Source organism: Salminus brasiliensis, chromosome 1 (genome assembly GCF_030463535.1).
Source record: "Salminus brasiliensis chromosome 1, fSalBra1.hap2, whole genome shotgun sequence".
NCBI lineage: Eukaryota > Metazoa > Chordata > Actinopteri > Characiformes > Bryconidae > Salminus > Salminus brasiliensis.
In genome coordinates this window covers 14,721,198-14,823,770 of record NC_132878.1, presented here as the reverse complement: position 1 = coordinate 14,823,770, position 102,573 = coordinate 14,721,198, and the positions used below count along the sequence as shown (strand labels likewise).

The 102,573-nt window shown below is 39.5% G+C and overlaps 6 protein-coding genes across 8 annotated transcripts; 4 read left to right on the top strand and 2 right to left on the bottom strand.

Moving 5' to 3' along the window:
* Window positions 1-2,975: 2,975 nt before the first annotated feature.
* Window positions 2,976-7,538, top strand: tmem119b (transmembrane protein 119b). The gene is made up of 2 exons (XM_072692823.1): window positions 2,976-3,137; window positions 4,723-7,538. The coding sequence occupies exon 2, from the start codon at window positions 4,738-4,740 to the stop codon at window positions 5,620-5,622; it is 885 nt and encodes a 294-aa protein (XP_072548924.1). The 5' UTR covers window positions 2,976-3,137; window positions 4,723-4,737; the 3' UTR covers window positions 5,623-7,538.
* A 7,646-nt stretch (window positions 7,539-15,184) lies between these two features.
* ppp6c (protein phosphatase 6, catalytic subunit) lies at window positions 15,185-21,864 on the top strand. The gene is made up of 7 exons (XM_072672633.1): window positions 15,185-15,334; window positions 17,037-17,132; window positions 17,260-17,325; window positions 17,487-17,628; window positions 17,713-17,792; window positions 19,558-19,767; window positions 20,963-21,864. Exons 1-7 carry the CDS (start codon window positions 15,260-15,262, stop codon window positions 21,209-21,211), a joined length of 918 nt encoding a protein of 305 aa, XP_072528734.1. The 5' UTR covers window positions 15,185-15,259; the 3' UTR covers window positions 21,212-21,864.
* Window positions 21,865-23,666: 1,802 nt separating this feature from the next.
* On the top strand, window positions 23,667-60,393 carry scai (suppressor of cancer cell invasion). 3 transcript variants are annotated; one of them, XM_072672611.1, is made up of 18 exons: window positions 23,667-23,909; window positions 24,538-24,612; window positions 37,664-37,775; window positions 45,780-45,875; window positions 47,223-47,309; window positions 47,402-47,500; window positions 47,661-47,757; window positions 47,866-47,964; window positions 48,085-48,237; window positions 48,518-48,661; window positions 48,753-48,854; window positions 51,002-51,080; window positions 51,521-51,620; window positions 53,006-53,087; window positions 53,700-53,772; window positions 54,093-54,266; window positions 55,052-55,152; window positions 56,710-60,393. In XM_072672611.1, exons 3-18 carry the CDS (start codon window positions 37,669-37,671, stop codon window positions 56,854-56,856), a joined length of 1,740 nt encoding a protein of 579 aa, XP_072528712.1. In that variant the 5' UTR covers window positions 23,667-23,909; window positions 24,538-24,612; window positions 37,664-37,668; the 3' UTR covers window positions 56,857-60,393. The 3 variants fall into 3 exon arrangements, with proteins under 3 accessions (XP_072528712.1, XP_072528704.1, XP_072528721.1); XM_072672603.1 differs by having other exon boundaries at window positions 24,508-24,612; XM_072672620.1 differs by lacking the exon at window positions 23,667-23,909 and having other exon boundaries at window positions 24,410-24,612; window positions 48,518-48,622.
* Window positions 60,394-62,057: 1,664 nt separating this feature from the next.
* On the bottom strand, window positions 62,058-73,685 carry arpc5lb (actin related protein 2/3 complex, subunit 5-like, b). The gene is made up of 4 exons (XM_072672590.1): window positions 72,389-73,685; window positions 67,832-67,904; window positions 65,956-66,132; window positions 62,058-63,732 (listed from the first exon to the last, which is right to left on the bottom strand). The coding sequence occupies exons 1-4, from the start codon at window positions 72,526-72,528 to the stop codon at window positions 63,670-63,672; spliced, it is 453 nt and encodes a 150-aa protein (XP_072528691.1). The 5' UTR covers window positions 72,529-73,685; the 3' UTR covers window positions 62,058-63,669.
* zmat5 (zinc finger, matrin-type 5) lies at window positions 73,289-78,812 on the top strand. The gene is made up of 5 exons (XM_072672576.1): window positions 73,289-73,548; window positions 74,975-75,037; window positions 76,196-76,276; window positions 77,300-77,405; window positions 78,018-78,812. Exons 1-5 carry the CDS (start codon window positions 73,422-73,424, stop codon window positions 78,157-78,159), a joined length of 519 nt encoding a protein of 172 aa, XP_072528677.1. The 5' UTR covers window positions 73,289-73,421; the 3' UTR covers window positions 78,160-78,812.
* An 8,295-nt stretch (window positions 78,813-87,107) lies between these two features.
* Window positions 87,108-95,951, bottom strand: cabp7b (calcium binding protein 7b). The gene is made up of 5 exons (XM_072692822.1): window positions 95,453-95,951; window positions 92,475-92,618; window positions 90,278-90,390; window positions 89,885-90,032; window positions 87,108-87,852 (listed from the first exon to the last, which is right to left on the bottom strand). Exons 1-5 carry the CDS (start codon window positions 95,559-95,561, stop codon window positions 87,725-87,727), a joined length of 642 nt encoding a protein of 213 aa, XP_072548923.1. The 5' UTR covers window positions 95,562-95,951; the 3' UTR covers window positions 87,108-87,724.
* Window positions 95,952-102,573: the final 6,622 nt, after the last annotated feature.

Sequence of the window (102,573 nt, the reverse complement as noted above, 5' to 3'; positions counted from 1 at the left end):
TGTTGGTCATCCTCTAGTTCTCCTCCGTTAGCGGTCACATGTAGTGGGCAGTGGTGGCTCAGCGGTTAGAGCGCCGGGATATCGATAACAGGGTTGTGGGTTCGATTCCCGGGCTCGGCAAGCTGCCACTGTTGGGCCCTTGAGCAAGGCCCTTTACCCTCTCTGCTCCCCGGGCGCTGGAGTTGGCTGCCCACCGCTCTGGGTGTGTGTCTGTACTCACTGCCCCTAACACATGTGTGTGTGTGAGTGTGTGTTCACTACCAGATGGGTTAAATGCGGAGGACACATTTCGCTGTACACTGTACAGTGACAAATATGTGCACCTTTACCTTTTTTTTACATGACTCAGCCACACGTACTAGCACAAATATCTCCACCCCCAGTGTCACTGCAGTGCTGAGAATGACCCACCACCCACATACCTGCTCTGTGGTGGTCCTGTTGAAGAACAGGGTGACCGGAGGTTAACAAAGTATGCGGAGAAACAGATGGACTACAGGCTGCAATGTTCTGACCTTTTCAGAATGCTAAAGCTATAAGGAGTGTTTCAGCTCAGGAGTCACAGGAGTCACAACTCAGGACAGCCAATCAAAGCTGCGTTTTTATGCTATATATCAGCTTTAAAAGCACAGTAAGAAAAGCAGCCTGTTTAATTGGAAGGGGTGAAGAGAGGTTGTAAAAGGGCCAAAACTACATAAACATTATTGGTAGGAAAATGTGGAATATAGAGCTTTTAAAAACGTGAGAATAAACACATGTACACATAACAAAACTCAGATCCTTTGCTGATAGTGATGTGGTAAAAGATCTGCAGCGGTTCTACACAGAATAGTGTTTGATTAGTGTTTTTATTAACTTGGGTTTGGTTAAAACATCTACATCCTCCATCTGCTCAAGTCATTGTTTCACTGAAGTAACGAGACTTCAGCTTGAGGATGGTTTAGGGCTTACAACTGAGCTGTGCTGAAAGTGCCTCTTATATACAAAGCTCTATTTGGATGGGGATGGGCAGTGGTGGCTCAGTGGTTAGATCACAGGGTTGTGGGTTTGATACCCAGGCTCGAAACCCAGGCTTGGCAACCTACGATTTAGGGCTTACAAGTGAGCTCTAAACCTTTGTAAAATATACAAAGCACATCTCACTGTTGGGCTTTTAAGCAAGGCCCTTCACCCTCTCTGCTCCCCGGGCACCGCAGCATTGGCTGCCCACCACTCTGGGCCTGTGTGCTCATTGTCACTGTGTCTGTTTTACTGATGTGTGTGTTCACTGCACGAATGGGATAAAAGTGGAAGCCAAATTCCATCTGTATCCAGCACAAATGGTAAATATGGTTGTCTTGTCTTGAGTGTCAAGGCCAAACTTACTGGTGCAGTCAGTCTACAAGAGATTCAAGCAACCATGGCATAGCTTTGAACAGTTCCCTCAAAGGGTGCAACCTTTTATCTTTAACCTCTTATGGCAATCTTACAGTTCTGACAGATTCATACATTTGTACGTAAGTATCGCACGTCAGTTTGGATGGTCATGAGCTAATGCTTGTAATTTGTTAAGAAATGAACCTGCATGAAGTTCCATTGTAGTTCTTTACATGTAATTTCTTTATCATTTCTTTTTTGGTTCCAGAACAAAAGCACATATCTCACATTGGACCTTTAGCCCTTTATTGACGACCAACAGCATCTTAAAAAAAGGGAAGCATAACACTTCAGGATCTAGACTGAGAGATGTTTTTCGAGCCTGATGTTAAGCACTTCACTATGGTACAGTAAACATTTTACACTGACATTGAATTAATAACAACACAGATATAATCAGGGACGTTGTACATGTAACAGCAATGCCAAACACCCCCCCCTCACCACCACCACCCCCTCCGCTGCTCTGGCTGTTTTTTCTCAGCCCTCATTGTTTACTTTTCTAGGATTCTTACTCGGTCGAGTTCATATTAACATCTTCTCATACCTATCACAAATCATGTCATATGTCCAAATATTTGTAGACACCCCTTCTAATGATAAATCCAGCTACTTTATGTTGCATTTCATTGCTGAAACAGTGCAAATGCACACACACACAGCTTGTCTAGTCCCCATAGAAAGCATCCCAAGCATTGAGCTGTGGAGCAGTGAAACTGTGTTCTATGGGATGATGGTGGCGCTCCGGCCAATACTTTTGGGATGAGTTGGGTAGTTGGGGATGAGGTGGGGTGGTGATCATCCAAAATCCTGACCTCACTGTCACTCTTGTCGCTGAATGCAATCAAATCCTCACAGCAGCGCTCCAAAATCTAGCAGAAAGTCTTCCCTGGACAGTATAGACAGTCACTCCAACCAAAACAACTATTTTTAATACCCTTGATTTAGGAAGAAACAATAAATGAGCAAGTGTCCCAATACTTTTGTCCATAAAGTATATCACTCAGTGCTGGTCCACCAGATTTGACGTAGCCATGGGTGCTTAATGCTAATAGGCTTTCAATAACTTTCACTGGTAACTTGCTGTCCAGTGTTGACCAGAAGGGGATGGGTTCCTCTTCTGAGTCTAGTTACCTTCAGTGCCCCCCCCCTGCATTTAGGCAGTTTTTTCTGTTACTGTTACCCTCGGCTGCACTCAGGGGGTGGTCGTGGTGTGTGTGGGGGGGGGTCTTCAGAATTATTGCAACAGTCAGACTAAGTGTCCAGTTATAGCCCTGCTCTTTAAGCACTCGGCCCGTTTGCAACTTCTCCACTGTTGCACTTTGTTCCTGGTGGCCCTCAGTCTTCCTGCGTGAAAGTGGAAGCCCCCTGCCCCACCCCACCACCACCCCAACACACACACATGCACAACCCTCCTTACACCCTTCAGAGAGTTTAACCAGAACAATCTGTCTGGAACTGGCCCAGGCCAACTCTCAGCAGAGAAAGCAGGAGGAGGAGGGGAGGATAGGTTCTCAAAGGTTTTCCCCCCTCTAACACCAGCCAGCCATTCTTCAACTAGCAGTCTCTGCGGAGGAACCTACACCGTGGAGTGGGAAGATACCTTAGAAGAGACTTTCTCTGATCCCTGTCAATTAAAACTGACTTTACTCTGCGGTTGTAGAACATTTGACTCCAGCTGGAAGTGCCGACTATTTTCATATGTGACTTCATGGTGAAAGGTAGGTTAAGAATTACACAGTTCCTTCTGAGGGTTTCTGCTTTTTTAAGTCACAACGCAACTGGAAAGAATTCACGGTTGAGTATAATTCCAGACACTGTGAAAGTGTGTCAGCTTCTCAGAACTTTCAGAACGCTCTGAAACTGGTAACAAACCAAGGAGAAGCGTCTAGCTTACGCAGAAGATACATTCCTCACTGGTTCATAGTTTACTTTGGCTTTAAAGCGTGATGATTTGCAAAGAAAGGAAGTCTTCATGCTGTGAAGTGTTCTTGCCTAAATTTGGAAATGCTTTGATGCAGGCTGAACTTTGGAGCAAGAGGATGATTGGTTCTTTCTTCCATGTGTATTCTTCCTTTGTGTCTGTGTGCTGGAAGTGAAAGGGTAAACGTCTGGATCCCGTCTCCAGAACTAACTTCTTGCTCAGCAATGATTGCAATGCCTAAGTTGTGCTTCAGCTCAGGAAACTCTAACCATAATAGGTCACATACAAATCTGCTGTGTGATTCCAATGAGTAATCTCTGCAGCTGCAAGCTACTTTATTAAGGCATCAACGAAAGGTTTAAATTATATCCAAAGAATGTTTCTAATTCAGTTCTTGAGGAAAGTTCTAACAAAAGAATGGTTCACAGCAATGTCATTAAAATGGCAAAAGTGGGGTTTGCAAAAATTGTTGTCATGCAAAAACCTTGGGATAATTATTATTATTAGTATTATTTTTAACTTTTTTTGACATAATGTATATCTGGCAGTGGGTCTTTACATTGTACATTTTCAATGAATGCTCCCAAATGATTCTATTACATTGACTTCCATTCCATGATTCGGCTTGGTTCAAATGTTTTTCCCCCCTTTCTCCTGTAAAGTTACTATTTTAATAATTCTAAGTCTGCCACAATATGGGTTTCCAGAGCATATTTTGTTTTGAATATACTTAAAGTCGATATTTTACAGCGCTAGTTTCAAATCTGGTCATGGAGTACCCCTGCCCTACATGTACACCCACGTCTACATGAGTTAAAGCAACAGTATGCAGCATTTTTCCTTAATTTTCCCACTGCGGGACTAATAAAGGACTAAAGGACTATCTTAATACAACAGCTTCAAAATCATTGTGATGCTCCACTGACCTGTAATAGGGAGAATAGTACCTCTATTGTTGCTACACCGGGCTCAGACTCTGGTGAAGTGGGCAGGACAACACTGTGTAGAGCTGTGTAACCCTGAGTCATTTTCATGTAAAATCTGGTAATATTACTCCTCAGTCTCAGTACCTTTCACGTGATTCTTTTACTTTCAGTGATTTTTTTTTTATTATCTCTCAGCTTGTGAAATGCACATGAAAGGTGTGTCCTCTAGCTGTGGCTCAAAGTGTGAATTACACTTCTGGACTGAATGGGGAGCTCAGGAGCAAGAAACACTAATTTGCATAATGCTGCTTTAAAATGGGGTTTTCAGCGGGGTCAAAAATAATACTACTCCAGCACCAGGGTTGGGGACCATTATTATGAAATAGCATGTCTTGCTTCTTTGTAGGCTACATCACCATTTCTATTTGACCAAGTGTTGTCCTTTTCTGAATGCAGGCATCCAGTTGGAGGATGGATCACTTAAGGCTTTGTTGCTTTCTCACCTGGGCTGTAATTCTACAGCAGAGTGGAACCATATATGCCACCCACCTCTTCCCCAATCTGTCCATTGAGAGTAGTGGGGACTCGGAAGAAGGTAAATCTGAGATGATACCCAGCCCTAGCGTCATGTCCAACGGTCCAGAAATTCTCGAGCCAACAGTTGTCAGCACCGAAGAAGAAGAAGTAACCCATATGGAGCACTACATCTTGACCAAGATGGCAGACTTCTTGAGACAAAATCTCTTCCTCATTCTGGTCGTTACCTGCCTGCTTGTGCTTCTTGTTTTAATTGTATGCTCAGCAGTTGTGCTGAGCAACAGGAGGAAGGTCAGTGCCTACTATCCCTGCTCTTTTCCCACCAAAATGTACGTTGACAAGACAGATAAGACCGGCGGTGGGCAAGTCTTCAGCAGTGTTCCTGAGAAACTGGCAAGCAGTTCTGCTGAAGAACCCGTCAACTCGGTCAAGCAGCTCCATGAAGACATCATGTTAGCCACCAGAAACCTTCGGACCCCAACTAAAGCCCCATGGAAGGAGGAGAAGGATGAGAAACCTGCTGAAGCAGAAAGCAAACCTCCAGCTAATGAGGAAGGAGGAGAAAAGTTTTGTTCATGTGAGGACAATAACCCACAGGAGCCTGTCATCAATGAGGCTATGGAAGAAATGAACTCCAGAATGTCCCAGGACGCTGAGCCTGTATGCTACATGGAAAAGACTGACCCATTCATCCCTGACCCCCCTTCTGAGAGTGAACATCCATCTGGCTCAGACAGCTTGGAGACACAAGAGGGAACAGACAAACAGGAAGTTGCTGCTTCCCCATCATTCATCAGCGAAGAGATGACAGCATTTTAATTGTATAGAATTAAAGAGCAATGTGCAAATCTCCAATGGCAAGGGTGCATGTACATGTCTTGAAATGCCTTGTATCATTTTGGGGTATAAAAAACGGATTTATATGTGGTATATCTAATTTGGATACCTAAAAGGCCTTCGAGCAACATTATGCAGCATTCTCACCTTAAAATAACAGCTTCAAAATCATTGTGGGATGTTGCTACTCTTGGCTACACTCACAAGAAACTGCATAGTGCTGCATAACCTATTATTCATGTCATATTCATGTTAAATCCTGTAATATTGCTCTACAGCCCCAGTCCACATACTTCTTTTACTTTCAGTGATGGCCATGTATCTGTCAGCTTGTCCAGAAATGCTTGTGTAAAGTGTGTCCTTCTTGATGGGTCGCTAAAAGTATGAATTCCACTTCCCGACTGTAAGGGGAGAGCCCAGAGCTGCTCTGCTAAGATCTTCTAGGCTTAGGAGGCTAAAGTTAAACGTTCAAAGACTGTGTGTTAACATGGATAGGAGAGAAGCTACGGGCTCTTTTACATGTACACATATAGAACAGCCTGCGCTTGATTATGCAGAATTCCATGTCAGCCGAACAGTGAGTTGTTTACACGCACCAAGACTTGTTTACATAAATAGACCCCCACCTTTGCTTTTGGCAGACCCCCCAGCTTGCCTGTTGGATCCAAGGATACCACAGCCTGCTAGCTCATTTGCGGTCTGTAGACCGTGTGTGTACTCCGAAAGCCACATCTTGGTCTTGTGAGCATCAATTACTTTTCATTTTTAGGTCTTTAGAGAGTTGATTTAAGGAGCCCCTGATTGCTGAGTGTTAACACAAGGTTTGAAGAGTCAGAGAATGTAAAACGCTTGAAACTTTGAATCCGTTTCCTAATGGATGTTAGTAACATGCCTTAGCCTCATGAGGTGAGCTCTGAGACCTTGTCAAAGAAAATCTCAGCCACTAAGGTTGTCCAGATCTTTGCACCGGCCACACTGATGGTTTAGATTTTGTTGTTTTGTTTTTTTTGTTTTTTTATGTAATGACAGACAGAGTAACTGTGCATTACGATTAGCTGTAATTGTTTTATATCCATACAGAGAAGCAGAGGTTTAACACTTCTCAAGCTTTAACATACAACTGTACACAGAGAACATTCAGAAGACAATCGGTTCTGCTGGGTTCGGTTTGGTTAAATCAGTTGTAAGGACATGACTACACTAGGAAGCAGAACCAGGCCTATTTTTGTCAGCTAACATATGAACGCTAATAAAGTTAGTGGTGGATACATTTGATATTTTCTCATATGGAAAATAACCTACATCAGTAGTGGTACAGTGACCTTATTACAGTATAAGGAGCTTTATTTACCCTATATACTATATTATTTACTACATCTGCCAAATATTATATTATATAAAATATTATAATTTACATATTATATATAAATATAAATATCATCTATACTTAAGAACAGTGTTGCTGATAGAACCGAGGAGCTGAAGGTTTAGTGCTATCCTGATTTATGTACATATTTAGAATTAATTTATTTGAATTGGTTTGTGAAAACAGCTAAATATTTGCACTTGCAACAAGATGTGGAATTCTGATGTGTGATTACAGAAATGTAACAAGTTGCAAAATTCCAAGATGTCATTATGCAAATATAACAAAAACAGAATTTATTTATTTGAGTTTTGGTGTAAAAACAGCTACAAATTTACACTTGCAGAAGCTGTGGAATTCCGATATATAATTACAAAAATGGTGTGGAAGTGATGCGTAATTATGCAAGTGTAACAAATTGTGGAATTCGATGTGTAATAACACAAATATAACTAATTGTGGAATTCTGGTATGTAATTATATGTCATTACACAAATGTAACTAGATGGGATTAAAATATGTAATTACAGAAATGTCATAGGTTATGGAATTCTAATATATAATTACAGAAATATCTGTATATTCTATATATATATATATATATATATATATATATATATATATTCTGATATGTAATTATGCAAGTGTTACAAATTGTGGACTTCTGATATGTAATTGTATGTCATTACACAAATGTAACTAGATGGAAAATTTTAATATGTAATTACAGAAATGTCACAAGTTATGGAATTCTGATGTATAATTACAGAAATATTACCAGTTGCGCAATTTTGATATTTAAATTATGCAAAATTGTGGAATTCAGTCAACAGAATTTATTTATTTGAGGTTTTTTTTTGTGTAAAATCTTGCAACAAGCTGTAGAATTATGATATATAATTATGTAAAAGTAACAAATTGTGAAATTCTGATATGACAATTGCACAAATATAAGTAATTGTGAAATTCTGATTTGTAATTACACCAATGTAACAAGTGAAATTCTGATATGACGATGGCACAAATATAACTAGGTGTTGAATTTTCTTATGTATTTACGCAAACGTAACGATATGTAACAGGTCTTATTCTCATATTACGAACCATGTAACTACTCTATATTCAGCAATTAATGAATTGTATTCCATTGATATTATATTTATTAACCATATTGAATTATATTACCCTGATGAATAAGTAATAAGAGTACTGTTAAATAAGGGTAATGTTTTTGACACATTTCCTGTGTGTAAGCAAGTCAACTAACTATGATTATTACAACCACATGCAGTTTAGTATGTGCATACTTTAACAAGTCATATTAGTCCAATTGTGTGATAGACTGAGGCAGAGACTGGAGGTTTTGTTGCATCTATGTCCTAAAGCTCAGTGCTGGGGGGTTTATTCCCCTCTAGCCCACGCCTGGCATTAGGCATGATGCCAGTAGGTTCATGTATATCTGCTCCAGAGAGTCCTATGTCATTGGCCGTACTTCTGTACAGGGATTAGACGAACTGTGTGTGTGCGCTTTTGCACATCTGTGTCAGCAACGAGTGCAAATTAAAGTAACTGAATGCATTCATTAGAAGGGGTGTTCACAAACATATATAATAAGTGTATAATCCTTTAAGCAGCAGACTAGGGATCTGAAAACAAAGCTAATTAATGTCTACAATGTAGAGTAAGGCCATAAAAAAATAATTCTGGAAGCAAATGTGACACTGAGACAATTCTCTCAGCAAATACTGCCCATGGCTCAGGGCATGTGCTTTCAAGCATGTACATATTCAAGCCTTGCTAGGCTCCCTGTCCAACCTGTGGATACTGAGACAGCTGAAGTTTATTCCTTAAGACTGTAGGAAGACTGTAGAAAACTTCTTTTAAAGCAACATTATGTAATATTTTTATCCTAAAGGAACAGCTTCAAAATTATGCTAACGTTCCACTGACCTGTAAGAGGGGGACCTCTTACAGGTCTGACCTGTACTCTGGGCTTGGCACGCTACTAACTTGACAATGTAACTTAAGTGGAGCGAGAAAGACGAGATCAGTGTAATGGTACATAACCTGAATCATATTTGTGTAAAATCCTGTATATGTTACTCTACTACGTCGGTTCACATGCTTCCTTCATGTTTAGTTTAGTGTATCTATATCTCTGAGCTTGTCCAGAAATGCTTGTAAGCGTGTCCTTTAGGGGTGGCTTAAGGTGTGAATTACACTTCCCGACTGCAGGAGGAGCCCAGGAGCAAGAAATTGTTCCAGTTCTTGCATAATGCTGTTTTAAGGCCTGTGTTTTCAGAATCTAATTTGCACAGTCTCTGTGTATCATTGCTGGAGTTCTGTATGTATTTGTGTATATTTATATGTTTTAACACCTTGGTTCTGTCTTTTGGACTTTAACTATGGATATGTCTTTATTATTTCTTGCCTACCTGCATTTTTAGCCCTCCTTGCTGTGACCATGAATATTGGATTGCCCAAAATAAAGCTATTTAGCACATGTAGCCTGCCTTAGCCAAATCAATGCACAGGGTCAGTCAGGGACGTCAACAGAAGTTGCAAGATTCAGCCTTCTACATACCTCAACATGCACCATCAACTGCTTAGAAAAACACACAGTCCTCTGCCATGAAGATCATGGAAAATCTGTGGGTAGAGCTTAAACATGATGCAATTGGAAGATGGTCCAAGAATATGGTTGGTGAAGCCTAGTGCATAACATCACTTTCTTCTCCACAGCAGACTAGGGTTCGAATCCCTGGTTGGGCAAAACACACCACCATTAAGAACCATTGTGCAAGACTCCTAACACTACATTAACCTACCAGTGTAACGTGATGCAAATGCAAGTCACTCTGGATAAAAACAATTATCCAAATGCCATAAATGTAAATACTGCAGACCAGGAAGCCCTTTTGCCTCCTGGAAGAGTGGATAAGTTAATCAAACATGCAGATTTTTGCAGATCCTGCAGGTGTGTTTACTTATTTTCACTTCAGAAATGAAGAAAAGGGCCAAACCTTTGCACACAACAGCACATTTGTGTTGAACTTTAACAGTTATATACATAATCAAAATATTCAGGCATTATAATGCATTCACAGTGGTTAGAAAATCACTGTCTCTCGGGAGTTCCCCATTATGTGCAACCAGCAGATGGCGCAGCTCTGCACTTTCCCTTCTCAAAGTACAGTGTGTGATTTCTGTAAGCTGCCCAGAGTTGCCAGGTTTGTGGTTTCCCACCATTTGGGCTAGTTTTATTTAAAATGCAGACACAGGTGGAAATGGTCTCGTTCACCCAGACCAGAACAGTAGACCAGTTGTTTCCAACCCTGGTCTTACAGGACTCCCATGCCTTGTACATTTTCATGTATTTACTCTGATTCCTGACGTATTTCATCTGTGCAAATGTGAAGGTGAGTGAAGACCCTGCTGAAAAAATCCCAGTATGGGTTGTCCAGCATGACCAAGCTAGTTGACCAGCAGGACCATCATGACCAAGCTAGCCAGCCCAAGCTGCTCAGGCATCCAGCATGACCAAGCTAGTTGACCAGCATGACCATCCTAACCAAGCTGGTTGACCAGCAGGACTATCATGACCAAGCTGCCTAGCTCAAGCTGCTCAGGCAACCAATATGACAATGCTAGTCAACCAGCATGACCAGTATGACCACATTGGTCGACCAGCATGACCACCAGTATGACCAGGCTGACCAAACTGGTTAACCCGTTTGACCAACCTAGCCCACCAGTTTATCAGCTTGATGATCAGTTTGGTCAAGTTGGTCATGCTGATAGACCACATAGTCCATCAAACTCAAGAGAAACACACACTATGCTGGTCAAGAGCTGGTTCACCATGACCATCAGAGACGAGCTTAGACCATACAAAACCAGCAACCAGCATGAATTGGTCTTGTTCTGGATTTGGCAGGGCATACTTGACATGCTAACTTGACAATGTAACTTAAGTGGAGCGGGAAAGACAAGATCAGTGTAATGGTACATAACCTGAATCATATTTGTGTAAAATCCTGTATATGTTACTCTACTACGTCAGTTCACATGCTTCCTTCATGTTTAGTTTAGTGTATCTATATCTCTGAGCTTGTCCAGAAATGCGTGTAAGCGTGTCCTTTAGGGGTGGCTCAAAGTGTGAATTACACTTCCCGACTGCAGGAGGAGCCCAGGAGCAAGAAATTGTTCCAGTTCTTGCATAATGCTGTTTTAAGGCCTGTGTTTTCAGAATCTAATTTGCACAGTATCTGTGTATCATTGCTGGAGTTCTGTATGTATTTGTGTATATTTATATGTTTGACACCTTGGTTCTGTCTTTTGGACTTTAACTATGGATATGTTAAAGGGCACTTGCTCACGTCGGCCCTTTTCCAAGCGGTGTTTCACCCAGTCGGCCTAGCGTCAATTTGTAGCCTTTTTAGCCTTTCTTCCATGGGCTACGTCCCAATTGTGATGTAAACACTAATACAACAAGGTAAATTCCATATACCAATTTTAACAGTGCCAATCTGGCAAGTTAGTACAATAAATATTAACCTACTAACCCATTTTGTACTATTTTATGATGAAGCCGCTGCACTTGCATCGTTCCTTTCCATTTCACATCCATCTTTCCACGTCCATCTTAACCACACTCAACAGCTGTGCCTCAACCTGTGCCCTGTTCACTATATAGTGCACTTACATCGCTAACAATCCCAAAATGCACTGCAATAGGTAGTTAACCAATAATGTACACTAGCGAACATGGAACAGCCATAACTCTGAGGAAGACTGACGTTCGGATTGCTTATGCAATCTGCTGTCGCACAGCAATGATTTCACACACATAACAATTCTGATCCCTTTACAAGTGCTCTAGATAGTGTCAAGTCAAGTCAAGTCAAGTGGGTTTTATTGTCATTTCAACTACATACAGAGTACACAGTGAAACGAAACAACGTTCCTCCAGGACCATGGTGCAACATAGACAGTGCATACAAAACACAAGTGCGGACAGACAACACAACACAGTACAGACAGAGAATAATAAATAATTGGCGGTAGTGTGCAAATTATGCAATGTGCAATAAATATTGAGTCCAGTGAGGTAGTAAAGTTATTAGTGCAAATGCTTGTGCAAAAAAATGGTTGGAGAGAGAGAGAGAGTTTGTGTGTGTGCATGTAACAGAAAAGACATCAGTTCAGAAGTTGAGTTGAGTTGAGAAGTCCGATGGCTTGGGGGAAGAAGCTATTGCAGAGTCTGGTCGTGTTGGACCGGATGCTGCGGTACCTTCTTCCTGATGGCAGGAGGGAGAACAGTCTGTGTGAAGGGTGGGTGGAGTCATCCACAATGCTGGTTGCTTTGTGGATGCAGCGGGCAGTGTAAATGTCCATGACGGAGGGGAGAGAGACTCCGATGATCCTCTCAGCTGTCCTCACAATGCGTTGGAGGGTCTTGCGGTCAGAGGCTGTGCAGGTCCCAAACCAGGCAGTGATGCAGCTGCTTAGGATGCTCTCTATGGTCCCTCTATAGAAGAGGGTGAGGATGGGTGGAGGGAGACGGGCCTTTCTTTCCTTTAGGGGCAGTGGTGGCTCAGCGGTTAGAGCGCCGGGATATCGATAACAGGGTTGTGGGTTCGATTCCCGGGCTCGGCAAGCTGCCACTGTTGGGCCCTTGAGCAAGGCCCTTTACCCTCTCTGCTCCCCGGGCGCTGGAGTTGGCTGCCCACCGCTCTGGGTGTGTGTGTGTACTCACTGCCCCTAACACGTGTGTGTGTGTGAGTGTGTGTTCACTACCAGATGGGTTAAATGCGGAGGACACATTTCGCTGTACAGTCCACACTGTACAGTGACGAATACGTGCACCTTTATCCTTTATCCTTTCTCAGCTTCCGGAGGAAGGAGAGACGCTGCTGGGCTTTCTTGGCTGTAGAGCTGGTGTTCAGGGACCAGGTGAGGTTCTCCGCTAAGTGGACACCAAGGAACTTGGTGCTCTTAACGATCTCCACAGAGGAGCCGTTGATGTTGAGCGGAGAGTGGTCTTGTCTTGTTTTGCTGAAGTCAACAACCATTTCCTTGGTCTTCTCTTCATTCAAGTGAAGGTTGTTGACTGTACACCAGTCTGTCAGCTGCTGCACCTCCTCTCTGTATGCTGACTCGTCGCCTTTGCTGATGAGATCCAGCACAGTTGTATCATCTGCGAACTTTATGATGCTGTTAGAACTGTGTTTCGCAACACAGTCATGAGTCAGCAGGGTGAACAGCAGAGGACTCAGTACACTGCCCTGGGGTGCCCCAGTGTTCATTGTGATGGTGCTGGAGCTGCTGTCCCCGAACCGGACTAACTGGGGCCTCCCTGTCAGGAAGTCCAGGATCCAGTTGCAGAGGGGGGTGTTGAGGCCCAGCAGGCTTAACTTCCTGGTGAGATTCTGTGGGATGATGGTGTTGAATGCAGAACTGAAGTCTATGAACAGCATTCTGACGTAGGTGTCCTTCTTCTCCAGGTGGGTAAGGGAGAGATGAAGGGTGGTGGTGATGGCATCGTCCGTGGAGCGGTTGTGACGATATGCAAATTGCAGGGGGTCCAATGAAGAGGGCAGTTGGGTCTTGATGTTCCTCATGACTAGCCTCTCGAAGCACTTCATGATGATGGGCGTGAGAGCTACGGGACGGTAGTCATTGAAGCAGGACACCGTGGACTTCTTCGGCACGGGGACGATGGTGGTGGTCTTGAGGCACGTTGGGACAGTGGAGCTGCGCAGGGAGACGTTGAAGATGTCCGTGAGAACATCTGTCAACTGGTCTGCACACTCTCTGAGCACTCTGCTGGGGATGTTGTCTGGTCCTGCAGCTTTCCGTGGGTTGATTCTGCACAGAGTTTTCCTCACCTCCACTGCAGTCAGACACAACACCTGCTCGTCTGGCTTGGGTGTGATCTTACTCACCAACGTGTTGTTCTGTGCCTCAAACCGTGCATAAAAGTCGTTCAGGGCATCGGGGAGGAAGGCATCACTGTCACAGGACGGTGGCATTGTCCTGTAGTTTGTGATTTCCTGGATGCCCTGCCACATGCACTGCGTGTCACCCGTGTCCTTGAAGTGGCTGTGGATTCTCTGGGCGTGTGTGCGCTTTGCCTCTCGGATGGCTCGTGACAATTTGGCTCTTGCTTTCCTCAGGGCCGCCTTGTCACCCACTCTGAGGGCCGAGTCGCGAGTCCTCAGTAGCGCACGTACCTCAGGAGTCATCCACGGCTTCTGGTACTCTGTGTACTCCTCCAAGTGCAGATTCACCTTCAGTTGCAGCCTCCCTGAACATGTCCCATGCAGTGCACTCAAAACAGTCCTGAAGGGCAGAGATGGCTCCTGCCGGCCAGGTTTTCACCTGCTTCTGAACTGGTCTGGAGCGTCTGATGAGGGGTGTGTAAGCTGGAGTCAGCCACACAGACATGTGGTCCGAGAACGCGAGGTGGGGGCGGGGCTCCGCCCGGTACACGCTGGGGATGTTTGTGTAAACAAGGTCCAGCGCGTTCGCTCCTCTCGTTGCAAAGTCCACATGTTGATGGCCTGGGTTTTCACATGTAGGGGAGCGTGAATAAGGCCCAGTTTCCAACAAACCGACTGGTTCTAGGTACACGTGGAGATTTGAGTATACTCAGCTTTGTCACTTTTCTCTTTATCACATGCTGGTTAGTAGTGTACTAATCAGTATACAATTGGGACACACCCTTTCTCCTGAAGTAGCTGTTGTGTTTAGCCTCGAAAGGCTTTGGTTAGTAGGCTGGGTGGATGGAAATTGGGACGAGGCAAGACTGTTGAGTAACAGTTTTGGGGTTTTGGAATTGGCCTGTTTAACAGCTCTGGTTTGGTATGTGGGCTTTCCTTTTAACAGAGGACACCACAGTTTTTGAGATTTACTGGAGGTCACTTCAATGTGCCGAACTCTCATTATTCATATTTAATCATTTTTAATTTCTTTAAATTAATTATAATTATTTTTTTCTAGGGCACTTTTAAGTGGAATAATGCAGTATAACAAAAAGTATGAGCACAAAAACAGCTTATCATAATTCAGATGTTGGGCTGCTCTCAGCCTCTGGTGGGCGGGTTTTCGCCTCTCTGTGGTCTGGTCGTTTGTGCAGGACCTGGCAACCCTGCCGCCGCCGCCTCTGTTTAACCGACCTCAGATCAGCCTCTTCGGGGTAGGAGGTAGACGCGCTTCCTCTCTGCCCTGCGATGAGCTGTTGTTCTTAAAATGGCGCCGTTAGACTTGGACAAGTATGTTGAAATTGCGAGACAGTGTAAATATCTTCCAGAGAACGATTTAAAGGTGAGTATCATCATCATCATTTTAATTTTGCCTTAAAAAACGCCGATATCGGGAAACGCTCTTCGGTCTCAGTCAGAGGTGAAGTGACTGCTAGCTAATGCTAAGGTGGCTAGCGAGGGTTATCCAGGCTAACAGTTCCGTATTAAGCTTAGATAGCTGGCAAAATACTATGGTGTGTTCATCCTTATTACGTCCATATGTAGTCCACTGTAGTCGCTGGATGACATTATTTTATAAAGGCGGGCTCCCAGAGATAAACAGCTAGCTACGCTGTACCACGACCTAGCTAGCTAGCTAACTACTAGTGCCAAAATAACCAGGGTTAGCGAGCTAGCTAGCTAGCGTCTCAGCTAAACGCCACCTGCGTTAATCACCTCCTTGCACACCAGCTGCTTCACCTTACGATGGTTGAATGTGTCCACTTGTTCATTTAATACGCGGGCTATGAAGTTAGCTACGTCTCGTAGCTCGATGGTCCCATTTTAGTGAGTGTTATTAGCTAGCTAGCATTAGCTAGTCTGCAGTAAGGACTGGGCTGCCCGGGTGCTGTTAAACTGCAGTGTAATGAAACAGCACAAGTTAACGATTGCTGACACACCTTCTGGTCCTGCTCCTCATCGAGTGGGCATGCAAAGTGCAGCAGTCTCTTGCTGAACTACACTGAACTACAGAAACAGCATATTTCTTTTCCCTGCTGATAACATCTCTCAACACTGTCAGATTAGGAAGATAAACAATCTGTGAATCCAGCCCTTCAGTTTCTAACGGAGCTCCTGAAGTATCAAGGGCCAAAAAGAATATACAGGGATTCATTCCCACAGTTAAACAGTCTGTTCCCACAGTTTAATACATGATCTCCTCAGTTTAACACTCCTTTTCCTAATAATAAACGGTTCTGTGAGTTTAGTGGGCACACTTCAGTTAAAAGGTTAACAAAAAGGTAAAGGTGGATGTATTTGTCACTGTACAGTGTACTGAAATGTGTCCTCCGCATTTAACCCATCTGTGGTAGTGAACACGCACACATACACACTCACACACTAGTGAACTAGGGGAAGTGAGTACACACACACACTCTCACCCAGAGCGGTGGGCAGCCAACTCCAGCGCCCGGGGAGCAGAGAGGGTAAAGGGCCTTCCTTGCCGAGCCCGGGAATCGAACCCACAACCTTGTTATCGACAGCCTGGCGCTCTAACCGCTGAGCCACCACTGCCACTGTTAACCTGAAGGAAGAGATTCAGGTGTGGAATCGATTCAGTAAATTGAGTGAACCGTTTATTAAGTTAGATTGTGTGTGTGTGTGTGTGTGTGTGTGTATACAGTGTGCCTGACCACACAGGTTTGTGAAATTGCTTAACACAAGCTTATTTTTAGTGTACCCTCCTTTTTAAACATGTGATCTATAGGAATCCTCAGCATCAGTTATCTGCTGATGTCCTGTAAAATCTGAAAAATCCTGTAGACTTTTTTCAGTTATGGAAACCCCTGGAAAATGGCTAGAAATGATTCTGGAAAAGTTGGGCTATGGGCTATATACATCTGTTATAAATAAATATGTAATTGACTGCTAACCATATAAACATGTGATGGATGAATAAGACCCTGCTTAGCACACAGACATCATAGAAAATGTCCTTAAGACTGTGAATCCTGAACAGTGAAACGAATTTAAATGATTGTTTGTTTTTTTTGCCTTGACAGAGATTGTGTGACTATGTATGTGACCTGCTACTAGAGGAATCAAATGTACAGCCAGTATCCACTCCAGTCACCGTTTGTGGGGACATACATGGACAGGTAGGTGCTATTAATACCCCTTAGTAACAGTGTTTTTTTTTTTGTTTGTTTGTTTGTTTTTTTGTAGTAATGCCCAGTTTTGTAGTGGCAAATGCATGGTTAAACAGTTTTCTTTTTATTTCCTTAGTTTTATGACTTATGTGAACTCTTCAGAACTGGAGGACAAGTACCAGACACAAACTACATTTTCATGGTATGGCCACACACAAAAAAGCATGGACATTTGATGAATATGCTGTTTGTTTATTGAAGGTTGTGTGTTGTCCAATTAAATCTTAGTTCTGCTAGTTTCAGGTAGGCCATGGGGAAAAAAGTCTTTTTGGAATTAATTTGTATAGATTTTTCCTTCCCCAGGGTGACTTTGTGGACAGAGGATATTACAGCTTAGAGACGTTCACTTACTTGCTTGCACTTAAAGCTAAGTGGCCGGACCGCATCACACTGTTGCGTGGAAATCACGAGAGCAGGCAGATCACGCAAGTGTATGGCTTTTATGGTGAGTATTACAAAATCAAAAATGCAGTGGTGGCTCCCACATTGTTAAACCTGAAAATTAACAGTGATTGTTCCCTTTCCATAGATGAGTGCCAAACAAAGTATGGAAATGCCAATGCTTGGCGATACTGCACAAAAGTGTTCGACATGCTGACTGTTGCTGCCGTAAGTACGATCCTGTTCTTTCACTTTATTTGACAAATAAGGACAATATTTATTACAGTATGTTATTTGCTCTGATTATTTATTTATTTTATTTATTTATTATTTTTTTTTGGAAATTGATATTTTAAGTATTTTTACTCCTATTAGAGGAACAGTTGTTTGTTAGAGTTATGCCAGTTTTATTTGTTGTAGTTAAAGGGGAAATCAACATGTGGAGGCATATCTTAGATTATGGTGGGATAAAAAGAGAAAACTGTAATTGCATTTGTGTCTTTACATGGAAGTTAAATTTAGGTCATGGATGAAACATTAAAATGTTTGGTCACCCCAAAAGATTAGAGCTTCAAAACTTTTACCAAGGGCTCAATTTTCAAAGCTTTATAAATTCGCTTGCAACCTTCAGAATCAGCAGCCATGGACTCCTCTAAGCATCTGCCTTTAAAGATGCTTAGTTTAAAATAATTCATGCCTACATAAAAGGAGAATGCTCTGGGAAGATGGCAGTTCCCTCAGTTTGCAGTGTTGAAAGTAAAATAGGACATTTTGGCTACAATAAGCAAAGGTATGTTTGGAGAAAGCTTCACAATCCTTGTGATGACCCACTGACCTGTAATGAAGAGAATATCCTCTCTATCATTGCTCCTCCAGGCTGGAACACTGCTAGCTGCACTATGTAACATTGGTGAAGTGGGCAGGGCCATGCTTTGTGAGAACTGTGTAAAACTGCATAACCAGAGTCATATTTGTTTAAAGTCCTATTATATTACTCTACTTCCTCACTCAACGTACGTCTTTCACTTTCAGTATCTCTCAGCTTGTCCAAAATGTGTGTAAAAAGCACATTCTGTTTTTGAGAGGCTGCTCAAAGCGCAAGTTACACTTTCTGACTGTAGGGGGAGCCCTGGAGCAATAAATGCCAATTCTCCATATTGTTGCCTAATCAATTTGGGCTTGGTAATAAACTTTCATCAATATCCGCAATATACCACCTCAAGAGGCACAAGCTGAAGGTTTAGCTGTGGTCCTGGCCGTTTCCTTAACATAAACAGCTGCAGAACTAGAAGCTTTTTGCCAGGAAAATAAGCAAAAAATCCACCAAACATTTTTAAGACCTTTACATGCTGTGACTTGCAGGGTGACCAAACATTGCATTTTTGTTCATTAGAAATGGTAAAAGATGGTATTTTTTTTCTAATGTTAAAGAAACTCTTTTACTTGTTTAGCTATATATATATATATATATATTCTGACCATGCCACTGTATAAGATCCACTTGGCTTGAAGAACCCTCTTTATAAAGAGCATAGCTATTCAAGACTACATCAGCATCACCAGCTGCTGTATGTCTTTGCCTGCAGATATACTGCCCGGCCTGTGCTGCAGCCTCCTCTAGGCCCTTGTTTTTTTCAGGTTATTTTTAGTAACAGCATAGAAAATACCCTGAGACTTATTGTCTTGACCAGTTTCCTTTTTGGCTCCACGTGACTCGTTTGCTTACATGCTTGCTGTATGATGATTCTGTCCAGAAATTAGAATTTATCCTTTAGCAGCATGTTTTTACTACTTCCACAGATGTGGGATGTATGTTACTGAGGTACAAAATATGTACAGATAAGAAAGATAAAAAAAATAAATACAAAGGGTTTAATCATAAAGTGAAGTTTTAACAGAATTTCTTCTGCAGCCTGCATTTTTCTTGATATTGTGTGTGTATATGTATTGTCTCTCTGTATGTATTTATCTGGATATACTGTTTTGTCCACAGTTGATAGATGAGCAGATCCTTTGTGTGCATGGTGGCCTTTCACCTGATATCAAAACTCTAGACCAGATCCGCACCATTGAACGTAACCAGGAAATCCCCCACAAGGGGGCATTCTGTGACCTTGTCTGGTCTGATCCAGAGGATGTTGACACCTGGGCTATCAGCCCAAGGGGTGCTGGTTGGCTCTTCGGTGCCAAGGTCACCAATGAGGTAACAATTTTCAGCTGATTAACAGTATTTGCAGTTAAAATATTTATGTAACGATTATTCACAGTGCATTGTATGAATGAATAGATTGATTGTGTTTCCAAGTGCTGGTCCTGGAGTTGTTCTTCACTAGACTTTGTTTAGATTTCTAAAATGTTTGGCCTACCTGGCAAGATGGGTCATTCTGCTCACAGGTGGCATAATAATACCACAATACTGTCCCCAGAATTTATAGCGCTAATCTAGTGCTGTAAGTATGTTATCTGTTTGGTTTGAATAGTTTTAATAGTATTCTTACTTTTTTATGTAGCATCTTTCACAAGTTCAAGTTTATTAAAATATATAAGTGAGTGGAAAGAAAAATATACTCCCTCAACCACCAGAAATGAAGGGGGGGAGGGGGGGGGGGTGAAACAAACCCAAAAATGTTTCCTATGGTTAGTCTTGGGGATCTTGTATTCTGTTTTGTATTTTCTTGTTTATTTGTGTTTTTGTGTTTCCTTGTACTCTTAACACAACTTACCCAGCACATAAGGAGCTTGTTAATTAGGTGTGCTGATGACAAAGCGTGGAAAAATGCGTAGTATTTGGTCCCCAGGACTTGGATTGGGAATCTGTAATGCACATAGGAATATAAATTATTTGGATGTAATTTATTGTAATGTAAGGTACACTACATGTCCAAATGTTTGTGGACACCCTTCCTAATGAATGCTTTCAACTACTTGCACCCATTGCTGACATATGTGCAAATACGTGCACACATACAGTTTGTCCAGCTCTTGTAGAGAAGTACTGCCAATAGAATAGGACTCCAACAGATAAACATGAACCTATTGGCACCATGCCTAATGCCAGGCATGAACTAGAGGGGTATACAGCCTCCCAGCATTGGAATGATGGTGCTCCATCCAGTACTTTTGTGATGAGTTGGGGTGGCGATCATACAACACCCTGTTTTCACTAACATTCTTGTTGCTGAATGCAGTCAGATCTTCACTGCAATGCTACAAAATAAAACAAAACAGTAGAACACAGGATAAATGTCTTGATTAATACACTTAATTTCCTAAGAAGAAATGTAAATAACCGGTGTCTAAATACTTTAATTTGAAGTGAACTTTTATTAACTAAAATGACTAAATGTAATGTATGTAATTGTATTTTTTTAATGATGTATTTATTTTTACCTTTCTAGTTTGTCCACATCAACAACCTGAGGCTGATTTGTCGTGCACATCAGCTGGTTCACGAGGGCTACAAGTTCATGTTTGACGAGAGGCTGGTGACAGTGTGGTCAGCCCCTAACTACTGTTACCGCTGTGGCAACATCGCCTCCATCATGGTCTTCAAAGATGTGAACACGCGGGAGCCTAAGCTGTTCCGGGCTGTGCCTGATTCAGAGAGGGTCATACCCCCCAGAACGACAACACCCTACTTTCTCTGAGTCTGCAGTCTTCAGTGCCCACTGTGTCCACCCTCCCCTCTTTCTCGTTTTGGTCAAACTCTGGTTTTTGCTTCATTATTATTATTATTATTATTTTTTATTAGACTTTTTTTTTTTTTTATTTCTTTTTTCTTTTTTTTTTATATTTAAATACTTCTCTCCACCCTGTGATTAGGTCATCTTAGACTCCAAGAGTCCTACATTTGAGTCATTCAGTACTTTCATGATCTTATCATGTAGAACTTTTAGAGTAGAGGCTCTTGGTGCTGTTTTCTTACTGCCTCCTATGTGTGTTAAATCATAAGTGGTACTACACCCAGCAACTTGCGTTTGCTCATTAACTGACTTTCTGTAAAGTCTAGAGTTGATTCTTGTAAGACAACATCACAAAGAAACGCAAATGCAAATTTGTTACTCTACTCATATTCTTAAATCTGGCCCTGATGTCCGTACAAACGAACTAAAGTGAATAAATATATGTATAGTGGAAACCTTGAGATGGGGTGAGGGTGGAGCCAATGAGACGGAGGAGGCTGTTATCATTTTGTACGTTTAAATAATTGTATTGATTTTCATCACCTGTTTCTCAGATTTGTTGTATTTTATTATTGTAGAAATGGCAACCCATATACCAATTAAATATTAAAAAATAACCCCCTTTATTATTAATTATTGCTATTTTTAGGGTTTGGGTGGGTGTGTGTTATAGGTTCTTAATTTCTGTGTCTTAAATGCGCTTTAAAATTTGTTGTTGGGACAAAACACAGTTGTCACATTGCCACGGTCCGAGAGTTAAGGTGATGTGGTAAACTTCAGACACTGTAGTAGATTGCAGCTCCTTTTCCACTCGGTTATACTTCAATCATGAAGGTGCAGCAATGTAGGATTTCACCGTATGCTGGATAGCCAAAATCAGATGGCATTTGTTGTTGCAAAGAAAGTAGTAGGCCGTGCGCTCTTCCCTCCTCTGTTAGTCACTGCTGTGGCTTGTACATACATTAACTCACTTGAACCATTAATTATCTTTTAAAATTTGCCTTTTAATATGTCTGGGCCTTTTAACTTCCTGTTAGTGATCATGATCATGACTGCAGCTAGTTGCTTCTCTGCCTACACAGAAAGGGCTTGTTTGATTGACCCACACAAAGTAGGATCATAGAAGTCAGGAATGACTCTTTGGAGCCATTTCTAAACAACAATAGATTCCAAGGTCATCAGTTGAAGTTGTTAGGTGGTGTAGCCACTTTGCCATGGTCTGTAAGAAGAGACAAACTGTCACCCTCAGCTAACAGAAAATATGGTGAGTAAAGGGCAACCCAAAAACCTCCAAAAAGACATAGGCCTGCCACAATCTGGAATCTGCCAGAACACCAGTGTCCCTGTTTATGGTCAAGCGAGTTTTACGTCCCTGAGGACTGATGGACTGCTGTCCAAGAAAGAAGTCGCTGCTTAAAGAACAACGCCTTCAAGTTCAATCAAAGGCATCAGTTGAACACATGGACAAAGAAAAGTCCTTCTGCAATAAGGATGTGTTTGGTTTTTAAACCAGACCATCAGGGATTGAGTTGGTTCTCCACAATGATGCATGTTTGGAGGGGTGCAAACAACTGTGGAAGCATCATGCAATGGGTCCTACCTCCATACCCTCAAACCATTAACACAACTGAATGTTCAGACAACACCAGAGGTGGTTGTGGAAAGGCTAAAGTAGGCTAACATTAAACCTCTGGACTGGCCTTTCCAAAGTCTTGACCTTAACCTATAGAAAACCTGCGGACTGTGCCTAAAAGTACCGTGCATGCCAGAAATATCCAGCTAGAATTTACCCAGAAGCTTGTTGATGGCTGCCAAAAGGTCTTGGTCAATGGGCAAGTTGCAAAGAGACGTTATAATAATTCTATATAATATTTATTTATATTTAAAACTGCACTAATGAAAGATGTATGTTGCACACCCATACACTCAAGGAAACAAAATATTTTATTTAATAAATAACTGAAACCCTAACACTGTCGTAATATTTAGAAATAAAGTAGAAATTGCGAATGTAAGAACTGTTCAGTCTGTCAACAGCTCAGTAATAAATACATTAGATTGCTAATAAATAAATAAATTATAAAAAAAGTAAAAAAAAATATATATATAAATATATATAAATATATATATAGTCAGCAGTACCATCACAATTGTATTTATTTATTGTATTTATGTTTTATAAAACCTAAATACAATAGGAGAAGTCGTCTGTGATAGTCACTAGAAGTGTACAAGTTCACAGTGCGCAAGTGCGCCAATCAGGACACAGCCATTCATACATGCAGGCCTGGAAGCTCCGCCTCCCTTTCTTGTATCGTTTGATTGACAGAGCAGCCGGCAAATGGCATTTCTCGGTCTGACGTCACCATCACGGTCCGAGTATCAAGCTAGTTTGTGAGTTTTTCAGTCATCTGGTCAATGAAAATTGTGCTGTCCATACATAGCCATCGGATCGCTGCGGTCACAAATGCACTGGCGAAAATCCCTGTTTTCTCTTCCCCAATGGGAGACGGCTGTGAGTGAATGACGGAGATACGCCGAGTTGGACGCTTACAGTAGTCTGAGAGTGTGCACAGCCTCTTCACCCACTAACGGCTTTTCTGGAGGGAAAATATATAACAAAAAAAAAAAGCCCACAGAGAAGATAACGTTCAATTAACAGGTAGAGAGACGTTAACGTTTTTACTTCACCGGCAGGTTTCAGGAATTAGGATGTAGCCAGTTTTCGTCATCTGTCTTTCTTCGTGAATAGTCGACTAACTCAGAAGAATACATGTGTCTCTAATGTGACCCTTCTTCTAGCTATAGGTTAGCCAGCTAGATCTCTCCATAACGCCTCTCCATCGCAGTGTGGCTGTAGGTGGAGTGGTGGATGTGGGTATATGGAGGCTAGCTGCGTTAGTCTAAGCTGCTAAATGAGCTGTCAGAGCTCTGAGCTGTCAAACCTCTCCCAATAAACAGAGCTGACACACATGTAGCTACACAACGACGAGTAGCGACGTATTTCAGTCAGAAAGCACAAGCTGGACAAAAACCCTGGTGTTTCTGCCTCTGACAAGACCAGGGAGAGGGGAGAGGGAGCGCGAGAGGGGAGAGAGGGAGCGCGAGAGGGGAGAGAGAGCGCGAGAGGGGAGAGAGGGGAGAGGGGGAGTGAGCAGCATTCCCATCCCCGAGTTGTGGAGCCTCAGCACCGGCTAAGCAGCACCATGTTTACACCCTGCTTGTCCCCTTTGTCTGCTTTTTTGCTCGTCCTTCACCAGTTTCACTCAAATGAAACCTGTTTCGTCCAGGACAGGACTGAGCAGAGGGGTAGCAGCCGGATTTGAAGAAAAGGCAGGGAAGCAGCAGCCGTCGTTGGACGAAAGGTAAGGTTATAGATTTTACAGCTACAGTTCTGAGCCACACACACACACACACACACACACACACAGGTGAAGCAGTGCAGATGTAGTGTAGATGATCCTAATTTGGGCTTTCCCTGACTGATTAAATGTGTTACATTTATAATAAAATTAAATATAAAAATAATTTCCACATTAGTGGTGCAGCCTTTTTTTTATTTATTTTTTTAAAAACCTTTTTAATATTGCTTTTTAACCTTGCATTATTTTGGCTTTTGCATGAATAAATATTCAGACACACACAAAAAAATAATACACACAAAATATAGACACATCTGTGCAGTGAACCTACATGCAGCTATACTGACTGGTGCAGATACCCCCCCCCACCACCACCACCCCCCCATCCCCGGGGCTGGGCTTTTAATAGACACATGCTGAAATGAGCATGTAGTGCGTTTGGTAAAGGATGGCGTGTGTGAGTTGTAAAATGTCAATGGTGATATAAGGACCATGTTGTAGAAAGGCTGGAGCGTTGCTCCAGTGTGATGACGTCACCCATTCAGGTTGGCTATGCGTGATGTCACTAGACTTTCTCCTTATGCAATCTGGCTTCATTCTGGATTGATCGCTCATTTTCATTCTTCTACACGCAGAGGTAGATCTGAGCGCTACGGCTCATCTCAGTCATGCCAGAGAAAAGGACACGTTGTAGTTCACACACATTGCAGTCCCTCGTAATAAAGGGTCTCATGAAATCTGTTTTATATGTTTCCTGATATTTCCCCCAGTTTTCTATTTGAGATTTTTTGATTTCTTGTTTTTTATTTGAATTTTTATTCATTTGTTAATAACTAATGCACGTAATTAGTATGGTTGGTGTGGCGCAACAGATAACACAACTATTGGCCAGCAAGCTACCACACCATGTGGGAGACTGGGGTTCGATTCCCAGTCTGGGTGACTATGCTGCGCTACACCAATAAGTCCCTGGGCAAGACACCTAACGCTACATTGGCCCACCTCTGTAATACGATTAACCTTGTAAGTCTGGCTCTGGATAAGAGCGTCTGCTAAATGCAGATAATTTAAATGTAAGTAATATAAGTATGTATAAAGATTCTACACAATCAGGTTTAGTTAGACTGGAGGTCAGTACTTTACTTAAGCACACAAACATATAGTATATTCAGTAATACTTGTATCTAACCTTTGTTAAAACATTGTTAATCAACTATTAGCTATGTAATTTCTTCAGAATTTTTTTTCAGATTTTTCATATGTGAACTCTTATTTACAAAAGAAAAAACTGTACCTCCCTGCTTCATCACATCTTTTCTAGCGTGCAGCAGATCACAGAGATCAACTTTCAAATGGCAATATGCTTTTTGTTTGATCCAATGTGTAAAAAGTTGACAAAATATGAAACATTTATATGCACAGTATACGTAAAACTGAAACTACTGTTAACAACATGTGTAAAATAAGTTTTTTATAGTTTATTCACATTTATTTCAATAATTTTACAGCAGCTGAAGTAAAGCTGCAACTGTTTAACTACATCATGTTTTTAAATGTGCTCCTCAGTTCTCTACTGCCACATTATCCATCACATAAACATGATTAGATTTACTTTAAGCTCAACGGAACTGCATGAGAGCAATGCCCAAGCCCTAGGAATAAACCAGAGCCATAAAGAGAGGCATGACTCCTTTACACGGCCTCCTGGGGCCCGCCTCACATCTTGCTCTGCGGTTGCCGGACCATGCCTCATGTTTGACCCTGGTAGCTCTGCGGCAGCTTGTCACTTTTTTTTATGTTTGATCATTTATATACATTGGATAAAACATGTTTCAGGTATACATCTCTGTCTTCTTTTTCTGCAGCCTCAAAAAGATGGAACAGCTGTAGGGATGTCATACAGCTTATTAGTTATCAATCACATTTTTATTTTGGTGATATTGCAGCACGAGAATTAGTCTTTATAGAAATCAGACACAGTCAGTTGATCCAAAAAGTAGACATAAGCTAGGCTGAAAAAAGCAACAAAACACAGGTGTTTTAAATCTGCAGGCTCTTTTGAGAAGCGCATAAGAACACGGCGCAGGAACCTCCGCAAGACATCTGTGAGTTTTATAGGCGGGAAATCTGATGCCACATTGCACTTCAGACTGACTGAACAGATTAAACTAATCACAGTTCATATTTCACACTAAATGTATTAAATGTCAGTTGGATTATTTTTTGCTGCTACCTTGCTAAGATAGACTTCAGAGATGTTTGCTAGCACAGTTAGAGCACTGTGCCAAAAATATTAGATATTGACTTGACTTTTTTTTTTATTGTTGTGTTAAATTGTATTGGAGCATGTTGTTGTATTATAGCTCAGTTAGAGGTTGCATGTAGAGCTGATAGTTAGTTTTAGCCAGTTAGTGGCCCAGTTGTGTTCATCAGTCAGAGAAAGCTGTCATTTAGCCATAATGTAACCCAAGTGTGCGAGCCAAAAGTGACAATGGCCAGTAAAAACACCCTAAAGCTGGAAGAAGATACCTTGGTTGGAACCCCAAGACTCACAAAGTATGTGGGGGGGCATCCTACTTTGACCAAACCATATATAAATGACTAATAAACAGTATAAAGTCACCCTAACATCATTGTTATGTAATGTCATGTAACATCATGTTTAGCTGTAGTAATAGTAATGCTGAATTAGTTCTGTCAAATATCCAAGTGTTGGTATATCAAGTAGTTTGAAAGTGTGGCGTGTAGAAGATGCTGATAATGGAGGGTGGCAACTAGTCTGGGGAGGGGCCGTTCAGTCATCAGCGTCAGGTTGTGCAGGTGGGCTGTTGTTAACTTGGAAAAGAGTGAAAAAAAAATAGTTCTGTTTGAGTACAGAGAATAAGAACTTTATCAGAGTATAGTTAGTGACTCCAGCAGATCTGACTGTAACAGCTTAACTAAATGAGAAGAGCCAGGAGGTAACGCAGACATGGGAGCACCTGCAAGTCCAGACCAAAGTCTGGCCCAGTACATTTGATCCAGTTAGCTTTTGGTTTCACCTACGTGGACTGCCTCTCCCTATACTTGACATTGATTGGTTTATATATTAACCAATGGCAAGTTGACTTTTGACTTGTTCATCGGATAGTTAACGGTTTCGGTTAAATACTTTATCTCCTCCTCTTTCCTTTTGTTACCAATGCTTATGTTGACTTTTTTTCTGGTTGTTTTTCTTCTTTTATGGTTTTAATGGCCTCCACTAGTCTATGGACTAGTCTGCCAACTAGTCGCTTTGGATAAGAGTGTCTGCTAAATGCCTTAAATGTAATTGGTTCGAAGGTCAGAAACAGCCAAACAAGCTTTTTCACACTGCAAACAAATCAAACCATGGTTCAGTTTGATCCAGGCTGAGACCACCCAACTTTTGGTCCGAGGCACCTTTCACACCTGCTATTTTGTTCTTCGGACCGAGCTGAAAAGTCTGAAGGTCTGGAACAAACAAGGTAGGCGTGAAAGCACCCTAACGGGAAACATTCGTTACCAAAAGCAAAACTAAACATGTCAGTTTTCAGCCTAGGCTTGAAGATAGGGTGCGCGTCTCCTTCCAATAGAAGTGGACTCCCGTGTGAAGCAGTGTGTCTCAGTGTGCATCTGTCAGTCTGTTATAAGTGTTCTCTTATTCATTAGACAGTGTGTGGGTGGAGAAAACACATCCCACTGAGATGCAATATTTTGGTGAGTAAACATGGCTAAGAGCTAAATTTGTCCTTCTGGACTGATCCAATGCATTTATTTATTTATTTATTTATTTATTTTTTAACCACCAGTTCTGACTTGGAATGTTGGAGTAAAACCACAAAACCCCTCTCGGAAGTTACTATGTTTACATGCACAAAAAGACGGATTATATATATATATATATATATATATATATATATATATATATATATAGATATAGATATCATCTATATCGATTTCTTTTTGGTTTACATGCATGTTACTGAACTTCAAACTGAAATGCTCTTTTTTTTTAGGAAGCAGTCATCAAGGTTACATACACCCCCTTCTTTTTTTGTAAAAAAACCCCAAGAAAACACACCAGGCCAGGTTCTTTGAAGCAAGAAAGGACGCTGTACACACTACATAGTCTTTACGCACCACATTATGCTGCGATAGTAGTGTGATTAAATTACAATTATAAAAATTACAGTGTTTTCTCTTTATGGCTCTACATAAAAATAGATCTCAGACATTAAAGCTTTTGCGGCAGGGTTATTCTGATATAAAACTGTCACAATATCTCAAACAATTATCTCAAAATCTCAAATATTTCAGCAGATATCGACTTGAAGCATGGTTTAATTGTGCTGGGCTTAGGTGTGCTTAGCTGATCCTTCACCCTCAAACATGTTAACATCATTAATACCTCAGTTTACTAATACCTTAAAAAGCCTATGGCCTGCCAGTGGGCTAAAAGTGTTCTTACAAACTTCAATTACCAAAGAATAGCCCCAGCAGTTTGTACAGAAGTCCCTGTAGTTACTGAGTAAAACACCTTAGTTTGTAATAAGCCTTGGAGTGTTAAGGGGTTACTGTGTAGAGTTGTTTTTTTCTGGATAGGGATTGAGCCTAGTCCTGGACTGGAGATGGACCACCTGAAAGGAAAGTGTAATCTAGAACCAGGCTAAATCCCTAACCGTAAAACCGACCCACAGTCTTTTTAAAGACTAATAAGGAATCGTTGGTGTGCATGGAAACACAATTAGTGTAAGGGTAGCTTCTGTCAGGTTAAATAGGACACCTGCCCTACTTTCCCTTGCCTTTACTCATACCCTACTTCACAATGGAGTCATTTAATGTCAGGGAGCTCCACAGCTTTTATGTCCTTTTCATCCCCCTCCTTCACCCTGTTTTATCTGTGTCTCACACTCATTCACACCCAGAATCCCAGCTTTCAGTGCTGGCGTATAGACAAGCACTTGAAACCCTGCAACCTTCGCTTTGACATTGCTGTTGGCTTGTGTCAGAATAACCCAAAGAGCGGTGGTTTCGGCAGCAACGCTACTGGTCTTAAAGGAATGCTTAGGATAGGCTGGGTTATTAGGAGTTAGACCTATATATGACCTTTATGTGTCAGAGACCCTGTACAGTTTGCAAACTACTTTGCATTGCTGGGAAACTAGCCACTTAAAGTATTGATGATGACTTACAGTGACGTGCAAAAGTTTGGGCAGCCTGGTCAAGGTTTCTGAAACACTCATTTCAACATTTTAAGCAAGGTTAGTGTATTATAAATTTTGTACAATTTTATAGAAAAAGGAAAAAAGCACCTACAACATATATGCATTGGTGTTGCTGGATTAGTTTTACCAAGCTTGTTATGGATATGTGTCGTTCACAAGAAAAGTTTCTCAAAGAATTCTCAAAGCTTTATACATGCTTTCTTTTTAAAATTGTCCCAGCAATCTCCAGCCATTAGCTCCTCTAGGCCCACAAAGCAGGGGAAGGCTTTAAAACTCCATAATGAAATGGTGTAGGATTGCTAGAACGGCAAATCAAACCCTGGTTGACTGCAAAAGACCTTCAAGAAGATTTATCTGGCTGTGGAATGGTGGTGCACTGTTCTACTGTGCGGTGACACTTGCACATATATGTGCTTTATGGAAGAGTTTTTATTTTATTTATTTATTTATTTATTTTAACTAAATCTAATCAGCTTGGAGACGTTTGGAGAGTAAATGTGGCAGAATTTCATGAGAAAAAACCTTTCCAACTGTTAAGCATGAGGGTGGATTTACAATTTGTTGGGCTTGTTGAAGAACATGTAAATAACAGAAGGAAAAATGGATGAAATTCTTAAAATATTAAATAAATACCAGCATTAACTTTACAAAATTTACTGTTTACAGTAACAGCAATTTTGACCATGGGTACCTAAACTTTTGCATGTGTTCATTTAAATCTCATATGTAACTAATTGTGTGTAACAGGTTGCAATAATTCCTAAATCCCTTTTCACTAAAAGTGTACTTTTACTTATGCTATTTACTATAAAGTCGCTTAAGATAACAAGTAAATAAAAAATATGGACTAAGTATTGGGACACATGCTCATTAATAGTTTCTTCTGAAATCAAGGGTTAAAAAAAGAGTTTAACCTGTCTCTACTGTCCATGGATAGTTGTCTACAAGATTTTGGAGCACTGCTGTGAGGATTTGATAGCATTCAGCGAGAAAGGTGCTGGTGAGGTCAGGACGTTGGATGATCGCCACGTCATCTCATCCCCAACTCATCCCCAAATCACATTTATCATTCCAGAGAACACAGTTCCGCTGCTCCACAGCTCAACGCTGGAGATCTTTACACCCCTCTAGCCCACGCCTGGTGCCAAAAGCTTCATCCATACAGTCCTATTCTATTGACAGCAGTTATTCTTGCACCAGTTTCAGCTACTTGCAGCACAACTGCAAACTAATTAGAAGATCCTAGAGGAGATTGTAATTAGAAGAAACAGTGAGCACTACTGCGTAGCTCTAACTCCGACTAGGCCTACGCTGAATATCATGCTGCTGAACAGTAAATATCAGACTAATTACATTAGACTGGCTTTAACAGGCTACCAAGCTTAGAGGAAAAGGAGCTCAATTTTACTACAATTTTGAGTGATTTTGCAATATAGTATAAATGACAGGTTGTAGTTTTATGCTTTTCTACGAATCATCCAACATTAAGATCTGTGAGCATCATCGCTGTACTAAAAGTTTTGTCCGTTTCGAAGTTGCCTGGAGCCTTTAGATGAAACCTGACCTAGAAAATGATGTCGGGCCTAAAATCTGCTTTTCCTTTTTTGAATGAATTATAGTTCATTTTTTGTCCCTAATGTGAATCAGTCAGAAAGGTTGAAGACGATTTCCAAAGAGTAGCGTACAGATGTTAAGACCTTTTAGTTTAACGACTCTCTCTTTCTCTTTTACACACGCACTCTTTTCTGCATCCTACGCTTCCCCTGCTGCGGCACTCATGCATTTTTATGGAAGGATATGTGGGTCAGAAACGCTTCTTTGTGCAGCAGCCACTTACTAGTGCTAGCTGTAGAGGAGCAGCCTGACGCTCTGCGAAACAGTCAACGCTTTTTCTTTGGTAGTCGTCCCTCGCCGTGTCCTGCTCTCTCCTCATCTGGCCATTAGTCGAAGCTAGTCCTCATCCCATACAGTCTGTATGTGAGTGTGTCTGCTTTAGACGACTGGTTTCTAGCAATCTTTCCTTACCCTTCATTATGTAAATATATTATGTGTATTTAAAGGTGTCAATTAAGGCATTTATTAGGACTTTTTTGTTGTTATTTGATGTATAAGTAGTATTATTTTATGGAAGGCTTCTAAAAAAAAAAAAAAAAAAAAAAGCTCTGCTTTCATTGGCTGGTTTACAGCATCCGTAGCCCCACTGTACCTGCATAGCATAGCATAGCTTATGCTGCCATTGGTTTAGACCTTTAACAAGAGTTATAATTATTTTGTAATTATTATTGTTGTCGTCTCAGTGCAGTGAAATGCATAGAGAGGATCTGATTGGTTAGGATTTAGCTTTTAGCCCATACCTACCACATTTTCCCAGAGTGGACTCTTTTCTGTTAAACAGTCGAAAAGTACTTTACTGTCTGACTTAATAGTCTGTTGTCAGTTATAACATATTGTTGTCAACAGAATCAAAGAGTTGAGTAATGTAAATACTGTAGCACTGGATCCTGAGCTTCTTAGGCATATTTGAATGGATCGGGTATCAGCTATTTTAATCCTAGTCCAGTTCTAGGTCTTTGTTTTCACCACAGTGTTCTGAGCACCATCTGGCGTCCTTAAGGCGCCATTATCAGACATCATTGCTCAGCCGGCAGCACTAAGGAGCATTCTCAGAAGGTTTAGAGTCTGCAGTGTGGAGCTATTTTACAGTGAAACATAAAAATGTATTTCCTTTATAACCTTATTTATTGAAACACTCTCTTTTACAGATTAGGGAACTGCACATCTTTCTTAATTTTTAAACCAACGCTGAAGAGCGTATTCAGAACTGAGTAGAGGCTATTGCTAATGCCTACACACTATAGAAGCCTAATAATAGCACATAGGTGTCTGTCAAGTGTGAACGCTGCCCTTTGAACTATGGTGCGTACCAAACAGGTGGACAGAGCTCGCCTGAGCAGGTGGGTGCTCTGCTCCTAACAATTTGTTTTTACCATTTTGCCCAATAAAAATTTCTGTACTGTATATTATTTTGCATGGTTTATGCTTCAGTCATAATTTTTTTTCATTTAGTTTTTGCTTAAAATATTGTCTAGCATATAGAACTGTGAGGAGACAAGAAATATTACTCAAGACAGTCACAGCTGTGGACAATGATATGTCCTATTTGGATAGTGCACATTAGCCCCTTATCAGATTATCTACAGATGTTCCAGTTGTTACCAAACTATCCGGTTATGTGGCTGGACTTTTCTAAATTCAGTATAAATAACTGGTTGATTTAAAGGCTCTTTTAGTGGAATGCTGGACCCCTCAATGAGCCATATGTGACCAGGGCTGATGGGCAGCTCTGACAGGCCCTTTTCACTCCAGCCACCAGAGTTTGTCCTACCCCTGAGCATGACATTGCATGCATGCATGTGCACACAAGGTGATGCATTCATCATCACGACTCTACCATTGTGATGATGGACATAAGCAAGTGCTGGATGAAACCCATGAAACCAGTCATCCTCTAGGGGGAGTATGTGGAGATGGTTCAGTCCTACAAGTACTTGGGGGGTCCACCCGAATGATAAACCGGACCTGGCAGAAAACGTGGATGCTCTCTATAGAATAGGCTAAAGCAGAACCCTGAGGTCCTGCAATGTGTGCAGCACACTACTGGGGTCATTTGTGCCCTTTGTGGGCAGAATTCCCTTCTCTGTGGTCGGCTGGGAAAGCAGCACTTGTGATATTATGTTCCTTAGACACCAAATGAGGGGTTTGTGGTAAACCACACCATCTCTCTGTTGGAAGTTGCCAAAACAGTAGCACTTGACTGCAGTTATCAGTCGGTTATGTGGTATCAGGTCTGGGGTGTAATATTAATAGTGGAATATAGAAAAGAAAAGACCGAACACTCATGTTTTAACCTATAAGGGTTGTAGAGAGCAGTTTAAAAGAATTCCATAACAGTGTTAGTAATGAGATTACTATATCATCGCTCATCACACAAAAATGGAATCTCTCCATATTTGCTGTTTTTCACATTTTGTCACAATGCAAATTGGGCAGTAATGTTCATTGTGTCCAAATTGCAACGTAGCCAATCACAAAACGCAGAATTACAAAAGAGGCATGCCCAGAGGAAGCTCTGACCAATCAGAAGCTGAAACTGGGCGTTCCATTAACGGAGCAGAAGGGCGTACATCCTGCGCCTCTCAAATGTCAGCCTTTCCCCCTTTTAACCTCAGCTAGAGCTTTGCCGTTATAGTTTGTTGTCCCAAAATAATTAGGGACAATAAAAATGCCTTTTAATAAAATATTTTTACATTGACTTTTGTTGAAGTTTTTGTTGAAGGTTTTTTAGGAAAGTTGCCATTTCGTAGATACAGGGCACTATTTTAGTAATCTTAGACGAGCCGTTAATCGTGCAGCTTCATTTAGGGTGTGTCGGTGTGTCTTTGCTATCGTAACAGCGGTCATTGGTGTGTTTTGGGTGTGACGTGCAATAAACAAATCAGTGTGTCACATGCCAGTACCTTTTAAGAGCAGGTGCGGTCTGACTTTGGCGTAAAGGGGGGGGGGGGGGGGGGGTTGTCAACGTTTATGGTGGGGGGAGCCTGTGACAATTCACACCTGTGTTTTCCGTTGCCAAGATAGCAATACGACAGACATTTACCTATATGCACCTCATTTCGAGACCACCACGCCCATCAGCATAGATATATTCCCAAGTTCCGTTGCTACTTAAACTAAGCAGTCGGAAGGTTTGAAAATAGTCTGTTGGCGGGGTGTAAGATAGGGACCACAGTGTTTTTGTCTGACAGTGACAACATGTTGAAAACTATTCTCATTCAAAGAAAAAACGGCTTCTTGTAAAGTAAAGCATAGAAAGCACAAATTAACACCTAACACAGATTTGTACTCTTTCTTTATCCTGAGGCTTTGTGAATCGTTTATTCTAACTATTGTCTTATTTGTGTTCTCTGTGTAAAATATTGAGCAGACTGTAAAAAACGTATTAGAACAAAGAGTACTAAAGCCTGCAGTGAAGAATTAAGAAGCAAAACTTAGCATTGGTTTTGAGGTTAGTGAGACAGTTTGGGAGCAGAAGCCTGACCAGGATAAAGAGGTTAAATTTACATTTATGCTTTATAGTCATGGCTGAATGGCTGACTCTAGGTTGATGGGATGTGATAGCAGGGATAGCTAGGGTACTTCTAGGTATTCTAGATCCAGGTCATCATTAAGGAAGGTTAAGGAAAGAGCATTAAACACATTGTGATTTAAAATCTGCGAGGTGAAGCCTGCTTGGATAAAACCTGTCGTTCATAAAAAAATTAAATTGTCTATAAAACCCTGATTATTAAATTTCCTCTATACCAACTGTGATTTATAACAACGCATGGTAGTGTTTTCACCTTAAAATAAGAGCTTCAACATCATTGTGATGCTCCACTGACATGTAATATAGGGAATGATGTTGCGGTCATTGCCTTATTGCTGTCAGACGAATACTGCTAACTGTACTGTGTAACTCTGGTGAGGTGGATAGGACAAGACCACAGGTACTGTGCAACACTTTGTAACCAGAGTCATATTTGTGTAAAGTCCTATAATATTACTCTAGCACCTCAGTCCGCAAGCTTCTTTCACTTTCAGTGATCATTCTGTATCTCTGAGCTTGTCCAGAAATGCATGTGTAAGGTGTGTCCTTTAGTAGTGTCTCAAAGCACAAATTAAACTCCTTGGTTATAGGGGGAGCCAAGGAGCAAGAAATACACATTATTGCATAAATCCACTTTCATGGCTAAGACAACTCATGCCTTTTTTCAGGGAGCAGACTGGGCCAGAGATAAAAATCCTTTTGCCACAGTTTTTAAGTGCATGTAACAGCCGTGAAACATCTTTCTTCAAGTGTTCTGTTATTTCATCTTTCATATTGTTACAACCCAAGTGGATAATCACATTGCAACACTTTGTTCTTCTGTGTAATATCATTGGCCTTGGTACCTGAGAAGTAGTAGGTGATTGCTGAGTGTCGGTGTGTCGAGTATTCAGTTCACATTTATTTATATAGGGGTTTTCACAATGAATGTTGTCACAAAGCAGCTTTACAGAGATCCGGGTTTGAGCAAGCGAGTGGCGAGGAAAAACACCCTCAGAAACAGAGAAAAAAACCTTGAGAGGAACCAAGACTCAAAAGGGAAACCCATCCTGTTCTGCTCGACACCAAATACTGAATTCAGAGAATATAGCAAATGTTCCAACAAGACATAGAAGAGGAAAACGAGCCATGCAGTGAGGTGAGGATGAATCAATGTGAGGACCCAGAGCAGGACAGCGGGCAGCAGTGTAGTGGAGAGCCAGGTTAGGCAGTCCTGGGATGGAACAGTTGGAACTGGGCATCTCAGTACAGGGGAGAGCGAGAAAGAAAACAGAAAGGATGGTACGTCCATCTGCGTCTGGCGTCAATGTCATGTGTTGATGTCCAGTTGTGGCGACCGTGAGTGCTGCGCATTGGTTTCCAGGTTTTTTTGGACATTTGTTATTAGGCTACATTTTCCATCCCTAAGATGATGTAGGCGCGGCTCTTGCGATTTTCCATTCTTTCTTATTGGAATTTTGTTGAATGTTTGCCATTTGCACTAGTCAGTACTCTCACAATCGCACAAGAGGTTAAAAGTAAGCATGTTCTTTGTCCGTTACACGTGAACTGAGTCACCAAGGCTTGTAGAACTGATGCTAATGCAACATCATTGGACAGCTGAATGTACTTGGAGGAGAACATTAACTGCTAATTCTCTTATTTTAACTAACAGACACATGCATCCAGAGAGAGAGTGAGGCCAGTTGTGCTCTCTGGAACTCCTGGCCACGGATGGCTATGGCATCACTGGCGATCCAGCTGGCGATCTCCCGATGATGAGACCTATGCTTATATGTCTGCACCATTTAGGAGCTAAACTTGCAATTTTGATAGAATGATTGATTGTTCAGCTCTTGTGACAGACTTGATAATGGCATTATTATGAACAAATTTAGAGCATATGGTTAATTAATCACTTTTCCTGCTGTATGATTTGATAAGGTGCAGAGTGATCATATCACATACATCTTGACATCTTTTCTGGTGGTTTGTAAGTACAGTGAAGTTGACTGGAACATACTTTCAATTATTCTATGTGGCTATTTAAAGTTTGCCTCTGTTACCTGTAGCTAAAAGGTAGTTAATCAATTGCTTTGTATAAGAAGAAACTGGCACAGTGTGCAGACCAGTAAAACAGGCTACCTGCCAAAGCTTAATTTTAAGTAATGCACGTCAAGTTCAGAGCCCCCCTTATAGATAACAGTACATCACACAATGTCGGAAACCACATGAGAAATTTTACGGCCAAAATATAGAAGAGACCCAATTGCCATGTATGACCTTGAACTGGATGTGTGGTTTGGATATTGCTTAAAAGAACCTGCAGCATCAGACATAGAATACATGTGGAGGCTTTTGGCATATGGTGAACATCCAGTCTCCAAACAGCCAGCCTACAGCCTTCCTGCGTCTTTTTTCCTACAGATAGAGAGAATCCCAACAGCATGGTCCTCTCCCACACAGTTATGACTCTTCCACTAAAATCATACTGTCCAGATTGTTTTAGTCACTGGGTGTATTTATGTATGTTTTTTTTTTTTTTGCTACTTTGATTTCTAACAGTTGTGTGTTCTCCAGCTCTGACTCATGAAACTAGCAGCCAGTGCAGCTCTAAGCTGGATCACTCAGCTATGCTACGTCTTTGCTGACCGTCTGCTCGAAAATAAAGTTGTGGGTTTTTTTCTCTATTTTTGTGTCATAGCTGTCATGACGGGAGTGGGAGCCGAAGATGACATCCCACTTGGTGAGAGGAAAACTGTCACAGACTTTTGCTATCTCCTGGACAAGTCCAAGCAGCTCTTTAATGGCCTGAGGTCAGTCTATTTTTTACATCAATGAATGAAGGTGTAGCTTAGTTTTTTTTGCTTAATACATCTGGCAGAAGAAACTAACTAACTAACTGATATGAACTCCCAATAGTTTTCTACTCAAAGTTCTAACCTGAGGAAATATCTAAATTGTTGGCTATAAATAACTCTATCTTTCTGTTCAATGTTCTGGTCAGTTGAACTATCTAAAATGTTGTTTATCTAATCTTCTGACCTATCGAAATCTGATATGTGGGCGTCCACAAAACTCTAAATAAATAAATAAATCAATCAAAAAAATTCTACACAATCCTCTGGTCTATGGAACTGTCTAAAATGTTGGCTCTCTACAGATTTCTGTAGTGTTCTACTCAAACATCTGTCTGAAAGAACTGTCTAAAATGTTGACTGTCTAAAAATCCAATAGTTTTCTCCTCAAACATCTGACCTATGGAACTGTCTGAAATGTTGGTTATCCACAAATTTCCTTAGTTTTCTACTCCACCTTCTGGCTGAGGAAACTATCTAAATAGTTGGGTGTCTAAAATGTCCAGTGAATCATTCCAGCCATCATTCAGTGCATTCAAACAGCATTCCAAAGGTTTTTAGTTGGGATAAAACATCCCTGGCCATCATACTGACCAAGACAACTGAAAAACTGTTTAAAGTCTTAAAAAAGATGACAAAAGTAGGAAAAATAAAAATGGAAGGGCAAGGGTAAATGCAGGCCAGTTTGTTGAAGGTGGGTCATTTGCTGTTCAATGAATGAATCATTGTACTTATATTCCTAAACTCTTAAACAGGAATCACGTCAGTCTACACTCCTCTCTGTTAAGATCATAATTTGTATGTGACTAAGTCTTTTTCAGCTCTTTCTATTTATAGGACAAGTATGTCAGCGCTCCAGGCTGTTTCTTTCTCTCTCTTTCTCTATTGCTGACATCACCCTCCCCCATCCTCGTTTATTGCCCATTATTTATACTGTGAGAGATGTGTGCAGTTCATATTACTTGTATATATTGTATTGTATTGTATTCCCATTAGTAAACAGAAGGTTAATTGTATTTGTATGTTTTACTGTGTTGTATTTACTGTATCAACTGTATTGTTGATTTACTAACTGTTTAATACCATTGACACCATTTAATACTACTACTACTATTATTATTATTATTATTATTATTATTATTATTATTATTATTTAGGGCTGCTGCAATTAGTCGCTGTAGTCGATGACCTCAACGCTGAAAATATAAAAAATATATATTTTAAGCCAGTGTTTTAACATGATTTAAAATGTTCTTTTTTTCATGACTTTGCTTTTTTTGGTCTCTAAAACACTTCAGTTCAAAAAGCTTTTCCTCATTACCACTGCTTAACTGTTCCATGAGCTCAGTCGTTTCTGACTCCAGATCGGTCGGCTCCTTCAAAGCTACAGTTTTACAAAGCAATCGAGGCTGCAGTAGAGTCTGACTCTGTCGCAAAATAGGTTTTTAAAATTCTCAAGACCCAAGGCATCAAAAGTATATGATCACCTGAAATTAACACACAACAAAAAGGTGGCAGCTCTCTTCATGGTATTCAAAAACACAGAGCCCGATGTGAACACCCACTGATCACACACAGTCGAGCTGGTTGGTGTTTGCAGTGTGTGTTTGTGGGCTTTTGGCGAAGGGAATGGCATAAACATGGTAGATCACATACACTTTGACAAGGGATATAAATACCCCAGTGCACTGTTGACTCTTATGTTGAAGTTCTTCTTTAAATCCACAGTTTTACACTTTGTCTAAATAAAGGGAAATTTAAATGCTCAAGGGGACCTCGCTCTTAAAAATAAAAAAAAATACAGGCAGATTGTGCAGACGTATTTAGTATCCTATCCTGTGCATCCATGCTAAACATTGTGAAATGATGTGTGCTTTGAAAACCTCTGAGTGGTCCTTATTTGCCATGATTGGAAATTTCCAGTCCAACGAGATTTTGCCTGAATGTAGGAGTCTCACTATGTAAGGTGAAACAGACAACTTGAAGCAGAAACAGGCAAATAATTAGCCAATTCAACTTTATTTTGTGATTAGATCATTAGAATAAAATAGAAATTAAAGTAAGTGATGATAATGTCATGTATTTTTGACATCTTATTTATCATTCAAATTGTCCTATTGTTTTTGATTAAATTAAAAACCTTTGTACGTAAACCTTTACATTTTTTCATTTACAAGAAAATTGATCTTTAGAGTCCTACGTAAGTAATAATTTTTAAATAGAGAAGATTTTTAATGAACACATGAATCAAGCATTTTTTTTATATCGTTTTTAGGTTCAGTCCAAATAACAAATGCTCCATTCAAAGCTCCAGTGTTTGTGGGTTCTTAATTAGGGTTCAAATGTGAATTGTTCAATTATCACCAACACATAGCCATATGTACAGAATCACTGACTGAGAATCGTGTTAAATTTGGTGTGAATCTTACAGAGGTGCTACAAGCCTCCATGTTCACCACATTAGCAGGTATTTAGCCCACTGTTATCACCTACAGACGTATCATTCAACAAATAGATAGTAACCATGCTTGAGAATGTGCAGAAGTGTGTTCTCTGTAGAAGATGTGTGAGAAATTGTAGTATTGGGACACCTGCTTATTCATGTTGGAGTAACTGTCTCTACTGTCCAGGGAAGGCTTTCTTCTAGATTACTTTACTTACTGTGAGGATTTAATTACATCCAGCGACAAAAGCATTAGTGAGGTCAAGATGTTGGATGATCACCACCTTACCTCATCCCCAACTCATCCCAAAAGTATTGGATGAAGCACCACTCATAATTTTAGAGAACACCGCTCCACTGCTCAAGCCTGGGGGCTTTATACCCCTCTAGCCCAGACCTGGCATTAGGCATGCTGCTTATATGTGCTCATGTTTATCTGCTCCAGAGAGTCCTATTCTACTGCAAGTACTTATTTGCATGGACTAGACAAGCTGTGTGTGCATTTGCACATTTGTGTCAGCAATTGGTGTAACAAAAAGTAGCTGGATGCATTTATCAGAAGGGGTTGTCCACAAACATTACTTCATATAGTGTAAATTTGTAGGTTGGATGTGCACCATTTGCCGACTAGATCCTAATTCAGCATTACAGCAGTATTTTCCCAGATCAGATAAAATATTACCGTTCATGCTAATGTGGTGAAATTTCTTGAGGAGTTTCCAAATTTAACATAAAAAAATGTTATCTATCTTTTTTATCTGGCCAAGTTCACACACACACAGTAATAAGGCTCGGAAATGTTGGCAAACAGGACTTCGCACTGAATCCTCAGTAATGAAAGGGGGGGGGGGGGGGTGAAAAGAGTGGGCGTGAGGTGAGCGGTGGCTCATTATCATTTAAAGGAACCAGCCATTCTGAGCAGGGCTGATTAGACAGGGTGAGGATGGTTCTGTACAGGTGAGCTCTTAAGTGGACTCTTAAGGTGAACTGTGAAAAAAGGGGGTATGTCACCTTTAAGGCCTTTGGAGTTGATTATTAAGAATGCTGTGTTGATATTAGTCCTCTCCCCTGTCCTGTTTCTCTGTGCTAATTAGACTGGAGCTGAAGCTTTTGCCCTAGTTCTGCACTGAACTCTAATCAGCACCCTGAAGACATGAGGAATGATACTGCTATTATTATTTGGACTCATTTCATTATATACTATCTATTTTGAGTTTTCACGTTTCAGTCTAAATACGCAAGGGCCTGGTTGGTCTGAAACTGGCTAAAGTTAAGGTACAGTTTCAAGCTCTGTTCTGTGTGCTGGTCTTATATATTTGCCTTTTTTATGGCTACATAAAAAACGTATGCCTAAAATATACAGATATATCAAGTCTAATGATCAGATATGGCCGAAAACGTCTGTAACCGAGGACTGGACTTTCTAATTTGGTTTAAATGCATTTCATTAGTTTCTTAAGTTGTTTATTTATGTATTTATGTAAGAGTTTGTTTCCTCCACCTTGGTGATAGAATTTCCAGCCAATTTGTATAAAATGGTTTATGGGCGTATTAGGAAGGAAATGCAGTCTGAAGTAGGTTACTGATGTAAAGACTGATAATAAAGTAGTAGCTCAGGTAGCTCGGGTGCTTGTGAGGCTGTCAGGTTAGATGTTAGCCTAAGAGCTAAGGCCAAGAGCCTCTCAAACACCTGATGCGTCCTTTTCACCGGAGCGTCATGATCAAGCCATTTCTTTGGGTAAGGATGTTCCAGTGTTGGTTTCCCCTGCACAAAATGGTAAGAGCAGGCGTGTGGACGTTTGGGTGGATGTTTAAAATTATAAAAAAATTATATTTGACATTATTTTCCAACTCAACACAGCAATATTGGAGTGTTGTGGGACACACGATACAGACACATGCACCATTGTGAAGTGTACAAATTCTTTGAGGCAGTGGTGGCTCAGCGGTCAGAGCTTTGGGCTATTGATGACAGGGTTGTGGGTTCAATACCCAGGCTCTGCAAGCTGCCGCTGTTGGGCCCTTGAGCAAGGCCCTTCACCCTCTCTCTGCTCCCCGGGCGCTGGAGTTGCCTGCCCACCACTCTGGGTGTGTGTGCGCCCCTAGTTCACTAGTGTGTGTGTGTGTGTGTGTGTGTGTGTGTGTGTTCACTATCACAGCTGGGTAAAATGTTAAGGACACATTTCGCTTACACAGTACAGCCAAATACGTGCACCATATAATTTGTGGCCACTGCCGTCCAAGGTAGAGGACCTGCGTCTGTGGTTGATGTTATATGGTTTATACAGCGACTCACTGTTAACAGTCTGGTGGTAATGTGCTGCTCTTTGGGATCCGTAGCACTGAAGGTTGTCTGCAAGTATTAACAGCACATAATATCCTGAAGTCTTTGTGTTTTACCATGTCACAGCTTTAGTCAAAAGGCTTTTTGGTTGTGCAGAATTTTTTTTTGGAAGGACAAGACAACAGTGACTGAGGTTTCACAGTATGTCTCTTTCCTGTACTGACATTCCCACTGAAACACCTCCTGAAAAAGACTAAAGTTTAAGTAATCTTTAGAACCTGAAATGGTATCTCTGTCATGTCTGAAAGTCTGTGCTGACCAGTTAGTGCCCATCAATTCACAAAGACTGTCAACAGATCACTGAAGATCCTGCCTTTAAACGCAACACTATGATTCCAGCTCCCCAAAAAACTGTCAGAACAGGTGATGTGGAAGACTTTGACAACTTTGCCTAATCTGTACATGCCCTAGTTGGCATGCTTCGTTCCTCAGAGAGTGCACATGACAATGAGCTGAGATGCTGGCTCTCGTAAAAATGCTACTCAGTAAGGTTTCTGCAGAATCACATGCCTGATTTGTGGAGAATTGGGAAGAGCTGGCACTAGGATGTACTATGAGCAGAAGCTGGCGATCATAGCGTGACGCTCATAGCGTGAGGCATTCATGTGGAGGTTACTTCGACACATTGTTGCAGACCCCTTAGGTACACCCCTTAATGACAGTGGTATTCCCTACTGGCTAGGGACCCTTTCAGCAGGATAATGCACCTTGCAACTACGGTTTCACACAGTCATACAGTTCTCAAAATATAGTATGTGGTATTACCAGAGGCAGGGAATGTAATGCAGATGGTTCAACATTTAACAAGCCCTCTTTTTTTTTTTGCTTTTTTTAAGAAATGAAAAGCGACATATACAAAGTTCGGTGACCAACTAAGTGAACCCTTTGCACAGTTTAAGATCATTAAAGTCAATCATCAATAAAATCATCAGTAAAGTCATTCAACAAATGTTAAACCCTCAGTCTGACAACTGCAGATGTTAAACTGCTTCTAATCAGGAAAGAGAAGCTGGTTAGAATTAGCATAGTTAGCAGGAAAACACTAAACATCTGCTCACCACAGAACAAATTCAAGTCTGTCTGACTGAAAGCCCACTTATAAATGTTAAAGACGACAGTGACTCAGATCGAGCAACTGCTGTTGTGCTGTCGACAGGACAGAAGCTTTTCCTGTGGTTTTTGATCTGGTTTTTGAGCTAGCACAGCTCCAAATCCACCAAGACATCAGACAGCCTAGTACAGCTGCTCTACCGTCCTCATTCTGAGATACCGTCAACATTTTTGAATACAGTGGCCAGCCCTACCTGCCACACAAATTGTTTAGATATGAACAGAATAAAGCCTTCAAGGTGTTAAATAAGCCTCCAAATCCCCCAAATCTCAATCCGATCGAACAGGTGTGGAAAGTGCTGGACAAGCTGCTTTGTTACAGCTGCCCATGTTAAAAGCGCAATAGAAATAAACTTGACTTGGCTTTTATATCTGTCTGTCTGTTAGGTGAACCACTTCCAAGCCTTTCCTTGGTTCTGATGCCATATAAGAACTACTTTTGGTTCTGTAAAGAATCTTGGTTGTAATAGTGTAAGAATAAGGGATATTTAAGATCTGAAAAACCATCAGGTAACTGTGTAGCACCTTTATTTTAAGCTTGTACACTCACAATCATAATGAGTCATTAGTAGCAAATCTTAAACACCCTACTGAACACTTGCCCCTTTTCCACACGATGCTCACATCTTCTGTCCTTTTCACCTGTATTTAACTCCCTGGTCCATCTCTGTTTCCAGCAGGGACAGTAGATCTATTGGCTGAGCATTACTTCTCTCAGTGAGGAAGGGAAATTAATGGCACATGGAAAGAAATGAAATCCTGCCTGATGATGGCACCTGTCTCTCGCTCAGCTTCTTTTCATGGAGCCCACAAGGTCACCAGGGTGAAGCATAAATCTCTGGCTTCTGTCTCCCACAGCCTAAAAGTATGTGTTTTATGAGTTGTGAAGGATTGTAAATGGGTGTCTGTGAAAGATTACGTGAGCGCTGTAGGCAGCACATAGTGCGTGCTGTGATTCGTGCTGCGTTTGTCTTTGCTATAAATGAAAGGTGGTAGCACTAAGAGATATATCTTCCTCATGATGTATGTAATTCAGTATGTGCAACTGACCCTGTCGAGGATGTTTTTACCGAGATATCATCCGTAATAATAATCGGAGATGCACCTGCTTATCTATCTGTAAATTGCTAGGTGTCTGCATGCACATTGCGGGCTGTGTTTTAGAGGGAGTGATTCACCCTCAGGTGTGTGTGTGTGTGTGTGTGTGTGTGTGTGTGTATAGATGTATGTGTGTGTGGACCAGAGCAATCCCCGTATCCACCACCCATGTGTGTTGTCATAGCAACTCCCTGATGATAACAATGCAGCTTAGGGCTCTTTTTGAGAGAGAGAGAGAGAGAGAGAGAGAGAGACAGAAATAGAGAGAGAGAGAGAGAGAGAGAGAGAGAGAGAGAGAGAGAGCTCATGCTTCAGCTGATGGGCATAACTCATCAAATTCCATCACGTCACCACAGTTACGAGTCACCACAGCCCTGCCCAAACCTCCAACACTCTTCTTCTCTCCTCCCTTACCCCCCTTCTCTGTCTGTCTATATTTTTCTCTCCCCTTTGCCCCTATCTCTCTCACGCTCGCCCCCCCTCCCATTTACTCCCACTCACTTTATCTGTCCTTCTCTTTACTGACCTGAAAATATGAATAATAAAAATGACAGAAGTATATTTCATGTGGCACCCATTTATTTGCTCTAGTGCTCTCCTATGCCACTGTTTATTTTTATGTGAAGTAGTGAGGGGCAGGAGGCGCCTTCTATAACAAGCTGAGAAAAAGAAGACACAAAAGCCAAAAATAAATAAAGAAATAAAGAAATGTATATATGACATAAGTTAATGTAAAGGACATTTAAATAAATGAATACAAAAATGAGCAAATAATGTTTTGGTAAAATAGGAAAGTTATTGGAAACAGCTTTGGTGACAAGGAATTTTATAAAAACAATGTAATTTTTAATAATGAGTAGTAGATAATTCATAAGTAAGAAGACGTTCTAAGGATTATGATGGTAAACAAATAACTGGTAAACTAATACAGACATATTTCCTTTTCTTTCTCTTTTTTCCTCTATAGAGATCTCCCTCAGTATGGACACAAGCAGTGGCAGTCTTATTTTGGCCGTACCTTTGACGTCTACACAAAGCTATGGAAGTTTCAACAGCAGCACAGGTCAGTCTTGAGAATACAATTAAGTTGTTGCTGTAAAAAAACAACAAAACATTTTATAATAAACCAATATAGATTTAACAAGATTCCTGTAACAATGTTTTGCTACTCACAATAAAATCTTGTTGCATTATCAAGTCTGTTCCTTCTCCTAGTTACCACTTCAGAGGTACAAGGGTTTCTTATGACAGCTCTGATCACTTTAACTGAAAATAACAACGCAATAGGGAGTTCCAGGCTGACCTTAATAGATCCTTACTCCCTCATTAGTATTGCACTATATACGGAGAGAGTATTTAGAGGTAGAAACGCAAGTGAATTCAGACACTTGCTTATAATCATCACCATGCACCAGCACAGGTCGCATACACAGACATTTGAGTGGCTGAGCTGTGTTTAAAACTCACACACACGCTGAATTCTGGATTAGTAAAGCAATGGAATAATCTTTGGCTGTTGTGTTGCTTAGAAGCCTCCCATTAACGAACGACATGTGAAAATATGATAAATTCACAGCATTCAGTGGCTTGTAACGACCACTTGCTTATATGTGCAAACATTGTTGGCTCCAGTTTGTTCCACTCGCAATGCATTTTGGTCCACATTCAGCTGATGTAGTGGGCTATGATGTTTACTATAAATTCTGAGTGCATTGTGGGAGTTTGTAGTGCTCTCAAAACCACGCTTTTACTTCACAATTCGGACACAAAAATTTGGCCGACGTACATAATGGTGCCTTAAAACGTAAATGGGGTGTCATTTCAGTCAGAGCTACATTCTTCTTTATAAACATTAATTTTGCATTAATGTATTGCATGTATTGTATGTAAAATTTATTGTTTAAATGTTTTTTATTTTTTTTAATAGGCCAGGTTTATTTTGTTTGTGCTAGCTTCTCTTGCTTACTCTCGTACATTTTTACTTCATGACTAGGGTTGCAGCAGTATACCGGTTTTGTGTATACAATGGTATGAAAATTGATGGATATCATACTGTGAGATTCCCACCAATTTCAGAATGATCAACAAATTCATCTATATCGAAAAGAACCATTAACCTCATGTGTAGCTTTTTATTTTATTTTAAATTACTATCAAAAGCTAAAACTGATAGTAAAGATAAAAAAACTGTAGTAAAGCATTTGTTCAATAAAACAGTGACGGTACTGTAAAACAGTGACAGTGACTGTATTAAAAATAAGAAGAATAAACTGTGAAATACTGTGCACTGTGTACCAGTTAACTCGGCAAACAGTCCCAATAGGCTGAGCCCAGCATTTCTGGAGTGTAATAAACGCATTCTCAGAGGCTGATCTGTGTTTGTTTGTGTATGCCCTTACTGGGAGAACAGGCAGGTGCTGGACAACCGATATGGCCTCAAGAGGTGGCAGATTGGAGAGGTGGCGTCCAAAATCGGCCAGCTCTACTACCACTACTAGTAAGCCTAGTTTTACCAAAATGCCGTTGGCTTTATAATTTGGGCAGTATGTTCTGATGCTATTTATTTCCCTCCTTATGCTCCTTTTTTAGCCTCCGTACTTCGGAAACCAGTTACTTAAATGAAGCCTTTTCCTTCTACTCGGCCATCCGCCAGCGATCGTATTACTACCAGGTCAACAAGGAAGACAGGTGAAAAGCTTGTCATATTGGTCAACAGGAATGAGCAAATTTGAGAGGATTGAGACTGTGTGCTCTTTTGTCTCTTTCTGCTGTTTGTTTCTTGCTTTGTTTGCTTGTGTCCTCTGCCCTTCTCCTACTCCTCTCTCTCACACACTTTGCTTCTGTCCAGGCCTGAATTGGTAGTGAAGAAGCTGAGGTACTATGCTCGATTTATTGTGGTTTGTTTGCTGCTCAACAAGATGGACCTCGTCAAAGTTCTGGTCAAGGTAAGTACATGATCGTGAGACACTGGAAGTTAAGTCATGGAATGTGAACAGGTGCCCTGATGCTCATTAAGCCCAATGTGAACTATGGGACGATTGGTTTTTGTTCAGGAGCTTTCTGAAGAGATTGAGGACTACACCCAGCGCTTCAATACAGAAGACCAGTTAGAGTGGAACCTGGTGCTGCAAGAGGTAGCCGCTTTCGTAGAGGTGAGGTTTATGTATAATTAATAACACTTAATAAGCACTACATCTAAATGAAGTCCAGATTATTCTGTATTAGGTGTTTGAATGTTTGATCCCTCACTGAGATTTTGTGTGGTTCCTCAGGCAGATCCTGTTATGATCCTGAATGATGACAACACTGTGGTGGTAAAGTCCAATCGGCTGCAGGAGGGGGGTGTGCCCCAGTTAGAACCGGGCATGGTTGTTGGCCAGCTCACCTTGGCAGATGCCCTAATCGTTGGCAATTGCAACAGTCAGGTACATCACACAGATAAAAAACATTCAGAGCATTCAGAATAGCAAAGTACTCTCATAATATTATATTTATTATTATTTTATATTTTATATAGTTTCTTTTGTTCATTACTTTTTTGTGCATGTATTACTTTACTCTAATATGTTAAGCAAATAAGCAGTAGGTATGCTGGTCTCTGTGAAGGACACCTGTACTAGGATGACCACAATATAGCATTAAAGCTGCATAATCATCTTCTGTAGCTGTGACGTTTAACCCCTCTCTCTGTGTCTCATCGCTCAGGTGAAATTCAGCGAGCTGACCATCGATATGTTCCGCATGCTTCAGGCCCTTGAGAGGGAACCTGTGAACCTGGCCACGCAAACCACCACCAAGCCAGGGACACTTGTAAGAGAAGACTCTTACACCCTCCCTGTCTCTCTTACTGTTGAGTGTTCTTTTTTCCTCTTTTTTCCCATGCATCACTTTCTACCTCTTTTGGTTTCTTAGGTTTTTGTCTTTTCCATCTTTCTTGCAGGAACCCAGTGAAAAGCCAGCTAAGCGGGAGAACCCGCACAAGTACCTTCTGTACAAACCTACCTTCAGTCAGCTCTACACCTTTCTGTCTGCCTCCTTCAAGGTACGGTCACAGGTCCTACGCACATCACCTCAGTCTCCTTCTTATCAGGAACTTACAAGGTTAGCAGTAAATGGGTCTTCTTGTTAAAATGGAAACGAAAGTGATCAGTTAGATCATTATGATAAATATTTTCACAATTCTGATCATTTCAATAATTACCATTCTGTTTCTCTATCTAGTGTTAGAGGTCTGCATTAAGGCACACTGGGGCCCTGTACTAATCACTAGCATGTTTGGAGCATGTTAAGTGTAGGAAACAAAATGTCAATTTAATTGTAGTAGATATTAGGGGTGTAAGAAAGTATTGATATATTGAAGTGTTGTGATATTACACTGGGAAATACTGTATAGATTCTGAAAGACAGAATTGATTTTTAATTAATAATTTACAGTGGTTTATTTAGTGTTGTGTTTAAACCCTGATCACTAGATAGCAGTGTTTCACTCTATCTTCAAATCCCACTGCTCTGATCGCATTAAAGCTGACTTTTCTTTTACTCACATTTTATGGGATGTGCATAGAATGATGTGTTTTATACTTAAATTGGATAAAAAACGCAATGTGTCACAGTATATCTAACAGTTACTTACAGTTATTTCACCATAACAGCATATTTTTTCCCCCACAAACACTATCACACCACTGAACTATTGAACTTTTTGGCAGAAGGAAATGCTAACACTATTAACATATTAAATGCTATGTTCAGGACTTTTAATTATTAAGTTTATTTAATGTTTACTATATTTATATATTATATTTAACTGTTGTATAAAAGCAGTATAATACTGGAGGTCCCGTGTTATCATGAAATAACAGCATGTGTGTTGATGTGATGTGATTAGGCTGTGGTGAAGCAGACAGGAGCCGAAGGCGAGTCCTGTATTTCCATAAGAGCCGTGCTGTAATTTCACAATAACACACTCCCTCTCGCGTGCTGTTGTTTTAGTTACCCCCTGTATCACGATATGTATTGTGTTGCCAGGCCCTAGTAGATATTTATAGGTTGCTTGTTTACCAATCTGAATCTTCCTAAATACTTAAATAACATATTACTTATTTAAGAATAATTATTCAAACTAATCTTAGTTAATATTCAAAGTATTAGTTCCATTAACTATTAAGAATTAGAAAGTATAGCAAGTAACAAAAGATTAAAAATTTAATGTGATAAGATTTTGGCCACATCGCTCAGCTCTAATCTAAGAGCAGTCTGGTGACTCTATTGTTGTGTGAAACTAATGTTCTAATTTCAGGCTTGTTGTCTTGCCTGTTGGCTCATTTGCTTTGGCACGTGTGCAGAGTGGCATAGCACACTAGAGAGGTGTTACTGTGTTACTAGCTTCTCTATCTTGGAGCCTAGCATCTCCCTACAGTTAGAGAGAGTAGCTGAGGGTAGTCCCATGCACATGTGACTAATTGTCTTTTTCTTTGACAGTTATGTGCAGTTATGTACAGCATTTCCTCTCTTTATATCTGCCTCATGATTTACATTGAGGATATCCTGATTCAGAGCCCCCCCCCAAATCATGAATGCAGTTATCTAATCAGCTAATCGTGTGGCAGCAGTGCAGTGTGTAACAGCAGGCAGATACAAGGTCAATTCTGCAGACTGAAGCACCTCGCTGGTGAGGAAGGTCAACGCAGAATGGCCAGACTGTTTTGAGTTAACAGAAAGGCTACAGTCACTCAGATAACCACTCTGTACAATTATGATGAGCAGAAAAGCATCTCTGAATGCACAACACGTCCCACCTTGAGGCAGATGGGCTACAACAGCAGAAGACCATGGCAGGTTTTACTTCTGTCAGCCAAGAACAGAAAGCTGAGGCTGCAGTGAGCACACCCGCACCAATATTACACAGCCTGAAGTTCTGCTGAGACACACTGCTGAGATAGTAGGGACTAAATTTAATGCTAACAGCATGAATCCATTGCTCCAACCTGCCTTATGTCAAAAGTCCAGGCTGGTGGAGGTGGTGTAATAGTGCAGGGAATGTTTTCTTGGCGCACTTCAAATAGCCACAGCCGTTCCTGCTTCCAGTTCCGATGCCTTCCAGTCCCTGTCAGCTTTTTGACATTTTTGGTTGTTTGTTTAGGTGGCTGTTCTGTGTTCTCTGACTGGGTCATTTTGCTTGAATTTTAGGAATTACCAGCCAATAGTGTGCTTCTGGTGTATCTGTCAGCTACTGGTGTCTTTCCTAGTGGACGTTTGGAATATGAAGGTATGGTTATACTAATCTTGGTAGATAATGTAAAAGTGTATTGCTTTCTGTATTGAATGATTGTGTAGACTGACCTATATAAGCTTGGGTAAAGTGATTCCTTGTTTTTTTCAAGCTAGTTTTTTTTTTGTCAGCAAAGCACTGACACATACTTTTCACACTCCATCTTTCATGTTTATTTGCTTACTCAGCCTCTTATATTTGTGTTATATTACATTTATTCTCTCTCATGTTTCTACAAGGGCACTGATTTTCTTTTTTAGTGACATAATGAGGGAATAGTCTTAATCCTTAGAGAGAAACCATTTGCAGAGTGACCCAAAAACTCTATATCTTAAGATGCAGCTCTGAAGGAGCTTTTGAGGAAGAGCTGTGCAGTTAAGAAGGACAAGCCAATGCTGAGTGTATGGTTAATGTCATGTACACTGTCATTTTCCCAGGACCTTATGATGTTGGAGGTGTTCTGACCAATACTAATCGTGACGTGGTGAACGGCGAGACAGTGCAGAAAAGAAACCAGGCCCAAAAAGAGATGCATTGGTAAAGGCCATGCAAAATCATCACATCTGTCAAACACTACAGCTGGTTCCAAACTGTTTTTTTTATTGAAATTGACTGTTCTGTAGGGCTGTGCGTTATGGTAAAAATAGTATATCATGATATTTAAAGTCATTTTTCACATTGTAATCACAGACTAACTCAACCAGTAGCAAAAGATTCTTAAAAACTACTATTTGGACATTCCCCTAAACTGATTACAGTGATTTTTCAAAATCCACTGCACTTCATCCAGTTAAACAACACTAATTACACTGTTTTAATGAAACATGAAGTTAATCAGTGTTAGTTAAGCACTAACAATATCCTCAATATGTTTAGAAAAGCATATTGTGTAAAATTTACCATGGTATGATAAAATATCATCATATTGCCCAGCTCTACTGAACTCTATTAACATTGATAAGGTTTCAAAATCTAGTGTTCGCTCCCTAGTCCATACAGTTCTTAACGACACTGTGCTGCAAAAAACACATTATTGGATTGTGATGTCTGCTGATGTTGGGATTCCCCGCATTAAATGGTGTTGGTGAAAATCTCACAGTCAGAATACTGATATTTACATGCTTGTTTCTCAAAGGCAATTCACGTTTGAGAAATTGATTTTCATCATTTCAAATTCGCATTCGAGTCAATGTTAAGACTGCAAGGCTGACAGTAATCACATGATCCTTGCAATCAATACATACATGCTGAACAACAATACATGCTGAACTGGTACAGCTGGATAAAGTAAAATAAACCGATCAAATTCATGCTCACTTAACCTAGGATAAACCTATTGTCGCTGTCTCACAAAACCCTGGATTTTCATTTGATCAGTTAAATCTGATAATTGTTCTTTACATTATGTAAAAATAGATGTATTGGTCATTTAATGATGACCAATAGAAACTATCCAATATTACTTGAAATTAAACATTTTTACATTGACGTCCATTGAAAGTATGGGCGTTTTTTTTTCCTCCTCCTGTAAAGTTGCTTTTTTGGAGATACAAAGTTTTGCCTGACATTGACATATTGAAAACAAAACATGGGGATAAATCTCAGTTCTTAGTTTTGTCAGCCAGTAAAGCAATATTTACCCAAAACTGTCAGAATTTCTGATTGATATGAAAAAAATTGATCTGTCATACCCTAATATTTACATCTGACAATTATGATAATGATAAGGAGTGTTTCTGCAAGCCTCAAGATTTTGAGGTGTATTCATGTTTCGGTGCATACTTTCGCACCAACTTTGTAGGTGGATATTGAATAGAAGTATGATGTAATGTGAATATTTATTTACTTTATCATTATAATTAAGTCTGTGTGTGTGTGTGTGTGTGTGTGTGTGTGTGTGTGTGTGTACGTATGTACATTAGCCTTCACCCAGGAGACCTATATCCCTTTACCAGGAAACCCCTCTTTGTCATCGTAGATTCATCTAACAGCACAGCGTATAAGGTGAATACATTTTATACACATTTTATACACATTTTATCCACATATATTTGTGAACACACTATCTAATGCAAGCCTTTAAAAGTTGCACCCATTGCTGACACAGATGTGCACATCTGCACACACACACACACACACACACACACATCTTTTTTAGTACATATAGAGAAGTATTTTCAGTAGAATAGGACTCCCTGCATTAAGCTGTGCAACAGTGGAACTGTGTTCTCTGGAATGATGGTGCTCCATCCAATACATTTGGGGTGAGTTGGAGAGATGGGGATGAGGTAGCGTGGTCATACAACATCCTGACCTCACTAATGCTCTTGACACTAAATGCAGTGAGATCCTCACAGCAGTGCTTTTAAAGCAGAAAGTCTTTTCTGCACAGTAGAGACAGTTACTCCAACAAAAGCAGTAAAACTCTTTTTAATACCCCTGATTTCAGAAGAAACAATGAATGAGTAGGTGTCCCAATACTTTTGTCCAGATAGTGTCCATACCATGACAGCTTAGCTAAAAACTGACGTTACACCTTAGTGCAATTACTGCAGTTCATTTGTAATGGTATTCTTTATTATGTTGTATTAATTAATTCTGTTTGTCTCTCCTTAGAATTTCTCTAATCTGTTTGGCCAGCCACTGGTGTGCCTGCTTTCTCCTACAGTGTATCCCAAGAGCATGCAAGGTTCAGTTCTTCTCTGTTTATTAATCAATTAATATTTTAATGGAGCTACTGTCTTTCATTGATCATATATATGGTTTACTAACAGACTTTGCAGTGTGCCAGAATGTGGTATTGCAGTTGACAATAGTTAAATACATTTGAAAAATAGATCCCTGCTTAAATTGATGTGGCAGTGCTCATTTTTTATATTTTATATTATTTTATTTTAATAAGATTTTAGAATAATAATTGAATGATTAAATTGGACAACTGGACTTTAAAACATTATTTGAAGTATAATTGTTGTTGTCTTTTAATTTAATCCATTTCTGTCATTGCAGACCAATCCCAGCGTGGGAGTCTCTTCACTCTCTTCCTCTACAACCCCCTAATGGGTTTCTTGTCCATCTGTGGGCTGACCAGCATGCGACAGGGATTGTGGGAAAAGGCCCAGGAGTTCTTGCGGAAAGTTTCCAATGATATTGGCCAGATGCTCACCAGCTCTCGAGCTATCGGTAACTATAGCCACTAGGAGCTTTTTTTTATTGACTTACAGGAAAACCCCAGCATTACAGTCAATTTAACAGTCCAAAAAAGGCTTTGTTTATGGCTTTGAGGCAGGAATTACTTGAAATATAAAATAATGTTTGCGTGTGCATGAGCGACTTGTGGCGCCCCCCAGGGTTTGATTCTTGGTCCACATTTTTTTAATTTATACATGCTTTCTTTCTTAGCTTGATCCTGAAAGACTATGAGATATGTTATCACAGCTATGCAGACCTTCGCTCTTATTTAACCCTCTCCCCAAACGTCCATGGTCCTCTTCACTAACTTTCTAAGTGCCGTGAGCACATCGGTTACTGGAGGAAACAAAGGTTTCTGCAGAAATAAAAAATAGAAATTTATTTGGAAAACATAAATGAGAGGTACAGACTATCTGGATGTAAGAAGCCGCCCTAATCACCTTAAAAACATCTATAATATTAGAAATTTTCTGACCTGGAGAAAGTCATGCACACTTTAAATTAAATGGAATAGTGAACTCCAGTGCCCCAGTGCTGAGCAGTCACTTGAGCCTCCTGTACTTTTACTATCCTGTTGCTTGGGTAGCTGACTGGCCACTTGTGGACTGGTGTTATGGAGCTCTTTCTTCATAAAAACAAAAGGCAGCAGCAGTTTAGGGTGAAAGACACAGGAATATCTTTTTTTGATCAGTTGATCAGCTTTAAGAAAGTGAATTATTTAATCAGTATTTAATGTTTTTAAATTTAAATAGTGCTTTTGTTGTGGTTCACTCCAGACCAGGCCTTTCTGCAGTTCTATGGGGATGAATTTTTGAGGCTGCTGATGATCCGCTTCGTGTTCTGCTGTGCTACTCTCCGACTCCACAAGCTATTCCGGGTAGGAAGAATTGTAATTTGAATATACTGATTTACAGAAGAAAAGAGGAAGCGATCATGCTCTTATACTAGCTGTACATAATAATCAGATGTTGCTGTATTTTTTATCATAATGTAAAATGTTGTTTTGTTGATATATTCAGTTATGTTTACTAGTACAGATATTTGAAATATAAAAATGGTTAAAGCATATACAGTTGGTGGGAAGTTTACATACACTTATCATGGACTTGAATGTCATAACAGTATTGGACTTTCAGTGATTAGTTTGAACTTAAATATAACAGCCCACCTAATATCTGGTTAATATAAATAACCCTTGGTAGCCTTTTGGTAGCCATCAACAAGCTTCTGGCAGAATTATAGTTGGATATTTGACCACTTATTTTGCCAGAAATTAGTAAAGTGCAATACATTTTGTAGGTTTACTGACACAGACCCATATTTGAAGCACAGTCCACATTTTTAACCCATAAAAGCCCATGGTGACATATTTATATTTACATTTATGGCATTTAATTGACACTCTTATCCAGAGCGACTTACAAGGTTACACACCCACACACATATGTGTCACAGACCCTTTAAATATGTGAAAAGTTCCTTATAGCACTTTGTCCTTCACTTTAACTAATGTCCCTAAAGGGACATATACTGAACATCCTCAGTGCAGTCACAGGACAGTTTGTTGGATGTGTGTGTGTATGTGATCTCATTTACAACATTGCCATGAATTTGGTTAGTGATTAAAACTAAACCAGCTCATTTTAAAAGTGTGTTTTTGCTTCTAAAGGTCTGTTTTAACACATTTAACAATTCAGATTCTTTAATAAAATGACATTTATTACATATGACCAGTTCTCACCCCATTTCTAGAACAAAATGATGAAATACAAGTTATAAAATTGTTGGTGACATATGTTACATTGGAATTTTACCCTTAAACTATTTTCAGAAGGCATGTGACCTCTATCACAAATAGAAAAAAACACTATTGAGGTGTTCAGTTGATTGAACTGATTGTTATTTTGAATTAATATTCAAAACACTTAAAACGTCATTCCAGAAGGTTAATGTTAGCCTGCTGTATTCATTCCAATATTCCAGTGCCCCAAGAGACATTCCTGACTTTGGTAAAAATCTGTGATCATCCTTCTCAGATCTGCACTGAGCACCTTGGTATTTCCAGTTGTACTGTGTGTTGGTCATTTCAATGAGTGCCATCAAATAAAGCCGTTTTATTTGGATGCTTGAAAGCTAGGAAAGGAAGTTTAGAGGCCTCTCTTAATTGATGTCTATAAATTATGTCTGCATTGATTTCAGAATTTTTTTTTTTCTATCAAATATGTATTGCAAGGACAATTGTGCCCAATATTAGTGTTAGTATGTTAACTTCTTACTGCATAGACCTTCAAATCACATTGGGAAAAGATTTCCCCCAACATCGGGAATAGAGCGTCGACTGTATTTATTAATAATGTAAGCACTTTTTGCGCAACCAAAAGCTCTTCAATGTGGTTAGAATGTTTCTGTGCCTTGTGTCTACTCTTTGATACAGGAAGCGCGAAGTTTTCCAGAATCGTACCCCCAGCTGCCCAAACAGGAGATGGTGGAGAACAGTCTTCTACAGAAAAACATACTGGAACTGGCTGCCATGCTAGATGTGCAGAACCTCTTCAGTGATGGCATGTTGGATAACTATTGACCACATGGTGGCACTCCGGTACTGTGCCATCGTTCACACTCAGACGCACGCATACACATGCATACACATGCATACACATTACAGATCTCATAGGTAGGCCCTCCCTAAGGAACTTCTGTATATTTAGGCCCTCCCTGATCAACCTCTATATATTTAGATCTAGATAGTTTTGAACAATTCAACAAGTGAAATGTTTCCATCTTTGTGGTCAGGTATTCAGAGGTTCGCCATTTTCACATATATTTTGAGATTTTAAAGAGCTATACACTCACCTACAAAGAAATGCCCGCAGCATACAAGACTGCACATTGGTTTCTGTGTGCATGTGTTATTGTGCAATGCAGTCACACACATAAAAAAGACTCGAGTGAGGGCAGATATTGTAGTCGGAGAGGTAGATTGGTCCATTGAGGTGGGCGAAGGAGTGAGAAATGATTTCACATAAAAATACTGCCTGGTAATGTAATGAGATTTTAATAATACATAAGATTTTTCCAGAGATCTCTGGGAATATTTGCAACGTATTCATTTTTTGGGGGAGAGTTATTTTTTTTAATTTTTTTTTTATTAATTTATATTTTTGCTTTCTCCGATTTAAGCCTTGGCCTCTGCAACGTTTACATAACTTGTCTATAGAGAGTGGAATGCATGTGCAGTTGTTTGCATCGATGTTCAATTGTCTTCTACACGTCTTGCCTTTTTTCTGTTGTTTTTTGCTCTGTGTCTCTTTACTACTTACATGCGTTTACATTGTGTGTTCTGTGAACTCAAGTCTGGCCTTTTGGACCGCCGAGCATTTTAACCAATTAATGACTTTGTTTTTCTATGTTCTGAACGACTACACAGAATCTCAGAATCTCGGATTTTACCAACCTTTTTCCACAAGATTCTTTTTTTAGCATGTCTTTCAGTAGTGTGGTCAGCCCATAGCTACACAGCTGATGTCATAACCTGATGTCTAATTTCATATGTGTTGTGGACACCTATAGCTGAAACTCATTTTTTACAACGTTACTAAGACGTACAAGCTGTCATTCCTGTACATGGGGATGCAGAATGAATTGTAAATATTTAAATGTATAGTTAATATAAGAACAAAATGTGATGCAGGAAGGTGTGTCTAACCAATTTTCTGTCATAGATGACCTGTGAAAAGCTGACCTTCTGCATGTTAACTAAGACTGTGTCTGTGCAATGTTCATGAGTGGACCAGGATGCTGTCCAATTACGCCCCCTAGAGGTATTTGAAAGTGCAGCCAGCGTACATTCCAAGGACAAACTGCAAAAGAATCTTGGAGAACTACCCTTTATTTCCCTCGTTTGAAACGTCCAACAGACAAGGAATTGATATGATGGTTATTTTGTTTATTACATGAATTCACGATGATGTTGATGACGATAATAACAACAATAATGACGACAACGATGATTATGATGATAGCTTTGCACTTTACTGTATTGAAGTTTGACCTGATGTTGTTTGTTGTGCTGTTGGTAACAGGCATGTCTTGAAACGACCCATTCCATTGTCTGTTACAATCCTCTTAGTGTGAAAAAAAATCCTTTTAAACTTTAAAAAAAAAAAACAACAAAGCACATTAGTTGTGAGCTGTCAACCATGAGCCATGTTCAGCACAAGTTAGGGCTTGCACCGTTCATTTGGATTGAATGAGGTTTTAGACCATCATTTTGTGGTTTTCTAGATGGACCCCTTCCCTTGCATGCTATACAACAATGGCCATTTACAGCAGTCAGAGGGTGGATTACAAGTTTTAATGGTGGGCAATCACATAGGACCACCATATTGTTAGTCTAACGAAGCACAAGAGTCTAGTCGGTATAGCATATTACTTACCGCCTTTTAGATTATTCATATTTAAGAAGCCATTCAGCCAACGACATGTCTATGATTTTACAGAGCATTTCCGTGAACGGTAAATCAACAAATCCACATTTTTAAACACATCTATACCCAACTAAAGGAGTTGCTTCAGATGGTTATTTGTGCAGTACCATAGAAGAGACACTTTTGGGCCTTCAGGCCTTTATTGACCAGCGGTTTTTAAGCAAAATGTCTTTTTGCCTAGTTTTTAGGTTCAAGATTATAACATTTTCCAGTGTTTCTTTGGGGGGGATTTGTTCAGTTTTTTTGAGGAGAGTGGAATCTATTATTATAAGAGCAGAACTGTGACCAATTCTGCGTTTTAAAAACATATCCTGTGTCGAATTTGTCCTTTTTTCTCTTAATTTGTTACTGCCAATTAACCCACCTGTTCATAAATCCCCCTATAACTAGCAATGCCCCCGACACCTAGGAGGGTAAAGACTTAACACGTCTCCTCCTCTTTACAAACTGCCACCGACATGCTCCACAGCACCAGCTAACAGACGCCTGTGCCGGGCCAATCTTGCTTAAAGTGATGGGGGAGAGAGAGCACCCACACGGAGAGAGCATGGAAATTGTGCTCTCTCAGACCCCGGTTGTTGATGGCAAAGTGGCATGGCTCAGGATTCAAACTCGCAACCCCCGGGCCTTAGACTGCAGAGCCACTCAGAGCCTTTGATGTACACTTTTTGCTAGCATTCTTCTCAAGAACAAATGTAAGAACTTTTAATAGGAAGATATTTATAAATGAGGCCCATTGTTTTGTAGTAGAGACATGTGAGTGTGAACAGCCTGTGTCAGTCCTATCAATCGAAAGGCTCTCAACACTCACACATCTCTATTACAAACAATGTTCTTTACAAAAAACAAAAAGGGTTCTCCTGTGGCATTGCCCACAGAACCCTTTGAAGCACCCTTAGTTTCCCTCTCACCCTCTTCATTCACAATAGCATAGCTGTTCCTTATAATATCTCTAACAATCACTGCCAAATAGAATCAGCCCCATAGTTTATTGAGAACGTTCTACTGCCCAGTTTTAATGAACTGCACGTTAAATTGTCTGAAAACGACACATTTTGATGCCATGATTTGTCCATTTGTTTGGGGAGGGGGCGTTTATTGGGGTTTTTTTTTGTTTGTTTTGTTTTGTTTTGTTCCACTTGAGGAAGGTAGGTTAGAGAGCAACGTGGAAGGGAAACAGATGGTAGGCCTTTGTGCTTCCTAACCAGTAGATCTTCAAATGAACTCTGCCTTGTTTTCAATTTCTGTCATACTGGTTTCAAATTGGTGGGGTTGATTTAGCATGATATAATTGAGAAGATTTTCGTGATGGTTGTCTGTTTAGTTGTGTGCTGACAACTGTGCTGGACTTCATGTAGCACTTGAAGAGAGAATGAGAAGCATTCCAGTGTTTGTCAACCTAATTTCTATCTGCTGCATCTGTAGCATACATCCGTGGGTTTGTATGGACAGATTACAAACAGAAAACACACTTCTAGTGGGCAGGTGCTGCTGAGGATATCGACTGTATGAGACAGATGTGGCGAACAGATATTAGGTTAAAAAAAATAGTTTTTCTTGAAGGAAATGGGGTCAGGGTTGAGTGCTGATGAGAAGCACAACTCTCTGAATAATAAAAAAATACACCTGAATGCTGAAGTGGGCTTATAAGTTTTTAAAATATCAGTCTGGGTATTTTTTTGCCAAACAGCATGGTCACATTCCATTTCTGCAGTGTGTATTTCACTAAGGATAACTACCTATTAAGCCCTCTTTACTGTTAATGCTGTCAACCGATCTAAAAGAGTAGAGTGAACAAGTTAAGGTTTGTTTTTCTTTCTCTGTTTTTCTCCGTTTTCTTTCTTAGCAATTCCTACTGTTGTGGGAGGAACGATTTTAAAAGTAATGTAATGGTCAGAATACTCTTTCTTTATAAGTTAAGGGGTTCTAAAGTTGCCAGGTGAATTGACTTGCATTCTCCAATTGTCAAGTGTGTTTAAATCATGTATGCTTTTATCCCTTCTGTTGCCAAATTATACTTGATGTTATGTTCTGAAAGAAAAACAAGAAAACAAAGTGTTATACCAAAACATGCAAGCTCTTTGTTTTACAGAATTCTATTTAAGAATATTTAAAAAAAAAAAAAAAAAAAGGGGGAAAAAAAATCTAAAAAAGATTGTTTTGTTTAATTTCTCTTGTGATGGACTGGTTTTTGGCACACAACTTACACCATACTTAACATGTCGACAGTGTCAGACAAAAATCCTTGTGTCTCCATTTTTGTTTCTTACTTTTTGTCTTGATAAATGGACCAAATGGACGCTCCAAAACCATTCTGAATAAAGTCTTTTTACATTGACTTCCATTGAAAGTTAAGTTTTTATTTTCCTTCTCCGGTAAAGTTACAATTATGGAGATACAAGTTTTTTGCGTGACAGTGACAAATGTGAGGTTATACCTCAGCCTAATCACAAGGAGGTAGTGGAAAAACAAACAAACATACATAATAATAACCAGAATCTGAATCAGAAATACTTTATTGATCTCAGGAGGGAAATTGCAGGTGGAACAGTTGCAACTGTTTATAATATAATATAAACACTCTCTCTCACACTCACATAAACACACACACACACGTGTGCATATATATATATATATATATATATATATATATATATATATATAACAAATATCATTATATCTCAATATAAAATAATAATAAAAAGGAAAAAAAACTGTTATTGTACAGTTATAGTCAGTAATTGTAATAATAAATATAGAACATGCTGTATAAAGCAACCTTTTTGCACATATGAACAGTATAATTTAAGTATTGCTCAGATAAACCATAGTGTCACACATTGAGGGAGGAGTTATAGAGCTTGATGACCACAGGTAGGAATGACCTCCTGTGGCGCTCTGTGGTGCATTTCGGTGGAATAAGTCTTGCACTGAATGTGCTCCTGTGTCTCATCAGTGTTCTAGAGAGGGTTGGAGCCATTATCCATAATGGCATGCAGCTTAGACAGCATCCTCCTCAACGACACTGTCATCATCGAGTCCACCTCCACACCCACAACATCACTGGCCTTGCGGATCATTTTGTTGAGTATGTTGGCTTCAGCCACCCTCCGCCTTCTGCCCCACCTTATGTGTTTATAGTGGTACTAACTTCCGCCTCCTGCAGATGGCGCTGCACAGGGATGATTGGGCTATAAATACCTGCGGGATGTGTATGGATTCATAGCCTGAGCTCATTTTAGCACCTGTTGGTGTTTACCCTGTCTGTTAACATAAAGGAGAAAAGCCACAACAATTGCTGAATAATCCAATAAATATTTATTAATATTCAATAAAATTCAGGCACAATTTTAAAATGGTCAGCATGGACAGCAGCTTAAAATATGTGGAAAGAAATTTCTCTAAATAATTCTATGAAAAAAAAGAACAACAAAGCAGTGTGAGTAAATATGATGTAAGTAATATATAAACTATTAAATATAATCATCTTAAAAGTGGAAAAATGTATTCCAGAAGTATGCAGACACCTGTTCATCCAACATTTCTTTAGAAATGTAGAAACAGCTGTAGAAACAGCTGACCAAAAATAGCTATTAGCTATAACACAGACAACTTTGGGCTGGAGTTCAGGCGGCTTCTGCTTGTAATAGGAAGCCAGTCCCCCTCTCTCTGATAAGTGGAGGTAGAAATAAGAGATTTGGCAGAGTTACAGGGGTGTGAGGAGGTGGTGGAGGGTTGCAACGACCCGTCATGGCCTTTGGACAAGGTAGAGATGGTATTAATAGGCCGTTAGGTTAGGGGGGAGGGGCTTCAGGCATGTTCCTCCTCTCAAAATTGTTATTCCACTTAGTCTTAGGTAAAAGTTTGGGTAGCCTGGTCAAATTACACGTTTTTGATTTGCTAAGTTAGATTTGCTAAGCTTAGTAACTGTTTATTTGTTTAAGATATTGACAGAAAAAGACATGCAAAAGAAATGGCACGCCAGTACAATAAGTAAACATGCTTTGGGAAGTTTTTTTCCTACTTGGTGTTGGAACATTGCTGTGAGGAATTGATTGCATTTAGCTACAAACAGCACTCCTAAAATTCCTCCTAAAAGTGTTCAATGCTGCTTTGTTTCTCCAAAGAACGCACTCTCCCAATCAACGTCTATTGCTTTTCTATGCAGTCATGTGCTGCGTGCACATGTGTTAACACCACTGTGAGCAGCGAGTGCACCGTAGGAGCGAAATCCACTTTAAGGGACAAAGAGGCATCTGCATACTTTTGTATATGTTGTGTAAATAGATCTAAGACACTGGCTAGTACATAACACAGAGCCAATATCTTTCTTGTAGCAGGCAGGCACTTCACAGTGATCTTCCTTTACCTCCTTTGGTATGCATCCTCTCTTTTTTTTTAACTGAAGATCGCTTAAAAAGTTCAAATGAATAAAAGTTCTCTCTGTGCAAGGAGTGAGAGGACTACGAAGTGAGATATAATGACTAGATCTGAATTTCACACCACTTTCATGCAGCACACCCAACCATACCTCTTCCACTTCCAAACACAACCTCTGCCTCATGTGACTGATGCACTAATGAATCTACAGCATATTTAAACAGTGATGTGATGTCCCTGCAGTAGTGATCCATCTGTGTATAGGGCTGCTCTTACCAGAGTTCATGTTTTACCCGTCTATTGCACACTCCTTAACCCCTATCTCAGTATCTTTTTTTTTATGAAAATTATCTCTCTCAAACCCCAGAAATAGCACATTTCACTTTCCACACGTGTAAAAGAAAAGCTCTGTTCTAGCAGACCCCTTTTCTTCATCTCCCAAATCGTTCACAGGTTTCTTCTCCAGTGACGAGATTTCCTCTTCGGTAAGTGAGCAAGCATATCCTCAGTCGCCTTCGCCAGGCGACTCATACAGTCTTTCTGGAGGTCATAACTCGAACAATTGAGCCAAGCCCCCCAACAGCAAAGGCCTAGGGGTGAAAGCGTAAAAGAGAGGTTTAGATTAGACTGATTACAATGGCACTCCACTGTCAGGGGGACACTGCTGAAGCTATAGATTAAGTGACATTTTCCTACATAACCTTTTCTTAGTATGCCTCATTACTACTGTTGCTAATATTACGAGTCTCACATAAGAAAATGACTTGAATTTATGAAATGATTTGTTTGTGTTGTGCTTCACTTGAAAGCAGTTCTGGGCTGAAACGAATGAAACAAATGAAGTTCTGTTTGGAGTCTAAGGGGAAATTCCGTGTTCAATGATGTGGCATTGCGAGAAGTGCTAAAGTGGGGAATGCTTAATATCAGTTTCTCTAACCTCTTCTCCTATTGGAACCCCTATTTATTCATACTACCCTTTAAGAGAGCTTCAATAGACCTTTTTCTTGTATATATAAAAATGACCTGAAGGCTCCTCAAAGCTCCTTAAGACAGTCCTCCACAGTTTTAAACTGAAGAACCATCTAAACGTTCCTCAAGGATCTTATACTTTCAACAGTGTGATGCACACAGAACCCACCCTGAATGATACTGGACATATTATTTACCACCATTAGAATGGAGTATTCAACACATGCAATTAAATACCTGTGCCAAGATTCAATGCCATGAGGCCTTGCGATAGTTCATGCACATGCATCTGCTGATTCTATTACTTACCTAGTGAATGTGTAGTAAACAGCAGGCTGGGTAAAGGAGCTATAGTAAGCCTATAGAGAGTTACTGGCCTTTCACAGCTAAATGCTAAGTGGGTTAAGTGAGTACTTCATCAGTACTGGTTTAGTAAAGGGTATAAATAATAAAAATAAATTGATGTATTTTAAATTGGTGTGGGTTAATGTATATGTGTACTAAAACAGAGAGCAGAGAGCTTAAAACGGGGTACAGCCAAGAAGATAGAATGACTCATTTCTGTTAAGTATTTTTTCTCCATTCAAACCCATTAATAATACATTAAACTGGCAGGATTAACAGGGCTCATAATTTACCTATTTGTTAACCATTTTAGGCTTTACAGATGGATATATGTAAATACAGCAGCACGTCATGTGAATTTGGGATAGTGGTGGCTCAGCCGTTCGAGCACTGGTCTGTTGATGGGTTGTAAAATCGATGACCAGGTTTGGCAAGTGGTCACTGTTTGGGCCCTCAGACCCTCTTCACTTCCCAGGTACCGCAGCAATGGCTGCCCACCAATCCTGGCACGTTTGCTCCCTATATATCTGTATGTGTTTGCTCACTAGTGTGAGCGTTCACTGCAAGGATGGGTTAAAAGGCGGAAATTCCCGGGTTAAAGGCCACATTCCATCTGCATCCAACACAAATGCTGAATGTGTGTTCTTGTCTATCTACCCCGCACCGTTTGAAAACCCACATGTGAATCAGGTAAGAGTGTCTGACATTGCATTGCTGAACAATGAATGAGCTATTTAAGGTGATATGGAAAATACATCCTGCACCTCACTAGGAGGTAGGACATTATTCATACTTTGATTTGGATAAAAACCAGGTATTTTGGATACCAAATGAGATGACTTGCGGTCTAGCAGGTTTGTCAGCATTAGCAGCCCTGATAACCAGTAAGTTAACCAGTAGGCATTTAGCTGTGCAGTCTAAACAAAAATGCAGCTCATCCCTTCAACCAAGGGCGTTCATTATATTTGTTTAACTAAAACAGAAATGCCTCAGGGAGCCCTCATGTCTGTGCTTCCTTCTGGCTCCCGCTTCCACGGTCTGCACCCTGTTTAACCTTACATATTGTTTCAGCTCCCTTCAAACTGAATCTAACTGCCTCTGTGCTTCCTTTTGCGACACTGAACCACCCTCCTGTCTGTTTGATGTTGGTGTAAGATCAATGTGGTCCGAGTGTCCCTGCTTCCTGCCCTTCTGACTAGCTTGCCTGCCACGGAGCTGCCTACATGTGCCATTCACTCTCCTGCTGAGCCAGAGAACTCCACCAGCATGCTCCACTGACATAGATTGACCCATGCAGAGAATCTTCTTAAAGCTGTTTCTACTAACAAACTAATTTTACTTATGGTCATTATATATTAATATACGTATATAAAGAATATTACAACTATAATAAATGCAACTATTTGACTTGCTGAATGTGACTGATGCTAAAGAGAAGATTTGTGTTTCATGACTTAAAATAAAGCACTGCTCGGCTTTTCCTATTTGGAAAATGTTACCTTTTCATGCCACTGCAGCAGAACTGCACTGCTATTCTCGCAGGGCTTCTCAAAGCCTTTGTAGATGTACTTCATGAGAAGGTCGATGCCATTCCTGTCTATAGATTTGACGGCCAGCTCTATGTCACTGCTCTTGAATGATGTCAGCACCCTCAACACTACCGCTTGAGCTTTTTCCTGTGAGAGACAGACAAAAAACAAAAAGCAAAGGTCCTAATCAGTAACTAACTAACTGGGCTTAAGTACATATTAAAGGGCTAATATTCTACACATGGGTGTTTAAAGCAAAGTATACAATTTTTGTTGTACTCTATAACAACATGAATTTATAACATTAAACTTTCAAAACATTTAGAAATAAGATACAAACTAGCTATAAGATGTTTGAGCTACCACACATGTACACCAATAATAATTATTACTTAATTAATAGAAATAAATAAATTAATAATTTATAATAATAAATAATAATAATTAATAAAAAATTTAAAAAGCAGAAGAGACAAGCAGTTAGTTTCCCCAAATTATTTCTTTTAAAACACTATTTAAAAACATTAATAAAATGAATGACTTTTATAGTTTGAGTTTTCAAAGTGCTGTGATGTCCCAATCACATTATTTTACCCCCCAATCCGAGTCTCTTAATGCTGAGCATCAGCCGACACCGAACTGATCTAATCTTTGTGTTTGTAAAAATAATACAGTCCCACAGTTTAGATAGGATGAGCTGCTGAATGATACTGAAGTAAAATCCTTTTAAATTTAGCAAGAGTTTTTATAATGAGACACTCTGGACTGACCGTTTTAGTTTAGTAGAGATTTTTCTTTAAATGATCGTTTTATAGTGTGTTTAATATCTTATAATCCAGTCTGACTCTCCTTCCTGACCAATCAGCTCCCAGTTCCTTTACAACACTGCAGTCAACTTGCTTCCTGTGTGTGTGTGTGTGTGTGTAGTGGTACACTCACTGGACTGATATCTGTTGGTGTTGGTCTACTGATGTGAAATATCTGGTTTATAGTGGGTGAATGTGCTGTGATTTAGGTTTCTATTGCATGTGTGTATTCATATTAGCGTTAGCCTCCACTCGGTTCTGAATGTGCTCTTCAATGCGGTTCTCCCACTGGTAAAACAGTGCTTTTGGCCAAATTTTAATAATGTCTGGGCTACAGAGTAGTAGAGTATGGTCTGTTTTCATGTTCCACTGTAAAATAACTCTAAACTCTAAAATAAGACTCTAAACTCTTTTCTTTGCCTTCGAAAATGTCCTTGAGGACACCAGATAGTGCTCAAAACAAAGACTTGGAACTAAATTCAGATTACAATAGCCGGTACCTGATCCATTAAAGTATTCCTGGATCCCTAATTTTATTAAATAAAACCTAATCAAAACTCCCTTAACTCCCTTAACTTAGACAATAAATTCTCCATGGTAAGTGGAGCTGTTATAATGGACAATGAGTGTGTGTGTGTGTGTGTGGGTGGGTGTGGGGGTATTAATGACAGATCAGTTATCAGTTATCCATTTTTTTAGAATCTGGCTATTCTCTGTTTATATCTAAAATAAATAATCCATATTTTGTCTATATTTAATTTTGGTTTCCCCTCAGGATTAAAGTGTGTTTTCTATAAAGCCAAGCTGCAGCTCTCCACTATGTATTCTGGAAACGCAACATGACTGACAGACAAGGAAATACATCTCAGCGGTTCACTTCATTTGTTTTCCACCCATTTACAGATAATGCAGCACAGAGAGCATTGTTCCTGCTATGATATCAAGCCTGTTTTATTGACAGCTGCTAGAATGATTAGCCATTACTACAAAAAGAGTTACTGAATACACACAAACATACAGACACACTGAGAAAACAGTACCTTTATTGCTGGGTTCTTGCTGTTGATTGGAGGGTTTCTTAGTGCAACGTGAAAGGCCGACATCATGTCTCCCGTACATTACCTCTGGTTAAGGAACCAACATTGTCTTCCACAATACTTCACTTTATTTAACTATTTATTTATTTATTTATCCATCCATCCATCTCATGCAGTCTAAGCAACTTCTAGAATATTTGACTTAAATACAGAATAACTGCACACATAATAAAACTATGAAAGTAGTCCGAGTCAGTAAGCATAAGCTAAGAGATACCTGGAAAAAGGTGGCGCTGATGCGAATCATTGTACGAGGGAAATACTAGCTCTTGTTTATTGATTATTATAGTACCATCCGTCCCAAGTTTCAATAATGTTACCATCCTGGAAAGACTTCATATTCCAGGACCACGACATACAGGCCATCTTTTCAGGACATGTCCTAGAATCCCAAAATCATTTCCCTGGGCGTCCCTTTTCTTATCATGTTCTACTTAGGATTTTCCTCTCACCAGCTTAATCACTTGTTCCCCATTCTAAAAAGGTGAGCATGGGGAAAAAAAGTTTTTCATTTTACCTTGGCCTGTACATCACTGTGCTAAATGTAACTTGGCAAAGTTTACAGACTGAGAGATTTGTCACTTCAAGAGATACATGCTATGTTTCACTGCTGTATTCTGCCATTTGCCAAACCAGGTGGACATCTAATATCTTCTATTTTAATAAACCTGCTATGTTATGCTGAACTACAGAACAATCAAAATAGCAAGCCCTGTTTTCCCAAAGAAAAGGATAACACTGTATCTCTGATTTCTACAACAGCAACGAAAATACTGTAGCTGTGATGACACCAAGTAATTCAATGCTATAAATCAAAAGCATTTCATAGAGAACCGTCTACAAAAGGTTTTTCACCATTGTGAAGAACCCTTTAACCAGAGACGACCCTCCGGTGAGTCTGGAGGTGGCACAATATTATGTGAGACCCTTTGGCCTCTGTAAGCACCATGGAGATGTCAAACAAACATGGCGTCGAATATGCTTGGACACTGTATGTCCAAACGTTTGGTGACACCTACTTATCTTATTACGTTTCCCTCAAAATCTCCGCCAACTCTACTCAGAAGCTAGAGGAAACTGTGTTAAACTCCTAAATATGTTATACAGCTCTATCTTACCTTGTGAAATGATTGCAAAAGCAACTAAAATAAGGGTTGTCTTTCCGTTGGTATAAAGATTTTACCTAGGTTTCATATTTGAAGTTTTATATTTGAGTACAGTTTGAATGAAGGCCAAGTTCTGCCCACATTATAGCACTCTGAAAACATGTGCCTGCTTTAAAAACACCTGCCTCTGTGACTAAAACTACCCAAACATCTACACACTATGAATTACGTACATTTCTTTTGTCCCACGTTAAACGTACATCCTCATCTGAAAGCTCATACTGCATCAATGATGGTGCCCAGTGTTTTCAACAGCCCAGATAATCAGACATGCAAGCATCTTCTTTAACATTTATCTCTCTCAGTCCTCTCTATCTTTTCTGGGACATAAGGCTGCAATCAACAGCCTCCACCTGTTTCTGTCACTGGCCATGTTAACATTTATACACAGTAGAAAAGCATCAATGCTGCTACAGACACGGTGACCAAACGACGTCAATGTTACAGTAAGAACTCTAACACGCATATACCCTGAAGCCTGAAACACTGTTTTTAGCCCAAACTCTTGACCAAAGAATCAGTTCAATCCTACACTTACTATGTTTAATATGAGGACTATTCCAAAAGCTGTAGCACAACATCTGATAAAGATGTTCAATCCTACACTTACTTTTATTAGTATGAGCTATTTGAAATGTTACGGTGTAGCTCAAGCCCAAGACCAAAGAGCTTTAATTCTACACTTAATGTGTTTACTATGGACTGAATTTAAAAGTGTTTTGTAGCCCATACTATTGACAAAGAAGTGGTTCAATCCTGCACCTACTATGTCTATTATAGAAACAGTTTGAAAGCTTTTTTTTGTAGCACAAACCCACAATATTTAATATAAGCACTATTTAAAGGGTTGTTCTTTAGCCTAAACCTTTGACAAATGTTCTAACCTACACTTACTGTATGCTGTTTCAAAGGTTATTTGCAGCCCAAACTTCTTTCAAGAGTTTCAACATGTTTTCAATAAGCACTATTTTAACCCTAGCATAGCTTGTGTTCAATCCTACACATACTATGTTTATTATGAGAAGTATCTGAAAGCTTGTGCTGTAACCCTGTAAACCACTAACCAATGAAGATGTTCAAGCCTACCCTTACTATGTTTACTATGAGCACTATTTGAAGCTTGTTCTGTATCCCAAACTACTGACAGATAAGATTCAATGCTACACTTACTGTGTTTAATATGGGGATTATTCTAATCGCTTATTCTATAGCACATTCACTATACGCTATGACATTTATGATACTTAATATAAGCACTATACTGAAAGATTTTCTGCAGTCCAAACCTCTGACAAAAGTCCAACCTACACTTGCTATGTTTACTGTTTCAAACTCCTTACAAAGAAAAGGTTCAATCCTACACTTATGTTTACAATGAGCATTTTTAAAAGCCTTTTTTTGTGTCCCTGTAAACCACTGACCAATGAAGAGGTTAAATTCTTTACAAATATAGAGCTCATAGTAACTATAAGAAGCGTAAGTTTGAACTTTGTAAGGGTTTGGGCTACAGAGCACATTTTCAAGCAGTGTTTATAGTAAACATAGTAATGGTTTAAAAGTTTAAAAAGGTTTTAAAACTCCTTATAAATAAGAGGTTCAATTCTACACTTATGTTTACTCTGAACACTGTTTGAAAGATTGTTATGTAGCACAAACCCTTGATCAAAGATGATCAAACCTACACATACTGTGTTCACTGTGAGCAGTATCTGAAAGCTTTTTGCAACCCTGTAAACCACTGCCCAATGAAGAGGTTCAATTCTACCCTTACTATGTCTATTGAAAATGTGTTCTGTTGCCCAAACCCTGAAGTTCAGTCCTATACTAGTACTATATTTACTATGAGCACTATTGTAAAGCTTGATCTGTAACTGATGACAGAGAAGAGGTTCAACGCCACACTTACTATGTTTAATATGAGGACTATTCTAAATGCTTAGTCTACAGCCTATACACTTACTTACTTACACTTACTTTACTGTAACCCTGTAAACCACACCAATGAAGAGGCTCAATCATATGCTTACTATGAATACTGTTTGAAAATTTGTTATATAGCCCAAACCCTGGAAAAAGTTCAATTCTTTGTCTTAAAAAAAACTTACCATATTTTCTATGAGAACTATTTTAACTCTTGTTCGTGTATCCTTGTAAACCACTGGCCAACTAAGAGATTCAATCCTACCTTTACTGTGTTTACCACTGTTTAAACATGTGTTCTTTAGCCCAAACCCTGACAAAGTTCAATCCTCCAATTACCTATGTTTACTATTAGCACTATTTTAATGCTATTTCATGTAACCTTGTAAACCACTGGCCAATGAAGAGATTCAATCCTACTTTTACTGTGTTTACCACTGTTTAAACATGTGTTCTTTAGCCCAAACCCTGACAAAGTTCAACCCTCCAATTACCTATGTTTACTATTAGCACTATTTTAATGCTATTTCATGTAACCTTGTAAACCACTGGCCAATGAAGAGATTCAATCCTACTTTTACTGTGTTTACCACTGTTTAAACATGTGTTCTTTAGCCCAAACCCTGACAAAGTTCAACCCTCCAATTACCTATGTTTACTATTAGCACTATTTTAATGCTATTTCATGTAACCTTGTAAACCACTGGCCAATGAAGAGATTCAATCCTACTTTTACTGTGTTTACCACTGTTTAAACATGTGTTCTTTAGCCCAAACCCTGACAAAGTTCAACCCTCCAATTACCTATGTTTACTATTAGCACTATTTTAATGCTATTTCATGTAACCTTGTAAACCACTGGCCAATGAAGAGATTCAAACCTACTTTTACTGTGTTTACCACTGTTTAAACATGTGTTCTTTAGCCCAAACCCTGACAAAGTTCAACCCTCCAATTACCTATGTTTACTATTAGCACTATTTTAATGCTATTTCATGTAACCTTGTAAACCACTGGCCAATGAAGAGATTCAATCCTACTTTTACTGTGTTTACCACTGTTTGAAAATATGTTCTATAGCCCAAAAATATGTTGCGGCCCAAAAGTTCAATCCTACACTTAGTAAATTTATTATGAACGCTATTTAAAGCTTATTCCGATACTCAAACTACCGGCAAGAAAAGTTTAAGCCTACACATAACATCACTGTGTTTACAATGATCACTGTTTGAAAGCTTGATTAGTGTTGACAAGTGTCCACCGTTTCCATTAGCACAGCCTGCATGGGATAGGCCACTGCAGGGGTCAGCGGTGCTGTAACTCTGTAAAGACCCAACAAATCAAAGCAAAGCAAAGCAAAGCAAAGCAAAAACAAACCAGCAAACAGCGCACAACTACAGCAAGCACAGGATATTGCCTGAGGAGGTTGTCCACCTCCGCAGTGTCCGGCCCCTGCTGCTCGGCCGCCTCGTCGTGGTCCTCCACGAACCTGTTCTCGTCAAACTCGTCTACTTCCACCTTCCTGAAGCGAGACGGTAGCGTGTTCCTCGCCATCGGGGCCACAGCTGGTGGAGAGCCGAGGCACAAAGCACACGCCAAAGCCTATCCGGAGCGGAGCCCCTCAACACGCACAGCCGGCCAGGGGAGCAGGGCTTCAACTGTGAGCACAGCCACCGGGCAGCAGCACGCCGCTAGGCGGAGATGTGGGTGGCAGAGACCGAACGAGCACGGAGCAAATAGTGGGATAGTAACGCCACCTGGTGGCTGGAGTGTATGCTTGATATTATTTTACGGACGCAACCTGTATATGTTGTGTCAAATTTTCATGACGAATGGACCAATAGAAATGCACCACTGTGACTTCGCTAGAATAAAATATTTTTTACACTGACATTGAAAGGTAAGCTTTTCCCCTCCTTCTTTAAAATTGCTATATTGCTATGCAGTTTATTACTTTTAAAACCAATGAATAATTACAGTTATGTACATTCACACATCCTGAAAATAATAATAAATTATTACAATGCTATGACATAAATGATTCAGAATCAAATTGCCCATTTGTAAATACAATTTGTGAATACATGCGTATTGTTTTTTCAGTTTAATGTATTTTATTTTACAGCAAAGTCTTATATGTAAGGGATATTATAAAAGGGGCTTGGTTCAGGTCTTGTATACTCTCATCGATCCATATAGATGTAGTTAGATCCCCAAAAAGTGTTAGAAACAGGGCCGCAGGTCCAACACTAGACCCATGGTTTATTTTTTTAATGAGTCGCCAGGGGACGCTGTTCACTGGCGGACGAGTCTCTACTGCGCCTGCGCACAAGGGTCTCCATGTTGGCTTGTAAATAAAGGCTCTTGTCGCTTTGGGCATGCCTGACTTTTAGCTGACTAGCTAACGTTTCTGAGAGTAAAGTGTGTGTATTAGTCATTTGTACGCAATGGGGAAGCGGTATTACTGCGACTACTGCGACCGTAGCTTTCAGGATACACTGCACAACAGGAAGAAACACCTGAACGGCGTTCAGCACCAAAGAGCCAAAAAAGCCTGGCTGGATAACTTCAGAGGTAGCTAACGCTCCCTTTCCTAAACAACCGCGGCGATTCTGGCTTTACATGTATCGTATTTACCTTTCTTTTTTATCTGTAGTCTTGATTTGAGGAACGTCTTAACGCGTTTTCCTGAATGATTCATGCTTCTGTAAGTCCTGCCGTCCTACAGCCCAGAAATAAGGGACCGTCTTCAAAGTGCGCATCCTCAGTTACACTGCACACTAAACATCTCAGCAGCTTCCATAGTGAATGCCTACTGTTGTAAAGCCAAGAAATTAAGACCTCCTTGACGTTTTAAACGTTTTAAAGCTTTAATTAAATGTTTTTTTAAATGAATTATACGTATTATAATCCTACAGTACCAGTCAAAAGTTTGGACACACCTTAAATTCAGTGGTAGATTTTTCTGCATTGTAGATTTATACTAAAGTCCTCCAAACTATGAAGAAAAACACATGGAGTTAAAACCATATGGAGTTAAAAGTGTTAAAGACAGGATATATCTTATATTTCGGATTGCTTAGATGACAGCTTTGCACATCTTGCATTTTCTCAGTCAGCTTTATGAGCTGTGTCTTGTGAAGAGTTAATTACTTGAATTTGCCCTCTTAATGTGTTGGAGACCATTAGTTGTGTAGTGAAGAGGTAGAGTTGGTACACAGTGAATAGCCCTATTTGAGTAGTGTTCTAAGTCCAGAAAAACAACAGTCCATCATTACTTTAACTTTAATTTACTTTAAGATCCGAAAACTTTCAAGAACTTTGAAAGGTTCCTCAAGTGCAGTCGCTAAGCCCATCAAACATTTGAAACTGGCTCTCATCAGGACCACCCCAGGAAAGAAAGACCAAGAGTCACCTCTGTTACACAGGATAAGTTCATCAGAGTTACCAGCCTCAGAAACCGCAAGTTAACCGCACCCCAGAGAATAGCCCACCTAAATGCTTCACAGAGTGATTTGGTTTGTTTAACACTTAAGTTTATATAGGCTATAGGCATAGGCTAGATGACTTCAGTAGTACAGTGTTCAAACTTTTGACTGTACTGTAGCTAATATTTTATACACAAAATCAGTTTTTTTTTTTGTTGTTGTTGTTGTTTGTTTCTTTTTGTTTTTTATTTTTGCAATTAAACACCTCCCTGACTATTATATTCAGGGAAATGCCTTTGAGAAGTTCTAAAAAATATATAAAATATAAAAAAATCAAACATAAAACCCAACTGTACTGCCATGACTTAACATTTTTTACCTTCCTTATTTTATAATACATTACCTTGATTCAAAACTTTAGAACAACCATTACATAACATCTGCGTCACCTTCTTTTATCTACCTTTGTATTACTTTAATTAATGTTTTAATTACTGGAGGTCAAATTTGTATGTACCCACCGATGATAAGGGTTCTAATCTACGGTGTTTTTACTTAACATATGTTTTCAGACACTGCTGCAATTCTGCAAGAGGAAAGAGCAAAGCCACCATGCAGAAAGTTTCTGCAGACAGGTTAGTGTTTCTCTGAGAAATGGGGAATACCATTCATTTTGTTTTCTATCTGAGACCAAATGATACCAAGGCTAATATCCTGATACCAATACAAATACTTACAGTTGTGGGCAGAATTTAACATACACTTGTCATGGACATGAGTTTCATGGCGATATTGGGCTTTCAGCGATTTTCTTTGAAATTTTCTTTTTCTGGGGGATGTTGTGTACCGCATACATCTTTTAATAGACAAAAACAAGAATTTGGTGCACTATTGTATTATTGATTTATGTATTTAAATCAACAAATGGTCAGAATTATGTATACAGGGCCTATAATATACAAACAAAAAGTTCTGTAATGCCTTTTAACTTGCCAGGGCCTCTTAACTTCCTGTTAGTGATCATGATTGACTACAGCTAGTAGTTTCTTTGTGCTCAAATTAAAAAAGGTTTGTTTGACAGTACATCCCAGAGATCCCAGTGCAGATCTGAGAAGTCAGGAATGGTCTGGTCTTGCCATGGTCTGGTCTACATTTAAGCAAGTTTTGCTTAGAGGTAGCTGTCCAAGAAAGTAGCCCCTGCTTCAGAAACTGCAGGTATGATCAGAGAGAGTTGTTTGGCCACAGTGACCAGAGGTATGTTGTCAGGAGTGCAGGTGAGGCATTCAACTCCAAGAACTCTGTTCTAGCTGTTAAGCGTGGTGGTGATGGCATCATCCTCTGGTACCGTTTTGCTGGTACATTGCATAAAATAGGAAAAATAATAAAGAACCTCAAACCATCAGCTGGACACAATTGGGTGTTTCAACAGGACCGTGACCCCTAATCAAAGGTAGCTGTAAATAGACCATTATTAAGGATTTGGAAAGGCCTTCCCAAAGTCCCTTTCATAACAATGTTGAAAACATCTGGACTAAGTTGGGTCAGTGCCTGAAAGTCAACCTAAGTGTGGTCAAATGTTCAGAATCAGAATCCTGTCAGAAGCTTGGTCAAGGTTAAACTTGCTAAGTGACGTTTGACCAAATATTAGGTATGCTGTATTCTGCCCAGAACAAGAACCTGTCAAAAAAGTCATTCAAATCTCACTATTGCCATGACATTCATGTAAGTCTTCTTGTGCCTGTAAAGTTCATTCTTTGTCATTTCTACTGCGAAATGTCTCTCCCCTCTCTCAGGCCAGTGTGTATTTGGGCCTAACTGCCGTTACTCACATTTGTCTGAAATGGATATGAAGGTTTTGGAACAACAGATTGAAGGTGAGGTGATTGTTCTTTTTTTTTCATTTGAGCAGAGCTCATTATTTCACTTACAGCATGCTTAAAATGGACAGCCAGAGTAGCTTATAAGTATTCAGCTACACTGGAGTGTATTCACTAGGGGTGGGCAGTTTTTTGCCCTGATTACAGTATACGCCCACAAGTATATTGTGGGCAAGTGCACATGTTATGAACACATTTACAACAAATTATAGAGCGTTTGTTAAAAACAATACCCATCCTGTAATCAGCAGTAACCACTGTATAGTTACTCCACTTTAACACTTTTTTTTACTTCAACTTCAGTTAAAAGCAACAAAAAATAACCTGTAGAAATTAGAATGACTCTGGGTAGAAAATTCTCCACAAGGTGGCACTATCAGTTTTCAGATGTCTTGTGGTGCTTGACATCTGACAGCGTGTCCTTGCATTACCATATTGCCGAAACCTGTTCCAGAATAATTTCGACTTGCATATTTTCACTGTAAAGTAAAAACCTTGTACCTCCAATGTGTCAGCTTTACCAGAGAACTTACCTTTCAATAAAAGGCAATGTAAAATTATTTTGTTAAGTCATTTTTGAGCATTTCTATAGGTTCTGACACAATGAAAAGAACTGACAGATTTACATTGTTAAAGATTTTTGCGTGTCTGTGACTATATGATAAATGAGTCTGTATATGATATATGAATCTGTGTTGATGCTGGTTAAGCTAAAACAATCAAAGAGTGATTGAGTGATAGTTGTCAGGAACTAGCAGACACTTGGATCAGATGGTTCTCTTGCTTGAAGGTAAACTACTCATGTTGATTTGTGCAGTGTACAGAACATGCACTCCTTTTCCATGTGACTTAAAGTCTGCCAGTGAAATGAAACTGCTGAACAACGTTTTGAATGAACATCTAGTTTGGATCCATTTTTCAGTTTTGAATGTTGCACTTCTTAAAGGACTGGAGATCATTTTGAGATTATGACTAGAAATGTAGTTGAAGCAACTAAGTAATCCTATTATGCATTTTAAGATGAGAGATGGCAGAAGATGCTGCCTGATCATGAAGTCTCTGAACCTTTAGTGGAAGAGTGGCTTTCCAGACGAGAAAAGAAAAAGGCTGCCGTGACGACAGGAAGGTAATTAATATACAGAAAATAGCTTGTAAAGTTTTTCTAGAAATGGGTGCGTTGATGCCATGTATTCTGTTTTAATAATGGTAGAAGTATTAGTATTATATATATATATATATATTTATTTATTCATTCTTATTGCTCTTTTTTTGGAAGTATCTTCATAATACTTTTTTGTAGATTTATGTTTGCACAGAAGACTCTGTATCAGCCTTTGACACTCATATGATGGCTGCAGACCTACAACTCATTGTAATGCATATTAGGGGATCTAGGGGACAATATGGATTCTATCTCTCTCTCTTTTGTTTTTGTTTTTTTTTTTTATTCAAAAAGAAGAATTTAAGCAAAAAAACATATACACACCATTTCTGCTACCTCTTACGTAGCATTATGTTTCCTAAAATTATAATGAAGGGTTTGTCCTTTTGCTTAGGTTAAGGAGAGTCTTAAAATCTGTGTGATTCTGAGCTGAACCACTCATTTAAAAATGGTTATAGGTCAATTTAAAGCAGACCCAACATTTCCAGTTATATGGCCCAGAAGGTGAATTGCTAATTAAAGTCATATTTGTGTCCTCTGTACAGCTTATGATCTGATGACGTTTTTTCTTTTCAGTGTTTTAAAAATAGAAGAGGAAAAAGGAGCTGAAAATAGTGATGTGCCACCATTTTTGCGGTCCATCCCTGATCTGCCACCATCACTTCTTCCTCCACACCCTGGAGGATGGAGAGTGACCATCCACAATGACTGGGGCTGAAATCAAATCTACAAAGCTTCTAAAAATACTTGTATTATTTGGAAAAAAAAATCTTTATCTTTAAATAAAAGTTTTCTTTTGAGTCTTTAGAATATATGTGACATGTTATACTACTTCAGTAAAAAACTTAAAAAGAGCAGATGGGCTGGTACCAAATATTTTTTGAATAAAATAAAAAGAAATCTGTGCTTATTGGTAGTAACATTCTTGCATCCAGTAATTGCATGAAATGTTTATAGGTTTGTACATAAGAGTTTTTTTAAATGTTGATATGTAACACTTTACCCCACAATGTTTTAGTCATTATTGTCTAATTGCTAATTACTGGTAACATCAAATCAATATTAGTTTTATTATTGGACACTCCTGCTTGTTGAAGTTTAGCATTGCATTTTAGATGAAAAGGAGGCCCAAAAAAGAACATAGCCTAAAGATCCTTAGCTAAAAGGTGGTAGATGTACTCTGAAGTTCCTTTGACCTGCTCCATTTGTAGTACTTCTGCTTAAGTTGTTTGTTGGGAAAGTGCTTTTTTAAAGGCGATAATTCACAAAGAAAACAATAGAGCAACATTGGAGACTCTTTAAACAAAGTGGTGGTAACTGCATTAACAAGTAGCTAACTGATTGGATGTCAGCGTGTTGTAACTTTGTTTTCCCCCCAGTTCATTATTTCCTCTTATTACCTCTTAAATCTTAAAACATCACTGTGGCTATATTTTTACTGTTATATTTGTACATTCTGTTCGTTCCAACTTGGATACAACCCTGTGTGTGATATAAGTTTGATGTAGGTAAAAGATCTACTTGAAACTCACTTGCACTTTTCAATTGTGGCCAATGTATTTATAGACAGTGAAACTGTAGGTTTTAGTAAAGAACAGTAAGTCTCATTAATCAATATCTTCCTATTTTAAGAATTTCTAAAATAATTACGGAGAAAAAGTCCTAACAAACTTATAATGGTGGATTCCTATGTAAAACTTTGCTCACTGTCATCTTTGTGAAAACTTAAATTTCACAAAGAACAGTTAGTTAAATGAGTCCTATTGTGTCTCTTTAGCCATCAGGAATGATTCTACCAGTCGTGGTGATGGTGGTTGATTCATTCAATAAAAGCAGACCATAAACATCACCAGTTTAATTCAGCTGCTCACATGATACATTTACATGTAACATCAGCACATTTCAGCACATCGTCAATTCTCAGGTTACCGTTGCTATATTGATGCGGTTTACATACGTCAGATGTACATGGCATTACAACACTGTAATACTGTTACATGTAGTAATATGAACTAGCTTGAGTGACCAATATGGGGCTACATCATACTATGCTATTCATGAATGGATGCTATAAAATAGTTAAAGTTAAATTTGAAGTTATATTACACTTAGAGCAATCTGTCAAAAAATATTGGTTTAGAGTGTAAACAAAACAAAGTTGCCATATTTTATATTATTCCCTTGAGAGGCATCCAAAAAACCCACCCCATCCTGAGACGTGAAAATATAAGCATGTCTAAATAATATTGCTCATATTGATGAGTAAATAAAACTCTATTCAAATTCTACTACTATTATCCTTGAACTTTGGGAATTGAACTCATGATATGTTCGTGATGTCCTGACATCCTTTCAAAGTACATAAATCACAGTTAGATCACAGTAAATTGTCATACAGGTATAGTTTTGCATATTTGGAATACAAACACTGATTCCGACACGGTACATCAAATTGGTCAAAAGGTTACAAACGCATGCAGCTGCACACTTTTTTGCAGCATAGATTACATCGGTATTACTGTATCACCACTCTCCATAAACACTGATTCAGCAATATAATGTCAACAAATGTTGAATTGCAAAATATATGTATGTTTCTCGAGAGCTCTGTATAGAAGCTCAAGCCTGGAGGTCTAAGCAAATCAACATTATTATAACATCTTAATGAGCTCTTTAAACATTAGATATTTAACTCAAACATGCATATTTCTGAAAGGCTGAAATGTATATGCTTTCAATATTGTTGCACTTAAGTTTCTTATTCATTAATATTATTCTTACTTTTTTACTTATTTGTGATCAGCATATTAGTTATGATTGTGCCAAGGATACTGGAAAACGTCCAGTAGAAGTTACTTCCAAAATAGTTTGCTATGTGGTTGTTGGCTTGATGCACAATTTTACACCCTATGCAAAAATAAAGGTGCTTCAGATGGTTCTTTGAGGGATGCCATAGATGAACCACTTTTGGTTCCATAAAGAACCATGCTTGTAATAGAGATGTGTAGGTGGGATGGTAAAGAGCTTTTACATCAAGTGAAGATTCTTTTTTTTTGTTGTTGAATTTATTTTTTTTGATCTATTTCTTACAATTTGGTACTGCAAATTCTGTTTGTAGCTCCCCCTAGCAATGCTCTTGACAGTAGGAGGTAAGGACCTCTCCTCCAATACATGCAAAGCCAGCCACCACCTCTTTTCGAGCTACACGCTCTGAGGAACGTGTCAGGTCCCCAGCTCCACTGCATTAGCCAACGTCGCTGAAAAGTGATGAGAATAGAGAGCACTGCCAATTGTGCTCACTCTGACTCTGGCCACTGATGGCAAAGCGGCATGACTTGGGAGACGAACTTGCGACCCAAGAGCCATAGTGGTAATCCCTATTAAGTGAAGATTCTTAAGACTTCTAAATGGTTTCTCACACTCACACAGCTCTATTACAAACATGCTTCTTTATGGAACCATAAATGGTTCCTCCATGGCCTTGCTCAAATAACCCTTTGAAGCATCGTTGTTTTGCAGGAAAATCCCTTAAAAGAAGAAAAATCACCTAAATGTCTAATAATGTTTAAATCACATGTACTGGTATAGAACAGATATTATACACAAACTATTGGACGATAGATATTTAGAACAACACTATCTCTCTTGCTTATGAGGCACTGAGATTACAAATAGATACATAAGTCACCAACAGTTACATAGAGATAACCAACAGAATTCTGTTTTATAGCCATTATACTGAGATGAGGGTCTGATGCATAGAGACATACGCTTACCGGGCACTTTATTAGGAACACTCTGCTAATACTGGGCCTCCATTTGCTCTTAGAACAGCCTCAATTCTTTATGGCTTGGACTTCTCTATGGACTTCTCAAGATGTCGGAAACATTCCTATGAGGTTCTGGTCCATGTTTTATGCGATTGCGTCATATAATTCCTATAGATTTTTCAGGAGCACTTTCATGCTGTGAATGTCTTCTTCTACCACATCCCAAATGTGTTTTATTGAATTCAGATCTGGTGACTGAGAAGGCCACTGAACAGGGTTGTGACTAGAATCATATAGTGTATTTTCTGGAAAGAAAGGCTAAGCTCCTTCAGGATTGATTTATCATAAACAATCATGAATTTCTACAGTAGCAACTGGTATTTATGACTTACATGTGCTTAACTTCTAATGGCCACACATAGTTATATAGTTATAGAAAATTACTCAGTTAACCGTTTAATAAAAATAATAATTAGAATCATAACACAATCTAACACATATTGAGTAAACATCCACAGTGCAGCCTAGAAATCTAGTGAACCCTTAAATTGAATAACCTATATAGTCACCTTTAGCAGCAGTCACCTCCACCAAGTGTTTCATGTGGATGCACATAAGATTTACAGGAATTTTGGACCTTTCCTCCCTGCCTATGTGGTTCAGTTAATCAGTATTTTGGGGGGAACCTTCTGTGCACAGACCTCTTCAGGTTGTGCCACAGTGCCTCAATGAGGTTTAAGCTATGGACTGTAACTATATGCCACTATTATTATTATTACAGTATTACAGTAGTTCTGACCAGAGAATGAAGGCGGTTCTTCCCAAAGTTTTTTCTTCCAGCTCCCTTGCCACCTTTGGTTTTTTCACAAATACAAAATACGTCACATGGTGCAGTAGTCTTGGCAGTGACAGAGATACCATTCTCTATATTATAAGTCAGTATACTTTCGCAATGATTTTGAAGCAGTTTGAAGTAAAATTGCTACATAAGGTCAGGACTTTGACATGGCCATTCAAAAACACTATTCCTCTATGATTATTTTTTTTGTTGACTTTACTTGTTTTCTCTGGGTCATTGTACTGTTGCATCACCTCCTCAGCCTAAGGTCATGGACTGCTGCCCTACCTTCTCCTGTAAAATGCTTGACACACCACTGAATTCATTGTTCCCTCAATGATTGCAGGGCGTCCAGGCCTTGACGCAGTAACACAGCTCTAAATCCTGATGCTGCCTCAACTACTCTTCACAGTTGGAATGAGAATCAGTGTTGGTGTGCAGTGTCCTTTTTCTTCTTGATGTAGTGTTATGTATTTGTGCTAAACATTTCCAGTTTAGTCTCATCTGTCCATGAACTATTTTCCCAGTAGCACTGGGAACATCCAAGCAGTCTCGAGCAAACTTGGACAACAGCATAACAGTCCTGCATTTTCTCAACTTGTAAGCAGTTTGTCAAACTGTGTATTAATATTGATGTAGATTCTGGGAAATTTGGCAAAGCTTTTTTAGCCTTTTCCAGATTCATGCGTCTCTATAACACGTTTTCTGAAAGTTGCATCGAGGCATGGTTCATGCTAACCACTCTTTCTTGAGAAGAATGGATTTGTCAGTAACCAGGCTTTGTGTCTTTATTTAATTGTCAAAGCACCCATGAAACCCAAACTCCCTTTAGCCAGTTAGCGCTTGGAAAAGTCACTGACTCAGAGGTTCACTTACTTTTTCTAGCCTGCACTACAGATGTTTACATAGAGAGTACATCTGTGGTAGTAGTTCAGTTAGATTGTGTTTGTTTAGAATTGTGACATATATAGTAGTCAGACCACGTTTTATTTGTAATCAATTTCAGACATTTCAAAGGATTTACTCACTTTTTATGCAACTGTATAACTGAACCAGGTCCTGCAGTGCTCTCTCCTTTGTCTGAGACAGGCAGCAGGGCCTACAAGTTTTTTTTTCTCAATACTCAGACTATCGACTGGTACCTAATCAAGCTTGTTTCTTCAGCTTATGTCGGTTTCTCTTCTTGCCTGTGTTAGGTAACACACTGTATTTCATTTAACTCGATTTAGAGGAACCCGGGGCTAAACTAGTCCATTACATTTTTGGTTTTAACTGGCAAGATTTAGTCTGCGCAAGACTGACAGACCTTTCGAGCTACTGCCCTCTTCATTATTCATTATAATTTCATTATCCAGCAACAGGTTGGGAAATTGAGAGATGTTGAGCATGATCAACACTACGCACCACTGACTTTTTGGCTCACACTCTCAGTATTTGTAATAGTTAGTAAAACAGCTGACTTGCAAGCAGATGAGAACAGCAGAACAACGTGATATCTATATTGGCTATAATTTGCCACAGATTCATATTGTAGATAGACAACGTTATCTCACCAGCCGCTGTGCACAAACTTTGGTCACAACAGACAACAATTTTGCCTTCATTCTGCAGTCAAAACAAGCCCTTCATATTCTTAAAGACTGCGGTTGCAATAACCCGGGACTAGCAACATTACAAGCAGCGAAAAACAAAAGCTGTTAGCTGTATTTTTTTCAGCACATTGTGGATTAGTCTTATTCACCTGCTTCTCATTCAAATTTTCCTAATAAAGTGCTCGGTGAGTGCTTTATTTTTTTTTAAAGAACATACGATTTCAGACACAATATTGCTTCTGCTTACTTTTTAAAGCCAAAATGAACATATCCTTCATTCAGTTAAGCCTTTTTCTCCTCATTCATTCATCAGTGCTTTTCAGTGGGTATCAGCTTGTGAGGACAATTGCTACAACCTGTTATTAAACATGCAGCTCAAATCAGCTTTAGTACTGTGTATGAAACAAATAGCTTTGGCAAAGAAGTAGTAGAATATACAGAAAACTTAAGATGTACTTAGTAGCACAGGAGAATGATGTGTTACACAGTATGAAGAGCATTTTGGAGCAACAGCTAGCTTATGTCTGCTTTGTCAGCTTGTTTGCAGCCATTTGTACAACCAAAACAATGGTTCCAAGCAAATGTATAGTTCAAATTGACATCAGTTTCACCCCTCATGATCTATACATGTAATACTGGCCATGACCTTTTAACACTGCATTTCCCAGAAATGCAAATGAAAGAAGCAAGCATCTTATCTGTGAAAGAACCTATATCTGTGCGCCAGCCACAACCGCATTCTTTTGTAGCTATTGTCATTAGATTGAATAAGCTTCATTCAGCAGCAGTACTCAGGTTTTTGATAAGTTGTCTACATGAACCTACAGGCACAATGCCTAATGCCAGCGGTGGGCTAGAGGGGTATAAGGACCCCCAGCTTTGAGCTGTGGAGCAGTGGAACTGTGTTCTCTGGAATGATGGTGGACGGTGCTCCATCAAATACTTTTGGGATGAGTTGGGGATGAGGTGGGGTAGTGATCACCAATACCTTTGTCCATATGCTCTATGTTTAGGGTGCATTGGTAATATTATAATCTGGCAGTTGTACATTTCGCTCACACTCAAAAATTCAATTTCTCAGATATTGTATATATTTTGTGGGCGTTTTTGTGGAGCTGCTATTAAAATGCAGGAGAATCACACAACTTCCATGAGAGGTGGGATGTCTGAATCTGCCTGGGTTTGTTTACTTGCAACAAAAAAGTCTAGCTCTGTATCAGGAAACAAAATTTTGTGTAGCAGCTATAAAGTCTCTCTACAAAATTAACTCTAAACTTGGTCCAACCTTGCAACAGTTGCTACAAAATAACACAGTTGTGGGCAGAACATGGATTAGTGGGTTCTTTAATAGTCATCACTGATTTCTAAATTTCCAGATTTGCTTCCAAGGTTATTATATGATAACAAAACACAATACATTCCAGTATATGAGATGTTTGCGATTTTAAACCAATCATTGGACACACCCTTGTCATGCTGATGCCAGATTCTTAATCTGGTGATTGGATCTGTAATTCATTGGTGCTGTAAATTTCCTCTGAAACACAGATTAGCTATTTATTTTCTTCCATTTTATTTGATCTTTTAATGGTCCAATTACAAGGAAGGAAAGCTGGTAATATTAACTACTACTTGCATTAAGGTTATAATTTACATTAAGGTTATAATGAATTTCTTATTCTGCATATGGCCACAATGAGCAATTTTAGCTCATCAGCTATGGACCATTAAAATTACGCATCATCATCAAGACAGTAATAAAACTTTAATAAGATCCATCATATAATAATTTCTTTCACTATCGAGCTGTAGTCAAGGAATCTAACATGGCAAAAGAGCAGACCAGAGATTTTGAAACACTAAAAGGAAGTCTTCTGGAGAACCAAAAAAAAATATTGACTTGGAAAACATCATTAGCATTAGCACTTGTTCTTTTCAATGAGATTTGCTCAGTGCCCGATGTACACCGATGAGCCAAAACATGACCACCTGCCATATGATGTTGTTCCTCTGCATGCCACCAAAACAGCTCAGACCTACTGAGGCATTGGCTGTACCTCTGAAGGTGTTTTGTGGTATCTGGCACCAAAGGCGCTAGCAGTAGTACCTTTAAAGCAACACTATGGAGAAATTTTAACTTTAAATAACAGCTACAAAATCATAGTGACGCTCCTAAGACTACAATAGAGAGAATAGTCTCTCTGTCTTTGCCATTTCAGGCCGGAGAGCTGCTAACTGTACTATGTAACTTTTGAAGAGCGGCACACAACCTCTCCCGAGGACTGTGTAATGCTGCATATCCCAAATCATCCACATGATGACTGGATGATATCCGACATTGTACACACCTCTGATAGACAGAGTTTAACATGGGCACGCTGTGTTGTCATGTAAACCACCATTAAGAATTCAATAGTTCAGACCAGACAGGATAATCTTCTGCCTAATGCCCAGCTGATATGAGACTGTATGTGCTTCTTCTGTAAGTGGTCATAGTGTTTGACTCATCAGTGTACCAGTAGACCAAAGTCTTGGGTGCTACTATATGTTCTTCATGAGGGAACTTTCTCCAGTGCCAAAATTTGAGCCAATGGCATAAATCCTATATTTAATGCCATGACCACCTTGGAAAAGAAATTCAGAGAAATTATTTCTTAACAATGCTAATTGGCTAGCGGCACAATTTTCAGTTTTGTGGTCAAGAGCCAAGCTCCAGGCTCTGTGCTTGTCAATCATATAAAACCCTTGAGGTAAGACATTTTAAACTGCTCTTAATAATATTGTGGGCTCCCAAATAATGGGGAACATTAGTATAGTTCAAGGAATAAACAAAGATTTAAGTGTCATTTGGGAGAAAAATGTTTCTGCAGATAAAGGTCATTTTTAATAAAACTTTATAGAGAATCCTACTTTTTGGCACCAGGCCAGATTTATACAACTTGGCCAGATGTTCCACCCAAAACTAAAAATATATATTTATGATAGTGGCCTAAACATATATTCATATTTAAATATAGATGTCCAGGTATATGTTATATATGTTATATATGTTAATTTGTTTTGAAAAGAAGAAGTTGCATAAGAATATAATTATCTCCAACAATTTCTAGATTTTATGTATATATGTTTAACTCAGTTAATTAAATAAAATTACCAATATAATCCTTCCTAAAGTTAATATAATAATCCAAGATTGATGATAAATCATTTCTAATAACTAATAATATTGATAAATCCATGATTCTGTGTTGTGATTCTGCTTGTTGTTCTTTTTACTTTTTAAAATAAATGTAAATGCACTTGATTAAACTGGGATGAATTAACACTGTAAAAAAGCACTTTGACTGGAGAATTTGAAAATGAGTTAACTTGTTGCATTAAACAGATTCATCTGAGGCTCAGTTAAATTCAGTTAACTCAAACTGTTCAAGCCAACAAGTTAATTAACTTTTTTAGCTAAACCACTTCTGTCTCTCTCATTTATAACTCATCCTGCTTTTTACACTGAACAAAGTGATGCATTGAATTCCCCTTAATCAACTGTATACATCATTACCACATGAATAAACAGATTACATCAACACAATTACTGACAAAAGACTAATTGGTGTAAAATTTGGTAGAATTCAATGCTCCACTGTTTTGTCCAATTTTGTGCAAAATATACGACTGAAATCTGCTGTACCACATACTGGTACATGGAACTGACTCCCAAGCCATGCGAAGACGGCCATATTAACATAATTATTAATTATGTGTTTGCATTAATGCAGTCATGAATTTCGAATGCCCTTGACTCTTTCTGAAACAAAAGTGAGGTAACGTCCTTTATAGAAAAGAATACAGAATGACCATAGTTATCCTGTTCTTTTATGTATTGCTTTAAACTACTGTGTCAGTAAATCGTCTGCAAGGCGTTTGAGAGGGGATGGGGAACATCATGGGGAACATGGGTCTTCCATCATATTCATTCGAGTGATAGTAATATTTCAAGTTTGTCCCAACGGTTAGATTGTGTCCTTTAAATGTAAAAACACTGAGGAACATACGTGGACAAGAGCTGGCCTGATTCGACAGGGCTGTTCACTTCATCCCTCTTCGAAGCATCTGATTTGCCGCAATAAGCATGACGCTGATGATGAATGCAATGGCGAAGGCACAAATCAAACTCTTTCGCACACATGTGTGCTTGACTTGCTGCATGGGGCTTGCTTTGAGGAGAGAAATGGAGAAAATGAGGCAGAATGAGTTAAAAGAAGTGAAAAGATCAATGTTCACACTGCTGTTTCTGTGTCTCACAAGCATGCCTTTATATTTCTCCGCCACATTCACTTCAGTTAGGATCTGATGACCCTGGACTACTTTCCTAAGCATGAAATAATATACTTGTCTCTAATATTTTAATACTAATAGTAATCCAGCACCAGCCCATTATGCCTCTATTGCATAATAACTGTTAATTGAACAGGCCCTCTTCAATAACTATTACATTGTTTTTCATCCTAATCTCTGTCTCTGGCTTTTATAGAAGGCTGATTATCGTGTCCAATAATTTCCACTTCATTGGCAAAAGAACACAAATATGGTTGACTAAGAAAATAGAGAGCAGTGGGCGTGTGCTGAAGCTAAAGAGCCTTCCTGTGGTCTTTAACTATTAAAGAAAAAAAAAACAGTAAAAAGTGTGAGATTATTAATTGTGGTAATTCAATGCTTGCTAAGGACTCATCAGATTTAGATTAGGTTGTCTAGATCAGCCTGTCTAGTCCCTGACGAAAAGCATTGCCAATAGAATAGGCCTCCCTGGAACAGATAAACATGAATCTTTTGACACCATGTCTAATGCCAGGTGTCTAACCCCCGCATTGAGCTGTGGAGCTGTGCTCTCTGGATTGATGATACTCCATTCAGTATCTCTGGCATGAGTTGGGAAGTTAGGGATCAGCTGGACTGGTGATCATCCAACATTCTGGCCTTACAAATGCTCTTGTCACTGAATGCAATCAAATCCTCACAGCAGTTCTCCAAAATCTAGTAGAAAGTCTTCCCTGGACAGTAGAGTCAATAACTCCAACAAAAACAGGATAAACTCTTTTTTTAATAACCTTGATTGCAGTAGATAATGAATGTGACGTCCCAATACTTTTGTCCTTATTGTGTATTTTGTTGGATTTACTTGCTGTAAGGTGGCTAAAGAATGGGATCTAATAAAGCCCAAAATGAATGACTTTTCATTCCGTTAGTGTCAGTAAAGTAAGTAAATGAGCTGCAGGTGAAATTGCTGCAGGTGAAATTGCTGTTTATTATACTGTTAACACTGTTTATTCCCACCATTCAATTAGAACTTCCTCTTCACACAATGTCCCCAGACTGGAAGGCTTTTGACAATGGAGCTTTAAGGTCTTGCTGGGATTTGAACTTTTATTTTCTCACACTGGACGAGGAGGCAGTTAGACTGTTGGGCCACAAAGCTTTAGAGTGGAGCAACTGTCTAACTGCCTGTTTGTCAAGAGAAGTAAACCATAAATTCACATTACAGCCTTCTACAGTCAAGGGAGCCTGGGAATTGGATGATGTGATGAGAGAGTTCTAACCGGCAGATGGGAATAAACAGTAGACAAATGGCTGCAGCTCATTTACTAATGTTTTAAGGCTCGACTCAATTTGTACTGTTTACCAAAGTGAGATACATTAACTAAAAATGTGAGTTTATCAACCGTGGCCATTAATAATAATAATAAGGCCAAAAGCCTCATGCTTGTTCGCCCAGAAAATGAACATAATTTGCCTGCAGTTTGAACAGCAGCATTGTATTCATAAAATACATCTGTGGTGGTCCATGAAATTTGAGAACCCCTGCATTGAGGAATAGGCCTGGTTTCTGCAGAAAGTCTTTCCCAAATGGATGACTGATACAACCCCCCTCCCTCCTTTGAACAGTCCTGAGCTGCTCAATTTCACCAGGTCAAATAATAAAACAGCCTCATCTTGGTAATAGAATGTTGTATAACTCATCAGAACTGCTGCTTGAAATACAGCTGGAAATTGCCTCGGCGGGCCTGACTTAACAGCTCAATTTGATTGACATGATAATTTTGTGGCACTCCACTCAGTAATGATATAGAGGCAAGCATGTAAACACACCCGCAGTGTGAATCTAATAGAAGTAGGCCAAGGTCAGTGGGTTATTAATGCTGTGATTTAATTTTAGTACAATTATTAATCATTTAATGCGTGGAGCCTTACTGTCAATATCAACTTGGCACTCTGGGCTGTTCATATGGCTCTCCTCGGTCATGATGATGTTCTCAATGTCCTTCATTGTCAAGTGGTCACAGAAGGTGTCGTACAGCAGTCTCTTCAGTTCATCCACTGTCAGCTTCTGCATATCACACTAATGAAAGTAATGTCAAAAGGGGGGAAGAAACATTATGTAGATAACAGGTGAGGTTCTTGTGTGAGGGTTCACATAATCAAAGGCCAAATAAATGTGCTTAGAGCAGCAAACTCAGTGTTATTATGATGGCAGCAATGATGCCAGCATTGTAATTGCAGTCTGTGAATAATGTGTGAATGGCTGGCATTTTTAAAGGAATTTAATAACAGTAATAGATGGATGTTGAACATGACAGTGTATACCTTCCAGAATATGGAGTCAAAATCCGCTCCATGAAATTTATCAGGCAGGCTGGAGGCAGTGAGTTTAGGGCCAAGCAGTGTTACAAACTCTTCAAAGTCCACCTGACCATCACCTGTTGATAGAACAATAGGCTAGCCACAGTGCTTAAACATAATGGAAGTGCAAAACATAAAGAAGAGTGAAATGATCAGGGTGAGTTTCCCAACAGTACTTTTACAAGTTCTTAAGAATATTTATAGTATATATAGAGTTTTATTTTAACAATATTGACATTGTCTCCCCAAACCTTTGTAACTAAGGTACTAAGGGACTAAGTGAACTGAAATGATCATCTAATCCAACCTACTCATTTTTCACAAAAATAGATTTTGCCTGCAGTACAGCAGTGCTGTTTTTGAGTATGTAGTATCTACGCTGAGTACCATGAGTATGTAGTGTGTAGTAATTGGGATGCAGCCTATATATCTATATCTTTACAGTCTACTTGAATGCAGGCACCCTTTACCATGTCATTATTTTTATTAAATGACCATGTTGTAAAATGTAAAAATCTAAAATGTGCATAAATTGTTTAGATTTCAGTTCATGTTTACAGTAAATAAATGTAATATAAACATGCTATGTACATTTTAGACACAACTTTTTTGAATGATGCAATATATATGCATCACTATTATTATTATTATGGTTCTTTAAAAAGAAAAACATATAAACTCAGTGTGCAATAACACTAGTTTGGCTCTATGAGTGGTCTCTCAGTCAGGAACTCATGTTATCAGGTGTAAAAATGCTGTTGTGACAAAGGCTTTATGGTTCTGAAATGGAAATGTCAAAAGATTCATAATACTTTTTTACCATAAATGCATATTAACATTGCAACATTTTATTGTTATGAGCCATTTTGGTCAATTTCTATTGTTTAATTGTATATTAAAGGTTCATACACTGTAAAGCATTGGTAAAAATGTCCCTGTGTCATTTCAAGACTTACTGCAACTCCCTTCTGGCTGGTCTTTCTATGATGTGGACCATTAGGCTTTTGCAAGTGATCCAAAAAGCACCGACACGACTTCACTGTTCCTAAGTTCAGCCATGTAACTTATGGCTTCCTGTAGCTGACCATCAGTTTCTTAACCCTGACACTGCCCTATAAAGCCAAAAATAGACCAGCCCCTACGTACTTACTTTTACATTTATGGCATTTAGCAGACGCTCTTATCCAGAGCAACTTACAAGGTTAATCGTATTACAGAGGTGGGCCAATGTAGTGTTAGGAGTCTTGCCCAGGGACTCCTATTGGTGTAGCGCAGCATAGTCACCCAGACCGGGAATCGAACCCTGGTCTCCCACATGGTGTTGTTGTAACGCAATGGTAGATGGTGGTGTTATCTGTTGCGCCACACCAACCACACTTGATGGCACTTGATGGCAATGCTCAAATCCTGATGTGTACTAAGAGTAAAACCCTTTGAGTTTCAAGTATGGCTCGGCTTCACCCACTATTCCTCAAGATGAATGGAAGACAAGCATCATCTAGACTCTTCTGTGTCCTGGCACCAAAGTGGGGGACCAAACCTTCCCTGAGTGTTCAAACGTCGTCAGACACCAGCTGAAGATACAGTCAGGTGAAGTGTAGTATGCTGAGTATTTTCTCTCTATACCCACATTGACTTTTGTATTTGGCAGCATCTAGCTTGAGGTATCTTTTGAATTCTAGCCTATACAAACTAGCTAAGATAGTCAAGGATATTTTCTGAGTGAACAGCAGAGCACTTTTGTAGGTCACTCTGGATGTTAGAGTGTCTGCTAAATCTCTAAATGCCCTAAATGTAAGTGTTTAAAAGTAAAACAAAAACAAGCTATAAAAACTGCAGACTTTAATATGACAGGGATGAAATGCTGGCGGGGCTCGGTTCCTGCACAGTTCGCTGATTTTATTGCTCAAACACACCTAATTTAACTCATCAGTCATTTACCAGGTGCTATGCTAAAGCAGGGAAAACACCAAACCCTCGGTTCCCCACCTCTGTGCTATAGGATATCTTGACCTTTAGCTAAAGCATTTGTCAAATAAAACTGTTGAAGTCCTGAAACTCCTTGGCTAGTTATTCTTACACAATGAATAATAAAACGCAAACAGTCTTTTGCTTTTGATGTGGCAGCAACATATTGCTTAATGTATTAGACCAGATGTACCGTCCATGTCCAGTCTCTTGATGATGACCTCCAGCTCCACCTCATTGGGCATATAGCCCAGAGACCGCATAGCTATACCCAGCTCCTGCTTTGAGATGAAGCCATTTCCATCGCGGTCAAACACTTTGAAGGCCTCTCGGATCTCTGCAGAGACAGCATACACATTAATATGGACTCTACTCGGCTCTGATTTGTCTGACCTGGTAGCAGATCCAGGTGTACTTTCTGTAAAAGATGGTAGATACTGATTTAGAAAGGTACCCCACTGTTTTGCACCTTTTTACAATAAAATCATTAGCATGCAGTCGTCTAATTATCGCCTAATTTCCAAATGGTATAAAGTTATAGTTAAAATGTTCATTTTTTTCAATATTTTTGGCTAAGTTACCTTTTGTTGACATATTTTACAATGGTAAAATAACAAAATAGAAAAAAGGGCCCAAAGCAAAGGTCACCCCTGTGAGTGCAGCGTACTCACTCACTAACCTTGAACCTCAAAGTTCTTTTACATGCGTCACGTATCAGAAAATAAAAGATCTTGAATCCAAACTTTTCTTTAGGGTTTGTATCTTTACAATTAACTTAAAATCATACAAAACAAAGATGAATTCCTGACTTTTAAAAAGATGCTCCTAGGCTCGAGGCTCCTGCTGTCTTACATGGTCCTCACGCTTTTGACTAAATTCAGCAGCCAATCAAATTGCATCACATTAAATCAGTTACTTTCCAAAAATCGTATATACCCAAATGCAACAGCTGCAAATATTAATGAAGAATTAAGCTCAAATTTACAACATACATTTTCAATTAAAACACAAAAATGGCTCTAACAACCCCCGTTTGACAAGTTGCACAGCTTGAAGTCTTTCAGTTCTTGTTTATTATTTCCCACTGTAACATTTTAGGCCCAATCTTTCTTGCAAATGACTTCTATTTCTGTGAACTTCTTGGGCTGTCTTGCATGCACTGTTTTTTTTAAGATCAATCCACAGATTCATGTTGATGTTTACGTCGGGGGACTGTGAGGACCATGGCAAAGCCCGTAGTCCATTGTCAATTTTGAGGTGTGCTTTGGATCAACATCCTGCTGCGGATGCCATCCTCTTTGAGAAGCCATCCTCATCAGCGTTTTAAAGACTTTTTTTTTTTTAATTTTGTGTTGAGGAAGCAGGAAAGTTGGCTTTTGCAAGCTTCTCCTTTCTTTTAATAAAACAACACAAAAAAGCTATTCTTGCCTAAAATTTTGAAAAGAAAACTGTTTTGCCCTTGGAAGATCAGATCACCTTCTACTGACTATAAACAGAAACAGGAAATTGGACCATGGGTACCCAAATGTTTGCATGCCACAGCTGACACAGGATGTCTGTGCTTATTCTACACTACATAACTCTTACCCTTACTACAAACTACCAAGTAGTAAAATCATATTCCACTTCATTATGTGCACTGATTCAATTAAATTCAAGCACACACTGGGTCTGCTGTCAGATCAAGCTGCAGGCTGCCTTTCCAGAGCCAGAGAATCCCTCCTGTATCTTCTCTGGGAACTTGTACTGATGTACTAATTATTTTAATGTATAGAGGCAGTGGCCGTAGTATATTTTCTTTATAATGAATGAACTAGTGGCATTTAATAACTAACAGAGTTCATGGGCTTCAGTCATACTCTAAATGATTCTAAATTGTTAATTTAGGAGAAGTGAGGTTAATTTAGCAGCAGGGAGTTTCCTGACCATTTGCTCTGGCACCATGTCAAGCCACCCCATGTCTACTGTTCAGTTAAATCAATCATTTTTACACAGCCTCTGACCTTTTTGGGAGAAATGTTAATGACAATGAATAAAAATAAACACCAGCCAAAATATCCCTCAACCGCACTCTTTTTGGAACAGGTGGAAAACACGCTGAAAAGCGGCTTGCAGCTGTGACATGCTGTCATCTACACGAATGAAAATCAATGGCTAATTAGATTTGTCCCTAATATTATCCTCTGTTTTTCCACCACAAGACGGCTCTGGACTGTAAATGCAACAATTTGGAAATTCCCCGAACAGTGTGACAGTGACAGCCGTCTTTACAATTGGCAGAGATATTACACCCAGACAGCAGTCCAAGGGGGACTACTCTGAAATGTCAACTTTTCTACTTCAGCAAAGATTTTTTACTCAGACCTCAGTTTAAAGGGAATGCCCAGGGTGCTGAGATTTTAGTCCCTGTATTTCAGCAAAATTACACCAGGCCACCATGGGACAAGTCACTAGGGTGATGAAATGTCACTATAGCATATTATTTTGTCCACTATAGGAATAACACTTATTTTGTCCACTATAGGAATTATCGTGGGTGCTGAAATTCCACGATTGCACATTAACACTAATTTTGATCACTATAGGAGCTCTCCAGGGTCCTGAAAGTTCACTGTTGCATGTAAGCACACATTTCTCATTATAGGAAATCTACACAGGGCTGAAATTTTACTATTGCATATTAACACTTTTTTTTACAACAGGAATTCTTCAGCATACTGATATTAGCACCGATTTTCTCACCATGGGAATTCTCCAGGGTGCTGAAATGTCACTATTGAATATTTGCTTTTTTTTTTGCACTACTGAAATTTCACAGTTATATATTAGCACTCACTTCTCACTCTGGGACTTCTGCAGGGTGCCAAAATGACTGCCCTGCTTTTCTAGCAAACATTTACACCCCAGACAGGATTCCCACCAGGGACAATCCAGCGTGCTTATAAAAGCAGCTCTGTATTTCAGCTCAGCTTCATACACAGATGTGAAACTCTGCAGGGATATCTGTTGCTTGTTGACACCTAAACGATGTTCACACGAGTGATATCCAGGGTTCTGAGATGACCACCACTGTTTTTCAGCCAATATTTCTAGCCTACTGAGAAACAACGTTGGTGCTGAAATTATAACAATTACATCCCATTAAATGAACAAGAAAAAGAAACCACTTACCCTCCACTTCGTCCTCGGGGAGGGTGACAGGAGTCCTGTAGGAGAGGATATCTGGAATAGAGCAAAGTCCCCTGTACATGAACCTGGAGGTCACGGCGCGCACTGGCATTGCTGCGAGGGCTAACCAACAATGGGACCGCGATCTTCATTCAGTTCTAGTATTTTTTTGAGGGGGGAGGAGGAGGGACTGCAACTTTTGCTTTACATGGCTCTCGTCTGTGAGCTGACCCAAAGGAATATAGGTGAGCAATCCCGCTGGAGACGAAACCACTCATCTGACGCGACGGTCACTCCATTGCTTTGCATGGGACTCGGTGAAATTCTCGAGTTCGGTCAGATAAAAAATGGCGAAGGGATGCATCAAGACAAGACATTTAGTAGCTGCCGAGGATACGACTGGGTCAGCTCTCTTGAAGGAGCACGCGTTTGGTCGCTGCGGTTCAGCAGCGTTTAATTCAAGAAAGAGGCAACAAGGCTTTCAGCTTTACGTCTGAGCAAATGTAGGTGCAAGACGCTTGGAGAACAAGTCACATCATAGACCTTCGCTGTTCTGCTGGGCTGAAGCCATGCCCCTGCTCACACGATGCAATCCTACAGGTTGTTAAATGACCTCCAGTTTGCTGCAGTTGGAGTGTCTCAAATGGTCCCGGTCCACGTTGGGTCACAGCCAGACATCTCTGATTAAGTTCTTTTCTCCATCAGTGTCCACCGAAGACAAGCTGATAACGATGCTCGCACCGCTGTGCTGCAAGGGTACCCGCAGGATCGACTCGCTCCTCCGCGAAGGAGCCCATAAAAAGGCTCGTGTCTTCTCCCCCACGATCCTTCAAGACCTAACGGTACAAGCAAGGACGTAACGTCGCGAGACATTCACCGTCGTTTCATTCGTTTGCAGTGTTTCCTCAGCATGCGCGCGCCTGATGGATGTCCCACCTCGCTAGATCCACAGGTCTGCTCGTGATGCGCGCCCACACACACACACATACACATACGCACACATCCACACACACACACACACACACACAGTATGAGACAGGCCGTAACCGCTGCAGCCTACTTTCTTTGCTAAATTAAATGTGCAGAAATGAAGAAGATACACAGATGCAGAAGAGCACAGTCATGTCTGCTTAATGAGTCTCTAGCAGTTGGGATGCTAAGGACCATGTGTAAGCGCACCAGGTTGACAGAGAGTGTGTGTGTGTGTGTATCTCTGTGTGTGTGCATATCTGTATGCCAGATAGAAGGAAGTGTATGAGAGAGAAGGAGAGAGTGTGTTTGTCCTTGTGTTTGTCTTAGAGTGTGTTTTTTTTTTTATTCCTGTGCAATTGCAAGAAAAAGTAAGTGAACCTTCGAGAAGAAGCTGGATTTCTGCATTGATTATTAATAACACACGGTCCAAACACACACTGTAACCTATATACAATTATAGACAAACGAAATCTAACTAAACTAATATCACACAAACAGTTCTGCTGCACATTTCATATTTTTTATTCAGCACATTGAGTAAACATCCACACTGCAGGCTAGTAAGTAACAAAGTAAGTGAACCATTCTAAATAAACAGGATTTTCTGCATTGATTACTAATAAAATGTGAACGGACTGTTATTTAAGTCAGATTTCTAGACAAACAGAATCTAACTAAACTATTAACACACACTGTTGTACTGTTCATATCTTTTATTGAGCACATTGAGTAAACATCCATACAGCAGGCTAGAAAAAGTAAGTGAACCCGTTGGAATTTAATGGATTTCTGCCTTGATTACTAGTAAAATGGGTCACTAATAAAAAGTCACATGTCTAGGTAAACACATTTACAAACAGTTGTACTGTCTACGTCTTCTGTTGAGCACATTGAATGAACATTTGAGTATACACAGTGCAGGCTAGAAAAAGTAAGTAAACCTCTGTGTTACTGTTACTGATGTTTTAATTAAAGAGATGAGATTTGAAGTGCCGGGTTAAGAAAATATTACAAATCTGTCCTTCTCCTGAAAGACTGGCTAGTGTAGAACATTCCAGACAACTTTCATTACAAATAACTCTTAAAACACCTCAAAAGATTAAGTTGCATGAAGCTGATAGATGCTTGAAAAGCATTGCTAAAGACCTGGGTGTAAATCAATCCATGGTTAGACCAAATGTAGTCTACAAATGGAGAAGAGAAGACCACCTAGATGATCCACAGTGCTCCTGGAAAAATGTTTTATGAACAGATGAGAGGAAACTGATATTTTTAGCACAAATGTTAAACATTATGTATGGAGGAAAAAGAACATTGCACATAAACCCCAAAATCTCATCCCAACCAGGGAAGCATGGTGGAGGGAGCATCAGAGTTTGTAGCTGCTTTGTTGCCTCAGGGCCTGGAAAGCTTATGATCATTGAGAGAACAGTATGTGTGCATGTGTGTATTGCAGAGAAAGACAGTGTTGGTTTATGTATGTGTGTGAGAGAAAGAGAAAAAAAATACTTGTAGTGAAGAGTGTGTCTTTGTGTGTGTGTGTGTGTGGGGGGGGGGGGGGGGTCCCTGTATGCCTTCTAAAAACAAAAAAAAAAGAGTATGAATGTGGATTTTAGGGAGATGGGTGTGTGTCAGAGAGGCTGTTTAGATGTAGGAGAGACAGAGAATGAGAGAAAGGCTAAGAGAGAGTATATGTGTGTTTGTGTATCAGATACAAAAGAACTTAGAGAGTATGTTCGTGTCTGTATTGTAAGAACGAGAGAGAGAGAGAGTGTGTATGTGTGTGTGAGGGTGTTTTTCTTTGTGTGTCTCAGTGGAGTCTATACTCTTCCACAGACATTTCCAGTTGTTTACATGCCTGCAGATGTGTGAGTGTAAGTGCGCTCCTATGTGGGCACCTGTCAGAACCTTCAGCACACCCACGGTGGGAACTGCACACAGCACTGCCTGACAGCCTTTACACACACTCTCTCTCTGTGACTGCTTCAATCTCCCACAGCCCGATAGCCCCACCTGAATACACTCACATGCTGCCGTTCCGCTCTTCCATCTTTCTTCATGATTGGCAGTACATTGAAACTGAAATCTGGAAAATGCAGAATTCCGGAACCGCTGGTATCGCTGGCACTTTGACAGCAGCAGGCCCTCTGCACTCATGTGGAAGTGCAAAATATGCAGTCAGTTGCTAAACTCTGTTAGATAGTCTATAAAACTGCACTGCACATTTAAGTAATGGTCTGATTTGACTAAACAATTTGGGTTTAACTAACTGAAAACAAGTTTTAATAAGTGTACTACATAAACAGGCACCACATACTGTACCACAAGATACACTTTGACCAACGTTTACCTCTTTTGAGCACCTGTGTCAAATGTCTTGATCAGTGATTGGTTAGCCATGCATGCCGTAAAGGGATATGGATGACTATCCTGTTATATACTGTCATTCACTTTTCAGCTTTAGCCATTTCTTAGATGATTTCAGGGTTTAGTGGTGTTTAGTGGAACCCAGTTTTACCTCCACCTGTGCAACATTGCCAATAACAGTGGTGGCAACACAACCCCAAAACATGATAGATCCACCCTATACACCTGGGAGTAAAGTGTTCTTTTCTGAAATGCTGTTTTTTTTCTCCAAACATATTTCTGCTGATTGGCCATTTTGTTATGAATACAACAGTCCACAACACTGTTTTTAGAAATGCATATTTTCTAGATGTCCTGTAGATGTCCTTGGCCTCCTCAGTTCCCCTGAATATTGTGGTTTCTATTTTTTAAAAGCTATGGATGGGATTTGTTTACTTTTTCTAAATTTGGCCAAAGGTGCCCAAACCTTTGCATAAGAATGTACATAAATCAGCTGGGGAAATGGTAAATACACAAAAGTAAATACAGTATTGGGTCATTGTAACAACATTGTAACCATTGAATGATGGTTAAATGAGTGAGCCCAACCTGCTGGCTTAAGAAAAACACTTTGGTGCATGTGTTTTGCCCAATATTTAACAAATAACACATAAAATGTATAAATATATGACTTAAAGTGTACTCCAAACATTTGCACAAATATATTTCGTACAGATTTTACAATTGACAATAGAAGTCAATTCACTCCCATTCACTGGTGGCGCTGTTTTGCAGATAGTTGTACATGTTGTACTATTCACACTATAGCTCCTGCCCACTGGTGCCATTGTTTTGCAGATGATATCGGGAAAATTAGGCAGATCCACAGGACCTATTCATTCACTGAACCTGATTCCCAGACCGCCAGTATTCTAGGCTTTATAACCCATGATCAGACATGATCAAGTCCCATAAGTGTCCAAAATCACTAAATATCAGTATATTCCAGATTTAAATCCCCCAGCAGCATTTTTAAAAAGCCACAGCTTTGCTGTTTCTGACATTTTTCAGCAATAGAGAGAGATGAGAGCTGAACTGTTCATTTGGAGACTTGCACCTGTAATGGAGGACAGCCGAGAGTGAGGAGGAGGGGTAATGACAGTGCCAAAGCTGGTCTTCCATAAAAGGATAACCAAAAAGAGAGGGGCTGCAGCTCTTTTTTTGGTCTTACAGACTTTTTAGAAGACAGAATTTTAGAATAAAAGTCTTGAGCCCAGACAACACCCAGTTGGGCCAAGTTCCAGCACAATTATTCATTTTAGTGACAATATATATATAAATATATATCTGTGTTCATTCAATCAGTCTTGCTACAGCCACAGTCATTCTGATTTTTTCTAATACAGAACTTCTAAAAAGGAATGAATGAATGGAGAAACGGTCAAATTTTCACATTGTACATTGTTAAAGTTAGGCTTAGATTTAGGTGTAGTTGGTTAAGTTTATGTTTAGAGTTGTATTTCAGGTAATCACATTTCACTGTTTTAATATTCTCTGTTTATCTTCTGTTGTATATTTTTTTTGCTTCTTATATTTCTATATTTTTATATTTTTATATTTTATTTTTTAACTTAAATTTAACTTAAATGTAACTTTTATTTTATTTATTTAATTTTATTTGCACTTTTGCACTTTATTTCAGTAAGTTAAGGTTTAGTTTAAATTTAGATCTTATTGAATAGCTTTGATGTGGGCAGACTGTCAAAAAAGCATTTCACTGCAAGTTATACTGTGTATTACTATGTATGTGACAAATAAAATTTGATTTGATTTGATTTGATTTGAAATTCATGCATATATATGACGTGTGTAAAATGTACAAATTCCCTTTAAGGCCAGCCTGAAATAACACAGCATGTTTTCAACCCAGCATTTTTAAAGTGTATGCAAACAATGACACTGTATTTTTTTTAGTAAAGTACCTTGAATACGTTTCAGTGCTTTGTATCAATGACTCTGACATTCCTCCAACTCTCTTAAAGATTTCTCTGGGGATGTAAAACCAAAGACGGCCAGGGCAAGATCTTCTCAAGCAATTTATCTTAAGAGTACCATCAGTGCATTAAAAAAATCAATCACTTGTAGCCCCATTTAAGATAATGCACTTTGTTATTCTATTTGAAATTAAAATGTAAACTATTTATGCTTTTATTAGCTTTATTTGAGATTGGAGGTAATACGCATGCTGGGCATGTGCATCTTGCCTAGTTCTCTATTTTGGTTACATATAATCTTTCTAAGAGAGAAAAGTATGTAGGAAGAGCAAAATTATGAATGAGGAAACCTCTCAGCATGCTCCACTAATCCTCCTGAGAAGACAGATCCCTGCATAGACTCTTACTAAAGCCACCACTACTAACATAACTAATCTTCCTGAGTTCTTTACATATTCATATTATCATAGCAATTATAGATCCAATTCCTGTTCTCCCCTGATAAGACAGGAATCACTCAATTGCAATGGTAACATCTGACAACTTCACTTTTCTTTTTATTTGTTTATTATTCATTACTGTCCATTTCGTCATGCTTTTGCTGTCATTTGTTTTGCTATCTGGTGTCAGACAGTGTTTGTCATTCCCTGAAGGCCTGGATGTTTTACCTTGGCCTAATTTAAGTAAAGTCTGTATTTCTGAGATCTTAATCTGAGAGATTTGTATGTATGGGTCAAATTTTTGTGCAAAATGCAATTGTTAATAAATACAGATTTATAAAATTAGGCTGAAGAAGTCTTTAATGAACAAGCACATGTGGCTGCATGGACACGGCTTGGCAGTTAGCAAATTTGCCTCTTGGCACTGGGGTCTGGGTCAAGTCCCCATCTGGGTGGAGTTTCTATGTTCTACCTGTGACCTGGGTCGGATTGTGAAGAGTGTTGATTGTAAAGTAGCCTTGGGTATTAGAAAGGCACTATATACGTTTTATTCATTCACGTCAGACCAAACAAGATATTCATATGTGGGGTCCTCATACTAAAACAAGTTATTTCACTAAAGAATTAAAAAAAAAAATTTGCTGCCTAGCACTCTGAAAGTAAAAAAATATGTTGACAAAGCAGATGAAGATGATTAGAAGATAGCACAGCATTGTCAGTTGGCCTTTTACTCAGTTTGTAATTTAATTAAGAAAAACAGAAACAATGGAAGTCATGTTGAGGTTTGGAAGACCAAGAAAACCTTTGGAGAGAACTGCTCATATGATTGCTAGAAAGGCAAAGCAAAATCCTGTCTCACTGCAAAACAAATTTTGCAGACTCTGCAGTTATGGAGCACTGTTCTACTGTGCAGTGATACCTGTATAAGCAATATATCTACAGCAGTGTCATGAACCACAACACAACTTTAAATCACCCTACTACCTCACAACTACCTCATTTTATTTACCATGATCCTCACAGTCCCCTGACCAGAACATCATGAAAAAGCTGTGGATAGTCATCCAAAGAGCAGGGTAAGCAAGACAGCCCAATAATCTTAAAAAATTAGCAGCCTTTTGCAAATCTTACAAATCTGACTATAAACAAAAGTTGTGATACTTGCTGAAGGGAGTCTTACTAAGTACTGACAGGGTTACTTTAGCTTCTTTTAGAAGAATTGACAAACAGCGCATTGGAGAACATTGGAGAAAATCCTGCTGTTGAACTTTTTGAAGCTCATAAAAGAGAAATCACTGAACCATTACCAGTAAACAGTAAGTATTTCTCATTTCACTGGTTAAGGTTAGGTTAAGACTAAGAGTTAGAAATT

Bases quoted from the DNA above. Each gene is read 5' to 3' on its own strand.
- arpc5lb (XM_072672590.1), bottom strand. From the start codon at position 72,528: ATGGCGAGGAACACGCTACCGTCTCGCTTCAGGAAGGTGGAAGTAGAC. The intron at 67,905-72,388 runs ATATCCTGTGCT...GAGGTAATGTAC, and splicing joins GTGGACAACCTCCTCAGGCA to GGGAGACATGATGTCGGCCT. The intron at 63,733-65,955 runs GTAACATTTTCC...TTTCACCCCTAG, and splicing joins TGCTGCAGTGGCATGAAAAG to GCCTTTGCTGTTGGGGGGCT.
- cabp7b (XM_072692822.1), bottom strand. From the start codon at position 95,561: ATGCCAGTGCGCGCCGTGACCTCCAGGTTCATGTACAGGGGACTTTGC. The intron at 92,619-95,452 runs GTAAGTGGTTTC...CTGTCTCTGCAG, and splicing joins CCCCGAGGACGAAGTGGAGG to AGATCCGAGAGGCCTTCAAA. The intron at 90,033-90,277 runs GTATACACTGTC...TACTTTCATTAG, and splicing joins TTGACTCCATATTCTGGAAG to TGTGATATGCAGAAGCTGAC.
- scai (XM_072672611.1), top strand. From the start codon at position 37,669: ATGACGGGAGTGGGAGCCGAAGATGACATCCCACTTGGTGAGAGGAAA. The intron at 47,758-47,865 runs GTAAGTACATGA...GTTTTTGTTCAG, and splicing joins TCGTCAAAGTTCTGGTCAAG to GAGCTTTCTGAAGAGATTGA. The intron at 48,855-51,001 runs GTACGGTCACAG...CTTGAATTTTAG, and splicing joins TTCTGTCTGCCTCCTTCAAG to GAATTACCAGCCAATAGTGT.
- zmat5 (XM_072672576.1), top strand. From the start codon at position 73,422: ATGGGGAAGCGGTATTACTGCGACTACTGCGACCGTAGCTTTCAGGAT. The intron at 73,549-74,974 runs GTAGCTAACGCT...ATATGTTTTCAG, and splicing joins CTGGCTGGATAACTTCAGAG to ACACTGCTGCAATTCTGCAA. The intron at 76,277-77,299 runs GTGAGGTGATTG...ATGCATTTTAAG, and splicing joins TTTGGAACAACAGATTGAAG to ATGAGAGATGGCAGAAGATG.
- tmem119b (XM_072692823.1), top strand. From the start codon at position 4,738: ATGGATCACTTAAGGCTTTGTTGCTTTCTCACCTGGGCTGTAATTCTA.
- ppp6c (XM_072672633.1), top strand. From the start codon at position 15,260: ATGGCGCCGTTAGACTTGGACAAGTATGTTGAAATTGCGAGACAGTGT. The intron at 15,335-17,036 runs GTGAGTATCATC...TTGCCTTGACAG, and splicing joins TTCCAGAGAACGATTTAAAG to AGATTGTGTGACTATGTATG. The intron at 17,793-19,557 runs GTAAGTACGATC...TTTTGTCCACAG, and splicing joins ACATGCTGACTGTTGCTGCC to TTGATAGATGAGCAGATCCT.